The sequence below is a fragment of the Mustela nivalis genome, assembly GCF_964662115.1.
Source record: "Mustela nivalis genome assembly, chromosome: 3".
NCBI classification, from domain to species: Eukaryota; Metazoa; Chordata; class Mammalia; order Carnivora; family Mustelidae; genus Mustela; species Mustela nivalis.
The window spans coordinates 72,980,636-73,124,814 of NC_139022.1; the positions used below are offsets into that span (position 1 = coordinate 72,980,636).

The 144,179-nt window shown below is 39.8% G+C and overlaps 1 protein-coding gene across 4 annotated transcripts; it reads left to right on the plus strand.

Moving 5' to 3' along the window:
- The first annotated feature begins 21,857 nt into the window (after positions 1–21,857).
- Positions 21,858–99,131, plus strand: HAPLN1 (hyaluronan and proteoglycan link protein 1). 4 transcript variants are annotated; one of them, XM_082724691.1, is made up of 5 exons: positions 21,858–22,109; positions 64,689–64,811; positions 86,382–86,750; positions 94,917–95,219; positions 97,264–99,131. In XM_082724691.1, the coding sequence occupies exons 2-5, from the start codon at positions 64,715–64,717 to the stop codon at positions 97,551–97,553; spliced, it is 1,059 nt and encodes a 352-aa protein (XP_082580817.1). In that variant the 5' UTR covers positions 21,858–22,109; positions 64,689–64,714; the 3' UTR covers positions 97,554–99,131. The 4 variants fall into 4 exon arrangements, with proteins under 4 accessions (XP_082580817.1, XP_082580814.1, XP_082580816.1 ...); XM_082724688.1 differs by having other exon boundaries at positions 21,860–22,109; positions 86,379–86,750; XM_082724690.1 differs by lacking the exon at positions 21,858–22,109 and adding an exon at positions 63,843–64,094 and having other exon boundaries at positions 86,379–86,750.
- The last annotated feature ends 45,048 nt before the right edge of the window (positions 99,132–144,179 follow it).

Sequence of the window (144,179 nt, forward strand, 5' to 3'; positions counted from 1 at the left end):
GTGATCCTATGAAAAAAAAAGAAGAATCCTCAAAAATGCTGATGACCTAACACGGTCAGAGACAGGAGCTTAACTACTTTGAGAAGGTGCCAACGGAGGTTCAAAGTTCAGGCAAATGGGCATGACAGCGGATCTGTGGAGCCAGAGGGAAGAATGCAGGAAGACACCAAATATAGCAGCAACAGGAAGGCTCTTGATGCCACCGAGTCACCCTTTGTTTCAGTCAGGAAATGTGTGTGTGTATATTAGATACAGATACTCAAAGAAGAAAAAGAAAAAAAAAAAAAAAACCCACACAAAAACTGTGCAGTAGCCAGCCCTTTCTTCCTTTTTAGGAAGCCAGAACACGTGGGATACTCCAATCACCCACCTGTAGGAACACTTAGGGCCACAGGAAAACTTACACCAGGGTAAATTAATGAACCCTACAGATCCATCATTATTTATTCATAGAAATCAACTATTTCTGTTCTCCAGCAGAACATTAACCGGAGTTTGGACAAAAACATGGAGAGCAAAGTGATAAAGTGAGTTATCCTGTCAAGGAGATCTATGCAAGCTATTGGACTCTATGTCCCTTAAAATACTAAGGCGCCCAGAGCCACATGCACTCATACAGACCATCTAATCTCTGGTGAGCACAACAGCTCCTTTTCCTTTACCACGTGATTTCTCACTTCACTTTTTATCCTTAATGCTCCCACACAGAGAAATATATGCAAGAACCTATCACAGTGAGGTACTTGTTTTAAAACCCACCTTAAGTTATCTTGGGGAGAGTAAGATTTCTTTGCAAAATTAAATAGTACAACAGAGTCGTGCCTGAAACTACTTCCATCTCAACTTTGAAGTTTTCTTCACATTAACATTTTTTTCTCCAAGGTGTTTTAGACTATTTTTGCTAAGTATGATGAAAACAGACTCTGATTCACTTTTTTGGATTTACTCATACCTGTCAGTACAGCTGGAGATCCAAAAACATCGTTGTTGAAGCAATTATGTTTGTGCATAGTCTCCTACATGTGTCATCAAGTAAGCAGAACTTACAGGCTAGAGAGTCATTCAGGCTCATCAGTATTAGTTGTAATAAAAAACAAAAAACAAAAACCTAATGCTATTAACCAGTGGTTCTCAGATATTCTCCTTCCCAGCACTCCAGAGGTATGTGATGCCTCCCCATCAGTAGCAGGGGGTCATTATGGCTACACTAAGGGTAGGGGTCAGGAGGGATGAATTCTTTAAAGAGCCTAGATGAATTTTTGTTATTACCCTTCACCCCCATTCCCCTGGGAATAACTTGGACAAAGGGTAACTTCGTGTTCAAAAAAAAAAATCCAAAAACAAACAAACAAAAAAAAAACAAAAAACTTCATGCAATTTAGAAAAATAAAACTTTAAAGAAGCACAAGATGATCCTTATTTCACAAACAAATTGTTCTTTTAGCATGATGAGTAAAAGCTTGGGCTCCTGAGTCAGAATGATGGGTTCAAAGATGCCACCACTCACTTTATCCAAGACATTGAGCGAATCCCTCAAACTCCTGCACCTCCGTTTCCTCATTTTGTAACGCAGGATAAACAATAACATGAGTACCGGCTTAATGGTCCTGTGAGATTAGATGGGCTGATACTAGCAGAGAAACTTAGACTGTGCCTGCCCAAAAAAGATGAAGAAGCAACAGGAACAGAATTCTGCAAGTGTACGCGGTTACTGTTTTGATAGTGGTTAAAAAAAATAATTGGCCTGTTTTTAATTATTTTATGTGCTTGAGAGTCCTAAAATGCATCATTTTATAATATACATACATTAATCTGCTCAGGCTGCCCTAACAAAATTCCTCAAACTGAGTGGCTTAAACAACAACAATTTATTTTCTCACAGTTCTGGCACGACAAAGATCAAGGCATCACAAATTGGGTTCTGGTGAGGACACGCTCCTTGGGTCTTTCTGCTGTGGGCGCAGAGGGGGAAGGTTCAGGGTGGGGAGGGCAGGAAGAGGCCAAATGGAATAGTGGAGCTATCCTGCACCCCCCCCCCCCGCTTTTTTAAAAGATTTTATTTATTTGACAGAGTGAGAGACAGCGAGAGAGGGAGCACAAGCAGAGGAAGTGGGAAAGGGAGAAGCAGGCTTCCCCACCGAGCAGAGGGCCCAGTGCGGGATCGATCCCAGGACCCTGAGATCATGACCTGAGCTGAAAGCAGACGCTTAATGACTAAGCCTCCCAGGTGCCCCTATCCTGCTCTTCTTATAAGGAGACCGGTCTTACCAAGTTAGGGTCCCTCCTCATGACCTCATCTAAGTTTAATTACCACTCTAAAGGCCTTATTCTCAAATACAATCACACATAGGTTTAAGGCTTCAGATTGTAAAGGGGGTAGGGGACACAATTCAGTCCTTAACAACATGTAATTCAGGTATTTCTCATTTTTAACCAGTCTCACCACAATATTCCTCCCCACTAATTAGGCCACATTACTTTAGCTGAATTACTCAGGAGAAAAATTTAATGATGCCTTGTAAAACTAAATTCCTAGTTCCTAACATCCTCTAAAAATAGCATTTTCTGTACAACTGAATTAATCATAACTCTAATCCAGCATTTACCTATGTCCTACCTACATATTTCATAAGGGAGGGTGGATTGGGCAAAGAAATGGGGAGCAGCTTATAGACGGTGTAATAAGTCAGTCAGAATTATCTTGAGGAACTTCCTCATACCTTTCTCACTAACCTCTCCAACTCTAAAAGAAATTTATATGGCTATCTTTAGATACTGTTCTGAGAACTCCCCCAGATTTCTCCCATGCCTTTTTTCTCTTCAGAAAATTATACAACAAATATTTCCCTGCCAGACCCACTGGCTGCCAGAGCACATCAGCCCCCACTTCTCAGTGAATATCCAGTACAGTTATTTAAGAGTTTTCTAGCAATTGAGCCAGATGTACCTTATCCTCCAAGTCTAGGAAACAAATTACCTTTCAGAAGAGAAATTTAAAAAAGAATCAGATGGTATCTGATATATTGATGCCACTTAGTTTTAGAAATATTTTTTTAGGGGCGCCTGGGTGGCTCAGTGGGTTAAGCCTCTGCCTTAGGCTCAGATCACGGTCTCCGAGTCCTGCAATCATGCCCCGCATTGGGCTCTCTGCTCAGTGGGAAGCCTGTTCCCGCCCCCCCGCCTGCCTCTCTTCCTACTGGTGATCTCCCTCTCTCTGTCAAATAAATAAATTAAGTATTAAAAAAAAAAAAAAAAGAAATACTTTTTTAAAATACCCTTAACTTCGTCTAGTACTCATTGTTAGTTTTTCACCATTATAAGGTCTCTTTGTTCCTTTTCAAAGTGCACTGAAGATGTAGAATTCCAGAAAAGCAATCTAAATGAAAAGTGTACCGGCCATGTTAGCTTATCAAAATCATAATGATACACAATGAGCAGCAAAAGGAGAAAAAAATGCATGGGAATATGAACGCTGGCAGGGACATGGAGAAGAAACTACGTACTGTCCAATATAATAATAAATTACAAAGTCAACTTTGAAATCACAGATATAAATACAGTGGAGCTGGCTGATACTTGTTCATAGGAACTGACTTATTACAATTTCAAGAACTTTGCTAGCGGTTGTTAACTCATTGGTAGCCTAAAACTGATGAATGTGAAATCAGATCCTAAATATTCTCCTCTCAGCACTATCGAGAGTACACGATACTCTCTAAGTCAATGATTCTGATTACTCGGGGTCATTCTAAGAACAGATTCTCCGGTTTCACCCTCAGAGGTACCAATGCTGTACATGCAGGGTAGGACCTAGGAAGCAGACATCGCACAGCACCCCTGGAGTGCAGACCACTGTGCCACAAGGGGTCCTCAGCCTGCATCTGTCAAGTGCTATCATAAGGTGGTGTAGACGGTATGGGAAAGTATCTGCAGGATTTTGGTCACCATGCCAAAAATTACTTTGAGCCAGCCTATTCTAAGGAGAAGTATTTGTTCAATCTCTCTAGGTCATGCTTCCATGTCAATAACCATCTCTTCCAGGAGATGGGATCAAATTATCTCATCCTCCAATTGTCCGGATAGTTCTACCCCAGCACATTTCTTCTCTGAAATATCTATTTTACTTGCCAGTTGATTGCTACTGAACAGCTACTGCTGGGTTTCTTTCCCTTTTTCTTTTTTTAACATAAAATGTATCATTAGTTGTGGAGCATAACAAATAGCATGGAGGACATGGGGAGATGGAGAGGAGAAGGGAGTTGGGGGAAATTGGAGGGGGAGGTGAACCATGAGAGACTATGGACTCTGAAAAACAATCTGAGGGGTTTGAAGGGGCGGGGAGGGTGGGAGGTTGGGAGAGCCAGGTGGTGGGTATTAGAGAGGGCACGGATTGCATGGAGCACTATGTGTGGTGCAAAAACAATGAATACTGTTATGCTGAAAATAAATTTAAAAAAAAATAATTTAAAAAAATGTATTATTAGCCCCAGCAGTACAGGTCTGTAAATCATCAGGCTTACACACTTCACAGCACTCACCATAGCACATACCCTTCCCAATGTTCATAACCCACCCACTACTGCTGGGTTTCTTGGCTAAGGATCAGACTTTTGTGTCCAGCTTTTAAGTAGAAATAAGACTGCTGGGTTGGGACTTCCCAAAGATCACACCACTTCTGTTCAAAGTCATGCTTCCCAGTTTGCAACCTTTTCCTTGGAGCTCCTTAGAGATGCCTAGTAAGAAATTTAAAGGCTCAAACTCAGGACCCCAAGATCAAGAGTCGCATGCTCTACTGACTTAGCCAGCCAAGGGCCTCAAAGGCTTTTGAATACTCTTAAGGCTCCTCTGGTCTCCCTCAAGGAGTAGAACAGCAATTTAAACTACTATCAACTCTTCATTATCTATGGGGTTAATATTTGCCTAACCACTTCAAAGATAGCGACTGACCAAGCTTATCTCTTTATGACTGGAGTTCTGATATTCTATTGCACACTGTTCATTACCAGTACTACAGACCTATTTCTGAGAGACTGAGTTTCACTGAATGAAGGGTTCAGATAAAACAACTGACTATATGGACTGGCCACTATCCTAAGTACTTCTAAAACATTCTTTTGAAAGTGATTTCCAGCATATACACATGTGGCAATATAGTGTTTTCTGATTTTAATCTGTTTTTCCCTATACACACACACCTTCTCCGAACTTACTTCTCTGAACCTTTCCAGTTGTTTCCCCCAGGGACATCTTCCCTCTCCCAAGGCTGCAGAGGGTCAGACAGATGAGAATCAGCCACTGCAGAAACATAAACAAAGCCCAATAACAACGGAAAACAAAGATTTGGAGCTATGGCACGGGAAGTTTTGCACTGGTAGAGTCTCTAGAAGCAACCCAATGGGAGGAAGGCATACACCATGTAGAAAGAAGAAAGTGGGGAGACCTCGAGTCCCTGGAAGCTGACTTTTCTGGAGACTAATTGTATAGCTGTTGCCTTTTAAGAACCACTGCCTTGACTGGTCAACCAATTGCCTAAGTTTCCTTCAGTTTGTACTGACTTGGATTTAGACCACAGGTAGCCCGGAGTGCAGACCTACCCTCTCCATCCACTTCTCAATCAGCTAGCTCTTGGCCACCTATGGGCAGAAAGTTCAGGATAGTTGGAGGCTTCTAGAAGAGAAAGTAAGGGATAGTAGATGCTTAGAAAATTTGAGTTAGAGATGATAGGAAGAGAAGACCTCACCCTCTGATCAACAGTGCAAGGTAAAAGCACAGTAGCATTGTATATATTGTTTAATTTATACAAATAACTTGTATAAATGTATAAGTGCCCCTTCTAAGTGAACAAATACAAAAAGGAACCATTTTCAGTAGAGAGAGGACAGAAAGGTGCCTCCTCTAGGCAGATGAATTATAAAACAGCCTAAGAGAGCAAGTCAGAACATCACAGGCTGGGCTTCAGCACACAGCCCGCACACCTGCACTCAACATACTGGCCACAGTGGGACTTGAAAAAAAACAGATTGAAATTGCTCCCTCATTCCAGGTGCAAGGACCGGCTCTATGACTCGCTTTTATCTTGAAAGATTGAGTTCAAGCATTACCACACCTTACCAGACGGGGTCAATACTCTGTTCCCCAAAATGTTTGTAATGCTTCTGCCTCAATACCAACTTTAAAATTATATGAGATGAACTGCCTGTGGGTCTGTTCCTCTCTCTACACAATAAATTCATCAGAGACAGAAACCACAAAACATTGATCTTGGGCCCCCCAGCACCTACTCTAGGGATCTTTACATAGTGGGATCTTCATAATGTTTATTTAATGCTCTATCCCTTGCAAAGTCCTGGCATATTTACAGTAGCATTTGCTTCTCAGTTAAACACTTCTAAACAGAAGGGGAAAGCTAATGGTGCAGAGAGTTTAGTAACATACAGACACTCCACTCCACAGATTCAGTGAAGAGCTTTTTATAATTAGGCAAGTATAAACGGTAGCATTTTGAATTATTAATGCACACGGTCTCTCCTTTAACCCAAGCACATATTCAGGTAGAGTCTTCAAAATAAACTCTAACCTTAACCCATTCTGCAAAGTCATGTGTTTCAGTATAATTTTTGGAAATACTACGAAAGGTACTAACAAGCTAAAAGTGATTTTAATGTCTGTATTTACATTGTACACGCAGAGCCTCTGATGATTTTTTTTATTAAGTACCCAAAATACCATCACGACAATGGGTGTAATTGTACCACAATGAGAGGAACAATAATGTCCCTATTAAATTTGTAGGTTTATAATTTATAATACAATATTTGGGAAATGAAATAGTTGAAAGAGTATCACGTACTGTTCCAAAAAGTTAGGGGTTACGAATTCCTAACAATAGCCTACCTTGAAACCTCACAATCTGCTAAAGTCTATAAAGCCAGGGAAGTGTAGAACCCAGGATGATTTTGAGATTTTCATGGGGTTTTCAGTTTTTCTAAGTAGTCATTTATGTCAAAAAGTCATGAAGCATCAAAGCAGAGCTGTGTGACAAGAGTTTCGCAAACCTGCCTCAACAATGAAATTAGTCAGATACCACACTGTTTGATAGCGTATCTTTTTCAGTTGTTATCTAACTACAACTTTCAAAACCTCAGGGGAACAAAAGGCAGTTACATTTTAATTTTATGGGTGAACTACGGTAGGTTTAGTATCCATTAACTGAAATTCCTGTATGCTTGGTCAAGCTGATAGCCAATGATTACCCAGACTTAAATTTTTTTTTTGAAACTTTTCTTCGTTTTTCTTTCATCAAGTTAAGGAAGAATGAGAAAAGAATTTATGTAAGCAAAACTATGTAAGAGTAATCATCAGACTATCACTTGTATAATAAAAATGAAAGAGATCCTGCATGTCCTAGAATAGGACATGTGTTACATAAGTAATGGTACAGGTTTGCAATGGCAAATATTATGCATCCCTACAACAAATGCTGCAAAATATTTATTATCTTAAAAGGGTATAGATTTTTTGTTGCTCGGTGTGAAAGGCCAGTTTAAAGAATGTGTACACTATAAACCCTGAGAACCCTGAGAATGTAAAAAGTAGTAATATGCCTGACAAAAGTAGTATGAAGTTGTTTGATAAGAAGTGGAAAATGTGTGTGCAATTGATTTCCTAATCGTTTACAGCAGGCTTTTAATTGATACTGTCTAAAGTTAACATTTTCTAAATGGCGTTGTTTAAAAGATAACTCATTTTATCTTGGGAGCCGTGGGCAAAATTATGCAGGGACAAACTGCACAAAAACTCCTTTTATAAATGCCTCTTTGAAATATTGCCTATTTTTATACTCAAACTTTTAAAATTGTATTTTCTTCTGATTTTTTTAACACTGGACTGATATGCTAATATACAGGCCGCCAAAGCTTTGGTCATAATGCCATCAAACAGACCAAAAGATAAAGTAACTAAATAAATTGATTGCAATCATGTGCAAAAACAGAGGGAGCTCCAAATTGCACATGAAGGAGATTTAAAGGATATGGCAGAACTTGAAATCCTGAAAAATGTATAGGGTAAGGACAGAGAGAGATTTGAAGGTTATTTAAATAAGGAGACTAAGAAACAGCTCTGCTAACAGGGACCAAATGCTTTTACCTTTCACTCAAGTAAGTAATGTCTTGATTCATTGATTCTGCTCTGGTTTGGGAAGGAGGGGGGAAGAGTCAATGGGGTACCAGTGAGAGAGCAGAGATAAAGGAGAAGCAAATCCAGAAAATAAACGTAAATGGTTGAAAAACTCTCCACGTCCTATGCAATCCAAGGACAACTGAATGAAACGGGTTGACTGGCGCCAAACATTAATGCCAGAGTAGAGAAAAGGACTCTAAAAGGAAAGGGGAGCTAGGGTACAAACAGCAAAGGCAATGACAGATAACAAGTATAAATAATTTTAATAAGTAAGAATAACTTCTGGTGTTTAAGCTAGACTTTGGAAAGATTTTAGTGGTGCGAAATTGACAAGAAGTACAGAACAGGGGGGGAGAAACAGCCTCCCTTAACAGCCTCCTCCAGTTTGGGCACGATTGTCAACAGCTTCTTTTAGTACTTGCAGCAACCCCAAGAGGCTTACTAGAGTTTTCACATTACAGATGAGCAATTAGGGCCCACTGATGTTAAGCAACATGCTTGTTCAAGGTTGGGAAGAAAGGAGGCTCTTTGGACACTGTTTAGGAGACAGGTTTCTGGAACGGTGGGATAAAGATCTCCTCCATAAAAGTAATGGGAACACGAACAAAACCAATTTACCAGAGCTCTAAAAATTAATGAATGCTTGCCAGAATCCAGGGGGTGTTACTCAAGAAAAATAGGTAGGTTTTGGTAAGGACAGTGAACTTTGTGGCTAATTACACTAAACATTTAAAAAAGAGTCTACCTGTTCTTCTCAAACTAGTCCCAAAAAAATAGAAAAGGAAGGGAAACTTACAAATTCATTCTATGAAGCCAGCAGAGCCCGACACCAAAACCAGATAAAGACACCATTACAAAAGAGAAGGATAAACCAATATTCCTAATGAATTTGGATGCAAAAATCTTGCAAAAATACTAGCAAACCAAATCTAATAGTACATTAAAAAAAGCATTCACCACCAAGTGGAATTTATTCCTAGTTTTAAAGGGTAGTTCAATATTTGCAAATCAATCAGCGTGTTTTACCACATTAATAGAAGGGCTAAGAACCGTATGATTCTCTCAATGCACAAAGAGCATTTGACAAAGTCCAATATTCATTCATGATAAAAACCCTCAAAGCTGGTTTTCATTCATGATAAAAACCAACAAAGTTGGTTTAGTTTACCTTTTCTATTTCTGCCTTCTCTCTGTGAAAGGTGATGTCTTCTCCAGTGGCTATTCGGCAAAAATCAGGAAAAAAGAAAGGACAATAATAGATCAATTCGTCTCATAAATATTCAGGCTCCTAAATCATTACAAATTTGAGTCAATTTTCACTTGTTTTCTTAACCAACTTTTTCTCCACTGAATAAATCAATGACATACCGATAGAAGAGAAGCCAAAGAATGAACCAGCCTTAGTCGGCTCATTGACTATTTATACTATTTATACTCAAATCTGAGCATGGCCTCTCCCTAGCAGTTCCCAAACAGGTTAACCTTTGTAAGCAGGTGATGGAGATGAAGGAATGCACATGTTGTGATGAGCACCAGCTTCTGTATTTAAGTATTGAATCGCTATATAGCACACCTGAAACTAATATGACACTGTGTGTTACTAAACGGTATTTAATTAAAACTATACCCCAATAATGTAACAGCAGAAAGAGAAATCAAGGAATCAATCCCATTTACAGTTACACCCAAAACAGTAAGATACTTAGGAACAAATCTAACCAAAACCTACACAAAGAAATGGAAAAACATTCCATGCTCATGGATTGGAACAACAAATATTGCTACAATGTCAGTACTACTCAAAGCAATCTACGTATTCAATGCAATCCCTATCAAGATACCAACAGCATTTTTCACAGAGCTAGAACAAACAATCCTAAAATTTGTATGGAACCACAAGAGATGGCAAATAACCAAAGCAATCTTGAAAAACAAAGTTAAAAATTTAAAAAGCATCACAATTTCGAATTTCAAGTTATATTACAGAACTGTAGAATCAAAACAGTATGGTACTGGCACAAAACTAAGACCCATAGGTCAATGTGCATAGAAATGCAACTGATTTCTAGATGTTGATTTTATATCCTGCAACTTTACTGAATTCATGTATCAGTTCTGTCAATTTTTTGGTGGAGTCTTTCAGGTTTTTCTACTCAAACAAGGAAGTCAGTAAATAGCAAAAACTCAGTTCAGTCCACTGGTATAAGATTTCTGGTTTCTTTTTTCTCACACTACTGCCAGACTCACACAGAGCACTTCACTTCTAGTTACCCAGTGTGTGAAGGCTTTTCCCATACCACCAAATAGCACTCAATCCCAATAGGTGTGGGGGGTCAGAGTTCCCCCCACCAAGCAATTCTCAGGAGACCACATGACTGTCCTATAATTCAACTCAATTCTGACATTTTCTACCTGGAGAGAGCATTAGCTCCCACGAGTTTAAGAGTTCAGTGTTGGCCCCTCCTTAACCCCCAACTTCAGATAACAGTCTCAAGAGCAGGTTGGTACCTGTGCTCTGACAACTGCCTATAAATCAGAGAGAGGTTCTCCCATCTCCCTCCTTGAATTTGATTAATTTGCTAGAGCAGTTCACAGAACTGGGAAATATTTTACTTACCCAATCACCTGCTTATTTAAAAATTTTTTAAGTTTTTATATAAATCCCAACTAACATACAGTGTAATATTAGCTTCTGGTGTGCCATATAGTGGCTCAACACTTCTTTTCAACACCTGGTCCATATCACAGCAAGTGCCCTCCTTAATCCCCAACACCTATTTCACCCAACCTCCCACCGCCATCCCTCTGGTAATTATCAGTTCGTTCTCTACAGTTAAGAGTCTGTTTCTCGGTTTGCCTCCCTCTCTCTCTCTTTTTCCCCTTTGATTACCTGTTTATTATCAAATTCAGAAACAGATGACAGAGATGTATAAAGCAAGATATGACGGAAGGGTATGGCGTTTCTGTGCCTTCTCAGAGTACACCCCGCTCCTGGAGCCTCCATCTGTTCACCAACCTGAAAGCTTGCCAAACCCTCACCTTTTGGTTTTATATAACAAATTTATTACATAGGCATGATTGACTAAATCATTGACCATTGGCGATTGAGTCAGCTTCCAGCCCCGCCCCTTTCCCAGGAGTTCTGGGGTGGGACTGAAAGTTCTAACTCTCCAATCATGGCTGGCTCTGGCAACTAGTCCCACCCTTGGGGAAAGGGCAGGAATACAAAAATCACTTCATTAACATAAAAAAGACATCTTTGTTACTCTCATCACTTAAGAAATTCCGAGGGTTTTAGGAGCTCTCTGCAAGCAACAGGGATGAAGATCAAATCTATATTTTTATTATAAATCACAGTATCACAGTTAGCTTTATGGAGAACAAGCGAAATTTGTACCACCCCCAGCCCCAATTCTCCTTCGCTTCCTGGCTTAGGTGAAGGGGCAGCTGGTGATTCCCTAAGACAAGGTACCATTGCTCTATGGCCTTTGAGTTGCTAAGCAACTTATCTTCATGGCCCTCGTATCTGTCCCGCCCATGGCAGCTCATTAAACTCTGGCCCTATCATCCTACTCATTCCATAAGCCACTATCCCTACAGAAATATTAATAAGCATTATAATTATAGGTAATGAAGGTATAATTCCTTTTTTTTTTTTTTAAGATTTTTATGTATTTATTTAACAGACAGGTCACAAAGTAGTCAGAGAGGCAGGCAGAGAAGGGAAGCAGGCTCCCCGCCTGGCAGAAAGCCCAATGCGGGGCTCATCCCAGGACTCTGGGATCATGACCTGAGCCGCAGGCAGAGGCTTTAACCCACTGAGCCACCCAGGTGCCCCTATAATTATTTTTTTTAAGACTATATTTATTTATTTGAGAGCGAGAGCGAGCACAAGCAGGGAGAGTTGCAGGCAGAGAGATGGAGAAGGTTCCCTGCTGAACAGAAAGCCCAATGTGGGGGCTTGATCCTAGGACCCTGGGATCATGCCCTGAGCTGAAGACAGATACTTAACCCGTTGAGCCACCCAGGCACCCCAATAAAGCTATAATTCTTAAGAGGAAAAATATAGGTATCAGTTACTTCCAAATCTATTACAGTGTCCACAGTTTATTATTCCTGACATGAAAAATACCATAAGAAAATAAAAGCAAAAGAGGTTCTTTTTGAGAACCTGATTGATGTCATTTTCAGATTCCCATTTCTTTTAATTTCTAAAAAGGGTTAGAATGTGGTAGGTAGTAATCTTATATAGTCTAACCATGACAATTCAATACAGTTTAAAGTATAATTTTATAGAGATTGAAATTCAAAGATAGCATAGACAGAAGTTTTCCAGTGTTTTGACACATCAAATGGGTGGTTTTCCCCAAAAACTATTCCTCAAGTACAAATAAAAATAGAAGTGATCACAGTCCCTTCTACCAATACACCTGTAAACACTTAGACAAATCATACAATGTCTCTGAGAAAAACCAACAGAAATTTATCTGGCAAGGCAATTGGGGTTCTAAAATTACTGCCTCTTACAACTTTTCCAAACACCAAATACTCACAGGTATAAACTTCTCCCTGACAGAACATGTGTTCTGTTGAATAGGAGAACACAAAGGCTTCTATAGAGAATGATTTTACCAATATATAAAATAGATGTCCCTCTAAGCATGTGCCCTCAAAATTATATGGAGGTACTGTAATGCTCACTTGTCTAAGATACATAAATATATGTGTATGTGTGTGTGTGTGTATCTTTTATTCTATGAATTATAATTATTTTCATTGCATGAATAATCCAAACAGCCTGAACAATTGCTGATGAATATTTTGACACAAGAACACAAGCTAGATGACTCAAAGCATAAAGAACAGATTATTGTTATTTTATTTTACTGATCAGTCAGTTAATGTCATTGCGCAATCCATGGTTTGGGGTAAAGTCTGCTTCCATTTCAGAATGAAAACAACAAAAATCTTAACCAACATAGTTATTGATTCAAAACAACAAAGACGTATTGTATCAAATTATCCCCTTCCTAGAAGTCAAGTAAAGAATGGAAATAACAGCCAGGGGTCTATTATTTTTCTTATTATTTGATAATACCAGCATACATAATATCAGAAAGATTACAGGCATTAAAATTAAGCATTTTATTATTTAAGAGTCATCTTTTTTCTCTAAACCCTAAGGGAAAAAAGATATCTTTTGACAACCAGAACTTTGAAGAATTACTGAGACAAAATCTGCTTCAAATTCAATTATTTTTGAAAACGGTAGAAAGAAATCATTTTCACAGTTAACTTTTAAAGAGTACTCACAAAATGACATACATATTTTACACTGAAATGAAAATAAGGCTATGAACCTTAATTTTACCTTCAAGAATGTAGTTGATTAAAAAAAAAAACTTCATGATTTTTAACAGCAAAATTATAAAACAGAAAATAATACCACCACAAATAAAGAATCAAAGGTTAATTATTGAATTAATTATCAGGAGTAGTGAAGGAGACTTCATGACAGCCCACTAGGTTAGAAAGAAACTTTACTCTTATTAAAGGGCCAGGAACATACTTGTACTGCACTGATTTTACCTAAAAACTTTTGTTTATCCTCTCCTATATAGAAGCTAGACAATAGTAGGAAATATTTTGAAATAAATTACATGTTTTCTAAGCTCCCAAATGTGTGCTTTATTGTGCTTTCTAAGTGGTTGGTAGGACTATACATTCTCATTCAGGATGGGATCGCATAGGCGCTCACTGCCAGCTTCTTCAATTATCTAGAAGCACCAAAAATGGAAACTCAAGTCAGTGACTGCCAGGGGTTAGGTGGGAGGAGAAATGAATAAGTGGACCACAGAGGATTTTTTGGGCAGTGAAAATAGTTTGAGTGATACTCTAATAGTAGATACAAATCGTGATACTTTTATCCAAACCCACAGAATGTCCACCACCAAGGGTGACGAAGGACTCTGGAGGACTTTGGTGTCAGTGTCATGGACTCGGCATTTGTAATCAGTGACTCACTCCAGCAGGGTGTTGATAATGGGGGAGATGATGCGTGTGTGTGGGAAAGGAGTATTTGGGGAATATCCACATCTTCTTCTTAATTTTGCTATGAACCTAAAACTGCTCTAAAAAATTTTTTTTAATTTTTTTTATTTTTTTTTAAATAGAGTCAAGAAGGCCACATACAGCTTTTTGTGGTTTTTCTCTTACGGATATTCCAGTTGAGGCTGGTAGCTTCTAAACTCTCTATATATTGTTCTAACTGTGATATTCAAGTAATAGCTCAAGACCGTAACAGTCACCAGGAAAGGGTTTGGTCCCCCACAAAGGGACCAAACCATAATACAAAATGATCAAGTATACTTAGTGATCTATAAATATTTCTCAATTGTTTGGGGTTTAGACACGCAAAAATGGAGCCTAGTGACGGTCTATGAAATAAATGGGAGAACAAAATTCCATTCAGCAGTGACCCATTTGTTTCATTTTCATGCATAGTAATTTAGGTAATCAACAAACAGATTTGGAGTTGCCAGAGTTGGATGAACAATTATATTCACTCAACTTTATCCAAAGATAGTTTCTACTTCCTCCAAATAACTTAATTAATTCAGAGAGTCAAGAATGCCACACTCAGGCCAAGTATTGTAAAGCAATGTAGATTTTAACATTTAGGTCACAAAACCAAATACACATGCCAGGTTTTTAGAGCTTAGCTATCCAGCAAGCTTTGTCAGAAAGGTTTTGGTGAAGGCAGTGCTATTTTCAGAGCTATAAGAGAGGGAAATAGTATTACGGGCATGTAGAAATGGACTCCTGAAGAGACCTAAGAGTCAAGGAAGGCAACCAGGATGCTACTCCAAGAGTAGCGTTCAAATAAAAAAGGAATATTCAAAATGAAAAAGTGGTGGCAGGTGTGAGAAACACCTCAGACATCCTGCTAGAGGCAACAGGATCCTGACACGGTAATTTCCAACTCATAAGACCGATCATATATTTGTGCCACAAGACACTCAGATGCCGAAGGGAGAACTTAGGAGGGAAGAGGCCAAAAAATGAGTCAAGTTGAGCCCCAAATCAAATCCTATTGTTACTGTTTTATATAGAAAATAAAACTGATTGGTGCCTGGGTGGCTCAGTGGGTTAAGCCATTGCCTTCAGCTCAGGTCATGATCCCAGGGTCCTAGGATTAAGCCCCACCTTGGGCTCTCTGCTCATGGGGGAGCCTGTCTCTCCCTCTCTCTGTGCCTGCCTCTCTGCCTACTTGTGATCTCTCTCTGCCAAATAAATAAAATCTGTTTTAAAAACAAAAACAAAAAACAAAACTTAGCTAGTCTTTTATTATTTTATTTTATTTATTTTAAAATTTTATTTATTTGTTTTACAGAGAGAGAGCAGAGAGCCCGGTGCGGGGCTTGATCCCAGGACACTGGGATTAAGTGTCCACCCAGGCGCCCCTAGCTAGTCTTTCAAATACTGCCTAGTGCCTGCCTAAAACTTGGATGTAAGGAGAGAATTAATTCTATATTTCTGGTGATATTAGGATATTTTTACCTTTCAAGTTTAGCACAGACTTGTATATAAAATTTCAAAACATTTCGATGTTTATTCCAAACCAAGCTTAACTCAAAATTTACTAAGAAGCATATTGTCCCAAGTATTTATGTTAATATTCTCTTCTAGCCTTCTGTAGAAATGTCCCTCAGCTTGGCTTTAACTAACCTCCCCTTTTTAAAATTCTTCATAGACTTTGATACAATATAATTCTTTCTCTCCATCTTCCTGACCATTCTAGACCATTTCCTTCACTTTCAAATAATCAAAGACCTACACTTCAGTCTCGCTCTATGCAAACCTTGGTGCATTAGTTAATTCACCTAGGAATCAGCCCAGTTAGACTTGACATCCTTTTCTTTGAAGGTTATAAGAAAATACAATAAGGACTACATTTACTGATAATTATAATTGGCTTAACTTTAAAATAACTATATAAATGCAAGCAAAAAATTAATATTCAAGGTTCTGATACTGTAATTCTAAGACAATAAGCTTATTTGTCACTAACCTCAACCTAGTTCTTTAAAAGAGTAAAACAGTTTACCTTTGTTTGCTTTCATTTATACAATCACTCATCAGCCAAGCATGGAAGAAAAAATATGTATTATGTTTCTTTTAATTTTGTGAGATCAACAGAAATGATACAAATTATTTTTTAAGATTTATTTATTTATTTGAAAGAGAGAGAGATAGTGAGAGAAAGCACAAGGGCGGAGAGAGGAGAAAGCAGGATTCCTGCTGCGAGCAAGGATACCCATGCAGGACTCAATCCCAGGACCCTGGGATCATGACCTGAGCCAAAGGCAGATGCTTAACCAACTGAGTCACAAATTGTGAATCAACCTTTGATGATTTACTTTTTATGCCATTGGCTACTAGATACAAAATACCCTGAACTAGCTTGTTCAAGAACTAGCTTTCCTTGTTTGTTTTTACTTTCTCTCCTGAATATAGAGAATCTCCTCATTATCTTCAACAATAGCAATAAACATTTTTTTATCAGCTTCTAACAACAAGGCTGTGTGCTAGAAACGGAACATGCAAAGATATACTATTGTCTCTCAGAAAGTTTGCGATATAGCTCATTAAAAAAAACAACTGTATGAAAATACAAATAAAACGTAAGGCAGCCTACAAGTAGCCCGTGGGTGATCTTAACAGTAACAGGGGATTGTGAAGGAGGAAGTTTCCTGATATTAGGACCATCAAAGACAACAATGACAAAGGTCCTGAGACTGAATCTGGGCCTCGCTGCAAAATGAGTAGAGTCTGGTAAATAAAGACATAGACAGCCACTTATTGAAAAAAAAAAAGAATGAAGAACAGTTTTGGGCATTCTGGATAAAAGAAACAAATTGAGAGAACAATAGGTTACAAGAAAGGTGCTTTGAAACCAAAACCGGTCCAACAGGCAAGGAGGGGAACATGGAGGCTCTTACTTCTCAAGATATTTATCACTTGCTATGATACTCATATGGCCTCACTAGTTCTGGAACAGCTCTGTTCTTAACATCTGAACAATTTATTGCCTAATTATTTCGTTTGCCCTTTTGAAGAGTCTCTCTGCAGCACAGTTTGTGAGAGTGAGAGCACAAAAAGTGGGCCCTTGGAAAGCTAGTCTCCCCCCATTGCATTAAAAGCGAAATAACCTTTTATCAAATGCTTTGTGACCATTTCGAATATTGAATTTGTATTTTAATCATGGAGTTCAACAGGAATATAGCCAGTGGGAAGGACTTAATTACAAATGATGTCCTTCTCATGGTTATGCCGGCAATCCCAGGGGATGCTTTAATGAAGTTCTGAGCCCTCGGACAGGAAAGGTCAAATGGCTTTCCTCCCCCAGTGCCTCAAAGTGCACATAGCTGCACCTTTATCCTCACAGATGTTCAACCAGGTATAATATTAGCCTCAGGCGAAAATTCCAGGAAACATGACTCACAGGGTAGGAGATCTTTGGAATTCAGTGGATAATAGAGCAACCTCTTTCAGAGTTTGGAGAACAGATCAATTTAGATAATCACCATTTGAATACAAATCTATATTTCATTAGACGTATAATATGCCAGGAGGAATACCATTCTGCTTGCAAACTTATCACATATTAAAGATTCATGATACTTTAGATTGACATTTTTTAAATGCTGAAAATGTGTCTGCTATGTTTATGCTATGCACATGTTTAAGTCTTATTAGGTTAAGCCAGTTAAAATTGCCTGTTTTGGTAGGTCAACAATGGTTGAATATTCCATTTTACTTGGTTCAACCTGATTACACAAGTTTTCTTACAATTAGAAAAAGAATGGAAAGTCACATTTTATAACACCATCCTGACCTAATTTTCATTTAAAAAAAAAAATTTTGCATTATGCTAAGCAAGATCTTTTCAAAATATGCTGATAAATAGATATCCATTAGCTCTAAATTCGTGTTCAGTTTTCCTTGCACTGGCCTTGATTTTCAACTTCGATTTTTAGGTTTTGAATCTCTAGCACTAGTGAGGGAATTTAAGGTAGAATCTAACATACATTTTAAGAATTAATATTGAAGAAAATATTTGGTTTTTCTTAAAACTTAAAAAAGCTGGTTATCCTGCCTTCCCCCAAACAAAACAAAATACTGCATATGCCATGAAAGACATGACTGTCCACATGTATTACTGATATTAATAATTAGAGAAATCTTCATATACAGAGTACAGATATTTGGGTCTTTGCATTTTTTTCACAACTTACACCTTTATAAAATATTTGGTCATGAAGTATATTTGTATTTATTTAGTTGATTACTTCATTAGGTTTTTTTAACCAAAACATATTATTATGCATATTATTGTAATAATTGTATAATTATAATGCATTATTGTAACAACTGATCCAAGTAACATCTACCTCTATAAAACATTATTTAGGTGAATATGAATTAATATAACCATTAAAAAAATTTTAAGACTCTTAAAGTTGATTCCACAATGAACTTTAAATAATTACTAAAGCATATGAAACTAAAAACGAGGGGTACCTGGGTGGCTCAGTAGGTCAAGCGTCTGCCTTCCGCTCAGGTAATGATCTCAGGTCCTGAGATCAAGTCCTACATTGGGCTCCTTGCTCAATAGGGAACCTGCTTCTCCTTCTGCCTACTGCTCCCCATGCTTGTGTCCTCAGTCTCTCTCTCTCTCTCTGACAAATAAATAAATAAATAAAATCTTTAAAAAGAAACTGAAAATGAATGGAAACGTAAATCATGTCAATTAAATTAAGGCTGAATAACACTTAAAACACACACTTTTGGGGCACCTGGGTAGCCCAGTGGGTTAAAGCCTCGGCCTTTGGCTCAGGTCATGATCCCAGGGTCCTGGGATAGAGCCCCACATGGGGCTCTCTGCTCAGCCTGCCTCTCCCCCTACTTGAGATCTCTGTCAAATAAATAAATAAAATCTTAAACACACACACACACTGTTGGTAGGTTAAGTACTTGACAAAAACTAGTAACTAGGTACCTGGGAAAGGGAGCCAGGAAATAGGGGCAGGAAAGGACTAAGGAGATAACTCTTGTCTGGAACATCAATGGTAAGTAAGTACCTGTCATTGTTTCTGGAAGCTAAACTCAGTTGATGGGGTTATACCTGAAACGGAAACAAACAAAAATTCCAGAGTAATTCACTGTGGTCCGACAGAATTGTGAGACAGATGTCTTGTGTGGCTAACAATTTCTGAAGAGAAGGCGGTACATTCTCTTAATGCTCCGTTGGAATAAATGTATGGAGCAGATCACAAAATAAAGGGAGCAAATGCCATCCATGGGCCAGCTGATCTGATGTGCTCCCGGGGCCACTCCCAGAAATTAGGTTTTTTAAGTTAAAAGAACAAGAGTAGTGTTTAACCTGTGTTTATATGACTTTATAACCACATACTATCAGCCTCGCCACCTTTATGAAGCTTCGATAGGAAAATTGTAGGACATTTGTTTTTAACTCTAATTCCTTTATGTTCCTCAAAACACATATCATTCTGAACATTTACAAGAAATAACATAAACACTCTTCTCATGGCTGAAAAGCTGAGATGTATCTTATTTTTACTGGCAGTTAATGTGGGGGCCTACAGTATAACAGCTGTCTCAATAGCCATTAAATTAAGGACAGAACATTGCAAAACCTTCAGCGGCTTGTTTTCTGCGGGGGAGAAACAGAAAAAATGACTAAAGAGGCGCCTTGCCCAGGTTTTGGAATGACTCCATAAGAAAGGTGTTGAACTGACTGCTGGAGGATTCATTCCTGATTCTCCCAGTTTGAATATAACTGTCTTCATTGAATGAGGATTTGTGGGTGTTGGGTTTGTTTTCGCAACAAAATCTTTTCCAAGAGGCACGTGTTAATTCACCACGCGCCGGAATGGCAGGGACGACGAGTCTGGGGGCAAGAACCAGTGAAATACGGCAAGGCATAGCGGGGGAAGAATTTTTTGTTTGTTTCTTCATTTATTTGAAGATCTCTTTCCCGCCTCTCTCCAAAGGGGAAGCCACCACCACCGGGGGTGAGGCTCAGGCTTTATCTAAGACAATAGCGCCTCTCGCCGCCTCGGGCACAGCTCTGATCTCGCGCCCTGCCCTGCCCGAGCCCCCGTCCTTCCTGTCCCCCTGCCCAGCCAGCTCATCTGCCCCACGAGTCACCTGCCCCACGGACGTCCCCGCGTCTCACCTGCGCCTCTGTCCCGCGGGCGCCCCTACTCCACTAGCTCGTCTGCGCGCCAGTCCCCCTCTGCTCATCAGTCCTCTGGCCCGCCCGACCCCGCGTCCCCCGGGCCCCCGGGCCCCCGGCCCCAGCAGCGGAGGCGGCGGTCGCGCGGAGCCTGCGGTCCTGCCTGGGCACAGTCCCCCCTGCCCCAACCACCCCGCGCCCTCGGGCGGGCACAGGAGCTCTGCCGCGAGCCACTGGCCCTCTCCCAGCGCCCCGCGCCCGAGGAGCCCCGCACCCCCGGCTCTCCGGCACGCCAGCCCGCGTCTCGCCTCCTCCTTGGCTCGGGGGCCCTCGGGCTTGTTTGCTTGTCCTCATCCCCGGGCCAGCCCCGCTCCCTCCCGGCTGCTTCAACAGCCGTTTGCTTCCTGCGGTGTGTTTCTTTTTTTCCCCTCCTAGGCTCCATCAAAGGTGGCTCTGTTATTGAAATATGAAGCCATTTCCTCTCCAAAACCCTTGGTTACTCAAGGCGGGAATCAATGGACCTATATACTCTCCCAGGAGTTATAAATAAACGTCTATTTGTTCAGGAGGCGTTTTCCCGCGTGTCCCAGCATCTTCCCCAGTGGTTATTTTAGGGTGTGTGTGTGTGTGTGTGTGTGTGTGTGTGTGTGTGTGTGTGTGTCTATGTGTGTGTGCGCACCCGCGCGCGCGCGCCCTGTGCCCATCTGGTTCTAATCCTGGGTATGGATCCATAAGCCAACCCCACCCATCTCGTCTGCCCCTCGCATTCCTCACTCTATAAATAAATCCAGGTTCTTTGAGCTCTGTCATGCCTGGGTACAATAGCAGTTGTTAGCCAAGATTCAAACCCAACATCGGTATCGAGTCCAGTACACAAGAAAATACACTTCTTGCAATTTGGAAGTGTGGAAGTGGAAGGGCACCTCCAGTTTAGGAAACTTTGGCTGCTGTTGTCATAACTGTCTCTCCACCAAGTCACCCTGGATCTACTGGGGAAAGGGAGACCTCTCCCACCTTTGGATTTTCCTCTGAACAGAGGCTAAAAAACAAAGCACGAATGTACTGCCCTCCCGTTTCTGCCTCACACTGCTGCCCCATAGAGGATTCTCCTGACCCGTTGCCCCAGCATCTCTGTACAGACCCAGGAGTGGTGAGGGTGCAGGAGGTGCGGTGTGAGTGGGGGGTTTGTGGCTGTAGCTGCTGCTTTCCCTGAACCCCTGAGCTGGATGCTCCGGATATTAGCAGAGTGGAAAGTCATCTAAGAAGCTGCTGTTTCACAAGATCTGGGCACAGAGCTGCCCCTCCCTTCCTCCCTGAAGTTTGCATGAAGTGCACGTTAGGCTGTAATTAGGGGATCTGGGAGGAGAACTTTCCTGGTGACGCTTTGCTTTTCTTCTGCTCTTGGTGAGAAAGTGCCTCCTTCTTCCCAGGACCAGGACTTCTGCCATCCAGCGCCACAAAGAGACATTCTGCGCACGCACATGCACACACACCACACACACACTCTCACAGTCTCTCTCTCTCTCTCTCTCTCACACACACACACACACACACTTGCCCAGAGACAAACTTAAGGTGAGGAGAAAGAGCGCTAGCTTCACTTGATCTTCAGGCTCCAACCTCAACAGGACTTGAGAGCATCTGAACTTCTGGATTTCAGGACAAGGTAAAACTTCCATAAATTTTTCACTCTTCCTCTCAAACCTTAGTGCCTTGAAGATTTCAGAGAGCAATACATATTATGATGTATATATACATTAAAACAAATTTTCTTATTTTCTTTCATTTTGAGTTTAACATGACATCTCAACTTTTTTTTTTTTTTTTTTTTTAAGAGTCATATTGTCAGGTAAAATCCTGAATTGCAATAAAAAAGCTCAGTCTAGATTGGGCTAAGGATTAACTCTAGTATCCTGGCATTTGCTCCTGGTACTATAAATCTGGCAGGCGCGTGGTTTCCAAGTGGTGGCTTTTCCATCTGTATTTCAACAAGCATTTTAATAGCACCTGAGATGAAAAACAGGATAGTATAGGTTGAAGGAAATGCTGAGGAATGGGAATGTCCATTCCAGATTTTTGAGTTTTGTTTTAGGGAATATATAGGTTTGTGTGGAAAAGAAAGTAACTGTAATCACAGATAATACTGGTTAGATGGATAATCTTTGAGATGTTACGAATTTTGGTCCGCACGCCTCCAGGTAATTGTGAAATTAAGATTTTAGAGTTACAATGCCTTTCCTACATTGAATGATGTTGATAATTAATTTTAAGATACTGAAAAATATTTTAAAGTCATAGTTTTTGAGATTACTATTGAAAGTTGCTTAAAGGAGTTATGTGTTGAGACTGTTTACCACTCTAAGCAAATCTGAATACTTTGGGGCTTAAATGAAGTTGTTTTCTTCCACTGAATTTGACTGTTGTGTTCAAAATCAGATGGTTTATTATTTTGAAAATATGTTACTTTATTTTCAATTATCACTGGAAAAACACACTGAGTGGCCAGTACATTTGGGAATTTTTAGGGTGGAAAGTGTTCCTGTACATGTTCCAATGTGATGTCATAAAATCAAACATACTGGCTGGCATCTTGGAAGCTAACGGTTTTTAAGAAATAAAGCCTATGAGTTAATTTCTAAGTGAAATGTAATATTTATTCATTACAAATGTAGTTTCTGGTAACATTCTATTTGATTATTTCAGTGTACTGAATCGCAGTAATTTTATACACACTTCTGTGACTTCAATATTTCAATGCAATCATAAAGTAGGAACATCGTTCTATCAAAAATGTATCATAGTAGTTCTCTCTGGTAACTTTCACAGTGATAATTTTTACATCAGTGTTTACCTTCATTTCCATTTATTTCTACTAATTAAGAAGGTTTTTATTTCATTCAGTAAAATAAAATGTATGCCAAAGGTTTATTGAGCATTTATTAGTCTTCAGTCATTTGGTGGCTATCTGTTCTCAATAATTTAATTGTTTAAGCTGGGAGAATGATGTTACATTTTAGGTAACCTCTTCACAAAATTGGAAACAGCTTTTAAAATGGGAAAACTAGATAAGTAGAAGTAATTTTCCTTAAATTTAATTAAATGAGCGAGAGAAAACCAACAACCTCAAAAGATTGCTGGCCCCCAGGGAGAAGGTACCCAGAGGCCAATGTTCCAGAGGTGTCCTGGGGGTCTGAGCTTTCTATGAGAAACAAAAAAGAGAAGACCGTCATGTTCTTATAAAGTGAGCCATTTATTTATTGTCAGCAGGCCCTGTCTCTCAGAGGAATGACTGACACTGTAATTTAGAAGTACTGAAGAGACTTTCACAAAGAAGAATCAATTCATTATATCCCTAGTGGTTTCACTTCCTCTTCCTTCCTTTGGGAGCAAGTAACACATCCAGGATAAATACATTTGGCAGAATATGCAGAAAGATACTCTATGAGTAGATAGTTCACCAAAGTCCTGCATTTTAACACCTTGGTTGCAGAATACTGGTATTTTCTGAAGAGTCGAAGAAGTTTCTGGAAAAATGAACACAAATCCTTTTTCAGGAAATAACTCCCTTTTCCAGAAAACACTAGTGTTGGTTTTTCTTTTCATTTCCTTTTGCTTGTTTTCCATGCATGTTTTATTTTCCAGATTACTTTTTTTAAGATAATGGTATTCTACCAATTAAAATTCCAACAAAATGCAAAGCAAATTTGAAAATAACTTTTACATCAGAGTCTTCCGTTGCCTTTGGTTAATTTTCCAACACCCTGGATTCATTATTAGTAACCATGGTACTTGGTCTGTGTTATTTCAATGTACTTAGTCTGTTATTTATAGGTGACAAAATATTGTTGGAGGAAAATAGGGAGGGATGAAACCCGAATATACTTAGGATTTTAATCAATAGTGGTTAAGGGGAATTAGAGGAAACAGCTGGTTAAACAAATATTAGGCGTAGAGTGGTCGTGATGGCATAAATTAATAATGCAGCTCTTTATTTACACCATGAAAGGTAGGGTCTGTGAGGGTTCAGTGTGTGAAGCACGGTCCCTGTGTGCCACCTAGTGGTTGAGTCAGAGAAGCCTTTCTCTCCAGCCTCTCCGCATTAAAAACTTCTGAGACTTCTCTGTTGACATTGAACACTAGCTGCATGCCAGACATCGGGGTGGGTGCTCACAGCAGAAAATACAGCAAGTGACTTTTATATAATTTAAAAATCAAGGCACCACTTAACTGTTGATTAAGTCCCCGGTGGTTGCATTTAAAATCAGTTTACTCTTTCCTGGGTAATTTACCATCAACTCTCTACCCCCATGAGGATATAGTTTAATAACTGTAACTCACTTCTAATAGACAATGTGTTTTTTTTTACAGAGATGTCATGACCTAGTTCAAGAAAGGATGGGGAGACTTTGAATCTTGAATCACTGTTTCTCATATGGAAATACATTTCTGTAAAGTTCAGTGTTGCTGAGTTTAAATGGGTAAATAATTACTAGCTTAAAAGGCTAGTACACAGATACTCACGTATATTATATATTCTCTAGATATTCTTCATTCAATGTATAAGGATAATAGTAAAATTTGTTTGAGGTTACTAAAGGCATTGCCCTAAACACTAAAAATTAGCATAGAGAACAACTTTTTCAGTACCTGTTGTTTGCATGCAGCTTTGAAGCAGGAACACTGCTTTCATGAAATTGACATAATAGTTAAAAAAAAAATCCTAGAAAACAACTATTAGGAAGAAAGCCACTGTTTGAAAGAAGTATCAGGATATTCTAGATTAATCTATCAGAATATTGCACTGAGAATTTTGAAAAACTTTTCTTCAGGAGGTATGTGAATTATTATTCCAAGGGGCTTTTTGCAAGATCTATGACTCAATGGCAACAATGTTCAGCACATCAGCATTAATCAAGACAAGTTCTGAAATTCACATTAGAAGGTAAAATGCCTCCATAAGAAAAAAAAAAAAAGATTAATGTATTACTTGCTGAGTGAGATCTAATGGTGTAATCCACAAATCGAGTTGGGCCTGTTTGTGTGGAATGGAAGCATCCTAGTTAGGGCACTTTGGTTTTGTGTATGGCGGTGAAACCTACATGGGGAAAGAAGGAAACCCTCTCATTAAGTCCTTTTTCATTAATGCCACAAAATTATAGCCTAAGTCGATCAGAGGTGGTGCCTGGAAACACTATCAATCATGTAAAAGAAAGCATATTATCTTAATTCGTATTTCCAACAAGTTGTTATCCACCAGAAACAAACCATCCTGTTGACAATTTCTTCAGACCATCCTTGTGATTTAGAATGAATCCCATCCTTGTACTTCGAGGACCTGTCAGAGGCCGTGAAAGTAGAACTTTAGACATGGATTGGAAATGTGTCATTCATGGTTTCAGATGGCCTAGTGATACTAGACAAGAACAAATTTGTGAATAAGAACCCGCCAAGCTCTCCAAAATGGTCGGCTGCTAAGGGGTTCTTGGTGATATCAGGGAGTCGGTGCACCTGATGGCTTCTCCCAGCAGTGGGGACCCGGAGAGGGCTGCTGGTGGCGAAGAGTTCTTAGCCACATGCAGATCCAGCCAGGATTTGTTTAAAATAGCAAACGGTGCTGGACTATTTTGAGCATCTATTCATTGTTTTCGTTTAACAGGGGAGTGAGAGAATGATGCCTGAGATGGGGGGGGAGGGAGGTGGCGGGGTTGCAAGAAGGCCAGGAGGCTATTTGCAAAACAAGGCAAAGCAAAAACAAACAAAACAAACTCCCCAAATGAAAGTCACGGAACATTGACTACATTCAGTTCAGGTGTTGATTCTCAGACTGGTAAGGGCAACAGAAATTTCCCCTTTTGTCCAAACTACCTTAACCCAGAGAGAACACAAATCACTGGATTTGTTACTAAATTCCAATTATGGTACTCCTTTACATTTACTGTATTAAATAAAATCCAATTAAGTTAAATAACATTCACATTATTTTTGTGGTAAATCTGGATTTTCCTAAACTTTCCATACAGTTTCATGGATAATATCCTGAATCAGTCCCCACCTATACTAGGTGATTTTCTCATTTTGACTCTCTTATTTTGAATTGGGGATCACCTCATTTGATCATTCATGCTCTCCATTTGTTCATTCAACAAAAATTTATGAAATACTTGCTATTTGCCAGGCACTGTACTAGCACTATGTGCCGGGACCCTCACTTTATACCATGAAAATTCATTCTGAAAAATTCAGAACATCAAAATTGATTGTAATAAGGAAACTAAAAGGCTACAAGATCCTGAGGTACACAGAAACAAGCAGAAAGTTCTAGCCTCGTAGTTTTTGTATTAAGAGAATTTGGGGCACGCATCTTTAAAATCGTTTTCTTTGTTTGTGTCGAGCTGAGTGGATAAGAACTTTAGTTTTTGGTTGTGTGGGCACAGATGGGCCTGGGAGGGCGGCTCTGATGCTGCAGACCTCCAGGAGGACAAAGCTTCCAATAATCTGTCTGCTTGGATGGACAGGAAAAGCAAAACTTCATTTGCACACAGTTGCTGTCTGCCAGTTTGCATCTAAAATTCAGATTGCACACAGAATGATTTAGTGCCTACCATTTGCACCAGGCACCATGCTAGGTGTTGCAGAGTACTTGGCTCAAGGAGTTCACAAGCTAGTGGAGAAGACAGATGGATGCCCATCATGAATCACTAGTAAAATTTGCCACGTAGGTGAAGTTTGCCTTCCTAGTCTCCTGGGTCTCTTTTCTTTGCCTTTATCCAAACTTTCCACCCTGCCTCTGTCTCGTAAGTAAGACTCCGGCTCTCCACCCCCACGCCCAGAGGATCTGATACTTCTCTGGTTTATTGATTTCTTGACTGACTGATTACACTTCAGTGTGAATGAGTTTCACTCATGCATTTACATTTCAAGCCTTTTATGTCTCTAAAGTAAATGTTTTGTTTTCTGTGAAAAGAATTTCAAACATTCAGGGGCCTTCCTATCCTTACACCAAAGGGTGTAATTAAGCTGATTTAGTCCTCCATGGTCTTCAATCTCTCACTTACCCCACTCCATATGTGAGGTTAGAGGGACTCCCTCAAGGCCCGTTTCTGGAGACTGGAAGGATCTTGGGTCCTGCTAATGACAGGCTCCTTTTCACTGAGCCTGATCAACCTGTCCTTTCACACTCTCTCCAGAGCTGTGCCCGGACCAGGTTTCCCCTCTCCCACCTGGAAAGCCCATCCGTTTGAACCCTTCCGTTTACTTTGCCAAAACCTGCTCTGAAGACCTCCCAGCCCTTCGTCCCCATGCTTGGGTTTCTGCTCCTGGACAGAGAGAGCACTTAGAGCCTTTTATATCCCACTGACTGAGCCCTTGGGCCACCCTAAGTGTCCAGGTCTAGAGGGAGGGAACAACAGGAAGCCACATATTTGGTCTAAGGGCTCCTCTAAGTGAAGGAGCTGAGGGAAGAAGATGAAATAGGCATAGGGTAAGCGTAGGAATTAGATACCATACCATGTTGAAAAGTCAACATCTTTTGAATGAAAGGTACTTCACTACAATTGGTTTCCAAGGAATTTTGACATTGATGTTGATTATAAATTCTGGAAAACTAACTATGGGGAGGGGGAATGAAGATCTGCTTTGCCTTTATATAAAGAACGCAATCAGAGCCATTTGTGTAATTCCTTCCCATTTTATGATTGATTAACATACGGCATAACGAAAGCCATATCTTATTAGTTGTTTCAGCTTTGTGTTCTCATTGATTGTGCCACCATAGTTTGGTACTCCTACAAAGTACTGATCTGTTCTTACATGAAGATATGCTCACTACTTTTTAAAGCCAGGACCGAGAACCCAGACTTAGAGACTTTTCTTCCCCTTCTTCCCTGCGTCTTAGAGGAAAGGGATCATTGGTATGTATTATTCACCTAGCTGGGAGATCTAGATGCTGGAAATTTAATAGGTGCCCTACCAATGCTTACTGTCGTTGGCAGCTCCCAGTACAGGGCAGAACATGAGGTTTTCGGGGTCTCCCGAGTGCCTAGATTCCAGAGGTCGGAACACTTCCCAACCTTAGGCCATTCCCGGACTCAGCCTTTATTTCCTTTTTAGTCTTCTGATTTTTCATTGTTGTTAAATGTATAAAATCATTCCAGATTCAGATAAGAATAATTGGTATAAAATGAATAATGTAAATAGAAGTAATTGATCATTTCAAAAAAAAAATCTCTAAATTTAAGGAAAGCAAGACTAGAGGCTGGAAATGAGTTGAGAGAGGCCTTGGACCAGTGTAGGCATGGCAGGCATGATCTAATAAGGATCCATCTATTGGATGGAAGAGAGAAGTCAAGGATAGTGTGACTGTTTCAAAGGCAGAAAATAACACCAAGAGATGTGACAGACTAAGAGTAAGAATAAAGGAAGAATAAAAGTTTCTGGGAGAATCTAGGGACTCTAATTTAGGAAGAACCAGTGGGACAGCCAAGAACTTGTGTGAGTTGAGTGTGTATCTTTAGCACAGGGGAAAAGTTGTGGCTGAAAATAGAGCTCTGGACGTCTTTGGTATTAAAATGGCAGTTGAAAATCATACAGAAGAGGGAAAGCGTTCAGGAAAGAACAAAGGAGAAAACAGCTGACCATGAACTGAAACCCAGGAAAAAACTGATAAAAATGAGTTTTGTCATTGTCTGTGCATAATCTTAACTTGTGTTTTATCAACTATAAATGCCCACTGAGTTGGATAACATCAGTGTTATTAATCTTTATATCTCAGAGTCTTAGTCCTCTGCACATAGAAGGTGCCAGACATGTTTGTTGAATTAAATGAAATTAAAATGGCATTTCTGAACCTTGATACTCTAATGACTGATTTTCATAATGATAACTCTGAACCTGGGTAAGACCCCAAAATGCCTGAATTGTAGTTATTTATTCAATTTTGCCCAATACGGAGCTGGCTTTAAATATATGTTGTTACATTTCGTTGTTTAAAAATCAGTAATCAATGTGTGGTGTAGATGGTAATTCACCAGAGTACTGATTAACCTTAGCCCGTGTTGTTTAGTTTAGCATACAAATGAGCTCGCCACAGAATGCAGCCTAGTTCAGGTCCATTTATAATTCTTTTCCTAGTTCCTTGATCTTGAAGACCTCCGAATCTAAGAGCAAATTTGGAGCCCAGAAACCTGGATTTCTCTGGTTTTCCCAGCAACTTGCTTTTTTCCCCCAGTTTTCCTTTCTTCCACTCCCCATACTAGAGCTGCCATATAAAATCCAAAGGATAATTGAATAATGTTTAGTATAAGTATGTCTCAGATAGTTCATGGTGCATACTTATGCCAATAAGACTATTTGTTGTTTGTCTAAGTTCAAAGTTAGCTGGGTGTCCTGTATTTTTTATTGGCTAAATGGGACATAACTCTACCCTACACTTGAAGTTACTATTATAGAATACGGCAGAGAAGAATTTCCCCATGAAACTTCTGAACACTCTCCCAAAAGTCAACAAATCAAGTTATTGAATCTATCTTCACTAGCTAAATGTATTAAAAAGATAATCAAAATAAAATTACCTATTATATACCAATCAATGCAAATGTATTAAACATCTATAACAATAGTGTTTTTTATATATAACCTGTATACTAATGACTAAATTAAGAATGTCATGAATGTATATTAGTGATCATATATTTTAGTTTATTTTAAATGTTTTAAAATAATATACATATTAGGAGCACCTGGGTGACTCAGTGGGTTGGGCCTCTGCCTTCAGCTCAGGTCATGATCTCAAGTCCTGAGATGGAGGCCTACAGCAGGCTCTCTGCTCGGCCCCCTCTGCCTGCCTCTCTGCCTACTTCTGATCTCTGTCAAATAAATAAACAAAAAATCTTTAAAAAAAATAATGCACATATTAAAAAATTAAACTTTTTAATTTTCACCTTTGCAAGTTGGCAATAATAATAAAACAAGCAATTATTTTTAAATGAAAAAAACTTCCATTCATACATACATGTACAATGGGTATAAATTCCCAAATATTCTAACTGCAGAAATATCTGAAAGGGAGCCTTACCCTTGTTAATTATGTCAGACTGTAGTTATACTGCCACCTGGTGAAGTGTTGAGGGATAATTCAACCTCACCAGTCCATCAACATGTTTTTGCAGATTAACCAACCAACCACTCAAAGTTAAAATTATTTCCTCAGGTGATTAATATTTTTCACTTTACCAAATAATTCCATACACTTTATACTTAGGACTCTCCAGTATTTAATGAACATATTTCCTAGAAGTTTCATGTATTGTCTGCAAATAAGTAAGTGATTCGTAAGATAATAAATTATAAATCATTTAGTACTGCTTTATGTTTTATGACTGAATTTTGATTGTATCTGCATGTATATTAACTTCACTTGACCTTTCAACCTGAATTTCCCATAAATACTGGAACTTAACATGTCCAAAACTGAACTTATTATAGTCCGTCTACCAAGCCTGGTCTATGACATCTCTATATAGATACCAAGGCCATATAATTTATTAGCTAAACCAGAACACTTTGAAAATGAAACGGGGCACCTGACTAATTATTCCAGCAAAGTGACAGAGACCAAGACTCTGTCAACCAAACTGGGGGCCTTGTTATATAAGATAAAAATCATCATAGTCCCAGTCATCCAAACTAGAATACTTGGATTACGGACGACGGGTCCATCAAAATCACCTGCAACTGCCATCCCTGACTTCTTTTCTTCCTTCTCCCTGTTTATTCCGTTTTACATTCACTTTCTCCTCCACTGTCCATCAGCTTTCCCACATTCTCACTGCCTTTGTCCTATTGTCTGCGGAGGAACCCACCAGCCCCAAATCCTTTTTTTCAGGAAAGTCTAATTGCCCCACTTCTTCCACACTTTCTCTAAATTGCTGGGAACTGCTAAGAATAACCCTTATCACCCTGCATAATGGGGCCACTAGATAACCGCGGTATCTGGCTTCAGTTGAATCTTTAATGCTGTGTGGCAGTTCTACCATATTTCTTAAAAGTTTTGTTTCTTGAACCCCCTGTAGCAGATGTCCAGGCCTCCCTAATTCATCCTGAAAACAGAAGTCACCTAGAAAGAATTCTGTCACTGTCCTGCCACCAAAACAAGTCCTTGACCACCAGCATCCCCATATATTCTTTTTTCCCTTCTATTAGGAGAAAAAGATACTCTTTATCTCTAAGAGCCTAAAGCAGATATTACACCCTGAGCTCTAGATCCCATGTCCCCCAGTCTTCTCAGAGGTAGTCCCTATTAATTAAGCTTTTTCTCTCTTACATCTTCAACCTCTCCCACTCTGGTTATTTCTTCCTAATGGCATTTAATTATGGTCATATCTTTTTGTCTTAAAAATATATAATTCTCGGGGCGCCTGGGTGGCTCAGTAGGTTAAAGCCTCTGCCTTCGGCTCAGGTCATGATCCCAGGGTCCTGGGATCAAGCCCCACGTTGGGCTCTCTGCTCTGCAGGGAGCCTGCTTCCTCTTCTCTCTCTCTCTGCCTGCCTCTTTGCCTACTTGTGATCTGTCTGTCAAATAAATAAATAAAATCTTTAAAAAAAAAAAGAAAGAAAGAAATTAGACTCTAAGGGAATCTTAGACGGGTCTGGAGGTGATTATGCTGAGTGAAATAAGTCAAGCAGAGAAAGTCAATTATCATATGGTTTCACTTACTTGTGGAGCATAAGGAAAAATATGTTGATGGACTAGGAAAGGAAAAGTAAATTGGGGGAAATCGGAAGGGGAGATAAACCATGAGGGACTATGGACTCTGAGAAACAAACAGGGTTTTGGAGGGGAGGGGAGGGGGGGTTGGGTGAGCCTGGTGGTGGGTATTAAGATGGGCACGTATTACGTGGAGCACTGGCTTTGGTGCATAAACAATAATCTTAGAACACTGAAAAAAATAAAATTAAATTTAAAAAGATATATATACACATATAGATATCTATTTGTAGATAGATAGATAGATATGCACATATAGATATAAAATTCTCCTTCCCATCAGAGCCACACTTCATGAATTACCTCTGGTCACTCTGTACCTCTTCACCCCATCCACCCCTCAATTCACAGCAATGTGCTCTCTCCCGCAATGATTCCAATGGAATGCTCCATCATTGGGATCACCGATGATTTGTTTTCAATGTTTTCTTTCTCTTAAATGTGAACTTCTCCCGGTTTTATCTACTGTAGTAATGACACCATTTTCTCTCCACTCTGTTTCCAAAACCACAAAGAAGGGCATCACCGTGTTGATTGTATCTCATCAATATCTCATCGATATCTCTTGAACATATATATCATTTTCTATCTCCATCACCCTCTGTGACCATCCTCTCTTGCCCAAATTCCTGCAAACTTTACAGATTGGTTTCTGCCTCTCCTATCTTCTTGCTTTCTGATGCACTCCTCCACACTGAAGCTAGAGTAATGTTTCTCCAGATCAGGGAGAATTATGTATTTTTAAGACAAAAAGATATGAGGGGCACCTGGGTGGCTCAGTGGGTTAAGCCTCGGCCTTCGGCTCAGGTCATGATCTCGGGGTCCTGGGATCAAGCCCCACATGGGGCTCTCTGCTCAGCGGGGAGCCTGCTTCCCCCTGTCTCTCTGCCTGCCTCTCTGCCTACCTGTGATCTCTCTCTCTCTCTCTCTCTGTCGAATAAATAAATAAAATCTTAAAAAAAAAAAGACAAAAAGATATGAAACCTGAATATTGTTGCCTACTTATGCCCTTCAACACCTATCTACTGCTGTGAAAATTGACTTCAAACTATTTAATATCATTTGCAAGGTTCTCAGTGACCAGTTTTAGCTTACATTTCCAGTTTCACCTCCCCTCACCTAAAATTACCCAGCACACCAGGTGACAGGACCCAAGAGGACCAAATAAACACACAAACAAAAAATCAAGATACTAAATAGAAAATAGAGACAGATCAATAGGAGATCTAAATACCAAAGTTACCAGATACAGATTTTGCGTGACTAATATGTTTAAGAAATTAGACTCTAAGAGGGGCGCCTGGGTGGCTCAGTGGGTTAAAGCCTCTGCCTTCGGCTCAGGTCATGATCCTGGGGTCCTGGGATTGAGCCCCACATCGGGCTCTCAGCTCCGCAGGGAGCCTGCTTCCTCCTCTCTCTGATTGCCTCTCTGCCTACTTGTAATCTCTGTCAAATAAATAAATAAAATCTTTAAAAAAGAAAAAAAAAGAAATTAGACTCTAAGGAACTCTTACCAAAGAACAGGAGACTACAAAAAAAAAGGACTTAAATGGAAATTCTAAAACTAAGAAATTGTAATAACTAAAATGAAGAACTCAATACATGAGTTTATAAAAAGTTAAGACACACTGAAGAGATAATTAGTAAATGGAAAATAGGTCTGAAAAACAATAACAACAACAGTAACAACAGCAACAAAAAGCAAACTGAAACCTAAGAGGGAAAGGGAGGAAGGTACTGGGGTGTGGGGTGCACAGAGAGAGGCAAGTAAAAGATCTATGGGGTACAGACATTGCGATCTCAGATGGAGAAACAGTAAACAGGGCAGAAACAATTTTTTAAGAAATAACAGCTTGTGACTGAACATGTCACAGATTCAAGCACCACAAAGCCACAATAGGATAGATACCAGAATAAAAATAAAGCACCTACACCCAGGTATGGCACGGAGAATCTGCTGACAAAAACAAAAAGAGACTATCAATAGCTTCTAGCAACAAAAGACTTCAGGTAGATGAACAGGTAGCAAAATTAGCCAGTTGGAAAAATTAGCCATTTTCTTTCCCCATTAGAAAATGCCCAAAGTCAGTAGGTGGTCTTGCCTGGATTCTGGATAGTTCTTATTCTCTTGGCCTACTTTCTCTGAGAAAATAGAGTCTTCGAGCCCACAGGGCTCTCAGTGTCCCTTGTTCCCTGAAGCAGCTGGACTGATCCATTGTCGTGGTGACTCAGCTCCTGCAATCTATTTCCAGATGTTGTACAGTCCTACTGCTGTCTAGGAAAAATTCTGGACAAGAGTTTGGGAAGTTTGTAGCCATCTGTATCACTGTCTCATGGTATCTATGCATTTATTTTGATTATCTGGAATACCCCATTGTTGAAGAAGTGGAAAGTCTAGACACCAGTCACCCAGAAAAAATTCTAAAGAGAATAACTGAAGGATGGAACTCAGAAGAGAGTCACGTGAAACACAAACTGCCACCTGCATTTTACAGTCACTTGCACTGAATTATGGACCCAATGGATCTTGTGAGCAAACCCAAACTAAATATATGACTTAAAACATCATTTCTTCCCGCCCCCCCTCCCCCGCCTTGTGAGGGAAGAAGCTTCCTAACTTTGTAACTTTATCACTATGGAAAGTTACTTTAAATTACAGAGAGGAAATCAATGTAATGATCACAAACTTACGATTTCTATAGGATATTTTACAAAGTTATAACTATTTGCTTAACGTACGAAAGGCAGGTCATTTGCATTTACCAAATTTACTAAAGCAAATGCAAATTTATCACAAAGATGATGATAATTAAAGGCTCCAGATTGCCTATCCTCTTTCCAAACTTTCTTTTTTATTTTTAAACCCATTTCATACTTGTGTTCAAAGCTGGAAGCTAGTTGAGTCTGGCTTTTTTTTTTTTTTTTTTTTTTTTTAGATTTTATTTATTTACTTATCTGACAGAGAGAGAGAGAGAGAGAGAGAGAGAAGGAACACAAGCAGGGGGAGAGGGAGAAACCGGCTTCCCAACGAGCAAGTTGCTGGATAGAGGGGCTCTATCCCAGGAAGCCTGGATCATGACCTGAGCAGAAGGCAGACGCCCAACAACTGAGCCACCCAGGTGCCCCTCTTTCCAATCTTCCTCTCAGTTTTGCTCTAATTCTTTGTGCATTCACTTGTCTCTGGAGGAACCCCTCACACTTGAACCCTTCCACCTGAACTATGGCATCTCCCAGGATCATTAATAGAAAACACTTCCTCCAGGCAACCTTACATTGTACTGGAGACCGAAATAAGTCACTTTTTTCTCAGTTCCCTCCTAATATTTTATTTGCACCACCATTACTCTACTTGGCACACTTTTCTATTTAATAAATTATAATTAACCGTTGATGCGTCTTTCACAAATTTAGAGCTTCCTTGTTACTAGATCATTTTATCCATCTGACTCCTTAAGAGTTTTGACCTCAAAATGCTAGATTTGAATCAGATTCAAAGGACCCAGTCTGTTCCAGCGTTCCAACCGCTGCAGGAATCCCTAGCGTGACAGAAAGTGTTGATCTGCTTCAACACCTGCAGTGGCAAAAGCACTAGGTTTTCCTCAGGACAACTCTTTTCACTTCTAGAGGACTTCCCAAAAAGTTCTTCCTGATATTGTGCAAAATGGAGTCCCTTAACTCTCATCCATTTGTTCTAGTCTGGTCCCGTGAAGCTACCTTGGATTAGTTTATGATCTTCCTAGTTCGTATTTGGGCAATTCACTTCTAAATGCAAACCAGTATGTTTTGTTCTATAAGTTTGTTTTGGGGGGCACATCACTTCAAACTCTGCAGACCACTTCATTTCCCCTAGCCTCCAAGTCACATTGCAATTATTCTTGGTATTATCTTTACAGGAGTCTTGAAACTCTATGACTAAAAGGAGAAACCTAATTTATATTAACTGGACTTGAAAGCAAACCTCCTGACTGATAGTTCTCACAAAATTATAGAAATGAAAAAGATAATGTTCTTGTCACTGGAAAGGTCTCCTTTTATTAAACATATAGCTGGTGCATCAGAGAAATGGAAAATAAATGTCAATGCAGAGTTGAAAACCTTTATTTTCAAAATAGAAGGCATTGATCTTCTACACCCCCTTATTGTGGCTTCCTCATTACGTGTCGTTACTATTTCAAATTCATCTTCAGATAGCAGAAGGAGAAGAGCAATGTATCATCATTTAAATATCTGCATCCATGAAATGTTAGGTCATATCAAAAGTTGACATGTAGCGTGATCTAATAGTTACCATTAATGGTAGCGCATGAATTCCCCAAAGGTAAACCAAAATGGTACAAGGAGTTGGAGATCTAAATGATAAAGGGAAATACCGATTTACTATAATTGGTGAAAAGCAAAATGTGTTCTTAATTTGCATTGCTATATGTTCTCTGAAAAAAAGAAATGCACTATCTCCCCTCATCCCTCTTTGCCTGCACCACCATGAAAATAGCCATGCTAAAGATAAAAAGTAAATAATCTATGAATCCTAGATAACAATTATTCTATGGCTTTTCTCTGGGCCAGTAACTGCCACCTCAAATGATAGGAGGAGAAAAGTTCCCTCAAGGATGAGACAGCTGTAGTACCTGGAACACCAGAGTTCCCACTTTTTAAAAATCCTGGTTTCTGTTCAGCAGAGTAGATCAGTGTAGTTTTATTTTACTCATTCATTCATTCATTTGGGGGGCCAGGGGGAGATGGAGAAAGAGAATCTTAGGTAGGCTCCACCCCCAGTGTAGAGCCCTACACGGGGCTTGATTTTAAGACACTGATATCATGACCTGAGCCGAATCAGGAGTCAGATGCTAACAAATGAGCCACCCGGGCACCCCAGTAAATGTAGTTTTAAATAGAGCATGTGTTGTTGCCTACCAACAGAGGGAATTCTTGGGTTCTGCTCCCAATGGTAAAGTAGAAGTGTAGCTTGAACTATGCTCCTATTATTATCAGCATTTTAATCAGTTGCTGATTAAGCCTATTATCCTAAACTATGGAACAGGATTGATTTACTATAAAATATAAGAAGAATCTGTTCTCTTTTTGTTTATACATTTTATTTATGTATCAGAATGTTCTCATGAATTGCAAATTCAAATTTTTAGTGCATGGGTGAACACTACAGGAAATTCAAGTTTGAATGGACTATGTAAAAACATTTCCCTTTTTCTGTGCCCTGATATACAATTGAAAATTATTTAAGCATACACAAAACATCTTACAGTGTACTGACTGCCTATGAAGTTGAGATTTTTATATAATTGCATTCGTGCTCTGTGTGATGCTGACAATACTCTGATTAAGGAATAAAGTTCTGGAGTGGAGCAACTTTCTACACAGCCCATAGCATCACTCTTGAGGTAAAACAAGGGCAACCTGGACCTTGGTAATTTACAGTTTGAACTATAGATTTGTTCCTTAAGGACAACTGTAGAGTATCATTCAGCATGAGCAGGCTCTATATAAGTTACCCTAACGATGGTAGTCATCGTACAAATTCACCTAAAATATCTTAGACATGTTTGACAAAAAAAATAATAATAATAATCTCCTTCAAGATTCTCTGCTCTTGGCAAACTACTAACTGGTTTAACAGCAAATTGATAAGGGAAGGGAGATGAAAACAGACTGGATCTTTATTTATAAGGCCAGGTCTTCACGTTTGAGTGCTGTAAAGCCTTTGCGTATGGACTGAAATACAAAGTGCAACAAGGATTGGAAGCTTCTTTCAAGGGGCAGCATGGAAGGAGATGGAGAACAGAAGGAATAAATTCTACCAAAAAAAAAAAACCCCAAACCAAAAAATAAACAAACAAAAAACCCCTTCAGTAGTTTACTGATGGTAAGCGACACCACACTGAATATTTTACATGTGTTTGGTTACTTCATGGTTCTTTCTGCATCGCCCATAGGATTTCTCTTTGAGGTCAACCAATGGCATTCTGGGCCTTGACAATTTGCAACTTGAACGGTGTATTTGAAAACCTCAACTCTATTTTATATATTCTGACAAAGTTTACATTTTACTGACTTAGCATTCTATTTTTTAATCATTTATTGATAATTTACACGCAGCAGTGAATTTGATTTTTCTTATCCAACATATTACATGGGAATTTATTTAACATGTTTTGAAAGATTAAAATAGCATATTCTGTACTAAAATATAATACTTTCACTTAATCGAAAGATTCTGATCCTTAAATAAAACTGAAGATCATAGATTAGAAAAGTTAGAATAGTTTGGGGGAAACTTTTATATCCATGCTGAAAAAGCTCCAATTTAAGGTATTTTAGTTATTTTGGAACTTGTCCTATTGATTCAGGTAGACCTGCATTAAATTCCAAGTCAGATTTTACCATGTACTTGCTGCTGCATGCCTTGTGCAAATCATTCAAGCCTTGAGTTTCATTATCCATTTTAAAATAGAATGATTGATAGCATTTTTCTCATAGTATTTGTAGTTCTGAGAATCTACCAAAAAATCACATGTTAAGTACCATATAAAATAATAAAAAGTTGATAGCTATTTATAGTATTTTCATAAACTACTACTGGAGGGACATATAAGTGAATATTTGGCCAATAGTGGCAGAATAAATCATTGAGGAAAATACTAATATATTTAGTTAACATAAATGGTTATAATTTTATTCATTAAAAAACACTATAGACAAAATGAAGGGAAAAGGCTTTCAATATGCATTGAAGACAAAAGGAGTAGTACCTTAATATGCAAAAAGTTTTAAAAAATCAATAGCACAGTTTCAACAAAACTGTCAAGACAATTCAATGGAGAAAGTATAATCTTTTCCACAAATAATCCTGAGACAACTACATAACCATATACAAAAGAATTAATACATACCATACATAATACATACCATACACAAAACTAATTTAATATAGATCAAACACCTAAATGTCAGAGCTAAAACTATAAAACTCATAGAAGAAAACAAAGGAATGGATATTCATGATCTTGGGTTAAGCAATGGTTTCTGAGATATGACAGTAAAAGCATAAGCAACCAAAGAAAAATTAGAAAAATTTTGCTTCATCAAAATTGAAAATATTTTTGCTCTAAAGGACAATGTTAAGAAAATGAAAAGAGGAAGGTACGTGCTATGGTGAGTGCTGTGAAGTGTGTAAACCTGGCAATTTCACAGACCTATACCCCGGGGCTATAATACATTATATGTTAATAAAAAATAAAAAATGAAAAGACAACACATAGATTGGAAGAGAAATACTTTTAAATCATGTATCTATTAAATGGTATCTAAAATACATGAAGAACACTTAACAACTCAACAGCAAAAAGACAACTTAATTGAAAAATAGGCAAAGAATTTAAATAGACATTTCTCACAAGAAGCTATACAACTGAGCAATAAGCACATGAAAAGTTGCTCAACATCATTAATCACTGGGAAAATGCAAATAAAACCAAAATGAGGGGTGCCTGAAGGTTCAGTCAGTTGGGCGGCAGACTCTTGGTTTCAGCTCAGGTCATGATCTCAGGATCAAACCCTATGTTGAGAGGGATCAGTGTGGCATCTGCCTGAGATTCTTTACCTCTTCCTCTCCCCCTCCCACCCCACTCCTCCCCCGTGCACACAGGTGCTCTTTCTCTACATGTCCTAGTGAAGACATGGAGAAATTGGAACCCTTGTGCATTGTTTGTGGGAATGTTAAATGGGTGAAGAACAATTCCATTACTAGTTTATATCAGCATTATTCATCAGAGGCAAAAAGTGAAAAAATAACCCTAATATCCACCAACTTCTAAATGGATAAGCAAGATGTTACATATTCATACAAAGGACTATGAAAAAGAATGAAGTCCTTACATATGTTACAGAATGGACGAACCTTGATGGATGAATCATGAACCATGATGCTAAATGAAGGAAGCCAGTCATAAAAGGACCACATACTATATTATTCCACTTATATGAAAAGGCTAGAATAGGTAATTCATACAGACAGAAAATAGATTTGTGGTTGTCAAAGAATGGAGAGTGACCATCATGGGTATAAAATTTCTTTTAGAAGTAACAAAATGTTCCAGAAGTAGGTAGCTGTAATGGTTGCACAATTTTGTGGATGTAGATCTTTAATTTAGTAATTTCACAATGTAGAATTGAGAAAATAAATTGACTGCTAAAAACTTACCTATAGTTATCACAATGTCTTATGAAAAACAATAAAAATATATTTAAATATCCAAAAATAGGTAATTGCTTAAAATATCTTCGGCATATGTATTTTATACACATAAAGTTTTGTCATCCATGAAAAAGAAGATTCAGTGAATGGAAATGTGCCCATGATATATTCAATTTTTAAAAATCACTTTTTTAATTTATTTTTATTAACCTATAAGGTATTATTTGTTTCAGGGATACAGGTCTGTGAATCATCAGTCTTACACAATTCACAGCATTCACCATAACACATACTCTCCCCAGTGTCCATTACCCAGCCACCTTATCCCTCCTCACCCCCCACCCCGCCCATCCCCTGGCAACCCTCAGATTGTTTCCTGAAATTAAGATAATGTCTCTTATGGTTTGTCTCCCTCCCTTGTCCCATCTTGTTTCATTTTTCCCTCCCTTCTTCCCACGACCCCCTGCCTCTCAAATTCCTCATATCAGAGGGATCATATGATAATTGTCTTTCTGTGATTACTTATTTCACTTAGCATAATACCCTCTAGTTCCATCCACATCATTGCAAATGGCAAGATTACAGCTTTTTGATAGGTGCATAATATTCCATTATATATATATATGTGTATATATATATATATATATATATATGTATGTATATACATACACACACATTATATATACACACATACACACCACAACTTCTTTATCCATTCATCTGCTGATGGACATATAGACTCTTTCCATAGTTTGGCTATTGTGGACATTGCTGCTATAAATATTTGGTGCATGTGCCCCTTTAGATCACTACTTTTGTATTTTTAGGGTAAATACTCAGTAGTGCAATTGATGGATAATAGGGTACCTCTATTTTCAACTTTTTGAGGACCCTCCATACTGTTTTCCAGAGTGGCTGCATCAGCTTGCATTCCCACCAACAGTGTAGGAGGGCTCCCCTATCTCCACACCCTTGCCAATACTTGTCATCTCCTAACTGGTTTATTTTAGCCATTCTGACTGGTGTGAGGTGGTATCTCACTGTGGTTTTGATTTGTATTTCTAAAAATCACTTTTTGAAATACCATACAATTTGGTTTTATTTCAGTAAAAATAAAAGGAGCATTTGTATTTGGCTAAAACATTTGGATAGGTATCCAATAAATATCCTGGTTATTGTAAATAATGCCTCAATACATGGTGGTATTCATTTTGGGTTAGTATTTTTGTTTTCTTTGGGTAAACACTGACTAGTAGAATTACTGGATTATATAGTAGTTTTATTTTTAATTTTTGAAGGAGTGTCCGTACTATTTTCTACAGTGGATGCAACAATTTACATTACCACCAAGAGTGCGCAAGTGTTCCCTTTTCTCCACATCCTTATGAAAACTTTTATTTCTGGTCTTTTTGATACTAGCTGTTCAGACTGGTATGAGGTGGTATCTCATTGTTTTCTGATTTACATTTCCCTGATGATTAGTGATGTTGAGTATCTGTATGTCTTCTTTGGAAAACGGTCTATTCCATTTCATCTGCCCACTTTTAATCAGGTTATCTGGGGTTTTTTGGTGTTATGCTGTATAAGTTCTTCATCTATTTTGGATATCAACCCCTCATCAGATATATCGTTTGCAAATCTCTCTGCGTATTCAGTAGGTTGCATTTTCATTTTATTGATAGTTTCTTTTGCTTTGCAAAAGCTTTTACTTTTGATGTAGTCCCAATCAATTTTTTTTGTATTGTTTCCCTTCACTGGGGAGATATACCCATAAATATGTTGCTAAGGGTAATGTCCAAGAGCTTACTGCCCATACTTTCTTTTAGAAAGTTTATGTTTTCAGGTCTAACATTTAGGTCATTAATTCACTTTGAATGAATTCATTCATATTTTATAAGAAAGTCATCCAGTTTCTTTCCTTCTTTCTTCCTTCATTTCTTCACATGTAGATGTCCAGATTTCCCTATACATTTAATTGAAAAAACTGTCTTTTCTCCATTATATATTCTTACATCATTTGTTATAGATTAATTAACCGTATAAGTTTGGGTTTATTTCTGGACTCTCTATCCTGTTCCATTGATCTATGTATCCATCTCTCCTTTTGCTATTGATTTCTAACTTAATTCTACAATGGTCAGGAATATATTTCGCATGAGTTGGATCCTTCCACATTTATGGAGAATTATTTTATGGCCTAGGATGTAATATCTTGTAGAATCCTGGTACATCCCTGATATACACTTGAAAGGAATGTATATTCTGCTGTTATTGAAAGAATGTTGATCTCAATGAGATCAAGTTGATTTATAGTTTCTGAGTCTTTTACATGTTTACTGATTTTTCTGACTACTAACTCTATAAATTATTGATAAAGAGATATTCTTTTTTTTTTTTAAGATTTTATTTATTTGTCAGAGAGAGAGAGAGGGAGAGAGAGTGAACACAGGCAGATGCAGAGGGAGAAGCAGGCTCCCTGCCGAGCAAGGAGCCCGATGTGGGACTCGATCCCAGGACGCTGGGATCATGACCTGCGTCAAAGGCAGCTGCTCAACCAACTGAGCCACCCAGGTGTCCCGATAAAGAGATATTCTAATCTCTCCTTACAGTTGTATCAGGTTAAAATCTTCACGTTATTAAGGATACACATTTTTAAGACTAGAATGCCTTACTGAAGATTTTATCACTTTATCATTAAGAAATGGTGCTCTTTTCCTTACTGATATTTTTTTCTGTAATCTTTGTTTGATTTTCATATAGTCTCTCCACCTTCCTTTTTATTAACATTAGATGTTATATGGTTTTGCATCCTCTTATTTTTAATATATTGTTGTCCTTTAAAATGAATATCTTTTAGAAAATACACAGTTAAATCTTTCTTTTAAAGTCAATTGACAATCTCTGCCTTTTAATAATTTTTCTTGGATCATCTACATTTAACATAAATATTGATATGGTTGGTTCTGAATCTGTGAGCTTGCTAATTTTTCTATTTGCCTCTTCTAGTTTTCATTCCCTCCCTGCTCTTTTCTTCTCCTTTTTTGGATTAATTTTAGTATTAAAAATTTTTTCAGTGTGCCTGGTTGACTTAGCCTGTAGAGCATGTGACTCTTCTTTTTTTTTTTTTTAAGATTTTATTTATTTATTTGACAGACAGAGATCACAGAGAAGCAGGCAGAAAGAGGAGGAAGCAGACTCCCTGCTGAGCAGAGAGCCCAATGCTGGGCTTGATCCCAGGACCCTGGGATCATGACCTGAGCCGAAGGTAGAGGCTTTAACCCACTGAAACACCCAGGTGCCCCTAGAAACAGAAGTTCTATATGGTTTTATTTTCATATTTTTGCTCTTCCTCATTTTTGTAGTTTTCTAAAATAATACACACATACATAGAAACTTGTAATAAGAAAAATATGTGACTTATTTTCATAAGGGTAACAGGATAGTATTAAAGGATTTATTTGGTAATTAATCATTTTAACATGTTTGAATATATAACAAATAATTATATAGTTTTCAACTTTTTTACCAACATCTGAATTATATCGGATAGCTTTTCCCTGAGAGGAGAAAATTAAAGGCACACAAATATCATAATTTAAGAAAGAAAAATTGGGGGAAAGAACTATAAAAAAAAGACTTGTGGCTCTTGAGATATGTAAAACTCATATTTAAAAAACCTAAAATGCTACAATGGTACTTAAGAAAATAGCATTAACTTGGTTCTAAATATAAATTACCCAACATTTTTCTTATTCTAGGTTTCAATGTGTTCCCTCAATATTTTTTCATAAAGCCTTTTAGTCCTCATTTACAGATGTTTCTCTCATGACCAAACAGCTAATGAGAATTCCATGGCCTAAATACTCTACTTTGAATAACATCTTGCACTTTCCCCAAACTCAGATTCATCACACTACTAAAAACCTGTTTCTACATCTGTGACTTTGGCTTTTATGATCTCCTTGGGTGGCTCGTTTATTCCTGGCATTTCTAAACCTCAAATTATGAAACAATTTCTCTGAAAAAAGCATCCGAGATTCTTAACTATGGGTGCTTTGGGTTTTTTAAGGGCAAAAAGAAAAGACCAAGATCTTTTCAAAATGATTATCCTTTGCATTATATCCAAATAGATATGAGAGAGGACTAGTGCCAGGAATGTGTCCCATGCAATCTTTCCTCTTAAGTAAGCTGAAGATTGCTTCCTCAATTAGTTCAAACTTCTGGGTGGTCTTTTTTAAAAAAAATAGCTCTTTGAAGAAAATAGTGAACTAATAATACTGTAAATATAAAATAGTATTAGTTCTTTAACTTTGAAGCAAACAAAGAATGAATTGTAATTTAGTGGGGTTTTTTGTTTATTAATACAGAATTTCCTACACAAATCCAATGGAACAAAAAAATACTTTCTTAAAGATGTGTATATATTTGGGCTTAGAATTAGCTGAGTTTAATTGTGTGTGTGTATTTGTATAAAGTACTTGTGACAATTCAAGAAAACTTTGTCTTTTTAATTGAGAGAAAGCAGACTAAAATACCTTTCCAAAGATTTCCCTTCACAAACCTTCTACAACTTTCCTTTGTACCAAGCCATTTTTCTCCAAACAAGCAGTCTCACTTAGGACAAAATTACTTTCTTTTACTTTCATCAAAAATATATTCCCATTCCTTAGATCTTTCTTACACATACAGACTATCTTCCCTTATTTCCACTGGGCTTAATTACATTTAGCAGAATTTTGCACTCTTAGAAACCTTAGTCTCCAGTGAAAATAAGTAGTAACTAATTGTGAACTGTTACACCAGAATTCTTTAGACAGCAAATTTATGAATAAGTTAAGCACAAACATTTTTACCAACCGACCCAAATATTCTTAGTTTCTTCACGATAGGAAGTCAAAAGCACAAACCTATATTCACTAATCAATGCTTTAGCACTTTATCCTATTTTGGAAAGACCTAGATGTCCAATGAATTTAATCCCATTTATCACCCAAGCAAACTTTACAGTTTTAGTTTACCAAAGACTGAAAGCTTTCTTAACAAGTACCCATGAAAACTCCAACACCGATGAGATTAACCATCATTCTAAGTCATCTTTTTGCTAACAAATTGCAAGAGATAACACAAGCTTATCTGACTTTCAACAAACCTAGATAGAATAAGTTTGATATTTAAAGCCGGTAACTCCAAAGATGTACCTATTTCAATTAAACCAACAAACTTCATTTAAATACTGAATTATGTTCTACCTGAGACCACTTAAAAGTCAACCAGTTGGGGGTTGCCTGGGTGGCTCAGTCAGTTAGTCAGTGTCTGCCTTTGGCTCAGGTCATGATCCTGGGGTCCTGGGATCAAGCCCCACAAAGGGCTCCTTGCTCAGCAGGGAGTCTATTTCTTCTCCCTCTGCCTCTCCCCAATCGTGCTCTCTCTCTTGCTTGCTTTCTCACAAATAAAGAAATAAAATCTTAGGGTTAAAAAAATAAACCCAATCAATATGATCATGACCTGAACCCAAGGCAGCCACTTAACCGACTGAGCCACCAGGCACCCAGGGATAGAGTAAATTTCTAAGGAATTTGGAAGCAAGATTTCCAGGAACTTGAGGGGGCCAGCTATAAAAGTTCATTTATTACTATCTAATAAAACCTTAGGCATGAACCCCAGATGTATATCAGCGAGCCATATGCTTGGGGGATGATTGCCAACATATACCTTGCGTGGTAGAGATACAAGAAATTTCCAAAGGAATTTTTACATGTTAAAGTAGACTTATGGGATCCTGGGGGTCAGGCTAAGGTTCCTTCTTGGCCTTAGCAAAGTATTAAGGGTTTTTTGCCCTTAGCAAATTATCCTAGAGGAATGTCACACTGCCTATTTCAAGGACTTGTCATTGGACTGTAGATAGTAAGGAAATGTAATGTTTCGGTTTCCCACATCACTTGGTTTACTTTTATATGTAAATAGATGCCTACACACACATTGCTTTCTATATGAAAGTCAATGTATGATAAATTAAAATATCTAAGGATATGTAATAAATAGAGAACTCCTTCCACTTCTGAGAAAATTGTCCATTACTTGGTCTTAGTCTGCATATTTGATTCCAATTTCAAGACTGAAATCAGCCAGATATTAACCACCCTCACACCTTGCCAGTTACAGCCTTCCAGAGGCAAAATACTAAATTAGTTAAAGTTGTTTTGGTCAGCACTCCATTCCTCCAAAGAGTCCTTTTTCCTTTTTACACTTCTTGGCTGGTCGGTGAAAAACAATTGTATTTCAGTTGCAAGGCCATTTATTGCCCGGAAAAAATAACCATTTAGGCAGCTATCCCCTCCAGAGAAACATAGGACAAGCTGACATTATTAGTTATCCTCACTACTCAAATACCCTTAACTGTGGTTGTCATTACTACTCTGGCTGTGTCTACCAAAGAGCTGGACAGTGAAACAGTCACCATTTAGGCTCAGAATGTTCAGTTTGGGCCTTGGCTAACTCCAGTGACTCCAAACCCTCCCTGCCATCCACCCCAAACAGGAGGGATGGTTAAATTAATTTCATCATGAAAAAAGAAAATCTACAAACAGGGACAGAATAGTTGGGATGATTGGCTAATGGACTGAGCAAATTTAAATAAAGTAGACCACCTACCCATTGTAGATTTTGCAAATCCTCCAGGCAAGCTCATTCTAAATGGCAGTTTTGGCTGTACTAATGCAACGTCTGTACTAAGAATTGTACATAAGCCTGAATAAGTTCCCCCACGGTGCTGCTAAGCTTCAACAGCTATTGGCCAAATGGACATTGGTTGGCAAATGAATATTGCTGTGACCTTCAGCTTAGTTTTCTTGGTTTGTGGCTTTATTGGTGGAATTACTAGTCACTACTTCTCCCTGTAGATAAGTAGAAAGTGATAGAAGTTTTCTGCCTCTATCCATCATTGTCCTGAATGCATCATTTTCCAGTGTTATTGTCTCCCCAGTCTATATGGATGTTTCCATTTAAATAAGCTTTCCTCAAATACGCATTAGCCAAAGTTAAAAGGAAAACAAATTTTAGAAAGACTCAAAGCTACCTGCATTTGGCAAATACTATCCCAGGAAATTATCCACAATCGTGGGTGCCCACAAAAGAGGTCAACAACCATTTGTTTTTCATTTGCATTTAGTAATTGGAGAGAATTTGCTTTGCCAAATTACGGTAGTATTTTGAAGCAACTTCATTTTACAATTGAGAATGAGGACTTCCTAAAGTGGGGATTCTGCCAGTGATTTCATGCCAGATCCATTGTGGATATGGAAAAGTTTAACTTGTGTAGAGAACCAAATAAAGAATGGCAGGAACTACTCTGTTACATGGACATAAACATAGCCTATGCCTCAGAACGGGCAGCCAAGGTGGACGGTGTGACTGAGTGGTCACTGGGATGACTTCTTGAGGGAAATGTTTGTCCCACTGCCCAAAACGTTCACCACGGAAGATAAAAATCAAAGGCATTGATAAAGAAGCAAGAGACCAACAGAAGACGAAAGATGAAACACTGGTTTCAAGGGCAGAGAGGGTCAGAAAGGAGCTTTCCCCTGGGTAGGGACAGCACGTCTGAAGAAACAGCCTGGAAGGGTAGATCCATGAGTAGCTAAAATGTCCCAGACATCAGGGTGTTCTAATGAGAGAAAGAAGAAAGAATGGAAACAAAAGAAGGAATAGAAGAATACAAGAGCAAAATCTTTTTTTATCCCATTTGACCTATTTTGGGATATAGAAATTCTTGTCTCTCCAGTATTTGTACCTTAATGAAAACCAATGGGGTAAAACCAGCCTTTTGATGTGTCATGTCAGTTGAAGAGCAGGAACTGGAAATGTTCTCATAAATGCATTTCCATAATTTAGATATTGGAACACCAAAGAACACAAAGAAAAAGTTAATCAATTCTCCTGATACTTTCTTTTTTATTCCATTATCCAGATTAATGAATAAGATGTTCTAAAACATTAAAATTGACAGACAAGTTGAAAAATAGTATGAGGGCATTCTTCCAGGTTCACGCTGGAGATTCGAGGACAGATACCCACTCTGGGCAAGGCAGTTGCATTCTGATGGGGCGGCGGGATGATAATCTAATCACATTACTATGACATCAACTGCTGTCCAATGCAATTTAAAGAGGTCATTCCTGGTTTGGATCCCATAATCCTGAGAGATATTTGGCGATAGGGCTTGCACTTTACACACTTGCCTCAGAAATATCATTGAATAAATCTTTGAGTATGATGCCAGTAAGTGGAGACTTATACAGTCTATGCAGATGACTAAACAAAATGTATGCTTTTGCTGAATGGGTTATTTTGCAAAGACCTGCCTAAACTATCACTAAAAATGCAAATTGCGGTCAAAAGTTCCTTAACTGAGGACCATGCTATTCCTCTCCCTGGGAGAAATAGCAGATGGCTCCTCAGGCCATTCACTACATACTGAAAGAATATTTGCCAATTTTACAGTTTTTAAAAATTGATTTTGACTTGACAAGATCATTGAGGTTAATGATTCAGTGAGATCATTGTCTTTGTCTCTTTTCCTGTGTTTTTTAAAAAATTCCTTTTAATAACCCGTTGCCCTTCCTATACAACCTTATGTTGTAGGCCTTTCATTGTTTTTAAGTACATTTCCTCTTTTGTACATATTTTAAAATACCTTTCACCCTAACTACCTTAACTTACAAACAACCTACTTAAGCTATTAACTTTTCCCTCCCAATGGCATTTTTACAGAATGAAATTTTTCCCTTGAAATTCAGGAATGAAAAAAAAAACACACACACAAAATAAAACAAAACAACACACCCTTCCAGATGTGGAGAAAATAAGCCTTATCCTGCTTTGAAATTCCTGAAATGTAATGACCTTCTTTTGTTTTGTCTATTTGCACCCCACCTGCTTTACTTTCTTCTCTCGCCCTTTGGCCCCGGCATCATGGATTCAAAGTGTCTCCTAAGTTCATTTGCTGAGTCTCTAAAATGGCCAGTGGGGTCAGGGATGGGGCATGTGTCTGTGTTGGCATCAGATTTGTGCTATCCCATTTTCAGTCAGCATTAGGAGAATGAAGAGGTGACATGGTGGCCTCATAATTCATTGCTAGAAATTACCACCTGAAGTCCAATGATATTGAGCTTTTTTGTTTGCTTGCTGCTGTTGATCTTACCAACGCAGTTAAGAATTCAAAACTGAGGATTTCACTGTCTTTGCCTCTCATACGAGTCAAGGGAGGTTTCCAGAAGCTGTGTAGGAAGAGACAAGCCGAGTTCAGAAAGCCTCACTGAGGTGATTATATTAGACAGACTTGTCTTGTTTCCTCTTCTACCTTTCCACCACAAGTAGCAACTGCGTCTTTGTTTGTTTGGCCTGTCACGCCTTTCCCTTTTTAAGACAGAGTTCGTATCATCCTGCAAGGAGTGAAACAAAGGGCACAATCCTTAAGTAAATATTAAATTAGCAGGTAGGAGGAAATGAGATAGGTAATTTGGTCTCGATTCCTGTTCTTTCCTTCCCTCCCCCAACCCCCATATTTGACTATATTTTACATCCCTAATCTTTGTTTGACACTGCCATTGGTCGTAGTACAACTTCAGACACTCCAGAGTACCAGGGTGAAGGCATACAATGGTAAATACTGATGAAGTGTCAACCCACTCACACTAAGCGATCAGTGGCTTATGCTACACTTCTTTTCCATCAGTGTGAGAATATTCTCTCAATAAAATGGGCTGGAGACTGGCTCTGGAGGTAAAGGCCATGGATAGTTAGCAATGAGAGCCCGTGTCAGTGCCTTAATCACCTTTATGCTTTATGTTCTCCCACAAATGGACTACAAAAACATGTGCGGACATATTTGTGGGAAGGTATAGGCAGATGTATGCCCTTGGCCAAAAGCGAGTTTTTATGTTAGAGGAGATGAGGCATTTCAGATGAGCAGCAAACATGCAAATTTGCTCATGGCAGACTAGGTTGGGGCAGACTGGAAAGGATCAGATCAATCTAGTTAATTCTGACTCTCCCTTGTATCAGCTATGCTTAAAATGGCAGAGATGCCAATCTCCTTTATTCCTTCATTGTACACTCACTGAAAACTCACTAGATGCTAGGAGTATCTTTATAAAATATCATAACTCATAAAAGATGGTTTTTTTTTTAAGATTTTATTTATTTGACAGAGAGAGAGATCACAAGTAGGCAGAGAGGGAGGCAAAAAGAGAGAGGAGGAAGCAGGCTCCCTGCTGAGCAGAGAGCCCGATACAGGACTCCATCCCAGGACCCTGAGATCATGACCCCAGCCGAAGGCAGCGGCTTAACACACTTGGCCACCCAGGCGCCCCAAAAAAATGGTTCTCATCCTCAGTCAGTATAAACTTTGGTAACATCAGCATGGAATCACTTTGAGGTTTTCATTAATCATTTGAAAATTATATAAGGGTTTCCTTCATTCGTGTGAAATGTGATGATTTGTTCAAGAGGTAAGTTGTGTGTATTTGTGCATCATATGTCAAATATCTAGAGGGCTACAGCATAGGGTTGTACAGGTTGCATACTGTACAACACCTGAGGTTACCGCTCACTCTGCAGTGCCCGGTGCAAAACCAATTTCCAGAGCTCCTAGTGGGTCCCAGAGCATATCGTGGTACATAGTTTCTACCCTTTTGGAGCCTGTATTCCAGTAGTTATGTACCCACACCAGGGCTTGGATTCTGCTCTTGAATCCCATACAATATTCCTAGAACTACTTTAAACTAGCTGGCAGTCTTGATAGAGCCCAAAATGAAAATGTACTAAATTTTTGGTGTGTTCTGTGATTACACTGATGCTGAACATACAGCAATATCTTTTTAATCTGGCATTTCTGAAGAGTAAGTGAAAGTCCAAAATTAAAAGTGAGCCTGATATATTTTGAAATTTTTACATTTTACCTTTGTAAAACATTGGCCGCCTTCCTTACTAAATAGAGTATACATGACACGATTAAGACAATCCTTCTTTGTAATGGGCTCTCACAGTTCTATTTTTAGGGTATTATTTTGAGATACGTAAAGATAAGATAAACAACTGGTGGTGGTGGTGCTGAAGCATTGTTTAAGAGACGTGCTGGCATCAGAAAAAGTGCAAACGAGCGAGACGCGCAAGGCCTTCTGGTCCCTGGCCTGGCTGCCTGTCTAACCCGGCCCCAGCTTTCCACGTCATCATCGTGAGTCTCCTCCTCTTTCGCAGTCACGTGGAGCTGTGTGCCCCTGCACAGCAGCGCAGGGCCTCCCTAGCTCATTTCCTTGGTACCTACTATCCTAATAGACAGCAGTATCTGTTGCCCTCTTCTCTATCTCCTTGTCTGAGCCATCATCTCCTCTGTAAAACCATTCCCGTCCCCTCCCAGGCTGGGCGAGGTGCCTGCCAAGGCTGCTGCAATGCACGGCCTCGGAGGGTACCATTCGCACGGCGTCCTGGGGAGACCCTTCCCCTTCTCCAGTGGTCTCCTGGGTAGGTCTCCATGCACTTAGCATTCCGCTCTGTTCAATCCTTCGCAGCCACCCTGAGGGGTGACCGCTTTGGGATCTGAAGCCTTAGTTCCACTTATCAGTGGATAATTACTTGAATTATGATTAAATGTGGTACAGGACGTAATTCCGGGGCCCTTAAGCTGCATAACGCTGGGTTTTCCCTCCCAGAAGCGGCTCAGATTGTTCACTTATTTAGCCTATCTGGGGCGGGTTTTTCTTTGTTGTGATTTCTGTCATTTCTCCCGTTTCCAGGGACTGTGGCTGCTGGCAGCCTTTTTAGGTGTCCATTAGCACAAAGGGACACTCCTCCTTCTGCTCTTCCATGCTGCCGTGTTTCCCTGCCCCCTTCTCCTCCCATCCTCCCCCCCTCCTCCTACCCCTCTCTTTCCTCTTTTTCTCTCTCTCACCCAGTTCCCCATGCCCCTCTTGCTCCTCCAGGGCTTTATTCTCTCCTTTTCTCTTCTGATTGCTTCTCAGCAGTAGGGGCTTTTGCCCTTCAAACCACTGCTTACAAAAAGCTCGCATATTTTTTTAGAAGCCAGTCTCTGAATCAGCCAGTGACATTTTATTTCCCATGACCTTCCTATCTTTAGTGGTTCTCTTGGTATACGCTACAAATTATTATCACTACACATTATATTTAGGTGTGCAGTTATTACCAATCTCTGACTGCAGTGTCTGAGAGCTGTGTGTGAGAGCTATATGTACGGTTTTCGGATAGCAGTTTCTTTTTTGAAGAGTCCTGCAATGCAACCATTTCTCTTGCTTTCTAGGTACTATACTCTCAGGATTACATTTCATCACCTAGGTATAAAAACATCTGCGTACCTGCTAAAGTTCATAAGGTGAAAGAGAATATTCAAAGGTCATTACTACACAAATCATCCTCAACTCTACCTTGCTCAGCAGTGATGAAAATTTGGATCTTTTATGTTCATGGAATAATCATTGCTTTCTATGAAAATTATGGAAGAAAAGGTAGTTTTTATGGTTGCTCCTTTCCTTTGAACTTTGACAGAACCCAACCAGGAGCAATGGTACCTCTACACTGCTCTCAGTAGTATGGACTTGAGACTCTCTTGAAAATTTACAAAGCCACGGTCACATTTGAATGGAAAAGACTTTGGCGGACTTAGTGTTGGTAACTCTAGTGGTGGGAAATTGGATCCTGATTGAAAGGAAGGGTTTGGGGGAAGGGTGGGGATGGTAACTTATGGTGTTCAAGGATTGGAAAACCTTTGAGATTTAGGTGTACATACTTTCTCTACTTCTTGTAAGAATACTGCCCATATTTTTAGGTTTTGTACATGTAGATGGTTATTTGGTTTTGAGTGAAAGACAAACCTAACACTTATATATCTCAAAAGTATTAAATGGCATTATTATTTATAAAAGAAAGTTACAAATTATGTAGATATCTTTGGATCTAGAGTAGTCATTTCTAAGTGACTAAGTAAATCAGAGGTTCAGTGCCTATAAAGAAGGTTGATTAAATGGTATTAGTTGTTTTCAGAATAAACAAATAGCTCAGCTAAAGAAGATGTAAATGAGGATTACTTCGTTTTAAAAGCTTATAAAACACTTTGAAATATCACTGTAACTTAAAAACCTACAAAGGTGAATTCTTGGGCTGTAACTCACTTCATAAAACCAATTTTGAAATTTAATTTAATGAGCTTAGCTGTTGATATCTGCCAAATTAATTGGAGAGTATTATATTTTCCTTCTTTGTGCTGTGTAGACACAGCCTTTTGGACTAGAACAGGCTTTGTTACTCATAAGCCAAGGAACTGAATTCTGATGAGGATCATGCTTTGACGTAGGATGTGAACCAATCGTAAATTTGCTTCAGGGTCTTGGAAGAGACCTTAAAAGTGGCAGCCAAAAGAGGTGGAGATTGCACCAAGCCCAGAAGAGACAGAAGTTTCTGCTGCTAACAAACATTAATGGATTTTTTTGTTTTTATCATGACTTAGTAGAACCAAATACCTCAGTAAATCATCGATCATAAAACTGTTCCTTGCATTCATTAAAAAAAATCAGGATTGACATGTTTAAAATCTTTCTACACCTTCTCAGAGTCTGATCACCGTATAAAATGTATGTGAGTTGCCTGATTCTTATTGTTTGTCAACTGGTTTAGAATTACATGGGGGTCCAGTGGTGAGTTTAGAGTTGGATTTTGTGTTATGTAGAAAGCTTGTTACTGCTGCATCTGTGATGCCACCAAAGCTGTTTTGTAGATGATTTGCGGTTGTATTTTTAGATCCAGTGTTAACATAATGTTTACCTGGGAGCTGTTGGGATTTTGAACTTTTAAAGAAATGCTAAAATTGTGAATTAAAGTCTTAAAATATTGTTTTGCTAACTCAATTAGAAATACTTTCAAAAACAGTTTAAAGTGATGTTATGAAGTTTTTTACTCAAACCCTACTTCTAAATATTTTATTTAAAAACCTTTGCTTCAAATTATAATGCCTGTAGAGGTTTGCATTCATTTAGTTGAAGGCGTGTGTGCGCTCAACTCTAAACTCATTTTTACATAACCCACATTTAAAAGCAGTCCTCTCACTTGTCAATTTTGTTCGTATTTGCACATTAAAATATAAAGAAAAGAGTTATTTTCCATTTTAGAATGATGTTGATGAGTAATTTTTAAAAAATAGAAATTTTATTTTATTTGCGATAGTTTGTTTTGGGATTTGTTATTTGTTAGGGAAAGAATGAGTTAACAACCTAAGCTCTTAATATTCATATACATATATTTTTTCATTCTGTTATAGTGTTTCAGAAAAACCTTTTTACTATACATTTTGGTTGAAGGGGGCCTTTCAGTCTCTTTTAAATATATGTGCTTAAGTTCTATTTGAATTGCAATTCACTAGGGAATTCGTCTACCTTTGCAGAGTTCTTAATTTAGTGCCAAATTCCTTGTTCAGTGTTCAGAAATCATTTATTATTACTGATAATGACAATAAGTCATTTGACTTTATACATTAAGAAAAAATATTTTGAAGATTAATTTTATATTACTTAATATAATGCTTTGTTGTTGACACTACTGAGATTTTTGATCATGGATCAAAGAATAAATTATAAAATAAGGAAATAAGGTTTTTCTTACACAAGTAGGCCAAGCAAGAATAATCTTTAGAACACGCTTATTCACTTTTAGAGGAAACTTTCTTCCCCCAGAATGATGCTAGTATACACACACACACGCTTTATTGCTGGTTTGGGAGGAAATTACTCTAGGCCAGAAGAAATGAAGAAAATTTTAGTGAAACTTTTATTTTAGTGAAACTTTTATTTTAGTCAAAATTACTTCTACCGTATGGACTTACTAGTCCCACAATTCCGTCATTGTTACAACGCCAACACACTGTGGCAGCACTGAGCATGTTAAAATATAAAGAAACTGAGAACCTGAGAAGTGGCCACATTGATAATTTCTATTCTGACTGATTTAATTATCTTTTAAGAATTTTTCATGACGTGGCTTGATTTTTTTTAACCATTTTCTTTATGTGTAATGATAGAAAATGAATATTTTCTTCTGTATTCCATGAAGGATGCACTTATAAGAGGATAGCAGTATAATATTCATGTTGATGATAGTACAATTTATAATGTTCTAGGGTAAAACTATGGTTTTCAGGGCAGCAAAAAGTAGGATACATTCTCCAAAGATAAATAGAAGGGAAGAAGTTGATTTTCTCTTAATATTACTGTTATCATCAAAATGCATTTATTGCTGATACATTAACAACGTGTTTATCGACTTCCCCTACTAACAACTATCCAGTTAAGAAATACCCTGTTAATTGTAACACCCTGTTAATGGTAGAAGCCAGGTTCCTGCCCAACCCTGAAAATGTAGAATTCTCACGTAACTGAAAAGTTTTTTGAGTAAATGGTAAGAAGCCCTGCAGATAGTGTCTAGACAGAGCTGCCAGAAACACACCAAACTACTGGAGGGATTTCTACTACGCTCAAGAACTTTGAACATATATCTTCTCATCCACCTATTGTACCAGTTTTTGTCTCCAACATATTGTGAATTACCCACTAGAGTTCACATATACTGAGAGCAAGTCTATGATATCCTGAGTGACTAGGGAGGAGAGTCTTACTGACCGCCCAGGTAAACGCACAGGGAAAGAGACATTTTTGGTATGTAATGTCAGAATGTAATGTAATGTAATGTAATGTCTGCGTACACCCGCCCTCTCATGTATGATGTGGCTACATGCAAAAGTCACTAAGAACACGCAATGACAAGAAAGCCCTCTTTTACTAGAATTACAACTTACATTCTTTCCTTCCTGTCATAGGAGTGAATTTTGACAACTACCTGTCCAGTGGTATTATCCCCTTTTAAGAGATTCCTGGCTGAAGAGGACACACCACAAAATTGGAGAGGCCTAGTTGACTCTGCTTACTGTTTTCATAGTAGAAAAACAAGTCAAATAAGATGGAAAATAAGTATATAATACTATCTTCCTTATACCTAGAAATGCATCCCCCACCTCGACGTGAGCTGGGATAGAGAACACAATTCTAAGCGAAGGTATTGCAAACAAATAAATTTTGAGTGACAAGTTCGCAACTTCTAAGCATCACTTTAAGGTTAGGGTTTTAGACAGTTTGCAGTCTAGAAGGGTCAGAATCCTGCTATATGTACTCCATTCATTATTCATCCAGCAATGCCAGACTGTTCCTTGGAAACAAGGAAAGGCCCTACACTTGTTAATATGTGTACGCACTGCTTCCCCCCCCACACCCCAGGTGTTCAACAAAAGTTTGCAGAATTGAACACTATAGGGAACACCAAACACAAGTCATACTTTTATTCATATACACCTTTTTTCAATTTGTTTTGGAAAACTTATAAACTAAACCACTGCAGAATCCTTTCATAAAACTGGTTTGGGGGAATTCTAACTCTCATCTCAGGAATTATTTAATGCAGGTGTGGTTGGATTAATGAACAAACGCACTGTAATTAAATGAAGGGATGCTGAGTTTCTCCCTAACTCCATCAATATTCTCTGAGAGAGAGAAAAAGAGAGAGCTGGCAAAGAATAGCCAGCCAAAAACAGTAAGTGAATTGAATTGCTATTTCAACAAGCATTACTGAATATTATCCCTTTAAAATTCATGAATTTATTTGCCTAGAAGGACAGTCCTAAAATGCAATATGAGTAGAATAGAGGGTCTGAACACTTTGGTAAGAAAAAAATCACATAATAACAATAGTAACTAATGAACTAATGTGTACGAGACACTGACATTTGTCATGGACTATTCCAACTGATAGCTAAAAACACATGACCCAAAAGCAGCCGAATGACTTCTGTCAGAATCACACAACTAGAAAAAAGCAAGCCAGGACTGAAATGAAATTCTCTCCTTCCTCCCTTACACAAACTCCTTATCTCCCCATCTGCCTAGGAGAGCTCCAATGCACATGCTACTGGTTTTCCATCTAGCTAGAAATAGTTCTCCTGTTCCCTCTCTGCCCTGGTTTAGATGATAAATCATATGATTGTGTCAAATATCAACTAATGTGATTGTTATGCCCCAATAATGGGTCCGTGATTAAAGGAGCGAGACTGATATAAAGCAAAGGTCAAGCAAAGCTTTATTTCATGCCAAGCATCAAGAATCTAACCAAACGTTCGGGGACACACCTCTTATGAGAGAGGGCGACCCTTCTCTGTTTCACAGACTAGCTATTAAAGGGAAAGGCCATTCGGTCAGGCCTGGCCACGCACAGGTGGCCAATGAGATTGTAACACACACAGGAAACTCCACAGTGATGCCAGGTGACCAACTGAATTACAATTTACCCTAGTAGTCATTTGACCCAGCCTATCACCTTGGTTGGGATTGGCGGCCAAAAGGCTCCCAAAGGGCAGGGCACATACTCCTTGGTAACCGGAGAGACAGTATGCATCCCCTCCACTGATGAGATGTCTCCACCTGGCCTGACCCCCCCACTCCCCACCCTCCCACCCCCCACCCCCCCACTGATGAGATGTCTCCACCTGGCCTGACCCCCCTACCCCAATCCCCCCACCCCCCATCCCCCACCCCCACACTGATGAGATGTCTCCACCTGGCCTGACCCCCCCCCACCCCCTCACTCCCCCCCCCCCCCCCCCCGTGTATCCGTGTATCTGGGTTTTGTTACCTGGAGCTGGTTTCCAGACTTGTTTTTAAGTGAATCCCCTGGGGGAAGGGGAGGAGGGACAGTTTAACTTTAATGAAAGCCTCTTGCTAAATAGGCCCTTACAGTGATAAGTATTATAAAACATAAGAAGAGAAAAGTGGAGAGAAAAATGGAGAGGTTGGGTAAGAGTCTTATGTAATGAATGGAGAAAGGGCGAGAAGCAAGAAAAGATAAAACGATGGAAAATTCAGAGGGAAAACAGAAAGAAAGTAGGTGATTCCAAAACACGGAAGAAGAAAAGAAAAAGAAATAACTCATAATTTTTAAGATGCAGATTATTCTGAGAGTCATGAGGATCCTAGAAAACAAAAGGTTGACCACGACCAGATTAGAAAGGGCCTATGGCTGGCCATCTCCTGTAGGGCATCATAAATGCTCTACAGCTTCTTCAGTAGCTGGTGCTTTCACAGAACAACGGAAAGAACAGGGGGAAATGCTGTGTTCGCCTTAAGTTTGCATAGACTCACTCCTGAGGGGAGTCCTATCACTGGACAAAGATTTTTTTTTTTCTAGTTATGGCTTCTCTCTGGAGCACTGGGTATGTTCCAAGCAGTTCTGCATTACCCCCGTGTGCTTAGGTAAAGAACCAATTGTCCCTCCACACCCTGAAGGATTCAAATGCATCCTTAGTCTGAATTCTTCAGCTATTATTTGGGTCAGAGGTGTGACCTCCGGATTGATAGGTGACTCATAGCCAAAAACAAAGCCAACAACAGCAGAGCCCCTGAGGAGCCAGCACAAGGCTGTCTCTTAATTTAAAAAAAAAAAAAAAAATGCTAAACATGAAAAAAATACCAGAAAAAAAAAAGAAAGAAAAAATACAGTCTGAGCAGCCTATAATTTTTAATTCCATCAAATAAAGGCCATTCTAACTGGAAAAAAAAGTTAAAAGAAGTTACTTCACAAAAACGCCACACTTTTTAATGAATTAATGTAACCTAGTGAAGAAATGCACTTCAGCAGTCACTTCTCCTCTTTCTTTTGTATTTTTGTTTTCATTGCACCACACCACTGACCAATTTTTAAGAAACACTGATCATGAACCCTCTTCCACCTCTAACTAGATCAGACTTAAAAGATACCAAGGAGGAAATAATTCAGTCTATTTCAAAGTTAATTCTGTTAACTGAGATTCTTACTCAATTTTGAGCAACCTCTGCATTGATTCTTATAATTTTTTTTAAAGATTTTACTTATTTATTTGACAGACAGAGATTACAAGCAGGCAGAGAGTCAGGCAGAGAGAGGGGAAGAAGCAGGCTCCCCGCTGAGCAGAGAGCGGGCTCGATCCCAGGACTCTGAGATCGTGACCTGAGCCGAAGGCATCTGCTTAACCCACTGAGCCACCCAGGCATCCCTGATTCTTATAATTTTTAAACTACATTTCAAGTGCTAAGTTGAAAAATGGTTTCATTCATTCTGTCCTCAGTGGAGGAAAAAAAGTAACTCTCACCATCCTCCATATAATAATAGGGGTAACTCTTGAAACAGTGTTAAACTCTCCTCAGTCTTGGCTGCTTTAGTCCTTACATCTGTTTTTCTCCCAGGTCCAGATTTCCATTCATTCTTCCTCTTGGCCCAGGGAGGTCCTGGGTCCTGGGCACACAGTGAGGAAAGCATTCACATGTCTCTTGCAAATGGCACTGTAATAAGTGCTACTACTTATAACCCAGTGAGAGAGGCATGAGGGTCAGCATTCTGACTTGGGTGAACTGTAAGAGATCTGACAGAATCAGCTAGGACAGCCAAAGGCGATCCTCAGGGCACACGGGACACTCCATGAATGGCGCTGGGAAGCGCAGACTCTGCGGTCAGACTGCCTAGATCCCCAGGACCTTGCTTTACATGCTTGGAATGCCACCATACTGACTCTATTTCCAGAATTATAAAATGTGTATAATAACATACTTCTTTGGGGCACCTGGGTGGCTCGGTCAGCTGGGGCATCGCCTTTAGCTCCAGTTATGACCCCAGGGTCCAGGGATGGAGTCCCACATCTGGTTCCCTGCTCAGTGGGGAGTCTGCTTCTCCCTCTGCCCCTCCCCCGGCTCGTGCTCTCCCCCCCTCAAATAAATAAATAAAATCTTTTTAAAAAAATAATATACTTCTTGGGGCACCTGGGTGGCTCAGTGGGTTAATGCCTCTGCCTTCAGCTCAGGTCATGATTCCAGGGTCCTGGGATAGAGCCCCGCATCAGGCTCTCTGCTCAGCAGGGAGCCTACTTCCCCCCCAACCTCTGCCCACTTCTCTGCCTACTTGTGATCTGTCAAATAAATAAATAAAACCTTAAAAAAAAAATAACATACTTCTTCAATTGGGTTGTTTTGAGAAATAGTAATTAAATGGGTGATGCTCCCAGGGCAGTGCCTAGCCATGTAGAAGCTGTTCAGGAAATATATGGCATAGCTCTCACGGTACAGAAAATAGCACACATGCCTTCTGCTTGGCTTAGTTCCCCATTACCTAAAACAGTAATGTTATTATTCTTATTTTCTCATTGACGTATAGTTGACAGACATTACATTAGTTTCAGGTTTACAATATGACTGGACAAGTCTACATGTTACCTTGTGCTCACAAGTGTTGCCACCATCTTAATACTAATTGTAACACAGTAGTGTTTAAGGAATAGCAATTGGCCACTTTGCCATTAGACTGTTGGTATGAGCATATCTTTGTTTCTATCAAACTATTAGACTTCTATGTTGGCCCCAGTATCTTGCTTCTAAAGAGTGGTTTCATTATGGCCAAAGCAGAAATGTAAAATTACAGTCCTATCATAGGTCTTTGACCAAGAACACGGCCATTTCCACGTGAACTGCTCGTGACCCTGGCTGTGCCCTCAGGCGGCAAGGCTCCGGAGGCTGGCAGAAGGGACCATCTGCATCTGAGTTGCAGTTCAACAAAGCACTAGTTCAAGGCTGGTAGTAATTGGTAGTATGAAAGTCCCCCAAATTCCCCAGATTTTTACTCGAATCAAAAAATAAAAAATTTTTACCTAACGTAGATGGATACACAGAGAAAATGTTGTTACAAAATGCAAATAAACAGGACTCCATTCATTCGCTCCCATGCCCACCCGCAAAGCCTGAGGCATCCCTCACTGAGGCCCAGCGCGCAGACCGCGGGCACAGCCCTTGTCCTCGAACCTCCATCCAGGTGCAGTACCTCTGTTGTCCTGCTGTTTGCTTAAACAATGAAGATTGTGTCCCCAGGGTTTGTTTGTCTAGTCTTACCTCTTTTGGTAAGACAGTTGCTCCCCTGCCAGGGTAGCAAAGATAACTCCGTCTCTCATGTCATGGGTACCTGAGTGCTAGGCAGGGTGCTAGGAAGTGCAAACCGACATGCATCTCTATTCTAATCACAAATCACTGAAAGTGTGCAATATGCTTTTTTTTTTAAAGATTTTATTTATTTATTTGATAGTGATCAGAAGTGGGCAGAGAGGCAGGCAGAGAGAGGGGGTAATCAGGCTCCCTTCCTAGCAGAGAGCCCGTTGTGGGGCTCGATCCCAGGAATCCGAGTTCATGACCTGGGCTGAAGACAGAGGCTTAACCCCTGAGCCACCCAGGTGCCCCTGCAATATGCTTTTTAAACTGAGGATGATGATGATGGGGTGTGTGTGCCTTTGTGTGCACATCTGAGCTACCAAGGCAGTGTTCATGGCACCTGATGGTATTATAGATGAGTAGAAATGAGGCAGGGCACAGTCATGTTAAAGAAAATACCATCTCCCTTCTCCCATGTTAAGTCTTGGGGCAAAAAATGTATATTCACCTATAACACATGTTACGGTTTTAAGACCATAGTAGGTTCAAGTTAAAGAGCCTAAATAAACAAGGCAATTAAACAAAGAACACATTAAGCTTCACTTTCAGAAAAGTCAATGTAACTTAAAGTAGGTGTTGCTTTTGTTTGAAAGCGAACACAAACTTTACTACTTACTAGGTATGTGACCTTCAGCAAGGTAACTGTATCAGGAAATATGGAAGTTTGGGTCTCACGGTCTCAAGGATTGCATGAGCCATCATAGGTACCATGCTTATCATAGCACTGGCAAATTGACTTTCAATTAAAAGGAACCGCTGTTAGAATTATTATTTAGCACCCCCCACACCACCTGGGATATTTGCAATTAAAAACCGACCCTTGGACAGTTAATACATTAATTCAAAGGGATGAACCCTTGGTGATACCACTTTTTATACTATATATGGCATGGGGGCACCTGGGTGGCTCAGTGTGTTAAAGACTCTGCCTTTTCAGCTCAGGTCATGAGCTCAGGGTCCTGGGATCGAGCCCTGCATCAGGCTCTCTGCTCAGCGGGGAGCCTGCTTCCCACCCCCAACCCCCACCCCTGCCTGCCTCTCTGCCTACTTGTGATCTTTGTCTATCAAATAAATAAAATCTTAAAAAAAAATACTACATATGGTATGGAATTAAAGGAGATACATAAATTTGTGAATAATATATTTTGAGTAAAAGTGAATAAAAATCAGGATGACTGTAGTGGTAGGATGCACAAGTCTAAAAGTGGGCGTGTGTGTATGCATGTATATGTAAATTATTTGTATGCAAATTATGCTGTAAATGACCACACAAATGGTAAAATTAACATAGCAACGTCTCCACCTCCGTTCTTCCGATCCCTCACTTAGAATTTCTCCTTTCTTTAACTGCTGAAATCGTATGCTTTCCTCACACTCTCTTCCACATTTCCCTTTCCTTCGATTCCCGCGACAAGCAGAGAGTGCCATACCCACACCTCTTGCTCCGGTTCGCCCATTGCTTTCTGTTTGTGTATATAATTGCCCCAATTACACCCCAAATTCCAGAAGATCACCTTTATTATGTTTATTCACCCAAAGTGTAATTCTGAGCTAAAAACTGGTCATATTTGTAAGTAATATTTCTATGGACAAACATCTATAACTTCAAAAAAAAATCATTTCCCAAAAGCCTCCGAAGGAACAAGCAAGTGAACTTTACAACATAAGATTAGCAAGTCAGGTAGGATTTTGAAAGGGACACTCTCAGTTTCCCAGAAAAGTGAGTTTCTTAATTTGCTCATCTACCATGTTCTTTCTGTGACATAAGGAAGAGGGAAAAAAAGGAGTAAAGTGAACATGAACGACTGAAGCCATAGGCATCCCAACGATGCCAAGTTTTAGTGGGGAGAATGCAGGGAGGTGCCTCTGTCCCCCAAGAGACAGGGGACGCCGGTGACTCGTGTTATCATCGGGCTCCCGAGTCCAGGCGGGCCTGCAAGGACCTCCAGGAACAGACTCAGAGCTCTTTAATAAGTATTCCAGAGAGTCAGGCTTTCCTGGAAAAAACAAATTAGTGTGAGAAGCCAGTACTGTGCAATTTCAGTTTTAAAAATAGCCAAGTGTTGTTAAGGCTGCTATGTGCATGAGAGAAAAAGAAAGCCCTTGTTAATATTTGCCTCAGCTTTCACGGTAAAGCAGAGGAGCGACCCTGAGATTCTTGCCTGACAAATACGGCCAAGGTCATGGGGTTCCCATCACTTGGAGTCCTTCAGATGACAAAATTTGGGGGGAGCATGTCTCCTTTTCTCAAATTGGTCTTGCCATAAAGGACTGCCAAACGAGGGCTCTGCCTCTTTGACTCAGGACTGGAGCTATCTATGCTTTGCTGTCCGGTTCTGGTCTTCATCTGCCTCATTCCCCTGGAGGCTGGCAGGGATGTTCTCTGCAGCCAGCCGTGCCTCCGCCGGCTGCAGAGACCCTACCAGGCGCTCAAAGTTGGTGCGTCAGCATTTTAGGTAAAAATGAATGAAAAATCAATCAGGATGACTGCAGTGGTAGCATGCACGACTCTAACCTAGTTGGTCCCTCATTTTCAACTCTTCACCATCGACCCAAGTCAGGTTTAAGATGGTAAGTGAATCTCGAATAAATGTGCTGCTTTTGCTTCACACCAGGGATTTTTTTTTTTTTGTCTTCTTTTTTTCTATTCAGAACAAGCAAATCTAACCTGCTTAGGAAGCCACATGTAAAATGAATGAGGATGTCAACTTCCAAGCAAATATTATTTGCCCCAGTTTAAGATTCAGTTCCTAATTAGACTGGGGATTACTCCTATATACATATATCAAATGATTGTTTTGTTAAGTAATACTTCCAATTCAGAGATTTAAATATTTTCAAAGTCCTTCTGTATCATTGCCATATCTTTTTGTAACCAACTATAATTCTTCATACCAGAACAATACTGATGTAAATTTCTAGATTTAGAATTCTGCAAAGATAGAGTTAAACACGATTTGGACTCTGGCTACATAAGGGAAACTGGAATTGTTCAAAGCTGCAGTCTTCAGCTCCCAAAGACAGCTACAGTAACTTTCTGAACAGATTGGGTTAAATATTTTTACAGACCCATTCTCTGATGATAAGGCGGTAATAAGAAGTGCAGTGCAACACTCCAAAGGGTTCTAAATCTCACAAGCCTCTTTGTATGTGATGCTCTCGCAGTGAAGAAGATTCCCTGGGTTATAAAGATGAAGAGGCTACTTCTTCTGGTGCTGATTTCAATCTGCTGGGCTGATCATTCAGACAACTACACTCTAGATCATGACAGAGTGATTCACATCCAAGGTAAGAAAACACATGTTCTCTTATGAAAGTCAAATTAATTGCAAGTTCCTTGGAGTTGGGATGCTTGGTTGGGGCTTCTGAATTTTAGTTCTGCTGCATTGACTTTTTTCTTTTCCTTTCTGTTAATTGGTGAACTCGCTCTCCGCGGGCGTTTGAGTGCCGTTGCATTTCAGTAGGGCTAAGAATTGAGGACGATCAAAGTGGAATGGCTTAAGAACGTCCAGCGGCAGGGGGTCGATGCCATTGTTGAAGGCTTTTTAGTACAGTGGCTGTCTTCTAAGTAGAATGCAGGGCATAAAGTTTATTTAAATGTAAGCAAGAGCGGGGAGACAGAGGAAGTGAAACTTAGGATGTAGGGTCATTTCTGTGAGAGTAATCATTAAGAAACACAGTGTGAAAATGAAAGACAGACAAGCTAAGGTTCAGGAGAGTAACTCACCTTGTGACCATCTCCTCTGGTAAAGCTTCCGTTTCCCACGGACCAATATATTGCTTCTGCATATTTCTGTCCAGCTCAGCTGAATCCTAAGGCTGAGAGCTGTAGCAAGATTGGAGACTGCATGCAGTACAATGCAGCTGTTTCCTCAGTCCCGCTTCAGATGAGGGACATCCTGCATTAGGAAAGCTGAGAGACTTATGCAATGAGAGTTTTAAAGGAGCTGCAGCATCTCTCTTTGCCCTTGGATGCTGAATAATTAAAATAAAAATTATTATAGACCTGAACAGCTTAAACATATGATGATATTAATTTTAGATGAACTCGGTTTGGGGACAAGAGGCATTATAAGTTTGCCAAGAGACATAAAACATGAAGTTACATCTTCAAGGTCAAAAGCATAGTCCCAGAAAACTGTCATCCCCTGTTGGAAAGTATGGTTTGTGAAGGTCAAATGATAGTGTAAGTCTTACTAGAAGTATTTCCGTGCGTATATGACAACTACACAAATAGGATTCTGAATTTGACAGTGTCTAGCTATTTTAGACATCTCTCTTTCAGTTCTCTTTGCTTCCCACAGCTTTAAGGTTTTCCAGTGTTGGACCGTGGAAAGGAATTATATAATCACAAATTTTACTATGCAAGCTGCTGACTCAGCTATTTCTTTAACGTGTGTAGTAGAATCAAAGCTGTCTCCCAAAGGCTGTACGGCACTTATACACAGAGATTTCTTGAGGAAGGAGAACATCCTTGAACATCTAATCACAGAATTCAATTCAGCCAAAATAGTAATAACTCATCATTAACAGTAGCAGTGTTAAGTAATTATTAAATTTGTTACATTATTAACTATGTAGAAAACATTTAGTCCAAATTGCACCCAAAGTATGAAAATATTATTTTTACAATACTCCTGAGGAGGCTATAAGTCAGACTCAAGTTTTTTTAGCAATGAAAACTTTTGTTGCTCCAGCCTTTCCAACCCCATATGCTCTGCTGAAATTTAGTGCAAAGGAATTTTTGACACAAGTGATCAGAATTATCCAGATCATTTGCATACAATACCCTTTTTTTTTAAAGTGACTGGATACTCCACTTCATTTTAATTGTAAATTCATATTCTTAGAAAGTTACTCACAGCTTTCAAGTAATAAAACTACAAAGCCTATACTTTGTTTGGGGAAGTTGATACTGAGATGTGACTTGAGACATGATCCTAAGTCTGGAATTTATTTTAAAATTTCTCTAAATACCCATCATTGTTATTTTATTTAATAAAACGTTTTCTTTTTCCTTTATGATTGCACTCAGATTGAACTTTCTTTTTCTTCAGTCCTTCAGAGAAACGCCTCCAAGTGGTCTGCCATAATTTCAGTTGTCTTTTACAACACAAAAGTAAACCATAGAGCACAGTAGATAATCATTGAAGCAGATGACCTTTACTACTTGCGGAAATCCTTTATGATTTTCTCACATTTAAAACTGTTATTTTTCAAACTTGGCCCAGAAGGAATTTAAGGGAGCTGAAATCCTCCTAAAATTTGATATGAACTTTACAGTCAGCAGATTAAATTAGTAATCTAAATCTCAAATTCCTGAATTGGACTGATAAGCAGTATGAGCTTCTCTCAGCGATAGAAAATTCTTCAAAATTCATATTACTACAGAAACATCTTTTCTATCTCCCATTTTTCGTTTAATTTCTATTTTTGTACTCTAAGTTCTCTAGGCCTAAATAATAGTGGAGGAATAATGCCCATCAACCTTGAATTCTCCTTGGCTGCCATGGTAGAGATGCTCAACGCTTCAGTACATTCTTGAGTCTCATGCATAAGGGTCACCTAATTACTTTTCTGAGGGCTTCCTCCCAATTTTGTCATGGAAGCTTCCATAGAGATATAGGCACAAAAAACTGGGTTTAAACTGGGTTTTTAAAAAAAAAAGTCAAGTTACCAGGGGGAAAAAAAGAAACAGTAAGTGCAGGCCCCTGTGCAAAGCGTTCCTAGTAAAAAGCATTTTCTTGTGATGAAAACTCTTCCAACTTCTCATGGGGAAAAACACAGCTTTAAATAAAATTGTATGAGTACCAATTCATTCCCATTATTTTTGTTGTTGTTGTTGTTGTTTAACCAATTTGTTTACATAAGAAAGAAATTTCACTTGCCCATGAAGTCTGCTGAAAATGCGTAAGTCAGAATATTCCCTTGTATAGCATATACTCTCCTCAATGTAGGGAAGGGTAATTTCCTCAGTTACTTCCATCAATCAGAAGAGATAGCTTTTGTTAATGTCTTCTCCATAACACTCTCAACTAATGGACTGTACTCCTTATTTCATAAGGTGCCTCGTCAAACAACTTATAAATCCTTTGAAACTTGAGGTCATTAAGAAGAATTTTGGGGGCGCCTGGGTGGCTCAGTCAGTTAGGCATCTGCCTTCAGCTTGGGTCGTGATCTAAGGGTCCTGGGATTGAGGCTTGCATCGGGCTCCCTGCTCAGCGGGGAGCCTGCTTCTCCCTCTCCCTCTGCCTGCTGCTCTGCCTACTTGTGCTCTCTCTCTACCTCTCTCAAATAGTCTTAAAAAAATTTTTTTTTTTTTTAAAAGAAGAATTTTGTATGGCGTACCAAATCACACAGAAGCACAATTTTTAAAATATTTAGATCGGGTCCAAAAACGCTCTGTGTAGACTTTCAATTTCCAGAAGTTCAGAGATGAAGAATATACTTTATAAAATAGAAGTCCTAAGACAGCAGAGAAATGATTTGACCATTTGCCCATTAACCATATGAAAAGCAATTATAGTTACACTGAATATTTAAGTGTTTAACCTTACATGGGTCAGAGAGTCAGCACTTTCTGCCTCTGGAGTTCAAGAAAGGGTCTTCTAATGGCAAGTTCAAGAATGTTAGACTTACTGCTATTTATTGGTTTTAGACCTTAGACAACTAACTTCATCTTTTCAGGTCTCAGTTACCGCATCTAGAAAACGGGGGATGATCACAGATTCCATAGAGCTTTGTGAGAATTAAATTAGATAATACATGGAAAACTGCCTAGTTCTGAGCCTGGCACACAATAAGCTTCCAATAGATAACAGTTATTATTGTCATGGTTATTGCTTCCTAACCATCATAGAAAACTGACTTTTATAGGCTTGGGGGGGATAGGTTAAATGGGTGATTGGGATTAAGGATGGCATTTGTGATGAGTGCTGGGTGTTATGTGGAAGTGTTGACTCACTAAATTTCACACCTGAAACTAATGTTGCACTATATTTTAACTAACTAGAATTTAAATAAAAACATGGGAAAATATTAATGAAAGTAATGACAGCAACAAAAAAATGACTTTTAAATATAAAACGGAGCACAAATACTGGTGGGAAAAGGTCAACGTTTCAAATTCATTTGTTAACAGAACCACGTTATTATCTTAGTTCTATGGAAGTAAATATTTTCTAAGTTGCCTACTTTGTCCTCTTTAATTTCACAATTTAAGATTTCCCCAATAGTATTAAATGTCATCTGATCATTTTTACTTTCCTTTTGGGAACTGAAGCTTTCCAAACTTAAGTAATATTTAAAGTGAACACATATAAGCTATTTTAAATTTTTTAAAATAATAATAAGAGGAAAACATAATGCATATCTGGAACCCCCACTGAAAGCGGATACTCCCACTCAGTGTGGTTGGCCCCCTCCAACTGGTGTGTGCCTCAAACAACCTTTCTGTTCCAGTGTCACATGTGTTCCTTTGTGCTAACATGCCTCCCTTCCCTCATCATACTGTGAGCTTTGGAATATCCCAACTATTCAATACTGCTTGGCACATAGTAGGTGCTTAACATGTTTGTTGAAAAATGAATGAGTGTAATGAGATACTTCCAAATGACTACTCTCATAGTGAGAACTTCTGAAATCCTGTGGCATTCACAGCATTTAGCGACACAGGACACACAGTGTGGGCTAGATGAACATTATATGGCTGCTTCCATTCTGTAATGGTTGGCATAAGTTAAATCATCATGTATGGGATTTAAGAACTTAAAAGAACAAGCATAGATCATCTAGATCAATATTCCATCATAGCAATGAAGAAATAAAGATCCCCAGCTTTTGCGTTGCTTATCCCAGGTGACATGGCTTTGAGGGGAAGTTTCTCTCCACTAATCTCTTCTCCTTCTTCAAATCTGGGATCATTTCCCACTTTCTTAATGAATTCTCCCTGCCAACTACATTCTGCCCCTCCTCTGGCACCCCAGTGTCTCTCGCCTTCCTTTACTTTTCTCTATAACACTGGTTACCTAGTCTACTTATTTTATGTAATTGTATCCATTTCTGCCACCTGTGCCCTTCAGCTCCACAAGGGTAGGTTGGGAATCTTGGTCTGATGTATCCCAATGACCTAAACCATGACCTGCACCTAGTAAGTGATCAATTCACATTTGTGGAATAAATCCAGGACCCAAATCCGGGCGCTTTTCCTAATCAAGTCCCAGTCAGTCTTTCCAGAGCTCAGAGATGTCTTTCTAGTTCATGGGACGAGGGATGGCAGATGAGGAAGATGATTATGAGTTTGGGAGCAAATTCAGTCATATGCGTGGCTCCCAAACTGCGCACAGCACCTTACACGACACGAGAGTGCACCCAGAGCAGCGGGCAGCAATTTGCCTGATGTGTATGTGAAGCTTTTTGTAGAGTATTCAGATTACAAATGGCCCCTGCTATGCTATCCTGTTCTTTATGTAATATCTGCAGAGTCGGGATCTGGTGGTGCAGAGTGGATCAAGGGGAGGAGGAGTGAATTTAATAATGTATGATCACAAACCATCCACAGAGCCAGAATTTCATGTGAGAACTAGATAAGTGTTCCTCCAGCTTAATTTCCTCTCTTCCACTTAAAACTTATCTGTACTCTGAGTCTGTTTTCAAAGTTAAATTAATTCATTTTTGTGTTTCTGAGCCAGGGTAATGCTATCTGCCACAATTGCAAAATCCACAAATATCAAGCGTATTTTCCAAATTGCATTTAGATAAACATATATGCTATTAATAATTAATAATTCTATCTAGAAATTATTGGTTATAAAATATCGGCTAGCTTAATCATGACATTATAAAAATTAGCAACATCATGAGTATTGGATGACCTTTCTAAAATCTACTAGTTTTTGACAGGACATAAAGCCAAATATGATAATAAGAACCAATTACATTAAACACAGGCTTATCATTTGATCAAACTAAGACTGTCACCATGTGAATATAATAGATGTGTCCCCCAGTGAAGGAAATGTGTATAAAGGCATACACATACTTACATAAAAATACTCATGTACTCCATACATACATATGTACACTTATTTGGGCTGCTGTAAGACAATACCATAGACGGGGTGGCTTATAAACAACAGAAACGTATTTTTCACAGTTCTAGAAGGCTGAAAAGTCATAGCAGTGACAGATTTGGTGTCTGATGAGAGCTAGCTTCCTGGTTCATAGATGACTGTCTTTTCTCTGTGAACTCACAGGATGGAAAAGAACACAGGATCCCTCCTGGGTCTTTTTTTATAAGGGCATTAATCCCATTCATGAGGGTTCTACCCTCATGAATTTATTACATACCAAAGGCTCTGCCTCTAAAATCCATTACATGGGGATCACTGTTTAACATATGAATTTTGAAGGGATACGAACATTCAGGTTATAGCGAGCTCCTAGTCCATTGGGCACTGGGGATAGAATGATGAACAAAACACAAGGTCTTTGTCTTCATGCAGTTCTAATCTAGGGAGAGACAGACATTGCTAGGAATATGGAACTACTACTGCCTATGGTAACTGATGGAAAGTTATGGAATACTACAGACAGAAGACAGCATTATCTGTTATTAATTTTATTTAAACAGAAACATACTCAAAAAAGCAAGTTGCTTTGACCTATAGATCTTAGTCAAACATGGCAGTCCTTTTCTTCAACTATATGGTTGCTACCCATGTATAGTTACATGCATAGTACATGCACACCTATGTATAGTGAAACATATATATGCATACATAGGGGTTATAAACAGAAAAGGCAAGGACTGAAATGACTATAGATTAATATGTAATTTCTATAAATTCCTTCATCCAGGTTCAGAGATATGTATGATTTCATACCAACTTTACATGTGATAGTCCTGCCCTAGTCTTCTCAGCATTTGTGTGTCCTTTTGAGAAAATCTTTAGTCACTTAATAAACACTGGCCTCTTTCATGCAAAGAATTGGGTTATTCTCTGAGGAAGGACAGACCATCTCCTCAGTGAGCTTGCTGACAAGAGTACTGGGCAAGAAAAAGATGACAAAAAAGAATAAAATAAGTATTAAACAGAGGAGAAAATATGGAGAAAAGAGTAAATAGCTATTAAAAAAAAACAACTCTTATTATTTAGAACTTTGTATCCATACTCACTGAACTTTTTATCACATAGTAGATTTAAATCCATAAAATACATCTTAAGAATATTTTTAAACTAATAACACCTAGAATGCTGATTCTATGTTATGCTATAAAGCATATTAAAGCAATACATTTTAGACTGTTTCCAGGTATAAAAACCTACATTTAATAATCTCTTCAGGTAACAACAAATTCACACTACCAGCTACGGCTTTCTCTGAAATGGGCAAATCATGCCGGAAGCCAATAATTATTTGGAAACTTTCCCAAGTATCCAGAAAATCCATTAAATAAAGAAGCCTTTCCCTTTGGTTGCAACTTTGCAAGAACTAATGTTGACTCAGCTAAAGCACTGACTTATAGCTTAATTGCTTAATGTTAAAGTAATTTTAACATGCTATTTCTCTGGCTTTACTAGATTTCAAGAAAAAAATAGATTTAGATTTCTTTATTGCTTTGGCTTTTTATTTTAAACATAAAGTGGAAAATTCCTGTTTCAGGAAAGTCTTCTGGCAGAGAAAAATCTACCAAAATGCTAAGAAGTTAATATATTCAATTAAGAGTTTATCAAAGTGATAATACCCAGGGGAGATAAACCTTTGTTATAGAAAATTTTTTTTAAAGATTTTATTTATTTATTTGACAGATATCACAAGTAGGCAGAGAGGCAGGCAGAGAGGCAAGCAGAGAGAGAGAGAGAAGGAAGCAGGCTCCCTGCGGCACAGAGAGCCCGATGCGGGGCTCGATCCCAGGACCCTGGGATCATGACCTGAGCTGAAGGCAGAGGCTTTAACCCACTGAGCCACTCAGGTGCCCCTATCGAAATATTTTTATTCCAAAATGAGGACATTAAAAGCATAAGAAATCTAAAAGTTCTATGAAATTTCTTCAAACATATTTTGTGTATGTTATACCAATAACCATGTGTGCCCCCCAAATGACTATCAAGTAGTCAATACAAATAGTAGCCATTTTAATCTTGCTTTCATTACACATGTTCTTACTTGACTTCAGCGTTTACTCAGTGACTAGTTACCACATGTGTAAGTTCTGAGCAGGATGTTTCCAGCCACTTTTGGATTACTCTGTGAAGTATATTGAACAACTGAAGTTAAACAAGAGTTCTCCCTACCTTTTCCAAACACTGTCCACTCAAAAGGGACAGAGACATTACGTGTCCATAGTTCATCACGCATGAAATTAACAAGGCATGTTAGAACAGGGAGCGTTCACTACAAGTCAAGTGTATTAATTAGGTGAAGAAAGTGGGAAAAAAGAGTGTCTTAACTTGTTTCTGAAAGAGATTATAAATTTAAAATAAGAACACCATTGAAAACATATCTTTGAAGTGAGGAGACTTCCATCTCTAGATGATTCTATTTGTAATGGTGCTCGCTTTACCTCCTTGCTTTGCCTTGTTCCTAGAAAGCACTGGGAATGATGTTTGTGTATTTTGCTCAGAGTTACTGAATGGTAGTGAAGGCACAGGTAACGAGAGGTGGGTTAGGTAGAGGTGAAAGTTAGGTAGGTTTCCTTATAAGTCGCAAGAGGCATTACATAAATTTCTTATGTTCTTAGTTATATGACTATATTTTTTCACTATGGGTTATAATTATCTGTGGCTAATAATTTTACTAGGAAAAAATAATATTTCACACAATGGTCTTTTTTTGTTTGTTTGTTTGTTGCTTTTTTTAAGAGTAGAGGGGTAAATTTCAACATTTGGTTCCCTAGTGTAATGTGGGTTCTGAGTAATTCTTACTTTCTTTTGAAAGGTGTCATAAATTATGCTGATAGTCTTTAAATCTCCAAAATCTGCACAGGATTATTTTGAATTCTCACTTTGCTTTGTCTTTTATGGCACAATCATTAACAAACGGTCTTAAGGCTTAAAGTACTGAAAAGCTGATTAGAGGGCTAGTACTGTACTTCACTGAGATCGTTTTCAGGGAAAAGAATACTAAAAGATGAATAAAGTAACAGGTTTTTGTAGACTGCCCACAACATATTAAGATCAACATTGCTTCAAGACCAGGCTTCTTGAACTTTAGCTCCTGCATATGTAATTAAATCAGTGAAACAAATGAACTCACAAACAATAAATATAAGGTGTTTTTAAGGGAAAAATTGTTATGAGGGGGCCCCCACAGGGTCATGGGATGAATCACTTTAGAGGGGAGTCAGAGTCAGGAGGGGTTCTATGAGCTGAGATCTGAATAGTAAGCAGGAACGTGTCACATCAAAAGCGGGAAACAGAGCTCTCCACGTGAGTGAGTAACAAGAATTCTCTAAGAGGGCAGTAAACACAGCGCTTTCAAGCTCGAGAGAAGCTGGGGGGACTGCAGCCTCACCGTGAAGAGAGTAGGGTTTTAGATGAGGTGGACAGAATAAGCAGGAATGAGGCCATAATACTTTATATTTGGTCTAGAGTACAGAGTTCAGGTTTTATTCTAAAAACATTGAAAAATGGCTAAAGATTTTGAGCAAGAGAGTGATGTAATATGACTTACAAATACAAAAGACCCATGAGTACTGGATTATGGTGTTGCAAGAAGAAAAGTGAGATCCTTAGGGGAGTCTTGGGGTAGCTTAGGTGAGAAATCATAGTGATGTGGACGCTAGGTGCTAGGACCCAGCAGTGGAAATGGGTGGTAGAGAGAGAGAGATCAACCAATTAGGGGAAAAAGTAAGAAGAAGGTAGAGATGGCAACACTTCTGATAGACTGGATATAGAAATTAAGGGAAAAGAGTATATCAAACACACCTTCTAGATTGTGCCTTGAACAAAAACAAATGGATGGTGAGGCATAAAGAAATTGAGTAAGATGGCGGAAAGGACAGGTGTGGGCAGGGGAAGAGGGACTCAAGTTGTCTCTTCGACAGCTAGCCTGGTCTGGGCTTTGGAGACGCTCAGCTCCAATAGGTAACGCGAAAAGAGGATGCAGACGTCACATATTTATTTTTTTCTCATGTAATTTTTTAAAAATCTAAATTAATTGCAAGGCTTTAAAAATAGGAGACATTTGCATGAAAAGCCACATTTCTGGCATCTGTTGAAAAGTCCAAATAACCTGCTATTTTTCAACCGGCATTGCATCGGACATCATCAGCAGGAACCAGTACCCTGCTCCCCTTCAGAATGGAGGATGCGTACACTGCAGTGGCACGGTCTGTTCCACTCCCTGGTGTTCTCAGCGCCATGGTGCTCCCATCAGTTCCCTCAGCCCTGCCCACCTGGGTATTTGCGTTCGACTTAGCTTTCATTTGTTTCGGCACTCATTACTTGACACGTTATAGGTTATCAATTTGATTGTTCATTAAGAAGCAAAGAATTCCTTTTGCGTCCAGGATTGACTCTGTGATAGTATTATCTTGAGGTCTTGCATACTAAGTGAAGACATTAACCATACCAGTGTATGAAACCGAAATGTCTTTTCTGCAGATTATGGATAACTGGACCTTACATTTCACCACAAAGTGGAAGTGGTCTGAACAGAGTCAAGTAGATTTGAGCCCTTTACCAGCCCTTTACCACATAAAGACACATTTCCAATAATTAAAGAGTATGTGGTTAATTACAGCCAAATGAAGAAGAATGACTCATGCTAATGTTTTGGTTTCCCTGTACCCTTTGGAAGAAACCTATATTAAAAGTAAAATCTTGGAAAGTGTTTATATTAAGAATGCCATTGACCATATTAGTGAAATATTCAAATGTTATTTTTCATTTTTTCCGTAATCTATCATGTGATAACCCAATTAAGTTTTTTAGTCTAAAATTATACAAATTAATTACTATTTTTGTGCATAAGTCTTTGATATCATAGATAAATTTAAACTCTGAAAATTATTATCTAGAGCAGATAACCCTAAGATGACAACAATATTTAGATTGTCTTTATTTCTGGGGCAAGTTATAATGGACTTAGCAATGGCAATAATATTAATTAGTGAATATTTACATTTAAAACCACTATGTGTGGTGCACAAGAGAAAATGGACTGCATAGGTCATCTCATATAGCACTATATGAAGGTGGTTATCCCCACTGAAGCTAAGAGAGGTTCAAAGCTTGTTCCCACTCATATGGTTATTAAGTGGAAAGCTGAGATTCAAACTCAGGCAGGCTGATTCTCATGCTCCTAATACAGCTCTGTCTAAGCCTTTTCTTAGAGACTGTTGAGTCCATCAGTGTGTAAAGATTGGCTGTCATCTTCTATTCATTTGTTATAAGTATGTCTCAGAAGAAAGCAAATCACTATGAAAAAAAGTTTGATCGTGGACCTTGAAGAAACTATTCTTACGACTATTCTTATTTTTTTTTAAGACTTTATTTGAGAGGGAAAGAGAGAGAGCAAGAGTGAGTACACAAGCAGTGGGGAGAGGCAGAGGGAGAAGCAGACTCAGTGCTGAGCAGGGAGCCCGACACAGGACTCAATCCCAGGACCCTGGGATCACGACCTCAGTCGAAGGCAGATGCTTAACCAGCTGAACCACCCAGGTGCCCCCAAATTCTGTTGTCTTTTAGCATTGCATACAGCACCTTCCTTCCACTACTTTGTAAGTAGTCTGTTTTACAATTCAAGTGAGTCAGTTAGCCTGGATTTTGTGTCATGTGTAAAGATACATGGCCGGAGGCAGACCCTTAATGACTGAGCCAGCCATGTGACCCAAGAATTGTTCCTGTTTCCTGGAGAAACCTGGCCACCGTGGGGATTCTTACAAGAAGGTAGAGGAGCTAGGTGGGGCAGCGGCTGTAAATGAATACATGCCGTCCCTATACCCAAATGAAGACTGTCCAGAATCCTCAAGGAAATGGAGGAGACGGGAAGAAGTTGGATTATATAGATATAGATTTGGGTTTTTTTGAAAAGCCTTCAAGGTAGTGCTCCTGAATGAGCTCCTGTCCTAGTAGATTAAAAAAACAATCCAAAGTTGATGAGAGAATGGATTTCTCAGGAACCAATGCCTTCCAGAAACTGTCTTCAGAAAGAGCACAGGAGAGAAGTCGATATCAAAGATAGAAGCCAGTTTGCATACCTAGTACACTTTGGACCTCAGTAAGTGTTGGGCAGCAAGAGCCACTGCGCACTCACCAGATACCAGGCATAAAGTTAAGTTCTCAGTAAATCACCTCATTTAACTCTCATAAGAAATCTAGGAAAAAGGTGGCTTAACTCCATTTTACTCATGAGGAAAATGAGTCACAGAAATGTTAAATGACACAGCGTGGGAGTCCATAAGCTTAACCAGTAAATTATGACTGACAAAACAAACAACAAACAAACAAACAAACAAACAAAAAAAAACCACCACCAGACAGAAAGGATAAGGAAAAACAAAGCCACAAAGAACTTAGCCATTGGAAAGAATTAAACATCCTCCTTACACTTTACTTCTTCCTGCTAGAAAAAAAGATGAAGACAGACTATTTTTCAGGATACTAACACAGCTTTCAGGTTTACCTCTGAAAAAAGAGATTTTTAAAGAGTGTTCAGTGGATTGCCTACAGCTGCTTGGAGGCTCTAGATGCCTGTTTCAAGCAAAGAAGCTCACCTTTGATCAGATTTATGTGGCAGACTTTTGTCTAAGACATCCTGTAGGAAGAAAAAGTTCCACCGTCCCAGAAAACAAAAACAAAACAAGCAAACAACAAAAAAAAAACCCACCTTAAAAAAAAAAAAAAAGTGTCCTAGATCAAACCTGTAGGCTCTAAAATGATGGTAACATTTATTCTTATTTTTTAACTATGAATTATGGATAAGAGAATAACATGGTACCCATTCATGATAAACATCACTCAGAACAATACTGTATGCTGGTGTTGGGCAGTTTTCCATTACAGAAGCAAGTTAGCTCTAAGGCAAGGAAGGCAGACGGATACTGTCAATCCCTGAGAGCACGCGCCACAGCACATCACATGCTTGACTGGAAGGACACTTGCCATTTAAGGACATTGTGAAAGCCCATTTCTAAGCACTTGGGTTCAGCTGCAGATTGACAGCAGCAAGCAGGGCACAGATGATACCATAGTCAGAAGTGAGCCTGGGCAGGGGGCAGGAGCAGTGAGCAGTGTGAGGAGGGGTGTGTCCTTAGAGCCTTGGAGTCCAAAAGGCAAGGTCACAGATGGTGAGAAAGAGCAGTGACTTTACACCCAAAGAGCAGCCTTCACTTACTTATTTTTAGCGCAGGACTTTTCCTTTACAGTCAAAGCTAGACAGCAATCAATTCCTTGGTCAATGGTTTCTTAAAAGAAGAGGGGAAGGGCACCTGGGTGGCTCAGTGGGTTAAGCCGCTGCCCTTGGCTCGGGTCATGATCTCAGGGTCCTGGGATCGAGCCCCACATCGGACTCTCTGCTCGGCGGGGAGCCTGCTTCCTCCTCTCTCTGCCTGCTTGTGATCTCTCTCTGTCAAATAAATAAATAAAATCTGTAAAAAAAAAAAAAAAAAAAGAAGAAGAGGGGAAATGAAGCGAAATTGGCATGCTTGAAGACATGTTTAAAGAGAAGTTTTTTATTAGCAGAGCCATAGGTCTGCAAAAATGTAATCCTGCAATCACAACAGTATACTGGGCTGTGGCTACTGGTTTCTTGTGTATCTCTCCTGAGACACTTTTGTCAAGGCTTTGTGTTTACTTATTTGTCAGTTAAATTCCCTCAACTATTTTATTTAGTGTGAGTGTAGGTGATATATTTGCATAGTTCACATTTTTCCTAAATACCTAAGTACACACAGTGAAAATCTCCAAGAGACCTCTGCCAGATACCCACCTCACCTTCCCACAGGCTACCGAAGTCATTAGTTTCTTTCTTTTTTTTTTTTTTTTAAGATTTTATTTATTTATTTGACAGACAGAGATCACAAGTAGGCAGAGAGGCAGGCAGAGAGAGAGAGGAGGAAGCAGGCTCTCCGCGGAGCAGACAGCCCGACACGGGGCTCAATCCCAGAACCCTGGGATCATGACCTGAGCCGAAGGCACCCACTGAGCCACCCAGGCGCCCCTCATTAGTTTCTTATCAATCTTTTCTCATACAGTTTAAGTAAATGTAACTGTTTCTTTTGAATTGATACAAACAGTAAGCAGCACACACACCCTTATGCGTCTTCAGGTCAGACTTTAAACTCCAGATGAGAGCAAAGGTGGTCTGAAATCCAAGCTGGTCTGAAAGCCAGATCAATAGGTCTTGACAGGAAGGACACGTGGGAACGGGGCAAGAGGTCAGAGGGCAAGAAGGGATTCTCGCTAGAGCCCAGGTCCACTCTTCCCGAGCTGCTGAGTCCCAGAGGAGAGGCTCAGGGTCCTCCGAAGCTCAGAACAGCTGGGAAAGGAACAGAAGCTCAGTCTCTGACAGACTAAAAGCAACCAGCCCTCCAAAAGGACACTAAAGGCTGGGTGGGGAGATAGGGTGATAGCCAGGACAACGGAAAAGGCCCTCATAAAAGTGTCTGATGCACAGTTGACTAGACCCAACAGAATCATGGCCAAACAATGGGACCTTTGGACAACTGATGAACAACTTCAGGAAAAAAACTAGATTCATTCCTGTCTGAAGGAAACAAAATCATGATTCAGAGTTAAAGGTTAATGAGTAAGACGCTCCTTAATTTTTTCCTGAAGTATGTATTCTAGTCTAGTATAACAAGTTACAGTGAGAAACACATGTCTATGTTTCATTGTTCCTGTAAAACGTTTTTGTCTTTGAGCTACAGTATGTTATAAAGTAAATGCAGCCACACCCATACCTGGTGCTGTAGGTAGCTCAGGTTCCAGGGAGCCCCAGCCTGTGTCACACACAGAGACCTTGCACGCCAAGCACTACCCTGGAGTGGGAGGAACGGTGTTAACAAGGCATGGCCCAGAGACACAGGGATCATTTTCAGAAGATTTGGGTAAGCAAAGCCGTAAGGATATAAACCCATCTTGGTTGCTCATCCTCCAGCAGGTTTGGCTCCTATCTGATATTTTTGCCGTGTCTTCGCCACAAGCATTTTTGCCGCATTTTCATGGTATGATTAGTGGTAAGGCAATTGTGCCATAAAAGATAAAATTATAGGGCACCTGGCTGGCTCAGTGGGTTAAAGCCTCTGCCTTCAGCTCAGGTCATGATCTCAGGGTCCTGGGATCAAGCCCTGCATCAGGCTCTCTGCTCAGCAGGGAGCCTGCTTCCTCCTCTCTCTCTCTGCCTGCCTCTCTGCCTGCTTGTGATCTCTGTCAAATAATAAATAAAACCTTAAAAAAAAAAGATAAAATTATTAAAAAATTTTTAGAAAGGGGCATTCATGGGACACCTGGGTCACTCAGTCAGCTAAGCATCAGCCTTCGGCTCAGGTCATGATCCCAGAGTCCTGGGATGGAGCTCCACATCGTACTCCATGCTCAGTGGGGAGTCTGCTTCTCCCTCTACCCCCACCTGTGCACAATCTCTACCCACCCACCCCCACGCCCATCAAGTAAATAAATAAAATGCTTTTAAAAAAGGACATTCATTTTTAAAGATATAATGAAACATGAAATATGAGTAACAAAATTAAAAACATTTTATTATGAAATACAAAATATTTAAATATGTTTAAAATGTGTGTAGAGTCATGGCAAATCTGAGCAAAGAACTAATTTTATTTTGTGGATTATACCTAAGTACTTGCCTTCAAAGTCTTTCATTCATGATATCATGACTTTTTGTGTGTGTGGATTTTATTTACATATTTATTTATTTTGGCCTTGGTACATTTCCTTGTTCAGCAGCTTATTTTTTCTTTCTCTGATAAAATTTCCTTCTTCATTGAGAGACTTAACAGTTTCCAAACACTTGGATGCATATTTATAATTGAGCTTTTTAAAAAAGTTTTATTTATTTTTTATATACATAGATAGAGTACATGAGTAGACTCCCTGCTGAATAGAGTGCCCCACAAGGGTCTCCATCCCAGGACCGTGGGATAATGACCCGAGCCAAAATCAAGAGCAGCTGCTTAGCCAACTGAGCCACCCAGATGCACTTGTAACTGAGCTTTGTGTTGCATTGTCGAAGTCTGCTACATTGTTGTTTGTTCTTGGCTTATAGTCGATAGACATTCCAACGTTCTATGGGAAACATGGGTTCAAACTCTATGTCACTGTATGAAGGCTAAGATTTTACACAACAGAAACTGGGAGTATTGCATCAATGGAGAAATGAAACCAAATTGTCCACCAATTGATGAAACCAACAAACTGTCAAACCAAATGGGCAACCAGTTGTTTTGTTGTGTTTTGTCTTATCTTTTATTGCAAAATTGTGTACGGCCAATTATTTATGCAGCTGAAGGTTTGCAGCAAAAATGCCTGCCAGGAAGCAAGCCTCCACTATAACTACATAGCACCAGTCTGTCTACCTGCAGGAAACTAACACCTTCCACAGTGTGAGTCTTACACATCCAAACCCACCAAGTGACAACAAATACCACAAAAATAAGGAACCAATTTTAAACCTTGTACAGTTTTCTCAAATGACTCATCATGGAGCTGACAATTGAGTCTCTGCCAACCAGGTTGGAGTGTCAGGAAGGAATTAGCTTTTCTTCAGAGTGATAAAAATTCTGGTAGTTGCACAACACTGTGAAGGTAATTAATACCACTGAATTCTACACTTAAAAATGGTTAAAATGGCAAATTTTATGTTACATACATTTTCATCACAATAAAAAAAACTCAAATGATGTTGGCAGAGTTTTTTTTTTCCCCTTGGGAGAGTAATATTTTTTAATGTCCTTATTTAGTCATCTTAAATATATTGCCCACTTTTGTCTTGTTTTGTGTTTTACATTTTATTAGTCTAGGAAATCCAAAGTCATGACCCTACTTTATCTATACCCCAATGAGAAAGTAACTAACGCTAAGACTGGTTATTTTGCACAATCTACAATTCACTGTAAAAAGACGAACTTCAATCCGTAACACCTTTTTTTTCTGTCATATGTATTTCTTCGGCAATGAACTGCCATAAAAAATTACTATACTTTTAAAAGAACTAAGAAAAATAGGTAATAATCCAATCCATGGGATGCCTGGGTGGTTCAGTCGGTTAAGCCGATGTCTTCGGCTCAAGTCATGATCCCAGAGTCCAGGGATCAAGTCCTGCATTGGGCTCCTTGCTCGGCAGGGAGCCTGCTTCTCCACCTCTGCCTGCTGCTTTGCCTGCTTGTGCGTGCACTCATTCACTCTCTCGCTCTCTCTCTCTCTCTCTGACAAATAAATAAATAAATAAATAAAATCTTTTTAAAAAATCCAATACCATATTTCTACATTGTTTTTCTGCAATGAATTAATTGCTTGTGATCTCTTGTTTGCAAGAGATCATCTAAATGACACAGCAATAAGAAGATGAGTTGTTTGGTCATGGATTTGCTTTCATAATTTGGTGAAATTGAATGATGTCCCCTGGATTTCACAGCAGAATTCGTAAAATAATCATGAGGCCCTGCTGTTTCCCCTGGAGACAACTGTGGTCTTTGAAGGGCATCAAATCTTTCAAGTCACTGTCATTGATACTCACTAATAGAAATATGAAATTTCTGTGACTTACAAATTAAACTTTAAAAAAAAAAAAATCCAGTCCTTCCAAAAGAAGCATATGTATGCTGCCTAGTTTTATGTATGCTTTCATACTTTTTATTAAAATTTAAAAAAAACACAAGAATGCTTATTCTGATGATCAAGGTTTATTTTTAGCTTTTACATTTTATTTGCTTTGCAACTGCCTGTTGATCAAACAGGTTGATTTAAACGTTAATTTCAAACCACTTAGGTTTTCGCAGTCAAGGATGAAATTCAAGGCTTACTAGGCAAGCCAGGTGCAAAGTTGGACAATTGGGTGCAAAGTTGGTCAGTCGAGCACTCATGCTCCATCCCCTTTCCTGCTCTTTGTCCCTGCCCTCTCACCTCTCCAGCTGATGTGTTTCCTGGCTCACCCTCAGGAGGTTGAGGCTCACCCTCTCACCCCACCACCTGCCATGATAAGCCTGACAAAAATCCCAAAAAGTCAATATTTTCATGAGGCAGACCAGTCAGTGAAACACCCAGAGCTCCTGACTTACAGGCCAGTGCTCTCTCCTATATCTTTTTTGTTCTGCAACAGGTCACTCTCACCAAAATGCTCAGTGCTTTATGATCTGCAGTGCCGATCTTCTAAAAACAAGCAAACTAACAAAAAGCATTGTTCTCAAGGCCATGCTGGTGGTTTAGATTAATGAACACTAATGACCCTCAGTCACCTGATGTGTTACACATTACACTTCTTTCTTAACCTTCCAGCCATGGACTTCTGGCATTGATTACCTCCATGCTGCAGCCTCCCCCCCCCCCCAAAAAACTAAGAATTGTAGAATTTAAGACATTCTGGCAGGCTTGTTAGAAAAATTACTTTGTGGGAGATCAGTAGATCTTTGGTATCTGCTCTATTCTCAATATTATACCACATAAGTCATCATCTACTCACAATGTTGGATTATAAGCAAATAGTACCTAAAAAAATTAGAAGTGTACACTTCTAAAATACTACAAGATGATATGTAGGTAACCACATGAAAAAAAAAAAAATTAGAAGTCTCAGTCCCTTATACAAGAGTTTTGATCTTTGCTTTCACTCTTTAATTTATGAAGCACTCAGACCTTGTATTCATTCTGGAACACCTGATGACCTGATGATTATGTGAAAACACAGAATAATTTCTATGTCTCCTTTATCATACAGGTGGCATTTTATGTATTTTTTCAGCCCACATGGTTCAGAGCTTTATAAGTAAGTGGAGTTAATGTAGGCCAAAATTATGCTCAGTGTCAGGTGGTATCATATTTGAGAAAAACTGGGAGATGTACGCAGTAGGAACAGTTAATGGTGAGTGCACACTTACTTTTGATCAGACCTGACTGTGAGTGCCCCACATGTCTAAGAGGTCAGGGAGACAAGCTAGATATTACTATCCCTAATTCACAGGTAAAGAAATGAGAGCTTAGGGGGTGCCTGGGTGGCTCAGTGGGTTAAAGCCTCTGCTTCGGCTCAGGTCATGATCCCAGGGTCCTGGGATGGAGCCCTGCATCAGGCTCTCTGCTCAGCAGGGAGCCTGACACCACCCCCGCCTGCCTCTCTGCCTACTTGTGATCTCTGTCAAATAAATAAATAAAATCTTTTTTAAAAAAACGAAAGAAAGAAAGAAATAAGAACCTAGAGCTTGCACAGCTTGCTCAAGGCTACAGAGCTATTAATCAAGGAGGTGCGGTTATAACAAGGTATCACATCACAACCCTTATTCCTAACTACTGTAATATCCCTTGTCCCTGTGGATTTGGACATTAGCTTTGACTTGAAAGTAAAAATCTTGTGAGAGTCATGAAACTGCAGCGTCCTATAGCCCTGTGTCAGGTCTCAGCTCAAGCCTTGGCAGGGGAAGCTCACCGCCCAACTGTCCTTCCAGGCACCCGGGTAGGACATGTTCCCTACAACCCTCAGGCATTGCTGAGTGGTCTACAGCACTTTCCTCCCCGCCCTCCGGAAAGAGGACACGTGTGGATGCAGCAGTTAGGGATATTGTAGGGGGAAGATAACAGGTAGGGGAGCTACCTATGTATCTACCAATATAGAACTAATCTATATTGGAGAGATTTAATACCTTTCAACCCTTATGATTCTATGATCCTAAATAAAAAGATAATAAAACCTAAAGGAAATGCTTAATGAACTGGATTAGGATTCATTTTAATTAAGCCATTATCCTCTTACTTACTATGTATTCCAAGAGGGGGGGGCATTAATGGCTTTGTTAAACTTTTCAGTTTCTGCGGATTGGGGCTGACTTATAAATGAAATATGGCCATTTTAAAATAGTCATTCTGGGGTGCCTGGGTGGCTCAGTTGGTTAAGTGACTCTCCTCAGCTCTGGTTGTGATCTGGCGTCCCGGGATCCAGTCCTGAATCGGGCTCCCTGCTCAGTGGGGAATCTGCTTCTCCCTCTACCCCTCCTATGTCTTGTGCCCTCCCTCATTCTCTCTCTCTCTCATAAATAAATAAATAAATAAATCTTTTAAAAAATACTCATTCTGATCATATATGTTAAAATTATAACCACTGGGGCGCCTGGGTGGCTCAGTGGGTTAAGCCTCTGCCTTCGGCTCAGGTCATGATCTCAGGGTTCTGGGATTGATCCCTGCATCCGGCTCTCTGCTCGGCAGGGAGCCTGCTTCCTCCTCTCTCTCTGCCTGCCTCTTCGCCTACTTGTGATCTCTGTCAGTCAAATAAATAAATAAAGTCTTAAAAAAAAAAAGTATAACTACTGTGTCTCTCTTTGGACACTTTTTATTTTGAAATCTGAATTCTGTGTATGCCGTTAAATAAGTAAGTTATGGGATCTGTCTGGAGGTGAGTGGGTACTCTTTCTGACCTGTGCATCCTAAATGATTCACAGCTGAGATTTAATGCAGTCCCTACTTGCCTCAGGCAGGAAGGGCAGCAGAGGTTCATGCAAAGCAGTTTTTGGCAAGCTTCAAAAGTTGTGTGTAGATGAGAAGGTATGTCTGTGTCCAAGAGTTTTTATATTGCTTTCTCATTTTCCAATCTTGCATGCCCTCAAGAGACCTTGTCAAGGTCAAAGGCACAATAAGCTCACCGGGTGGTGGGGGGAACCCCAGGGAAAGCCAAGATGTGAAAAGCATAGCTGGCTCCCTGGGGAAGGGCAGCCCCAAAGACTTGGCAGGCAGGGACAATTGCAGCGCTCTCTGGAAGGCTACCTCGGTCTTGGAGTCTGAGGAGGGAAACCAAAGGGCAAGGAAGAGAAAGGTGGGAATGAGATCTACTAGAAAACAAGGTGTATCAGAAAGCAAAGACGGGGTAGAAGGAGATTTAAGGGAACAAAGAAACAATTATTTGGTTAATCAGGAAATAAATACAACTTTGGATATACTTTCAGCATATCAGTTTTGAGGACTATATTTCAAAACCTGGAGGGATTCTTTGTTTTTTTGTTTTTTGTTTTTTGTTTTTAAGCATTGGCTAAAAATACCTCTCTGATGTCTAGTCTTTGTGTGAAAGTAAAATACATACATTGTGTGTGAAATGCTTGAGAATAGCATATCACAAGTGTATATTTGAATAGAAACCACAAATGTGAGTATATTTTCTTTGGCCAGAATAGTACAGTGAAAATTGACCACGTTGCTTTATAATTTTGCTACAATTAAAATAAATATTTATTGTATTAGAAAGCTCAGGTGGGAAGAGAAATTTGCCTACTTTGAAATTTTTCATTTGTATTGATAAAATTCATCATAAGATTATGTCTTTTCACTTGGTCTTATTTCCATATTTTTGATATTTAAATAGAGGAAAAAATAGAATTTGTTGTTAAATTATCAAACTTTGATGACTGTGGAGTTTTATATTCAGTAATTTTCAACTATTATAACTAACATGCTTCTTTTGTCCAGTGGTTTTAAAAGACATGACTACCTTGTAAGTGCCCTCTAGGTATTGAAGGTATCTTTCTATGCGGTTCAAAATATTTTACTGTTCAAGAATGCAAAGAAGCTTATCACCCAATGCTACTCTTTATCAGATACCCTGTATGGATAGCATATTTTATTTAAAAAAAAAAAAGCCTAAAAGCATATTTATGTTTCTTCTTTTTTAATTTTTTAATTTTTATTATTTTTATTTTAGCAGAAAATGGCCCCCGTCTACTCGTGGAAGCAGAACAAGCCAGGGTGTTCTCACATCGAGGTGGCAATGTTACACTGCCATGTAAATTTTATCGAGACCCTACAGCATTTGGCTCAGGAACCCACAAGATCCGAATTAAGTGGACCAAGTTAACTTCAGATTACCTCAAGGAAGTGGACGTTTTTGTTTCCATGGGATATCACAAGAAAGCCTATGGAGGCTACCAGGGTAGAGTGTTTCTGAAGGGAGGCAGTGATAATGATGCTTCTCTGGTGATCGCAGACCTCACCCTGGAGGATTATGGGAAATACAAGTGTGAGGTGATTGAAGGATTGGAAGATGATACTGCTGTGGTAGCATTAGATTTACAAGGTAGGTATCTATAAATCATTTTAAACTTGGAAATGATAATTAATCATTTTCTGTGACGAGTAATGTCTAGTGGTAACCATAGCGATTAACGTGAGAAATCAGAAGTCCATACATAGCAGGCTTCTTTTCTTTTGTATTTTGCAGTCTGTCACTGATTCCAGCTTTCGTATTTGAAATGTACACACAATAGTTAGACACAAAATTGAAGCTATTTGCAAGTAGGAGCGACGTGCAGTGGAACTGAATTAATAATATTTGGAAACTGCCTTATGCTATTCAAAATTGAAATCTTATGACATGGTTATTGAGAAATTTAGATTGGATGCATTTTTATTATGCTTCTAACATTATCTCAGTTTCAAAATAATGGCAACTTTTGTGAAGGACATCTGCTAACTAAAATACCAGTTATTGTATTCTATAAAGTAACTGTGAAATCTTAATTTAACAAAAAAGCACCCTCCAGGTTTATTTAAATAAATAAGTCAAGAAGTAAACTTTTTTAATGATCCAGACTCTTTTAAACACCAAATACCAAACAATATAGGCATGCTGGAGGAATTTTTTTTCCCTGAAATATGTAATCTACTCAGTAGGTTCAAAAACCAAAATGTAGAGAATGCTAAACAATAAAAAGTGTCCTCGCTGCCTAAAGTCCACCCTCTATTAGACCCCACCAGTGGGGAAACTCTTCTCTGTTTCTCATGCATCTCAAAACATCTTATATTCGTGAATTTCAGTGTTTCTTTACACTGAAGGATGAATTTTTGGCTGCTTTGGTAGAATACTTTCCTTCCTTATGCGTGTAAACTAGAGGTGTGTGTTTGCTAGAAGTCCCGTTTGTAACCTAGGACAGATTTGTGCTTTTGGAAAAGCATCTGTTTGCCCCACTAGCGTATCCCTGAACAGGTGACCCTCTGAATCCCACAGAATCCCATCACACACATGGAGACTTCTCAGCTTTATGTATCTAATAAATTACATGATGTCATAAAGTACATTTTTTGGATCTTCTCTTGCCTCTCCTTTTTCCTCTTGTCTCTCTTAGTCATAGTTCTTGGCTCCTGATTCTGAATCACCTTGTACTTTTTTTTTTTTATTGAGTCACATGAATATCTATAAACATTGGCATTATTCAAGATGAAAGAAGTGATTGGTTTAGGGAAAACAGTTAATCATCAAATATGAATGACAATCAGTTTTCTTTATCGAAGGGGCAGCAGGCAGTGGACAGACCCTCGAGCTAGTAGTACCAACCAAAACTTTCAGGTTAGTCCCAGTTCTACCAGTATGAGTTTTGAAACTGGGGAAAGTTATTTAATCCTTGTACCTGGCTTCCTCATCTATGAAAAACAGGTTGAACTACATTATTTGTTCAGTTACTTTTTCTTTTAAAATTCTGTTTCTATACCATGCCACATTTACTATCTCCCTACATTTATTTTAAAATAAAATTTTAAGTGACTAGAAAGCAGTAGAACTTTCCAGAAATAGAAGGAAACCAAAAAATAAATACAATGAATATAAGATATCCAAACTCCGCCTGGATCCCTGCTTGCTAAGAGCTTTGAGCATGGAGCCTGCTATACTTTTGTTTAAAAAGGAAACTTACAATGTGTCAAAGGATGATGCACTCCAAGGTCAAACTGAGACTGTATTCAAGACATACTTAGAGGTGTTGAAAAGGAAATGTAAAAAGAGTAATTTTTTCTGCCTAGGCCCTTCCCCGTCCCAAATCACCACATTTTCCATGCTATTGGAACACTTCCCTACCATATAACCCATTAACATATGAGCCAAGTAAATGTGTCCAAGAAACCAATTTAACTGATAAATATTTTTATAAGTGCTATTTCGGTGCCAGGAGATGTGAAGATTTCCAAATCTTGGTTCTTTTCATTCAACAGTCTGACAGGCTATTAAAGATTCTAATACACTTTCGAAAGTAAGTATTTTAAAATAAGCAGAAATTATTACATTGTAGGTCAACTACCCTTCAAATACAATAAATAAATAAAGGAAATAAGGTAGACTTGGGTTATAGAGTAAGCAGGTACAAAGCCATTGCTCTACTCCCATGCGCCCTGTTTGGTTCACCTCAGTAATCCCCCTTGACAGAGGAGACTTAGGGAGAACTCCTTTTCTATGGTAACATGGCCAGTAGTAAGAGCTAGAACTGGAATTTGCTAGCAAGAACACTGGAAGAAGCCTCTGCTTTTATCCACTCTCATCCAAGGAGGAGAAATTCTCTGTTGGAGAGAAAACCAGAGACTTCCAAAAGGTAGCAGTCTTTGTCAGTTTCTGGCTGCAGAGGATTCTTAAAGCGTCCAGAGTGACTTGGGTGATCATCTACGGGCTGTCTTTGGTCACACTGCATTAATTGGTGTGCTCATGGTGGCTCATGGTGGTTCCATTCCCCTCCCTGAAGGTAGCGTTTTTTTCTGCCTTTCTTGTGTGCGGTAGAAAGGGTAGAAGCAGTCATTAACCAGAGCACCTGCCTTGAAACAGCTAACATTTTAACCTTCGGCACACACGAATCCATTTCTGAACAAATGAAGAACATACACATCTCCCAAGAGTAAGATTCGAGTTTCACGCTATCCCTTCCGCTCCATAGCTGTGAAGCTCTCGCACCTTACAGAGAGTTCCATTATAGCTCTCATCACGCTTTGTTTTGCAAAGTTTGCTGACTTGGCCTTCTCCACCCAGTACCTACAATCTAGTTGAGGGTGTCAGGTGCCAAGAACAAAGTTGTTCTTGTAAACTACTTGTTTACAAGATTGAATGTTGGATACAATGGATTTAAACGTTCAAAGACATAAACAAAACATGCACACCATGGACGGGCCATGGAAAGTACTGCAAAGCAAGGAACACTTGATTGGGTGAACCTGGTCCTTCCAAAGGCAGAGAGCATAAAAAAGCAAGGGAGAAGACATCACGGGTGTGAGAGAGAAACTCCTCAAGGGGAAAAATGTGAGCAGCAGGTGCTATAGATAGTCTGCATCCACATGGATTGGTTTAAGGTTCTCAGCTTGGCAATAGGATAAGATAAAAAAATTTTTTATCACAGCCAATTTCAAACATTTAGAAAAACGGAATAACTCGCATACTGAATCCCAGTATACCGTTGTCCAGCTTCAAAAATTACCATGATAGGGCGCCTGGGTGGCTCAGTGGGTTAAGCCACCGCCTTTGGCTCAGGTCATGATCTCAGAGTCCTGGGATCGAGTCCCGTATCGGGCTCTCTGCTCAGCAGGGAGCCTGCTTCTCTCTCTCTCTCTCTCTCTCTGCCTGCTTCTCCATCTGCTTGTGATATATCTCTGTCAAATAAATAAATAAAATCTTTTTTAAAAATTACCATGATAAAGACACCTTATTTATTTTTTTAAATTTATTTGACAGACAGAGATCACAAGTAGGCAGAAAGGCAGGCAGAGAGAGGAGAGGGCAGGCTTCCCGCCAAGCAGAGAGCCCGATGCGGGGCTCTATCCCAGGACCCTGAGATCATGACCTGAGCTGAAGGCAGAGGCTTTAACCCAGTGAGCCACCCAGGCACCCTAAAGACACCTTATTTTATCTAGCTTTGGATAATCCCATTTGCACTGAATAATTTTCAAGAACAACTCAGATAGCATATTATTCTATTTATGTATGCTGCAATATGAGGCAAGGACTCGTATTTTAAAATGAAATTACTAAAATAAATTTAAGATAGTTACTGTAGAATAACATTTGAAGAAGCTTGGTTGGTCTAACCTGAAGGTAGACATGGAGAGTGACTTGGTAATTTCCACATAGTCTGGGACAGATGAGCAAGGTACTGTGATTATATACTTAAGAGTTTAAGGACCATGTGGCAAAAGAGATTTTGTGGTTAGCCCTTAATAGCTCCAACCCAGTGTTTGACTTTTTTTCATTATCAGCTACATTCTTACATGTGACCATTAGGCAAGTTTCAGTCAAAGTCCTCATCAGTCTGCTAATGTATGTAAATAAGGCCAAGGAAACATATCATTTTAAATGTCATGATGATGCTTTTTCAGCTGTACTTGTACAATGTTTTAAATTATATTGGTCCTTTAATACATGCTAAATGCTATGTTCTCCAAAGAATTCCTCCAGTTAGGACAAAAGTCATTCTTCTTTAAGATGTCCAAATTATATGGTTTGTATTTATAGTACAAGATTTTATTCTGTCTTGGATTCAAACTCAATTCAACTAAACGAAAAATGTGACACTTTTTTTTTTCCAATCTCCCATTGTATTGGTTTTCTGCTAGTGACAATGGGGCTAGCTACAAAAAAATATAGTCTGAGAACTTTTAGAAATAGAAAAAAATAATTCAGACATGTGTAGAGCACTGAGAGGCACTAGAAGGGGCATTGAGGAAGGGAAAATTATACTCGTGGTGTCTATTACTCAAGTTACTGGAATTGACGTTAGCTTTCATATGGGCTAAGGAATGAACATCCTTCAGATGTCTGAAAATTGACATTTGCCAACAACTAGGATGAACTGGACTGTGCAATTATAAATATTAAAGGGTATGTTTTCAAAATGTATTTCTATTGACTAAACCACTCACATTCTTCTCCATACGTAGATCATCTTTATTAATTTCCTTTGTCATGATGCTTACCAGCCGTTCATGGGAAAAGAGACAACTTCTGATTACATTTTGACGTATGAGGATAAAATAATCATACTTGGAAAATAATCACACGCCCTTCATTTCCACCGATGGAAGTTTACTTTGTATTTTTGTAATGCTGGGTGAAAGCAATATCCATTCCCTCTATAATTCAGCTACAGGAAGTGCACATTTTTTCCTCAGAGAAAGGTTTCGGCAATTACAGTCTTAGATGTTGAAATCTTAATTCGGGGGAAGTAAAATAAGTAAATAAATAAAACACTAGCAAACATGCAGCTTCAGAAATGTCCCTGCTTGTAAGAAACATCTGATTATTGAAATGTGTGCACCAAATGAGCACAGTATGGTGAAACTTTTACAACTTTGGCTGAGACACAGAAATAGACCTTGATTTACTTGGGATGCATTCTTTTCCATAAACATAAACATTAATTAAAATTCAAGTAAATGTTTTGAATTAATATAACAATAAGTTGGCCATTCATTCCTACAGTTGCAAAATAATGAAGTTTCAGTATTGGGTTTCATTATGACTTTTTTTTTAATAAGATTTTATTTATTTATTTGACAGACAGAGATCACAAGTAGGCAGAGAGAAGGCAGAGAGAGGGGAGAAGCAGGCTCCCTGCTGAGCGGAGAGCCTGATGATACGGGGCTCGATCCCAGAACCCTGGGACTATGACCTGAGCTGAAGGTAGAGGTTTAACCCACTGAGCCACTCAGGCGCCCCTCATTATGACTTTTTTTTTTTTTCATTATGACTTTAAGAAATGTTTGCATGAAGTTATGTTAAATTTGAAAGGAACTTAAATAAAAATACATTACACTGAATTTGGAACTGAATCAATCATGGTAACATTCAATGATTAATCAAGAACTACTCAAGAAAATTTTTTCCTAATTCCCACGAGAGTCCACCAAATACCACCACAGTGAATTTAAAACCAGAAAGGCCATCTAAGTCTTAAAAACCATTGTAAATTAGAATATTCGACAGTCTCCACTATTCCCTTCTTGAGACATTTGGGAAATGGACTCCAACCCAAATGGTTTCTCCCTCCAGACTGAAACACTTTGAGATTTTTCTCTCACTTGGGGTCTAGCTGCCAAGGAAATCTTTCTTGGATAAATTAAAATTTTTCTGTTCGTTGGCATTGCTGGGATTCTGAGGAAAGAGGATGAAAGGCATGAGGGGACAGGGAGAGCTATAGCAGTTCCTTCCCAGCCCTAACTGGGTTCTTAGCTGGATGCCTGGAAATAGCTCTTCTTCGATAGAACCATCTCAGGCTCCCCCCAACCCCCATCACTGCAGGGGGCAGTGGCAACTGAGAGAGTCTTTTCCTCCTTCCTTTTGGCTCTGATTCAACTTACAGATCCCTCAGCCAAGAACCTGAGAAGGCAGGATGAGATCAGGAAGCCTTCCTGGATCCCTGCCTCTAGGGAACATAGCCAGCTGGACCGTCCTAGAGGGACAAACGTGTCCTGCAGAGGCCTTGGGTGGACACGACTGGATTTAGGCTATTGAAATTTCTTCTTGTAGAGTTTTCCAGGACAATTTATAAAAGAAAACATTTCCTGTGTCCTGGTTACACGATTAGTGAATCGTATATTCATCTTGAACAGGGTCTGCGGTCTCATAAAACAGCACTTGTGATATAACTCACCCATTACTGTGTCAGTGGGACAATTTATTATATTCCACAAGCTAAAGCATTAATTATTTCTAATTATAACCAAAAATCCAAGGCAAGGCCTTAAATAGCCATTCTGAATTAATTGTCTTTTCTGGGGAGACATTTTGAGGCAGGAGTCCTTCTGAAAGTCCAGCAAATGATACAAGTTTGCTTTCTGATGACGTAATTCTTATCGTTGAAAGAAAATGCACAGAAAGTTAGGAGATGGCTCAATCATCTCCAGTGATTATCTGACCCAAAGAAGGCTTTGGGGAAGCCATTGTATCTTCCCAGGCAAAGTCAAGTCACACAGTTCATATTTGTTAAGGGTTTTTGCCCTCTCAAATATTTAACTTAATTCTTTGGCATTAACTCCACCGATATTTATTCTGTATCTGCCTTGTACAAGACAAGCTTTGAGAAGGGTTTTTTTTTCCTATTTGCAAGAAAAATGCTTTTAAAAACTCGTTTCAATTTACAACATATGAATATGGACGCTGAAGAATTATTTTTAAACAAAAGCTCTCATTTTTATTGTGCATACAGAACAGAAAAAAAAATAAGATCAAAGGCTACAATTTAAAGTTGAAATGGATAACAGAGCCAGGATACCCTCAGTGGAGTATGGAGTGAGGTATGCTCCACTGTAAAGAATTGGCTTATTAATATGAAATAAAACTGCTTAATTAGGTTTTTGTTAAATATGTAAAATGATTTTTTTAGTTTCTCCAAGTAAGAACCCCCTAAGTAAAAGTTACTTAGATAAGTAAGTTTTTAGGAGCATATATAAAATAATGTATCTAATTTGAATCACTTGTTACCATGTTTGTTTACACATTTAAAAGGCTGGCCTGGGCACCCCAGTGGCTTAGTTCTTAAGTAACTGCCTTCACTCAGTCATGATCCCAGGGTCCTGGGATCCAGCCTCACATCGGGCTCCCTGCTCAGCAGGAAGCCTGCTTCTCCCTCTCCTCCCTGCTTGTGTTCCCTCTCTCGCTGTGACTCTCTCTGTCAAATAAATAAATAAAATCTAAAAAAAGAAAAAAAAAAGAAAATGAAGAAATGAATCATAAATAAATAAATAAAAATAAAAGACTGTTTAAGTGGGGCACCTGGGTGGCTCAGTTGGTTAAGCATTCAACTCTTGATTTCGGCTCAGGTCATTATCTCAGGGTCTGGGATCAAGCCCTGAGCTGGCTTTACACTCTGTGCCATAGAATCTGCTTAAGATTCCCTCTCTCCCTCTCCTTTTGCTCCTACCCCCAAGGCACTCTCTCCCCGAATAAATAAATAAAATCTTTTTAAAAATAAGTAAAAAAAAAAAAAAAAAAAGAAAAAAAAGGCTATCCTAAGCTAATCACTAATTATATAACTACTAACAAAAAACATGCAAATTCTGATAAATTCCTTCTCTCTGAGCACTATCTTCCCCCATTATCAATATTCAATATTGACTTTTTCCTAGCTGCAAAGGACTCAGTAGTAATCCATTTTAAAGTTATTAACAGAAGTAGCAGAAGGTAAATTCTCAAGGAGGCTATCTGAAAAATATAACCCATGGGTGAATCATTCCAAAAAGGTGAATGTTAAAGTTTGAATTGAACCCTTAAGTGAAAGGGTAATTCACTGAAGTCATCAAACCACATACCTTAACTGTGAAATGCTCAGAGCTGAGAGGCTGTTTGTAGGGGAAAGGGACCACGAGAAATCCCTGCAAGCTGACCAAAAACTGTAACTTCATCTGATGGAGACTGTATTCTGTTTTCACCATTCAAGTGACATTTGCTCATGATTGTTACTTTCTGTACCACTGATCCCTTGGTCTCTCCTTTGGACAGGTGTGGTATTCCCTTACTTCCCACGACTCGGGCGCTACAATCTCAATTTCCACGAGGCACAGCAGGCGTGTCTGGACCAGGATGCTGTGATTGCCTCCTTTGACCAGCTGTACGATGCCTGGCGTGGCGGGCTAGACTGGTGCAACGCCGGCTGGCTCAGCGACGGGTCTGTGCAGTACCCCATCACGAAGCCCAGAGAGCCTTGCGGGGGCCAAAACACGGTGCCCGGTGTCAGGAACTACGGGTTTTGGGATAAAGACAAAAGCAGATATGATGTTTTCTGTTTTACATCTAACTTCAATGGTAAGCTATTAAGCTCTTCAGTAATAGTAAGATATCACTGCCTTCTTTCCTGTCCTGGGGATCAATACGTACTATAACACCACACTCCATTTTTAATCTTACATGCTTTGACGTATTGCCCTGAGTTAGAAAAGATGAAAAGTTCTTTAATGTCATAATTTAAAAAAATATTCACGTGAGCAAAAATGTCCATTTCTACTATTCCTAGGTATTATTGCATCTGATTGTAATTATAAAATGTTTTAAGTTGAGATATTCTACAGGGTCTGTTTGTTATTGAACAGACAATAGAGTATAATAGAGATGTGTGCCATGGGCTACAGATCTCTAATTGAAGCCTCTATGTCACACTCTAAATTACAAAGTCAATTATGTTCATAGTTGATCAGTAAAACTCACAATAATGAGAGAGCTCAGAGTAAAGAGGACTTTGCAAAACAAAAACAAAAGCCCGACAACAATAAGAAACAAAAAAAGTAGCAATGACACTGGAGACGAAAGCAGAAGAGATACACGGGTTGTTTCTGTGTTGTTGATGGTAAGTCTGTTGCCTTCAGTGTAACTCCCAACCCAGTCTTCCCCATCTAGAACCAGCTACACAATTTGTGGGACCTAGTGCAGAATGAAAATGTGGGTTCAAAATTTATGCTCAAAATTCATGTTCATAATTATTTTCAAAATTTATGGTCATAATTATGTTCAAAAATTATGCATTTTAATATGGTGACAGAAGTACATTCAACATACATGGAGCCCTGTGTAACTGCACAGGTCACACGTCCATAAAGCAAACCCTGGCCCCATCATTTTCTATGTTAGTTCCCTGGCAACATGCTTTGGGAAAAACAGCGAGGGATCAGGGATGAACCAACTTTCTCTAAAGGGCCAGATAAATATTTTTGGCTTTTGTGGGCCACACAGTCTTGTTGTAACTACTCAGTGTAGTTTTATACGTTGTAATGCAAAACAGCCACAGATAGTATGAAAAGGAAGGGTATGCCTGTGTTTCAATACAACTTCTGGTGACCCGTGTGCAGTAGTGTGTGGACTTCTGGTATAGATGACAGAGTCAACCTTCTAACTCATGCTCTGGTGGCCTCCACCTTTCCTCCAAATCACACTGTCTTAGTCTCACCCGAAAGAACAGGCAAGCATTAATTTATACTGCAGGAAGTTATATGTAATGGAGGGCGAGGAGATGTCCCACTACAATGTGTAATCAGGTAAGAGAGTCTGATTATATTCCACTGAGACTCAAAGTCTGAGAAAATCTTCCGCGTAGCATTTCAGCCAATTGATGTCCTACTTTATACATTGTATGCATATTTAATATACACTGAAGGTATTTCAGTAATTAACTTTATTCAATGAGTGGCTAAGATTAATCCGCTCTTTCTTGTGCAATCAAGAAATGGTTAGGTGTCAGAGCTCCCATTGAATACATAAATTCATCCTCTTTGCTAGTAACTGAACAGACTTGGTTCACATTCTGAGTTCGCATTATTTATGGCAAGTGACTTCCTGTATTTTTTGCATTTTCATACTGTAGTCTTTGAATCAGAATAATGTCTTATTGATACCTGTAATGAAAAGGACTTGAGGGCTTTTGATTTTTTTTTAAATGGACTTTTATGTCAGGAATGTTTTTTGATCTTTTCACATTCAAATTTTGCCTCTCCAGAAACTTGTGCTAGGGTTCAGTCTTGTACAGCTAGAATTTAAATAGCTCTTCCTTTTAACATGGAATTCTGTCTTCTGTGGTGCTACAGAAGGGCCCTTTTAGTCACTAATTAGCTAACAGAAAGTGCATCTGTCATTTCCCTTCTCGGTTTCAAAGCTCTAAAAGGGCACGTCTGAACTCATATTAAGGGACAAGGAAAAAACTAATTTAATGGAGAATGACCCGGGGGGCGCTACGTTTAACCCACAACCCTGCATCGCTCTATCTCCCCCTTCCATGGGGAACACTTCCGTTTGGGCTGCTTCCATCTCTGGGCAGTTCAGCAGCAGACCGACGCATGACTCTCTCCCCTTCTCTCCGCAGGCCGGTTTTACTACCTGATCCACCCCACCAAGCTGACCTACGACGAAGCGGTGCAAGCTTGTCTCAACGACGGTGCTCAGATTGCAAAAGTGGGCCAGATCTTCGCAGCCTGGAAACTTCTGGGATACGACCGCTGCGATGCGGGCTGGCTGGCGGATGGCAGCGTCCGCTACCCCATCTCTCGGCCGAGGAGGCGCTGCAGTCCCACGGAGGCTGCCGTGCGCTTCGTGGGGTTCCCAGATAAAAAGCATAAGCTGTATGGTGTCTACTGCTTCAGAGCATACAACTGAGTGTGCCCCTAGAGCACATCAGTTTTAAAGTCATTAAGAACATGTGAAAGGTTTTTTGGTTTTTTTTGTTTGGGTTTGGTTTTTGTTTGTTTGTTTGTTTTTTCAATACGAACTCGTGCAAGTTACCAAAACTGTGATAACCCTTTTTTACTTACTGGAAAGAGTCATTTTCATAAAGACCAATTCATGAATTTGTTTTTGTAAAGCTATCATTCAATATATATTATAAATTAATATAATTTTAAGGGAAGCGTTAGATAAGGAGGCTTTAGAGCCAAATTGTTTAGGCTACATCATCCCGGTGAAGTACCCTTTCATGAATGGGGCACGCAATAGCTTGAGGGTTGCGAGGGTGACGTTAAGGAAAGTGCAGCTACTCAGAGCAGCAGCTTCCACAAGCACAAATTTTACACATTTGTACAATTTTGAAATGCACTACAATCTACAGATTAGAGCAACGGATTTGAAATACAGGCTTCTTTACAGAAACTGAGATTCCGAGGGGTTGCACAAAACTCAGTTTCACAAGGGAACAATCTACACTTTTCTAAAATATGTTATTTCAAGTCTCCAATAAACAGAACGTTTTAGTCTTTAAAATCCTGCCTTTTTGACCAAAAAAAAAAAGAAAGAAAGAAAGAAAGAAATTTATATGGACTCCAATGCATAGTGACAAGCACAGTTAAAACTCCTTAATAACCCCATTTATATGAAGTATGAAACATAAATGAGCAGATAATATTTAACCAATGAGAGACTCCTATCTTCTTTTAATTGAAATGACAGGTACCTGAGAAAATCATTAAATCTTTTGAGTAGCTTTACCGAGTTATATTTAAATTCTAAGGGCCGTCTGCTAAGCAGCATTAGCATCTACTCAGGGCAGTTATATAGATAAACTGCTGGACAGAAAAATTGTAAAATTTAGCAGCTTGATTTTATGTTAGCCTATGAAATATATTGTCCTATAAAAATAACTTTAAGCTATTTAATATTTCCTTCTTATTTACCTTACAGGAAAGAAATTTAAACCACAAAAGAAATGAGTAACTCAACACTTGCCTAACCAACAACAGACAACCAAATATAGACCCAACTTTCAAAATTCCCATTATTCTTCTTTGTATATACTAGAAAGCCCAAATGGTGCCTGTGGGGGGGAAACAAGAGAACAAAGTCGTTCTAAACCTTCCTCCAAATAGAAAACGTGGTCAGTGATGTCACTTTCCTTCATTAGGCTTAAATGAAATGCAGAACCTCCCATCAAAGAGTTTACACTAAAATCTTCAGGGCTTTAAATGAAAGGGTAAGGCCAGCTTTAGAAAAACAACTTTAGACATTAGCAGCTCCAATATTAAATAAAGCTCTGTTTTCCTATATTTTTATGACTGTGAGACCCCACAGGGACCAATATTTGTATTCAAATTACATTTCATGGTTTCCCATTGTTTCACAATGAGTTCTAATAACTGGGATTTAGTATAATAATCCAAGTATGACATAGCTGGTATGCTTTCATGAATGTTTTTATGTAGATTTTCCTCCCATGAACATGAGTAAATAAATCTGTTTCCTGAATTGATTGTGGTTGCATTTAAAGCTCTGTAATAATTCTAATAAATTTACTCTATAGAGGTACATGTGTGGAAGGTATAGAACAATTGGAAGTCCATGAAACCATAATTATATCCATACATTATCTAGAGAAAATATTGTAAATAAAAGTAGATCATTTCTTTTATCGAAGCATATCTGGGAAATTTCAGATGCTTCAATATTAAAAGAGGATAGTGTATGCATGCACATTTTTACATTAGGTTGGATATGCAAATTGTACAAAAATATAAATCCAAAGAGGTCGTAAAATTTAACTCAAACACAGCTGATACAACTAGCATTCAAACTTCTAAATTAAAAATACCCCAATGATCTAGGGTAAGATGAATACATCATTTAAAGAGGGGACCATCTCCAAAACAGCAACTTTAACACCTCAAATATGGGGGGTAGCATATTGGAGGGAGACCATGTGTGAATGATTATGACCCACATTACAAGAATTTTTTTGGAAATGCAAGTGGGAACACATTTCTATTGAAGCAGGTATATAATTTTCAGTTATTGCTGCAGAACTCTACCTTTATAATATTAAGCATAGTAGGCTTTATTAACTTTTGAATACTTACTAGTATTGGAATTGGTGCTGTTCAAAATCTCTGGAGTGACTGTTAGCTAATTAAAATCTATACTGATTGAACACCATTTTTCCATGCTTATTAAAAAAAAAAATCTTAACAGAATGAATACTGCTGGGCAGAATTTTTATCTCCTAACTTCCCCCAAAGGATCAGAGTCCCCTTCCTCCTTTGGACTCCTTCCTGAAGGAGGGTTTTTTAAATGTTCTTATTTTACAGTTTTTCCATCAATGTCTCTTTTCCTACTTCATTCCCCAAGATAGCTCACTGAGGATTTCTAAAAAAGAAAAGCTATCCTAATACATATAACTCCTAAAAGAAAGTCAGTATAGCACTGATGAATTCAGAAATTACTCCTCAGACTTGGGTTTCAAGAGTACCAGAGGGATGAGGTGGGAGTCTCAATTAGGAAATTTTGTTTTGACCATTTTGTCCATAATTAACAATCGTGGCCCATACAAGGAACAAAGTTGACTTGCAAATTTCAATGAGATACCTACATTTGAGAACACCAACCAAAAGAAATGATTTGCATGGAAAGAGGGAATGGGAATGAAAATAAGTCATATTAACACTGGAAACCATCTTTAAATGACTGCTGCCATATTTTATCATGGTAATCTTTAGTCAAATATGGTATTTGTAAATTTGAACCTTCTGTCATAGAAAGGGGGCCGGTACCTATGTTTAAGCTTTATTTTATGCAGTAATGTAGTTGCTTATTATTTTGGCAATTAGAAGTAGACTCAAAGGAGATTCCAATTTGGTTGCTGGCAGCCATACTGGGTTTCTTCAGATCAGTGCTCCAAAGAATACGGTGGTCCCATAGAGTAGCTGACCACTAAGGAGGAGAGAAATAAAAGGGAATTACCTATCAGTTTTCAACAAAGAATGCATCAAGAATGATCAATGGAAAACTGACAGAGTTGTGTTGAGAAGTGAACTGTATCATAGCTCACTACTGCCAGAGCAGCAATGATGTACAACAAAAGAAATGAGAAATTCAAGTCATTAAACCACCTGATTAAAAGAAAAACCAGTATTTAAAGGCATTTAATACCTACTGAGTACAAATCTGAGGAGAAGAACCAATCTGTATTACCCCCCACAAAATGTTTTCATTTTCTGTAAGATACAATGAACTGGTAAACAAACATTAAAAGTCAATTTTGTGTTACCCCAGTATCTTTTGATTCGTCTGAGTTGTAGAATCTTAGCTATTAATCTTTGGTCAAACTCTATAAATATACATTATTTCAAGAAAAGACATTTAACCCATCCTTGTTTTGATACATTTCAGTTCAAATTGTAAACAACATAACAAAATTTCCATTTCTTACTATTTTTGCAAAGTTGGGAGGAAAGTGCCTATCTGTGGTAATGCTAAATCACCCATAGTATATCCCAAACTTTTGGCTTTTTTTCCTTTTTATATGATTCAAATCTTCATTTATTTTGCTCACCATGTTAGCAATCCCAGAAATCTGTGGTGTTAAATTAATATGCTTGACATGCTTTATGACCTCAATTATTAGCACTGAATTAAAAGAAAGATCCTTATTTTCATAGTAAAGTCCTTATACCCCAATAACAAGGAATATACCTTCCCTGAATTTTCAACATGGAGAATACTTTCTGGAGATCACTGGCATACAGAAACCCCTTCTTGGGTGTAAGAATCTATAGCCGGTACAATGACTTGAATGCAAACACACCCAAAACAGTTTGAGCCATTGACATTCAAACACTAAACTACACTTTAAAAATTTTCCCATACTTATTTGGAATACAGCAAACAGCCTTGGAGACGAAAGAACAAGAGTAAATATGAAGTTAAATAATATTTAAGTGCTTAAGTTCTAACAGAGATGAAAGATACCATCTTTGACTTTGCCCGCAAATTTCATGTCTGACTAATGCCTGGTCAAATACAAAGCCCACTTGGTACCAATATCAAAGAGTTGTATGGAATTTCAAAGTGCTTAAATAAGTGAAGCTTTTCACATGTGATGCTCTTAGTTCCTTACCAAGTGATAACCCTTAATCCTGAGACAATTCTTGACTAGAACAGTCCCTGTCCGGGATGGTCATATACACAAGGAGACTAAAAACAGTAAAGGATTATGGGTAGGATGAGGGAGAGAAGGAAGCACTAAGAAGAAACTGATACAAAAACATAAGAAAAGAATCTTTCTTTTATGTCTCGATTTCTTGGGCTCTCTATTTAGAATTACTTAGAGGCACAGCTTAAGATGGCTCTACAGTCTTTACTTCTCTGTAGATGATGTATTTAGGAAACTGTCAGCAGGCTACACACCCCAATCTGATGGAGGAAATTCATTACACACATATTCTTTTCACTAAGAAGCAAACAAAGCTTATTTATCTTCTCTATATTTCTTTCCAGCCAATAAAGTGTCACCTCCATAGCCACTCGTCATCTGAATCAACTCGGGTCAGCCCAGAGGGTGATTCCATGTCTTTCTTGAAATCAACCAATTTTCCTTCTCAGCTTCTCTCGGTCCACTGGGGCTGTTCAGCATCAGTGGCTTCGGCTATTAAAAGATGACTCTTTATTTAGTTGGTGTCTGACTACAGGCTGAGCTCTGTTTATTTAGGGGGATACTCCCATGGTGGAGAGAAAGCTCAGATTCCCCAGTACCTAACAGTGAAAATCTACTGGCTTTAACAACAAATAGAAGATTCTTGGACAGCCGAAGAATTCCAGGAGGATTTAATGCCCATCGTTTTTCTTTCTAAGAAAGAGCCCCAATCATCAGCTCCCCATCCTGCTTAAAATATCTGGGTTTTAAAAATGTGTGTGTTGTAAAATATTTCTCCTTTTGATTTTGATCAATGAAAATTCTGCCTACCCAAACTCATACATATGTAGAGAGCAGAAAAAGATAAAAAGCGATTGAGTTTGAGGTTTTAGAGTCTTTAAAAGGCTCTTCTTTGAAGATGCTGAGAGAATCTTGTGTGTGAATCTAAAACGGAGCTTGCAGAACCACTCACTTATTATTCTGATAAATAAACAGATTCAAGTGTAATGATTGCCATGAGCCCGGAGAAAAGATAAATAAAGTCCTTTGCGGTTCTTCCTGTGTTTGAGTTCTGCCAAACTGAATACCCTTATTCCATGGGAAGATGCTTAATCCTGTGATGAGAGCCAAATTTCAAATGGCTGAGAAGAAAATACTGTTTTGACAGAAATAATGTTTTTAGGGGCACCTAGCGGCTCAGTCAGTTAAGTGTCTGAATCTGGCTCAGGTCATGTTCCCAGGGTCCTGGGGTTGATTTCTGCATCGGGCTCTATGCTCAGTGGGGAGTCTTCTTTTTTTTTTTCCAAAGATTTTATTTATTTATTTGACAGAGAGAGAGATCACAAGTAGGCAGAGAGGCAGGCAGGGAGAGAGAGAGGAGGAAGCAGGTTCCCTGCTGAGCAGAGAGCCTGATGTGGGGCTTGATCCCAGGACCCTGAGATCATGACCTGAGCCGAAGGCAGAGGCTTAACCCACTTGTCCCTCTGCCTCTCCCCCTGCTTGTGCTCTCTCTCTCTCTCAAATAAATTAATACAATCTATTTTAAAAAGAAGAAACAAAGTTTTTAAAAGCCAACCTTTCAGTTCGATACACATGAAAATTCAGTAATCTATTAAAGCTGTTGTATTCAGTGCACTGCAATCACCTAGGGAACTTTAGAAAAAGACACAGAGATACACAGGTTTCCCTAGATGATGCTGAAGGCTGCAATCTGGACTTTGGAAATTTTTAAACCACTCTCCCAACCCCAGTCAATTCTAAGATGTGGCCAGGGTTGAGAAGCACCTGCCCTTTTTTTTTTTTCCTTTTATCTTAGTTAAAGATTTATTTATTTATTTGAAAGAGAGAGAGAGAGAGAGAGAGAGAAAGCAAGCAGGGGAGAGAGAGTCCCAAGGAGAGCCTGCACGAAGCACAGAGCCAGATGCTGGCTGATCCCACGACCTGAGCTGAAACCAAGAGATGGCTCCCCAACCGACGGGGACACTCAGGTGCCCCTGAGAAGCACCAGTCTTAACAGATTTAAGATGAAACACCAAAGCCATTCAATGGATACATGATTCAACTGATTATTTATAGCTCATAATTATAAATGATTTTTAAATCAGTATAATTCATTTGAATTTATTGAACTTAAGACTATCCTTCAAGTATAAATATTTAATTCATTCGCCTTGCTTTTTCTTCTAGTGATGGTTCCCATCCGTGTCAGCAAATGTGTATCTAACAAGCTATTTTTCTGCCTGTCTGCCCTATGATTGTCACTCCTTCTAAAGAAGGACTTGAAACCACTTATATGTTATCCTGAAATCAAACTCTATCCTATCTACAGTACTGCTAGTCAAAGACTAGAGCAATAACGGTGGAGAACATTCTGGGGACGAAAAACTCCATGCTGAAGTCAATGGCTTCTGAGATTCCAGTTCTATCTCAGAAAAAAAGATCCATGTTCACCATGAACTTTACAAACATGGACACTCAGACCAAAAAAAAAAAAAAAAAAAGGGGGGGGGGGAAGAAAGCCAACACCATGCCAGTGAGGGAGAAAACAGGTTGGGGGTTCAGGGATGGAAGGGCACAAAAATTAAGAGAGATACAGGAAATAAAGGAGAGAAGGGAAAGAATTCTCTGCAACTGTGCCCTGAGTAAGGACATATGGTTCAATAAAAATAGCTTATCAAGTACCAGAGACAACTTTCTACTAAAACTCTTAAGAGTACACATTAAAATATAGAAACACGGCCATTTTCCAAAAACAGGCTTATTCCGTGGCAGGCATTCCTTAGTACTGTATCACTAATTCACTCAACAAATGAAAGATATCGGGCTATTAATAATCTGAAGGCAGAGTTCTGCTCAGGAGTTAAAGGCACAGACGCCAGAGCGAGGGTGCTGCTATTTGAATCTAGCTCTGCCGCCGACTGATTCTGGGAAAATCATGCACTATCCCCATCTAAAAGTGGCGATATTAGTATTAATGATCTTATGCGCTCCTGCCCCATAGGGTTATAAAATTTGATTGGGTTAGCAGATTTTGGTAATAGCGAACATAATATGCCACACTATAGTAAAAGCACTTTATGTACACAGTTTATTTAATCCACTTAGCCCTATAATATATGTATCATCACCTACATTTTTATAAGGAGAAAATAAAGGCCCAGAGAGGTTAAATGACTGGCCCAAATCCAGGGCTTCTTAGAAGTAGCAAAATAAAGATTTAAAGACAGCAGATGGTTCAAAGAGTTGCCCTCCTAACCACCGCACCGTAATTAACCTCATGGCAAATGACCAAAATAGCTCCTGGCCCAGAGCTCAGTAGGTATTAGTTCTTCTCATGTTAGAGTCTATACACAGATTCACAAGTCAAATAGAGAAACAGGCCTCAGTTTCCTCACCTGAAAAAAGGTACCAACATTACAACTTCTTTTTTCTCATAATGAAATGAGATTTGAAGGTATAAAGTTCATTATCACTCATCATTACATATTATCTTGGAGTATCTTTGGTTTGTTCATTTTGTTACTATATAACTCTTTAATATATAATTATTTAAATTTTTATTTGCATATTCTCTTGGTCAATATGCTAAATTTTAAGTTTCCAAAAGCACAGACAATATAATATCACTTTAATAAGACTTCACGGCAAAGGCTAGCATAGTGCTCTACATGTAAATTGAAAATTAATGTTTTTATCACAAAATAATACATATTTATAGTAAAAATACCAGAAAATACAGATAAGCACCCAAGAAAATGATGATCACTCATAATCCATATACCCGGGGATGCGGGAATCACTGTTAAATTTTGTTTTATTGTATCATATTTTCCCTTACGCATGTGAGTAGGTCATAATTTCTAATAAAATTTTGATCATTATAATTTTATTTAAATACTAAATAAATTGATTAATCAATTCTACAAATTATAAAATGTGTACACTATGCCATTAATAAAACCGTAGGTGATTTCCTAATTGGCTTATGGGTCTGGTATAGCTACTGGAGTCTGCTACAACCCTCTGAGGCAAATGTAAGCCATGAACAAGGCAGTTCGATGCTAATTTAGCATGACATGTCCTTTAGCCATCCTTCAGCTTCCTTAATTCCATGGTTTATACAGAGCTTAGAGGCCAGTGGACTGGCATTGGCAGAGGGGAAAAGGCCTAGACCTTCCCTCCCTAGCTTTAGACAAAACAAAGGAAAGATTAGGGGCTAAAGACATGAAGACTTCCTATCAGAATAATTCCCATTCAAAAAGAAAGAATAAAGTTCTATTTTGTATGTTCCCTAGTGGCAAGACTAAATCTAAATTTTAAAGAAAAGAATGATAACCAATTACCTGGCTGGATTAAAAAGAACAAACGTTAATTAGAAAGGCACACTAACCTTGTAACAGTTAGTTCCTACCAAAAGATAAAGGAAGTCACCAAAATCTGACAAATTCACTGAGAGCTGACTCCATAGTAAAGCTTCCATGGAGGGAAGTGGAGGCATCAGGGTTTGGAGGGTTTGGAGGGTTTGGTGGGAGAACACTCCTAAGGATGTATTTTGGAAACAGAAATACCAAACTGGGGGCATCTGGGTGGCTCAGTGGGTTAAGCATCTGCCTTTGGCTCAAGTCATGATCCCAGAGTCCTGGGATCGAGCCCCGAGTTGGAGCCTGCTTCCCCTCCTCTCTCTCTGCCTGCCTTTCTGCCTACTTGTGAACTCTGTCAAATAAATAAGTAAAGTCTTTTTAAAAAAAGAAGAAATACCAAACCAGTAAACAGCTTAACAGTGTCCAGAGACGGCAGCCTATGCTTCCAAGAGTCCGTGGATGAAAGCTAATCAGGGGCAACTGGTCTGGAGAAACGCCTGCCTCTTACTGGCTCAAGCTTGACTGTACAAGTCCATTTTGACACGTAATGAGCATAAACTCCCTCCAATCTTATTTGAAATAATACAAGGATACATAAAACACTGCAAATAGAATTAAAGCTTACTCCCCTCTGATATGTAAACATTTAATGACTCTTCCCATATAGAAGCCTTCAAGAAACATTTACAAGTATACAGTACTAACTTGAGTTTATGAAAGTTCTTCATGTCTACGCAAATAATCAAAAATATCAATTTTACAAAGTCTGTTTTCTTTACGATCTCGACTATCTGTAATCAACCAATTACATGCCTAGGAAACTACTTCGTGAGTTTCCACAACCAAGTTCTATTGTACAAAAATCATTTAACAAAGTAACGTGCTATGATGTTAGTGCATTGGAGCCCAACCATTTCTGAAAAGAACTGGAAAAAACGTTCCATATTTAATTCCATAGACTCCTCCCCGCTGCATCATCCTTTATGTCAGATCTGAGATCTCTTTTTTTTTTTTTTTTTTTTTTTTTAGATCTGAGATCTCTTAGAGATGGCCTGAACGACCTGCTTCTCAAGAAATGTCACGGGCACTTCAGATACAGTAATTCTTGACTGGGTGGGATTATCTCACTTCTCAGGACACTTAACATCCCTCACTCTTCGAGACACTCACGGCCAGAGATTTCCTCCCTTCCAATCATTATAACAACTCCAAACACCACACATTTCCCTACATCCCCAAGATAGGCAGCAGCGCCTGAGAACTGCCTAGCTTTTTTCTTACTGATCTGAGATCTGAGTAGAAGGGGAACTAAAGCAACAGTCATGCTCTCCAGTGGACCTTCATGACATCTGCTAGATGGCCACAGCCAAACTCCTGCCTTAATGTCCACCAGAGCTGGGTGGGGGTGCTGCTCCCTTAACCAGCCACCACTCTGGGGCTCAGTCAAGGTGAACAGTCTCCGAGAAGCCCTGGGATATTTTACCCAACCCTAATCTTTTATCTGCTGCCATCCTTTTAGGAGTGCCCCCAGTTATGAAAGAAAGAAATTCATCTCAGTATTCCACTGGTAAAGATTATCTGTTAATGAAATCAGCTAATGTGCGTAAGCACTTCTAGGTGTTCAGTAAATGTTAAATTATGGCATTACTAAGTGATTGATAAATGCTTTATTTGTCATCAGTATCATCATCATCTCATCATCATCATCATCTGTGATTTCCTTTTCAAGCTCAGTATACAAAACAGCAATTTTGTCCAAAGACCCAAGCTCAGATGTTGACCATGTGTACCTTTTAGTCTCCTATATGCCCTGTTCTGTACAAAGCAGGTTATCTCCAATCTGGCAATGATCAGCTTAAGACCTCAACGGTTCTTGCCCAACAGTCAAAATTTGAGCCCTGTAAATTGTACCCACATTTCTAATAGACACAATGATTTCATCCTTGACAATGTATTTTTTTTTAAGATTTTATTTATTTATTTGACAGACAGAGATCACAAGTAGGCAGAGAGGCAGGCAGAGAGAGAGAGGGGGAGGCAGGCTCCCCGCAGAGCAGAGAGCCAGATGTGGGGCTCGCTCCCAGCACCCTGGGATCCTGACCTGAGCCGAAGACAGAGGCTTTAACCCACTGAGTCACCTAGGCACCCCAACAACATATTTTTCAAAAAAGATTACCAAGCTTTCTAACAAAGATGTTTTTACAGTTAGAGTTGTAAAATCAAGTAAAATATACATTTATGCATCCATGTGTTCTTATAGTTTTCTCATGGGCTGAACTGGTGGATTTAAGATTTAAGATGAATTTAAGATGAATAACCTGTGAACTGAAAATATTTTTCCCCAACTTAGCAACTCCTCCTGAAGCTCTCTTTCATTGACCTAAGATCCTCCCTCTGGGATTTAAAATTAGAGTCAACTGTCTTGAAATTGTTCACTGTCATCTATATGTATAGAAGGTTTGAGATATCATTAAATGATAATCCTGAGACACCTATGGTCTGGGTCTGTGGTGGTAAAGGCTGAGGTCTCTCAGCAGAGGTAAATACAGTTTGGATAGTTAATGGATTAATTTAAAATCAATTTTGCAGGCATGGTTTAATTTTAGGGAAAGAGTCTTTAAATCAAGATTCACAAGTGTTTGCATCCTTTCAGTTCTCTCTGAAGGAAAAACAACATGGTAGAGCATAAGGCTCAAAATAGTTGTATTCATTAGTTCTTGCTAAGGATCTGTGCATAGTCTGGGTTGCCACATTTTACATCCCAATTTAAAAGTCATTCAAGTTCAAATTCTTTTCAGTTGCAAATATGTTCAGGATCCCTGGGGTGTTTGAGACTGAACCAGATGGCTGGCAAATATGCAGAGTTCCACCTAATCTAACTTTTTATCTCAAAATAATTGAGTTTCTCCTCTTCATGTAGCTTTTAATGAAAAGCAAATTGTGTGAGGGGGCAAACGTAGGATGCCTGTTCGGGTTTCCTTGGGTGATTTAATGTGAGTTAGTCTTGGTAAATATGGGAAGATCTTAGGGTCCTAAGATAAATTTGCTAGTCTGCAGGTGTTCCTCAGCTTGGTAAATACAGGAGTGGAAATGTACGCAACTTGTCCCAGTGGAACTTAACGAGAGTCCACAAATTTTCAAAGCAGACCCATTTTCCAAGTGGACGGGAAATAGTCCTGACTGGTCTAGTCAACGTCACCCATTTCAGCAGCTCTCCTATTTTTCTCTCACCTCACACACCACAAACAATACGGAGTTTTGTGATACGGCGCAATCATATTTTGAAGTAACGTTTGTGTCTTTCCTTCCCAAATACAGAATGTGCTCACGTACACCCCGAGGGTTTCCTTTCTCCCCCAAGTGCTGGGAGACAGAGGCAAGTCACCTATGCAGAGCCTAAAAAGAAAGCAAGATACTCCATTCTTCAACCACACTCTGGCCTGGTAGGAGTTGAGAGCTTCAGGTGTACCGCTCACAGGATCAGAAACATGATGCAGGAGAGCGCATCAAGAAAGCCGGGAAGACTCTGGTCTGGGCCCGAGCCTGTGCAGAACCGAGGCCGCCCATCTCCCGTGCTCAGCCGCGTACCCATCCACCCACCACCCATGACGGGTTGTGTCTGGAGACTGCCCAGCCCCCTACCAGACCTGGCCGCCAGCCAGGAGACGGGCACACCTTGCGACAGAGGGGAAAGCCCCTTCCCCGAGCAAGGGGGGGGCTATGCAGAATGGGACCTGAGGTGGAACACACTGCCCCCGTCCCACTCTCTTCCTCAGGACACACATGTGGTGAAAAACCAACCCAAAACCACCTATTAACCATATACTAATAAGGACAGCTCAGAATGTGACAGGTCGGGTCACCGAGGGTAGAAGACAGGGGCCCCGGCATTCACGGAACACAGTTTTGTTTTCCTTCACGAGTTTGATCAGGCGGGTGTTTTCTGCTCTTACGTGACCTAGCCGCCGAGGACACTCACTCACCTCAAGCCCGGGCCTCGTCTTTTTCCACCATTGGTCTCAGCTGTTCTCACATTTCTGTGAGCCGCTACCTTTCTCAAGCTTCCGAGAGCTGTCTTGAGAAGGCGTTGGCGCCGTCTCCCAGGTCCCAGTCAGGGTGTTCACTCCCGTGTCACAGAGTGAAAAACTACCCCTTCCTCGACTTGACGCTCTATTCCTGGGCCCAGCACCCTCAGAATCTGGTCCAGTCCATGGTCTCCCAGCTCCGGCCGGTATGGGTGGGCTAAGTCCCATGGTTTCTTGAAAGTATACTTGGCTTTCCTCCCTGAGTAGTTTTGGCATTTTCTGGCCAGTTAGGTCGTGACTCAACTCGAGCGCTTGATCTGGTTGCTGGTAGCAGAGGTGGGGTTACATCCTGAGTGGACTGCTTGTGATCCCCCAAGTCAGAGGCCTGTGTGTCATCGTCAGAACAAGAGCAGGGCACGGGCCTCTCACGGGGAGTGGGTCCCTCCTGCAGACTCGGACGGTTCAGATACGTAAGGTGCTTCAGTGCACCAAAGACCCGTCTCTGGGCCCCATGCTGCCCTGTGGCAGCCCCGACCTTGAGAGGCACACCTGCTGGGGATGGGCGTCTCTTGCGTCTCTACAGCTTTGCTACTCTTGCAATGACGTCCTGAGCCGGATCCTTAGCTTTCCCTGCCTCGCGGTAACAGAAGGCTGAGTTGCTTCACAGGCTTCCGTGAACACCTGCTGCCTTTAGGGGGGTGATTAATCACCCTCAGCTGTTCTTTGTGTTTTCGCTAATGTATCCTCGGCCACTACTCAGGGCCATTGGCCATCACATTCCACAGCTTTTATGATGATTATTTTTCTCCTGTCTCTTGAGATAACGCATCCACATCCACGAGTACATTTCCGTAACAATTTGTTACCACTGAGTCTTCACAATTGCAATACCTTAACCAGCCAAAGGGCTCACCAACTGTGTCTCCTGTGAGAGGAGGCTGGGTTTTTTCCTGCCAGCCAGCAGCCCAGGACTCAGGTCCAATATTGCACTGTAGAGTCCGTTTCTGTGGATCAGTCCTGGCCACAGCTGTCTCAGGTCTGCTTCGAGAACCATCCAGATTCTAGGCTGCAGCTTGTACACAGGAAGCTTCTAGAGCGGTGCTCTCACAATAACACTGAGGGAGCAACAGAAGCAGAATGAAACTGAGGGAAACGCTAAACTGTAAGGCAGGAGCCACAGAAGCCTTGGCCAATGCCACCGGCACTTAAGAGCGAGACTGGGCTTTCCTGAGTTAATGCTTGCAGTGAATTAAGAAAGGAGCAAGGTCTACGTGTCCCTGAGCTGGCCAGTCCTTGGATGCAGGCTGCCCCAAGAAGTCCCTTCAGCAGAGATCAACTCCAAGGGAGGGACTCAGGTGTGAGTTTTCCACAGCCAAGGTGCCCAGCTGTGGGGAGAATGAGAGACTCCCCAAACCAGGTCCATTCCTCCCTGTCTACGACCATTAGTATCAATCCCTACGCCCCCTCGCCTTACCTCTTGGGTTACCTACAGGACTTGCCGAAGTCTTGCCAATTTTTTTATGCCGGCTCTCTCAAGTCACGCTCTGGATTTGTTCCCCTAGGGCATGCTGGGACCTAACTGTAAATTTGGAAAAACAAGAAAGTGTCGAAGTTGGCCAGGAGGGGGAGACAGCTTCACCTTTGCAGGCTTCCAGGTGAGGCAGAACCAGCTTCCCAGACAAGGGAAGGGCTACTGTGCTGGCAAAAGAGGCCCAGTAGGGACGGACCACCATGTTCAGCACCATCCACACTGACACAAATGCCCCCTGCCCAGTCCCTGTCGTGGTCTTCTTCTTTCCCAACCACAGACAAGCGATCCAGGGAAGCTTTAAGGTCAACTTCCTTAATCACTGGGAAGTCTCTGGTCTTATTTTAGCTATGATACCCCGGTGGTAATAAAAGATAAATTATTCTAAAATAATCCTGATCCTCTGACCATGCCTTGAGCCAAAACTTTAAAATTCTAGCTCATATCCTTTTTTCTCTTTGTAGCCTTGCAGAGCCCTTGGAAGCAGCCAGCCAGTATCATCACTCCTGCTGGAAGGGATTCTCTGGAGGGACTACAGTGTCCCGGGGGCAGGTCTGCACCATCGCTGTTTCCCAGAAATGGTCTGTCCAAAAGACGGTTTTCCTGACTTCCATAGTTAATTTACCTTCATATTTCATCTGATAGGTCAAATGACTGTTTTTCAAGATTCTGATGTACCATGGCAATAAAATATTAATGTTTATAAGAGCTCTTTTTTATGCTTTCTGTTCCAGCAAAAATCGAAAGGTATGGAATTGCACAAATACCATCATAGAATGAAAATTCAAGAAATAAGCATTTTAAGTAAATAATTTCCACATAAGCACTGAAGACGAACTTAATTTTTTTTTCACATATAAACATTTTCTTTCAGTGTTGAGAGCTGGGAAACTCTGAATTCAAAGTGAATGCGAAATTGGTATTGGGGACAACCTCATGGTAATAGAGGACTGCTGAACAGAATGCTGGAGAAATGGGATTAAGGTGGGCAGAGATACAAGACAAACATGCCCAGGGAATTCGAGATTGGAGTAAGAAGAGAGAAATAAAAGTGTGTGTGTATGTGTGTGTGTGTGTGAGTGCTCACGCTCACACCAAGAGGCCCTGATTTGATTACATTTTAAAAAATGACTATTTGGATTAATTTTATTTGTTAGACTCACATTTAAAATGTGTTCAGGCATCAGATGCCACACACCAACTGCTTAACATCCTTTTGAACTAGCATCGACAGCATCTTTGTCTTTAGAGAAAACTTTTTTCTTAACTAGCAACTAGGGTTCTTCTAATATACAGGGCAATAATGCTGCTGATACTAAGTTTGATCGGAAAAGTTGGTAATATTTTGACCTATGTCATATCCTACAATTTTATGAGACTAGGTTTCTCCACAATTTAAATAACTGTTTTTAGGGGCGCCTGGGTGGCTCAGTGGGTTAAGCTGCTGCCTTTGGCTCAGGTCATGATCTCAGGGTCCTGGGATCGAGTCCTGCATTGGGCTCTCTGCTCAGCAGGGGGCCTGCTTCCCTCTCTCTCTTTCTGCCTGCCTCTGCCTACTTGTGATCTCTCTCTGTCAAATAAATAAATAAAATCTTTTTAAAAAAAAAAGACTGTTTTTAGATAAGTAGTCCCTAGATAAAAGTTGAAGTTGTGATTTCACATTTAAATAAGAGAAACCTTTGAAAAGAGTTAAATTTCTAACTGGTAAGATTTCTGGTCAAAATGTTTTTAGCTAACAACATATACGCAAAAGATATGTAAGGCTCTAGAAATCACAGTAGAGTGCCAGTATCCAGAGTTAGTTGGTTATGACAATTTGCCAAATTGGAATAATAAATTGCCTTTTAAATAATAATAATCATAACTTGCCATATAAGGTAGGACAAAGATACTTTAAACCCACAGGTAGAATTACTTTTTAAATAGTCTAGACAAAATTTCTAATGAGTTATCAAAAAATGAAAATAAGTAGAAAAGCACAGTTGCAAACAGTGTCTAACTATTGTTTAATTCTGGTAAGGCCCTAGACACGATATGTATATTAACATTCTGATTAACAGTTTAACATCTTAAAACTCTGCTTAAAGGGGTGAAGAACAGATGTCAGACACTTGCACATATTTTTATTCTCCTATTATTTGCATATGGCTCCAATGGCCAAAAAGAGAGCTGTCTTAGCAACTGCACCAAGCCTCGGGGTACCCAGCTAACTGTATCGACTGTCTTCCTGAGCCAGGATGAGATGTGTCGTGAAAATTTCAAATCGAGCATTAAGAGTATCTATTCTGAAGTGTTGTTTGGCATGTGTCCCCTTCAACCATGTCTCTGTTTCTCCTCTTCTTTTGTCTCCCTTCTCTCCAGACCCCGGTGCATTCCCAACCCCCAAACACCCCCCATCTCTTCCTTTGCCTCCATGCTCTCATCTCTAACCCCGAGCCACTGCACAAATGATTTCCCTAAAGAAAGACACTTCTCTTCAACAGAAATTCCACTGTGGGTGGCTAAGATCTTTTCTTCAACCCACTATCCAAGCAAATATCGATAGCTTATAGAGAAATCTACCTAAGCGAGTTTCAAACAAGTGCACACGCTGGATGTTCCTGGTCTGCAAGGAGAAAGGCTTGGAGGAAGATTCTGCCCAGGGCTTCATCTGTCCTGACCTTATGATCTTTATTTTCTGCTTCACTTCTTCTGTGTCCTGAACTGGACTGCCCTGAGCGTATCACATCATCGTGTTAGGGATAATATACCAACTATGAAGAAATACTTTTCAGCTATTGTTAACACAGTTCAGTTTTTCTGGAAAAAGTCTGTATCCGGTATGTCCAGAGTCCTACAGGGCTAGACTCTGAGAGGGTCTCTGTCTACTTACTCCCATCTGCAAATGCACCTTTTGGGGACGTCTCCCACAGGGGCTCCTCTCTCTGTGGCTCTGTTGGTCATGATCACCACAGACTGCTGTAGGTGTTGGTAAGAGGAGTGCAATTTTCAGGTGGATGCTTCTTCAAAAACCTCCCCTCACTCCTGGCAAATCCTATGCTCTGTGATTATACCTGTAATACATTATGTATCCTCCTGCCTACAAATCCCTGGTGTTTCTTGATTTAAACTTTTATATTAGCAGCACATTTAGACAAAATCATCAAGGGTAATAATGGGAAGAAGCAAGGTAATAATGGGAAGAAGCAAGTCATCAAGAAAGGTAACTAGTAGATAGGACTTGGCAGAGAAAACAAAACAAAACAAAAACAAAACAACAGCCTATACATTTTCTTCCCTTTTTCTCCCCCCATGGAAAAAGGGCCAAAGCCCTTTTATCTGAATAGAAGTCATTTTCAGACCAAAACTCTTTTCCCTAGTTAACTCTACTCCCCATAATTAAATCAAATATATTATCCCAGCACCTCCTTAAAAATACTTGAGTTCTGCAAAGTAAAACAATGAATCAAATATGGCCTCTTTAATGTGAAAGCTGTCAAATTTAGCTTCTTCCACAAGCCAATTCTCAGATATTTGCAACATTATCCTCAGGTTGTGATACATACAGTAAATTAAAAGCCCATTTAGAAACCTTATTTGACAGCTGAACGGTCTCCAAGCAGCCTAAGGCAAAGGATACAAATGTATGGTTCTTTCCCAGAGAGCCATAACTTACAAATAGCTTTACAATGTTTAGTCTTGCCTTCTTTGGTCTATAGGCTCTGCCATCAGTAATGCGTTTATCGGTGAAAATACTACGTAGGCCTGTTTGCCAAGGCACTAAAGATGTCCTTAGAATAAAGTGTCCATGAACATGCTGTGAAAATGCAAAAGAATTATGTGAAGGTCACCTTTTCAAAAATAGTCATTTTACTTCGAACCTGTGCAAGCGAATAATAGAATTTCATTTAGAACATAATTGCATGACCTAAACTGTGCGCTCTGCACAATTGTCTTCACAAAACCCAAGATACTTCTTGATAAAAGAAGCCAAAAGTCCCTGGTTTAAATAAGCATACTGAGAAGTGTTTAAGGCTCTACATTCATTGATGGCTTTTAAAGTGTTCATAGCATTCAATGGTGTTTATAGCAGCTTTGTCTTCTTTCCCTTGGTAGACTTGAGTTCTTAATTATGGCTAAGGGAACTGTCCCCCTAGCTCTCCATTGGACCTGAGGGCTCAGATGCTGGATCACTCAGTTTCCAAATGGTTTCTGTCTGTACACCCTATACCTCCTCACATCTCACACCCTGGAAGTTCTTGGCAACCGAGCAGAAGTACATTTTCTTTAGATTTGTGTGTGTGCCTATATATACATATATACATATATAGAAACACAGATACACACACATGATTCTACCTAGAATCCCAAGTCATTCACCTGGAACAGTTCACCTACTTCCAACATCTCCTACCAGTCACAGACCCCCTCATACTTACTCATTTACCTCGGGTCCCACATATACCCAAATTAACCATTGCTCTCATTCCTGCCAAAAATGTTCATTCCCACTTGATCTCCCTATAAAAATTCCCCAAGGTCTTTCAAGATACATTTTTTTAAAGACTTTTTTTTAAGTCATCTCTACACCCAACATGGGGCTTGAACTTACAACCCCAAGATCAAGAGCTGTCCACTGGGGGTGCCTGGGTGGCTCCGTGGGTTAAAGCCTCTGCCTTCGGCTCAGGTCATGATCCCAGGGTCCTGGGATTGAGCCCCACATCGGGCTCTCTGCTCAGCGGGGAGCCTGATTCCTCCACTCTCTCTCTCTGCCTGCCTCTCTGCCTACTTGTGATCTCTGTCAAATAAATAAATAAAATCTTCAAAAAAAAAAAAAAAAAAAGAGCCATCCACTCTATGGAGCCAGCCAGGCACCCCTCAAGATACATTTGAACATCACCTATTTCAACAGGTCTATCCTAACTCTCCCAAAAAGATTTAAAAACTTATCAGTTTTCCCCCCTTAATGGCCCATATATATGTTTCTGGATTTCTGTGATGGTGGTGTTGAGGAGCTTTTTTTTTTTTTTTTTTAAATATGTCTATCTTCCTGTTATAAGTTTCTAGACAGCAAGAGCCAAATGAATTATCTTTTGTGTCACCATGCATCCTCATTGTTTGAAACCATCATTTTAATTGAAATGTCTACTACCTAGGCCCAAACTGGGAGGTCATCCTCTCAAATGATAGTGAATAAGGGAGAAATAGTTCTTTGAGATCTGTAATGCCTGGAAAGACTTGTTAGTGTATAAAGAAAAAAAGTGCAATGAAAGAAGCAGGAACAAAACAAAACAAAAGGAATTAAGTGTTTAAAGAAACCACTGAAGTCCTACACATTTTTAGTAATTTTGGAGGGGTCTTTGGAATTTTACAAATATGACCCTTTTCCTAAAAAACGCATCTGCTTGTACATATGAATACATGAACCCACACACACACAGATACACACAACCCTATAAGATACTTTTTAAGGGGCACCTGGGTGGCTCAGTGGGTTAAAACCTCTGCCTTCGGCTCAGGTCATGATCCCAGGGTCCTGGGATTGAGCCCCACATCGGGCTCTCTGCTCAGCAGGGAGCCTGCTTTCTCCTCTCTCTCTGCCTGTTTCTCTGACTACTTGTGATCTCTGTCTGTCAAATAAATAAGATCTTTTTTTTTAAAAAAAAAGATACTTTTTAAAAATATATATTTAATTTTTATTTAATTTAGAGAGAGAGAGTGTGTGTATGTGCATGTGTGTGCACCCTAGGGAAGGGCAGAGGGGGAGGGAAAGGAAGAGAGAATGGGCAAGCAGCTCCGCGCTGAGCACAGAGCCCAAGTAGGGGCTCGGTCTCATGACCCTGAGATCATGACCTGAGTTGGATGTTTAACCATATGGACCCAGCCAAGAGAGTCTTAAAGGGTCTTTTCCCCTTGAAATCATCTGTGGATTCCAGCAGTGAACTTTTGCCCTAGTAACCTCAGCCCACAGATTAAGAACACTGAGACTCTGAAAATGGTATGAGAGGGCAGAGCCCCATAAGACAACAAAGAGTGAGCATTAGGAAAAAGTAGAAGAACACCACGAGAAAGGAAGCAGTGTCCCTCTGGACCCCTCTGGCTCAAAGAGCTTTTTGCTTCAGTGTTTGTCTGAATTGCAAGTTGTATTGGTCTTATGATTACAACTAGCTGTTGACGGAGTGTGGTTTGATGTTACTGTTTTTGATTCCACATGAAAAAAAAAAGATATTATTGATTAACGGGCTCTATCCTTTCCCCTCTGGAGGTGAGAGCTGAGATCTTGAGGAGCAAGTCATTCTTGGGCGAAATGCAGGAGGCAAGGGGTTAGGCTGCAGGAGGGGCGACGGTTCTGAGAGAAAGGGATGGGATGGTAAGCTTATTTTCATCACTTAAATTCAAGTTCAGAGAAGCTTTGCAATCCTCAACTCTTCTTAGAAATAGGATTGAGTGGAAACAAGCAAACAAGATAGAATGTGGGAGAGAAAAGGAAAACAAACAAACTTAGCAAATGAGATACAGAAAAATGTTAAAATTATATGAAAGGCTTACCATAAGAAACTACTACTTGGGAGTAGGGGCGGGCTCCTGAGGGGCTCAGTTGATTAAGTGTCTGCCTTCGGCCCAGGTCATGATCCAAGGGTCCTGAGATCGAGCCCCAAGTCAGGCTCCTCTCTCAGTGGGGAGTCTGTTTCCCCCACCCCCTCTCCCTCTGCCTGCTGCTCTCCCTGCTGTGCTCTTTCTCTCTCTCTCTGTCAGATAAATGAGTAAATAAAATCTTAAAAAAAAAAAAAAAGAAAGAAAGAAACCACTACTTAGAGAAAGTATGACATGTTAGTAGCTAGAAATAGAAAGATGCTGTGTCTACAGACGACAAGAACCACTGCGGGAGTAGAATGATTGGATTCTCATCCCTCTAAGTCCGCAAGCCCAAGGATCTCTTCTTGGTCCCAGCCAGCTTGCCAGGAGACGTCATTGCTTCCTAGAAGAAAAGAGGATCCTGTTTTATCTTTCCCATCGACCAACATAAACAGTAATGGGATAGGATCATTCATTTAGTACTCACACTAGGCCGAACACTGAGCAGACAGCTTTCGATAAACATGATTTCACTTCATCCTAACCTCTGTTCCGCGAGGCAGATGCTATTACTAACCCTAGTTTGCCAATGGGGAAAAAAAAAAAAATGGAAGTTCAGAAAAGTGTTATCTTTCTCAAGGTCAAACGGCTGATAAAATGCAAGGATGAAAGGATTTCCTCTTCCAACACTCATTTTCCTGGAAGGCAATTGCAGACCTTAGCTAACTGGTTAGCTAGCTAGACTGAGACAGAGAGTCTGGAGTGTAAAATGATTTTTCTAACACTATGGCAGACAAAGAAAGCATCGTCCAGCAACCAAAAGAAATTTCAAATTAACTCAGAGTCTTTCTTTGAGCAATGCTTTTTTTTTTTTTTTTTTTTTTTTTTTAAAGATTTTATTTATTTATTTGACAGAGAGAAATTACAAGTACACTGAGAGGCAGGCAGAGAGAGAGAAGGAAGCAGACTCCCTGCTGAGCAGAGAGCCCGATGTGGGACTCGATCCCAGGACCCTGAGATCATGACCTGAGCCGAAGGCAGCGGCTTAACCCACTGAGCCACCCAGGTGCCCCGTGAGCAATGCTTCTTAAAATCCCATGTCTTCCCTTTTTCCTTACTGACCACAACTTACCTGGTCCTTTCTCCCTCTAACCCCCCTAAAATCCTCTTTCCCCACTCTAGCCATTCTCGCTCTGTCCCCTTTCCTTCTGTCCTCTTGCCCAGACTTTTTAGGTTCTCCCAATTTTAAATCACAAAAACCATCTATGCAGGACTTTTGTGCCAGTAAAACAAACTTGCCATACACGATAAAGCTCCGGGCCACTCCCCACTGTCCCTGGTGCCTTTGGGCAGTTGCCGCACTGTATCACCAGTCAGCGGCTATGCACAAAACACTGAAGAACCTTCCTCAAGAGAAAAAGGGGAAGAAAACCCCAAACAGGGCAAAGCCAGATCACTCTTCAGTTGGCAGGGAGAAGAAAAAATTTGTGAGTTCCCTATATTAGTCATTTGGGTTCGAGGACATGTATTTGTATGTTTTTTTTTCCTCAAGTAACCTTGAATGTCATGAGATTTGGGTTTACTTTATAGTAATAGGAAACCACTGATGACATTTGGTGAAGAAAGTGGCTTAAACCTATCCATGTACATACAAGGTAGTCTGGCTGAAAGCTAAAGGATAGATTGAAGAAATGAAGGGTTACACAGATGGCAAAAGAGACTTTTCTCTCCCTTTTTTCCTCTTCTAGTAATCTTAAGAAGGAGTCTTTGGAAAGACTCATATACATCAGAGACCTGCTATGAAATAATGCATTAAAGTTGCATTGTGGGGGCGCCTGGGTGGCTCAGTGGGTAAAGCCTCTGCCTTCGGCTCGTGTCATGATCCCAGGGTCCGGGGATTGAGCCCTGCCGGGGATTGAGCCCTGCCTCGGGCTGTCTGCTCGGTGGGGAGCCTGCTTCCTCCTCTCTCTCTCTGCCTGCCTTTCTGCCTAACTGTGGTCTCTGTCTGTCAAATAAATAAATCTTAAAAAAAAAAAAAATAAAGTTGCATTGTGGAAGAAAGTCACTCTTAGCAAGAGAAATGTGGGTTTTGCATCTACTCTGTTTGCAGTCATGGCTAAGACACTCACTTGGAGCTCTTAGACATACTTGGATGAGATTTCAGGGGTGCTAGCCCAGTGCCTGGCACATGGTTATCAATATCTATTCACTGTGAACAATTACCCATTGCAGGAGAGCATGCATGAATGCGTGGGGTTGGTAGTCCTGAGTAGGCAGGTAGGGACATGGACACGGACATCTAATTTATTACTGTTACCTGACTTCCTCTGTTCCAATAAATTGGTGGTTCCAGGAAAAGTGCAGTTTTGATTTAATCATTGAAAAAAAAGTATAAGAAAATCAGGTTTGAGAGGATGGTATTGATATTGATTTTGGATGTTGGCTGGTTGGTTGTTAGCGTTAGGGCTAGAAGACTTCTATCTTTGTAATTGTCTGCAACTCCCACATGTAGATGAAGAACTGAACTACTATCTTTTACTTAGTCAACTAAATATTGTTGGTGGTGACTTTGGTCAGGACCTAGAATAGGGATCGATACAGAGATGACAAAGAAGGAGCGAAATCATAAAGAACCCACAGTCTGGGGTGAACAGTGTAATACACGAGGTGACAGGTGCCATCATTGATGTAGAGACGGCGTCAGAGTAGGCCTAGGTGGGAAGGGGTGTAAGAGATATGGCAGAGCCCTTCTCAGGGAAGGAAGGAATCTTTAGTTACTGACATTGTTTAGAGTTGCCAGTGCATGGTGATAATAAAAAGCGGCTGACCCCTAGTCAGTTTTATTATTGTTTTTCAATTCTCCACAAACAACATATCCCCTTTTTTGCTTGCTCCCAGGGCAGTGGCTGTCCCCCTCCCACTTCTCCCAGCTTTAGTGTGGATGGCACTGATTCCCACTGCTGTGTGGGCAAAGTGAAAGAAGAGATTGACTTTTTCTGGGGAAGCGACAGAAAGAAAAGCAAGGCCGGTGACATTTAAACTGAATTTGGAAAAGAACTAGGAGTTCCCCTAGTTACCTAGAATTAAATAATATGAAATAGGAATTCCCTGCTGGGTTTTGGAACCCATTGTTCTGTGTGGTGTATTACTATTCATTTACCAGTATTACCTTCAGCCATAGTCAGCTAAGAAGGTAGTACCGTTGCTGGGGCGCCTGGGTCGACTCTTGGTTTAAGAGTCCAACTCTTGGTTTCAGCTGAAGTCACGATCTCAGAGCCGTGGGCTCAAGCCTGGTGTCTGGCTTTGCACTCAGCATGGAGTCTGCTTGAGACTCTCTTTTCCTCTGCCCTTCTCCCCATGCTCTTTCTCTCTATGTCAAATGGGTAAATCTTTAAAAAAAAAAAAAAAAAAAAAAAAGTACCACTGCTATTCTTTAACATAACAAGTCAATTATTTGACTCACTCGGTTTTCTCACTCTTGGGAGAGGGAGGGAAAAGAAACCTGTTTTCCATGCGTACGGATGCGGCTTAGTTTCTCTGCGAAGCGGACTCTGAGGCAGAGGCTCACGTGTGGTAAGGATATGAGGAAGTGCCTGCCGAAAGGGGGAGAGAGGAGCAGGGTTCGTTGAGGGAGAACACGAGCTGTGACGTGGTCCTAAGACCAGCTCCAGCTGACCCTGTAGGAAATTCTGGAGTTAAAATGGTCTTTCACGGCAAATGACTGAACCTTTATATACCACCTGATGGGAGTTGAATGGGAGCCTCCTCAGGGAAGTATGCCCTTGAGTAAGCAGCAACACTTACCTGAAATGCTCTGTCTTTTCCCACCTTCTGCCCCATCATTCTAGCAAAAAGGGCCATTTGCCTTCATTTAACCAATTCTTGGCTTCTTCAGTATTTGTTCCCTGTGAGAACCACACAGAACCACACTAGATAAAGAGCCAGGCTACCTATCCCCCACTGCCTGGGACTCCTTTGTTCTAGAGATCTTATTTGGTTTAGACAGCTGATCATTTGGACCAATTGTTTGTTTTTGTTTGTTTGCTTTTCCCTTCCTGTGATTTAAATTTCCTCTCTAACGGTTTAAAAATCAGAAATATAAAAAAAAGTGAGCTCTCAAAACCCTAAGTGTCAATCCTCTACCCTCCAATAAGCAGATCTCTTTCTCTCTATCCACAACCTCACGGTATGCTCGCAGTGTGCTGTATAATTTCCAGAAGTTAAAAGGAATAAGCATTTTTTTTAAAGTTCCTGATGTGGGGCCCCTGGGGGCTCTGTTGATTAAGCATCTGACTCTTGATTTCAGCTTAAGTCCTGATCTCAGGGTCGTGAGATGGAGCCCCACATTGGTCTCCACACTGGGTGTGGGGCCTGCTTAAGATTCTCTTTCCATCTCCCTCTAAACCCTCACCCTCATGCATGTGCGCTTTCTCACTCTTTACAAAAACAAACAAACAAACAAGTTTCCTGATGGTTATTGCTGAGGGTGTCTTGCAGTCGTAATGAGAACAGCAAGGGTGGGTCCAGCCACAACACTGCTTATGGACAGGCTGAGCCTGGCACAAAACACAATACAAATGCTCTGTCATTTCCCACCTTCTGTCCCATCATTCTAGCAAAAAGGGCCATTTGCCTTCATTTAACCAAGTCAAGAGGTCATTTCTTCCCGAGTTGACCTAGAGATTCAGTGCAATCCCAGTCAAAATCCCAATAGGTTATCTTATGGACATAAACAAACTGATTCTAAAGTTTATATGGAGTGTGAAAGAGACAGAACAGCCAACCCAATATTGAAGGAGAAGAACAAAGTTAAACTGATGTCGCCCAACTTTAAGACTTAACTCTCCAGCTACAGTAATCGAGACAGCGTGGTGTTGCCAAGAGAATGGGAAGACAGACCAAGGAAACCGACTAGGGAGCCCAGAAATAAACATCTATAAATCTAGTCAACTGATCTTTAATTAAGGAGCAAAGGCGGTACAACAGCGCCCCCACCTAACCTGTTGGGGATATATTCCAAGACCCTAGTGGATGCCCAAGACCACAGAAATGACCAAACCCTGCATATGCTATGTTTTTTTCCTCTACATACATACCTGTGATAAAACTTAACTTATAAGTTGGGCAAAAGTAAGAAATTAACAATAATGAATAATAAAATAGAATAATTATCATCATATACTATAATAAAAGTTATGTGAGTGTGGTCTTTCTCTCTCTCTTCTGATTATATTCATTCATCTTCTTCTGATTATAATGTAGATGAAAAAATGCCTTTGTGATGAGATGAAGTGAGGTGAATGACATAAGCATTGTGATGTAGCATTAAGCTTCCAATGACCTTCTGACATCAGAAGAAAGATCATCTGGGTCCAGACTGTGTTTGACAGGTTGACTAGAACCACAGACTGTGAAACCATGGATATGGGGGAGGGGACTGATGTACAGTATAGCAAAGGTAATTTCTCCAACAAATGTTGCTGGAACCACTGAACATGCAAAAAATGAATTAGACACAGACATTATAGCCCTCACGAAAATTCACCCAAAATGGATCACTGTCCTAAATGTAAAATGCAAATCTATACAGCTCCTAATAGATCATATAGGAGAAAACCCAGATGACCTTTGGGACAGTGATGCCCTTTTAGAGGCAACAGCAAAGACGTGATCTGTGAAAGAAATAATTGCTAAGCTGGACTTCAATTACAAGTTAAAACTTTAGTTTGTGAAAGACAATGGCAGGAGAACGAGAACACAAGCCACCGAATGGAAAAACATTTACAAAGGATACATTTGATAAAGGACTTTTATTCAAAATATACAAGAACACTTATAATTCAATAAGAAACCAAACAACCTGACTTAAAAGTGGACCAAATTCCTTAACAGACTCCTCACCAAAGAAGATAGACGGATGGCAAATAAGCATAATGATGGATATATGTCACTACATATTTGTTCAAATCCATTGAATATACAACAAAAAGAGTAAACCCTAAAGTAAACAATGGACTTTTGGTGATAATCATGTGTCAGTGTGGGTTCAACCCTGGCAAAAAATGTACCATTCTGGTGAGTGATGTTAATGCTGGGAGAGGCCACATGTGTGTGGGCCAGCGGAGAGTTGGGAAATTCTGTACCTTCCTCTCAATTTTTTTATAAACTTAGAAGTGGTCTGCAAAATTAAGTCTGTTTAAAATGTTTTGTTTTGATTTGTTTTATTTCTTCAAGAAGGATTATAGTACGTCACCATCTCTCCTTGCAGGAGAAACACAGTAACAGGGCAGAACACTTCCCCATTTGTGACATCTAGTGGCTCTGCATCTGAATGACAACCTCTTAAAGAAGGAAAATCTGGTAAAGTCAACAGTGGCTCTGCCTGGGTTTTACCAGCTCCTGAAAAAAAAAAAACACGAAAGCACTCCTAATTCCCCAGAAAAGTTCAGCAGTGTTCTAGTTCCACAGCAAAGTAGATGGAAATAGAAGGTGTTTGTCTATCTGCTGAGTATTTATATGAATTTAAGAAAGTACAAAAGCAGAGGTGCACCAAAGGTAGGAAATAATAAGGATAGGGAAAAGTGGGAAACCCAGTTCCCATCCTCAGGCTACTTAGCACAAGAAAGGCCATGAAAGAGCCCGCAATCCTCCACAGCAGCATCTTGCCTAGTAGTGGGAGGAAATGCACAGACTGCAACTTCTGGCTAAATGGCTGAGGTCTTCCTGGAGGCTGGCTTCCTGGGAGAGAACCGGGGAAACTGACCCAGTCTTCGGTCATTTCTGTGACCATGTTGACTTGGCTAGTTGATATCCTCTTTGTGCTTTTGCATAGGTGATCTCCCTAAATTTAGACCCCACAACAACTCTAGAAGGCAGGTGTTTTACTTCCTTGTTTTGGTAAGTGAGAACATAAAAAAAATCTCAGAGTCTGTAACCTGCTCTAGTTACAGCTAGAAAGGAGCATTTTGTCGACAACTGATTCCATGTCTCTTTGGCTTCAGGAAGCCATTTTTCTTCCAAAGTGCATTCATCCAGATTATAGCTTTTATAAACTAGTAGTCTTTGTTTTTCCACCGGTATTTTCCACTTTTCTAACTCCCCTGCCTTGTAAAAAATAATCTGGGTTTATTGGCTCAGGGGAGGGTTGTGGGGAAACAGAAAGCTGTGAACATCAGCAAATATTTGGGAGCAAAAGTCTAAGTTAGGAAGTTAGAGGATTCAGGGCATACAGGAAGAGCGTAGGAAAAGTACCCAGAATTGAGGTGGAGGGAACTGGGTCTACTTCTTTTCTGGAAGGGGTGGGATAAATTTGAGAGAAGACAGGTATGCAATGGAAAGAGAGGCCCTGAGGCTTCTTCCCTGGCAGAGCCATCATGGTAGAAGCATTCATTGTGGAAATGTCCATAGCATCTCAACTGGTGTATGTAAATATAAACCACCTGTCTGAGAGTCTCACACCCTGTGGTAGGTTGGAAGCTGCTAGAACCATCGGATTTGGAGAGGCCAAGGTCGCAGAGACAAGGCACGTCCCCGAGAGCTGCGTTAGCATGGAGCACAGTTAACACACAGCCCTGAGAGGTGTGGGGAATCTAACTGAACTGGGCTTAAGGGTTTACCCTGGGGAAGAACTGAAGGACTAAATAAATTAAATTTCACGTTGGATTACAGAGAAATAAAGGTATATTTAATAGCCACCTTGTATTAGCTTCCTAAGACTGCTGTAATGAATTACCATAAAGTGGGTGGCTTGAGAGGACAGAAGTGTATTCTCTCAGTTCTGAAGGCTAGAAACACAAAATAACGGGGGCAGCAGGGCTATGCTCCCTCTAAAAACTATAGAGAAAGCTCCCTTTTGGACTCCTCTTGGCTTCTGGTGGTTACCAGTGTACGGGAGGAAAAATAATTTCCCCGGACCATTCTAGGTCTTAGCTGAGAGCCAAGGGTAATATGAGAGAATCACACGGAAGTTTAATAACATGTGCCACATGGGAGATATCCCAGGAAAATTGAATAACTTCCCCAAATGGCCCAAGCCATGACCTTAAATACCATCTCCAGCTCAAAACAGAAGATGTTGGTGGGGGGCCGTTATAAGAGGCGACCAGACAAAGCTGGGTAAGTGAAAGGAGCGAGTGTGGCTAAGCGGATTGGCGTCCTTGCTTTCTCCACCAGTAAGAGTTTCTAGAGATTTGGTTATCCTCCTCTTCCTGGTACAGACAGGAAGACACTAGAAACAGAGATTGCCCTTGTAAATGTAAATGTCTCTTACAAAAGGGTAACTTTGACTCAGGCTTCAGAGCATTCCTGTGGCTGCTCCTGCTTAAAATTCATCAACCTAAACTAATCCTTGTGCTAAAGAAGCCTATTTCAGGGCTGTGTGTCCGGAGCCCCTTCACCAACAATCCCCGGCCGTCTCCTTCACACTGTCTCTTTCCCTCTGGGTGTGACCATTTGTGTCCTCTCTTCATCTCATAAGGACGCCAGTCATCAGATCTAGGGTTCCCCCAAACCAGTACGACCTTATCTTACTTCGATCGTGTCCCAAAAGACCCTATTTCTGAATAAATTCCTATCCACAGATTGCAGGAGGTAAGGCTAGAACATCTTTTTCAGGGGTCCACACACCTGAGTCTGTGATCTGGGGTTCCTACCTGCTACATATGTGAGTTTGGTGTGAAGGAGGTGACACCGTGCAGAGCCTTGAAGTCAAGGAGGCTGATCTAGCCAAGTTGATGAACATAGGACCTTGAGCAAGGCAATTAGCCTCTAGTGGTCTTGATAACCTCAACTCTATGGTTGAGATTCTTTCTAGCACTGATGGTTGATTCTACTGGCCCAGAGTGGAGAAGTAGATGAGTCCTCCCCTTGGCCCAGATACAGTGTGGTTTAAGAGGTTATCGCAAGACTCTGCTGGTCCCAGAACACTACCCTCCATCTTCTGATGCTTCCTTCCTCTCCTGTTTTTCTCATCATTAGGATCACAAAGGTAGTAAATGACAAATAAAGTAATACCTTGTGGATTTAGGATCATCTAGATTCTGGAAAACCAATAGTTCTATTGACAACAGGATTCAGTCCTGAAATGCTGGAACTACAGGGAGACCTGCTTTGTGGGGGGTCAAGCTACATGGTTGCCAAGAGAAATGAGGACATGATTTAGAGAAAACTCTGGGCTTAGGGTCTCCACGATTCCTTTCTTATCATTGCAAATGCATTCCCAAAAGAAAGCAAAGACTGAGGAGAGCCAGAAGCCCAGGGGGAAGGCAGGCCAGCCCAGATTGCCCTACTCCACATCTCTGGGGAGAGCTGGTGAGCCGCTCAGGTGGGCTGGCCCCGAGCCTGCACCAGGAGGAGGCAATGGAGATGTCTCACTCTGTCCTGAAGAGACAGTCTCAAGGATTTCCACAGCCAAAGTCACAGACGTCTTCAGAGGCAGAGGCCTGGCTGGAATCTGGGCTGCTTTTCAATGCCTAAAAGCTCTGTAAGAAGCAAGCAGCACTGAGAAAGGAGGAGGCATCTGAGTGCTGTGGCCAGGAGCTTTGAGTTCTGCAATCAGAAAGGCTGCCTGCGGGCCATGTTTACTAGCTGTGTAGCTTCAGGTAAGTTATCGTCTTCTCTAAGCCTCAGATAAAATAAAGATTATTATCCTACAGTCTATCTAGGTGTGCAGTTGTGACACGATATAGGTCAAGTGCTTCATAGAAGCATAAAGGAAGTAGCCAGTTAGTGTTATTATGTTCCAGACACAGAACAGGATACTAAAAATTAAGTGTACTAAGGCCACAAGGTTAAACATATACTTCCAAGGTGAGAATCCAGGGCTGCCGACTCCTTAGTTCTTCCACAAAATAATACAGAAATGAAAAAGGAAAAGCCAGGCACACTTTATTTACTAGTTATCATCATGTTTACCCTGTACCAGGTGCTATTCTAGGCACTTTATAAATACTAAATTACTTAAGCCTCAGAACAATCAATGTAGGCACGATTATTGCCAAGTTATAAATGAGGACAATAAAAACAGAGAAGGTGAGTGACTTGCCCAAGGTCACCCAGGGTCAGTGGGTACTGTGTTGTATCTCAGGGATCTGAGGCAAATTAAAAAAAAATAAATAAGAGTATCATTATATTTAGATCACCTCTCTAGAAACTCATTAACTAAAACATACTCTTCTTTTTTAAAAGTATTTTAATTTTTTTGAGACATTTAGTAAACTCGATGGCATGCATAAATCTGAAACTCCCAGTTATCCATGAGTAAAAAAAAGCCTAAAATTTCAGCCTGTGGAACATAAATTGATAGTCCACCCAGCTGGTAGAAGTTCCACAAATTGCAAATGCATTTCTGTAAGACAGCTTGTCTTCTGTAAAACAAGTCTTACAGAATTTACCTTATAAACCATATTGCAGGCTCCAAATTTCTAAGTTCCTTAGAAGTTATTTAAAAATTAATCTCAAATGTTCTAAACATCTAACACAAATCATAGCACACATAAATTAATCTATATTTGATGACTTTGGTCTTGCCTATGATTTTCTGTATCTGTCCTACAGTGTGATTTCAAGGCTCACAGCACCTGAAACCTCAAACTCCCTAACAAAAAAGACCCTGATGGGCTCCAGAACTGTGCACTTGGCCCAGAGCAGAGCAAAGCGAGGTCGTCATCCAGCAAAAAGATGGACTCTCGTAAAGTTGAAAGACTAAGCAAAAGGTGAGCTATGGTACCCTGCTGTAATGCGAGGGAAGAATTCAGGTTATTCCCAAGTGCCTGGCAAGAACTACCAGGCGGAGCAGGGAGGCTGGGGAGAACCATGTCCTTTACTGAGACAAACAACCCGGGAAGAGGGGGAGGTCAGCACACAGCACAGAAATAATTCAGCTTTAGACATACTAAATTTGGAAACCCTGTGAGTCATCCAAGTCGATCTAAGTTGCGAAGCTGAGAAATGGGGCCTGGCCTGAGACTACAGACGGAAAGTTTCCAGGATATGGTGGCAGTCATCGGATTTCAATGAGATCACCTACAAAAGGGTTATGGAGTGAGGAGAAGAGAGCACCTATCGGAGGGTGTGAGGGGCCCCAACATGAAAACGTTGGATAAGGAAAATTAAGTCAACGTATAAGACTAAGAAAAAAATGGTCACAGAGGTAGCAGGAATTCCAAGAGTGTATGGCAAGAAAGCCAAAGACAGGAATCGGTCAACTGTGTCAAACGTTACTAAGAGAGAGAGTGGAATAAGGACTGAGAGTACCCACAGGAGAAACACCATGGAAGCCACGGGTGATCCCAGCAGGAAGCTTCACAGGAGGAGCGGAATGGAAATTACATGACAGTGAGTTGAAGAGTAATGGGGAGCTCATTCCCGCCATGGCAGTGTCTCATGTATGGGATTCTATGACTGGAACAGTCATAAGAACTGGATAAAAGGTACAAAACAACAGCTCGGGAGAGCCGGCAATATAGGTACTGTAAGCCTTGAGAAGAAAGCATAATATGTGAGCTCCACATTCCCCCCTGCCTTTTTCTCTGAGGTAGTTTTCCACCTTCAAGCATGGGGAAATAGGGCCCACGTAGAGAGTGTCTGTCTTGCAGGGGTGAGGCATGCCAGAAGCAATTTCTGGACAGTGAGAGAAATTCAGAAAAGGGGCCCAGAAACTGATGTACGTATTTCCCACAAGCTGTTGGGCTGTGTCTAAGCTGTGTAGGGGTCCAGTGAGATTCTGCCAAACCAGATGAAAACAGCAGCTGGACAGATAAAAATCTGATCATAGATTTCAGCAGCATGCTGTACAGAGAAAACAGAGTTTAGAATTTAAGCCTTACCAAGGAGGACATGCATTAGTAAACATTATAAAATTTTAGTCAAGGTTTCAGAAGGGGCATGCCTTAGTATAGCAAAGGGAACCCGCAAGAAATAAGGTCAAATAAGGTAAAAAAAATTTAACAGTCTAGCCCTATGAAAGCCTAAAATCACACCTCAGCAGGATCTGTCTGCCTGCCAAAAACAAACAAAAACCAGCTCTTTTTGAAAGAAATAACAGAGCCTCGACAGTTCTTTTTTTAATCCACGATATCCAAACTTATGAGGCATGCTAATACATGGGACACATTAGGTTTGCTAAAAACCAAGAGAGGGCAAAGAAGATCCACAGGTAATTCATATATTAGAGGAAAAAGTTGGTCAAAGAATAGAAAAGACTGAGCATTAAGCAGAAAAAATGGAATACATAAAAAAATCAAATGGACATTTTAGAGTCTGAAATTGGGAAAACACTGGGTGGGTTTTACAGCAGACAGAACACAATATGAGCCAGGGTTGGAGAACTGGAAGACAGGTAGATAAGAATATGCAAAACAGAGGCATAAAAAGAAAAAGGAAACAAGACAGAACGTAAGAGACATGTATGGCACAGGCAAAAGGGATAAATCTGTGTAACTGGTGTACTGGGAAGAGGGGGTAAGAGAAGGGGACAAAGGAAAAATTCAGAGGGAATAGTCTATCCTACCATCTTTGCTGCCTTATTTCCGAAGTCATCACTATATCCTGAAGTGATAAGTTTTGCTCGAAGCCTGATATCTGGTAAATATCATATTGTAATTTTGAACACCTGCTCTCTTAGTCAGCATGGGTTGCTCTAAAACAATGTCATGATTGAGAGGCTTAAACAACACTCATTTATTTCTTACAGTTCTGGAGGCTGGAAAGTGCAAAATCAAGGTGCCGGCAGATTCAGTTCCTCCTAATTAATGATCCTTTCCCTGGTTTGTAAAGGCTGTCCTCTTGCTGTGTGCTCATGTGGTAAAGAGGAAAAAAGAAAGCTCTGGGTTCTCTTTCTCTTCTTATAAGGACACTAACTCCATCCTGGGGCCCCATCCTCATGACCTCATCTAAACCTAATTACCTCCTAAAGGCCCCACATTTATATACTATTGTACTGAGAGTTAGGCTTCAACATATGAATTTGAGGTGGGGCGGGGAGAGGGCACAAACATTCAGCCCGTAACACCTGCTGTGTGCACTGTGCACATAGAATTGAGCCTGAAGGACAGGTCCGTCTGATGCCAGAGCTTAATGATGGCTCCTTGCCAGGATCATGCAGCCTCCCTCCTCACCCACTTGGCCCTACTCCAAAGCTAATATAGCCTCCATATTCTGTCGTAAAGTCAAGCAGACTAGAGCCTGTGGCCCAAATCGAGCCTGCCATTGGGTTTTGTAAATAAATTTTTACTGGAGCAAGGCGGTGCTTCTGTATTTCCGCTCTATCTCTTGCTGCTCTCACACCACCACAGCGGTGCTGAGTATTTCCAAGAGACCGCCTATGGCCAGAGAGGCTAACGGTATTTACTCCGGACTCCTTCGCAGAAGAAATGCTTGCTGACTCATGCCCTAGCTCGCTGTAAAAAGGAATTTGACTGTGGCAATGTATGAAACTATTACTGCTATTAATTTCTTCATTAACTAAGTACCATAAACTTATCACTCTTTAACATAAAGTGAGTGATGCTGCTGATTCTGTGGAAGAGAAGAAAGTGGTCGGTGCTCAGGATAGGACGTGGTCCAACGTCGGCCATAATGACCAATGCACATAATTAATTTTCTTTTTTTTTTTTTAACATTTTTATTTATTTATTTGACAGAGATCGCAAGTAGGCAGAGAGGTAGGCAGAGAGAGAGGAGGAAGCAGACTCCCTGCTGAGCAGAGAGCCCGATTCGGGGCTCGATCCCAGGACCTGGGATCATGACCCAAGCCGAAGGCAGAGGCTTTAACCCACTGAGCCACCCAGGCGCCCCCATAATTAATTTTCGACTGAGAGGGCGAAAAAGGTCTCCGAGCATAGAACCCTTTAAGAATGGGGAGGTGATTCGACAGACATCTCCACATTGTGGATCCACTATCTCTCTCAGGTCTACCTCTGTATTATCTCTATCTTTTTCCTCTCTCCCTTCTCTCTCCCACTGCTGTGCACATGGCCTTCCTGTTGTCCACTCGCAAGGAATCACCCATCTTAGAGCCTTTGTGCTGACCACTCCCTCAGCCTGGAACACTATTTCCTCTGATATCACTGGAGTTGAATGCCTCATCTCCTTCAAGTTTTTGATCAAACCATTCTTTTTTCCATGTGATCTACCCAGATCCATTGACACAGCTGGCAGCTTGCCTGCCCCCACCACACTTCCTATTATTTTCCCCTAAAGTATTATCAGTTTCTCTACATTCTCTATTATGTTTATTTGTATTGTGTGTCTACCCCATAATAGGACCTAAGCTCTATGAAGGCAGGAATTATAGGCATTTTTGGTTTTGTCTACTGATGCTTCCAAAAAATCACCTAGAACAATGGTTGAAACATTGTTCCTGCCTATCGTATATTTACATATATCTTGAATGAATGGGTGTACATTCACATTTTGTTCTAGGGTCCCAGAAAAACTTTTAAGTCGATTTTTAAAAATAAGTTTATTTATTAATTAATTTATTTTTCAAGTGGGAGGGAGAGTGAGAGAGAGAGGAGGGAAAGAGAGAGAGAGAGAATCTTAAGTAGGCTCCATCCCCAACACAGAGCCCAATGTGGGGCTCGATCTCAGGACCTAGAGTCCAAGACCTGAGCCGAAATCAAAAGATGCTGAACCAACCGAATCATCCAGGTACCCCTAAGTGAATCTAGAACCAATAATTTAGGACTGGCCCATGGAAGCTTGACTGAGAAAACGATTTTTTCCTTTCCTTTCTTGTCATAATTCTCCCTTTATTTCCTGCTCAATAGTAGCAAGTATCCAGAGATTTCTGATGAATGAGATTTTCACAGGTCAAGCCTTCTAAGCAGATTATTAACCAAAATACTTTAATGAAGCTTTTAATCCAATTTAGTACCTAAATGCTGGATGCCAATGCCAGGCCATTGTGGTTAACCTAGTAGTATGGAAGAGTACACTTTGTATTCTGTTAACATCTTTTTTTTAAATAATGATTTTTATTTTCATATATTTGAGAGAGAGAGACAGAGATAGCAAGAAAGAGCACCAGCTGAGAGGAGAAGCAGGGAAGAGATAGGGGGCTCGTTCCCAGGACCCTGGGATCATGACCTGACCCAAAGGCAGATGCTTACCTGACTGAGCCACCCAGGCACCCTGATATTCTGTTTACATCTAAAATTCAAATTATGTGATTAAAAAAAATCATTAGTTGATATCCTCCACTTATATTAGAACTAGTTGTTCAGTCTAAATTAGATTTTTTTCCCCCTCCTTCCAGGGTATCATTATGTTCTTTATGCCTTACAAATATAATATTATAAATATAATAAAAATACATTAAATGTATCTAACACAACTTCTTGGAGCCAGATTAGGTCTGACTGCAGAAACTGGCATCACATACTAGAACAATTACCGACAACAAGTTCTTTTTGTTCTTTATTTTGATGACACAAAGGATTAAATAACAAATAATTTTCTAGGCTATAATAATATTATCCATTTTCAGCCTTTTAACTGATGGAGAGGATTTTTTTTGTTCTAAATGAAAATAGAAAGTATAATGGCTAGTGGATGACTTCATATCTAATTATCCACATCTTAGTTTGTAGAAAGGCAATTCCAGGTTATTTAAGTTGAAATAGTTTGCCTAGAAATCAATGTAATAGAAGCCTGATTTTTCTATTAAAAAATACCTTCTTTTTTGTTTGTTTTGAACCATATTCAACACTCTAAGTATAGATCTAAGTATAGATTGGATAAATTTTCACATCTATTCAATTTTAGCATTTAAATCTATTTCCAGGGTGGGAGGTAGGGGCACTCTTTTTACAACAAAAACTTTAGTATTGACTGTCAGAACAATTAAATTCTTACTGAGATTACCTTAGCGTGTTTCATTTCTCGCACTCTCTGGTTTAGGGAAAGATTAACAAGAATTGTTCAAAGCACCATGTACGGTCTAGACACATGTTGGATTTGGGGTCTCCCAGAAGCATCTACTCTGGGATCTGCCCTAATTCTCCAACCAACTACATCTGAAATAACAAAGATGAGTGCTAGCAAGGAAATGCTAAATAGACCCTTCTAAGTTTGCATCCGTACAACATCATGCATGGTATCCCAAGAAGGGAGCATACTGACTTGGATATCAAGAATCTGGGATACAAATGGAGAGAAAACAAAATAATCTAAATGAATTGCCTTTATCGAGATGCTCTCCGTTTGTTAAAGTCCATACAGAGGACAGTCATTTGGAGCCATAAGGGTCACATATGTGGAATTATTTCATTTCCACCAAGACAGAGAAATGAGGACCAGATTTACTCTACATTTTTGAACAACAACAAAACAGAGAAAATCTATAAAATAAGGGTTTCCAGCACCTGACAAGAGCCCCTGAGAGAGCAGAGACAAATGAAACAACTAAAATGATGCCTTTCCACCTGTATGGCTGAAAGTGGAAATAATTCACAACCTCTGGGAAAACATCTTCAATCATTCTTCTTTCATTTTTCAGAATATGTAAAAGAATCCATTTATTCTACAATAGGCATTGAGTCCCTTATAATCCTTATAGGCTGTCACAGCCAGTAAAGAAGACAAACAAGAAACAAGTAAACAATGAAATAAGTAACACAATTTCGCTGAGAAAGAGCCTAAAGCCAACAATAAAACAGTAAGTGATTCATTGGGACTGAGGACAGAGTATGTGCCTGTTTAGGCATGATAATCCTAAAAGTCATTTTTAAAAAAAAAGATTTTATTTATTTATTTGACAGAGACATAGAGAGAGAGCACAAGTAAGCAGAGTGGCAGGCAGAAGGAGAGAGAGAAGCAGGCCCTCCGCCGAGCAGGGAGCCCAATGCGGGGCTCAATTCCAAGATCCTGGAATCATGACCTGAGCTGAAGGCAGCAACCAAGACCTGAGCTGCCTAACTGACTGAGCCACCCAGGCACCCCCTACAAGTCATTTTTAAGAGGGCTTTTGAGCTGAGAGACCTGAGAAGTGATGAGCAGAGAGCTATAGAACATTCTGGATATGAAAAACATGACATCAAAAGACCATGAGAGGAGAATGAGACTGAGACAGAAGAACATGGTAATGACGGGAACCTGGTGGACAATGATTCCAGAACGGCAGGCAAAAGCCCGATCATGGAGGGCCTTAAGGCCCATGGAAAAAGCTTGGTATTTTATTCTAAGTGGATTTACTTTAAATCTAAGAACGTTTTAAGCAAGTGAATGACATGATTAAATTTCAACAAAAAATAATTCACCCTGATTTCTGGGTGGAGAATGGATTATACTGGGTTTGGAGTGAATACTAAGAGTCAACATAGAAGGCAAACTGAGGGCAAGAAACGATGGTGGACCCGAGTGGCAGCTGTAGGTGTGATGAGAAGCAATTAAATTTGGAATACACGTTCAAATTTATATTAAAATATTTCCAACACTGCAGATATGGTTCTAAGTACTTTCATGCGATAGCTCATTTGATACTACAATGGCCATATGATGTGGGCACTATAAATATCCCAATTTTACAGATGAGCAAACTAAGGCACAGCGTAGTTAAGTAACTTGTTGAATATCACAGGTTAAGTAAGAGGTGAAGCCTCTCACAGGGGTCTGGCTCTAGAGTTCCAATCTCTTTACCATTACACAATGTTGTAGAACCCACAAGAACTGCCAATCTCTCACCTAAATCACATTAGCTTCCTTTTGGTTTCTCAGAAATGTCATAGTCTTTTTATTCCCCTGGGGACTTCATATGGGTTTGTGTTCTTTCCCTGAAATGCACCCCCACCAGATTTGATGTCCTGTTTTACTCATTCCTCCTCATCCTTCACACCTTCCCTCCGCTTCAGTGTCACCTCCCTTCGGTGGACATTTCCCTCCCTACACTCTTTTCCTTTTTATTACACTACTCTGTTTCTGCCCTCGTAATCTTTTAGTACAATCTATGGTTTACATGTATTTGTGTCCTTTTTCTTCCAGTGTCTTTCTCCAGCAACCGTATGATAGACTCTATGACACCAGGGACAGCGTGTGTTTCATTACAGTATTTTTCGGCACCCAACACAGTGTTGAAAACATTTTTCGGCACCCATCACTCAGTAAGCCATGGATGAGAAAACCTGAAAATGGAAGCCTAGTTTTTGGTAAAGATAACAGACAGATAACGAGGAATAGAGAGAAAGAGTATATTAAGAAATCGTTTTGTAAACCACGTCACACATTGCTCAAAAGTTTAGAAGAACCGCATATAAGAAGACAGTCATTCTTTCATTCAACGGGTATTATTGGCTAGTTCATAAAGGCCAGGTGTACTTGGTCACTGCAGTAGTAAACAAAACAGACAAAAATACCTGCCCTCATGGACCATACAATCTAGAGGGAGGTAATAAACAAAATTGATAAACAAATCATAGGCTAAAAATGAAAAATAAATCAAAGAAGGGAGCCAAGGAGTGTTGAACAAGGGAGTTGGGATTTTCAGTAGATGTCCAGTGAAGTCTTCACTGAAAAGGTGACATTTTAATACAGATCTGAAGGAGATGAAAGAACAAGCCAAGCAGGTATCTGGAGGCAGAGAGGTCCAGGCAAACAGAACAGCAAGTATAGAGCGCTAAGGTGGGAGCGGACTCAGTATGCTTTAAGGAACAGCAAGAAGACCAGTATGGCTGGAGCTGACTGAACATGAGGCAGAGCAGTAGAAAAAGGAATTAGAGAGGTATTATAGAGGCAGGTGTGCAAAGATCCTCCACAAATTTGGCCCATTTGTGGCCGCCTTTCCAAAAGCTATAGGGAGCCACTGGAGGATATTCAGCAGTGGAAGAACATACTCTGACTTAGGTTTTAGTAGTCTAGCTGCTCTGATAACATTAAACCAAAGTGGAGTCAGGATGGACCCGTGAATCCAGATAGTAAGCTATTGCTTAATCCTGACAAGAGATAACAGCGGCTTGGACCAGTATGTAGCAATGGAGGTGCTGAGCTAGGAAGACGGCGGAGAGATGAGACAGAAGGGAAGGGAAGGAGTTCGTATTGGAACATGTTACATTGGAGATGCCTAGTAACATTCAAGTGGAGATGTAAGATGGGCAACAGCCTTTGTGAGTCTGGAGTTCAAGGAAGACATCCGGGCTGAGTCATAAATATAAACCTGACGTTTACAGTCACAAGAGTCTGTATGAGATTAACAAAAGAAAGTATGTAAGCAGGAAAGATGTAGATGAACCAACAGGGAAAGGAGACACCCAAGGGGTAGAAGAAAAACGAGGAGGATGTGATTCCTGGAAGTGAAATGCAGACAGGGTTTACAGGTGAAGCGTCAGTGAATAATCAACTGGATCAAATGTTACTGGCATAAAACACAACCGTTGTGTCCTCCTTGGCTGGGGTTCCTTTGGAAAGTCTTGTCTTTGTCAATTTTAGAACTGGATTTTGCTACCAATCCCCCAATGCAGATAGATGTCAGAGGAAGTTAGAGCTGTTATTTTCCCTGCAGCCTGGTGAATTTTACTGGAGAAGTGCACCCTACAGAATCTGGAATCTTTTCTGTAATTCATAGACATATGTTTAGCAATAGTGATTACTTGGACTATACTTTTAGAAATCTGCACATTTTTTCTGCTCTTCTACAAGATGTATCATTATAAATGATGCCATGCAGGGTCCAAGTTTTCAGGTGGACAATTTCAGAAGCAAAAATCCAGGATGAAAATTTATGGATACAGATATAGACATGGATAAATCATGTATATGCTATGCAAATATTTATTGTATAGTGTCTATTTTTATAGTTATATTTTTATTATATTTACTTTAGTGTGTACATCTCACTGTTCTAATTAGACATTTTTGCATTTAGAAAACAATCAAGTGTGGGGCACCTGGGTGGCTCAGTCAGCTAAGCATCTGACTCTTGATTTCAGCTCAGGTCATGATCTCAGAGTTGTGAGATCCAGCCCCGTGTTGGGCTTCTCATTGGGTGTGGAGCCTGCTTAAGATTCTCTCTCCCTCTGCTGCTCCCCCCCTCCAAATTTTAGAAAACAATCAAGCGATCACATTTTACAAGACAATAACATCCCATTTGAAACTAAAATGCAATTTCATATTCTTTTGAAAGAGTCACCATTTCCACTGAGGTTTGCTTTGGCAACATAAGAGTATTAATTCAGTAAAGAAAATTAAATATTAATAAAAGTATGCGATAGATCATGTTCTTTATTTCTTGGATTCAGAGCTTTGTTCTGCTTTTTATTTCAAGTACATGAGGTGAGTGCCGATAAAATAAAATGAAACATAATTTTAAATAAAATTAATTTAAAATAAATGAAAATAGATATATTAGTATGCTCTAATTAATGCCAAATGACAAAAAATAATTTTTGCAGGCTAACTTGAAATGAGCTTTTTTGGACGCATGTAATTATCTGTAGTCTCAATTTTATTTTTAACTGCTAACTGCTGGGGCTGACTTCAATTGGCTTCATTTGTGTTTTAAATAATTAGTATTTAATAATGTATTATGCATTACAGGGATAGTCACAGAGAACCCAAGTTTCAATTACCTGCCACTTCAAATTATAGACTCTCGGTAATTAGCTTCTGCCACATAACCCATAATGGAACAGACCAAAGTTAATAGAAAGCAGGAACAAAACTACATAGCCAGTTTGGCATGAGTAGATTTCAAAATAAACCAATTTGTGTGCCTTTTAATGTATTTCTCTGCAGGAATTAGAAAGCTGTCCGGCTAACCTTCCTGAGTCTCCCTAATTTATAATAAAAGAGATAATAATGAAGATAGTGTCTGCCTCGTGGGGATGACTTATTCACCATGAGAGAGGCATGTAGTTTAGATGTCAGGATTTCATCAATTCCAGTACACAGTACTGTATTTGGAATCAAGTCTGAAGTCCTCACATGACCTAGGAGGCCTTTTATCCAGGGTTCTCCCAGCCAACTGGACAACAGGATCCATGGGGCTGGGGGAGGGGATCAGATCAGATCTGTGAGGGCAGGGTATGGGGAGGTGGGAAGGCTGGGGAGGGCTGGAGGTGCCTAGCCTCAGCATGCTTTGTAAGTGTACCCAATGGGCAGGTTTGAGAACCCTTGTCCTACAAGATCATGTCCAGAGCTGCACTGCCTGCCAGCTTATAAGAAAGGCAAGTCATCAGGCCCCACACTAGACCAAGTGAATCAGAAGCTGAGAGCAGGACACAGTGCTTTAATAAACCCTCTGGCAGATTTTGATATGCCCTAAAGGATGAAAACCAGCGCTCTAAGCTCTTGCCATTCAGAGCATGTTTTACCTTCCTTCAAGTAACATCAGCACCACGTGGGGGCTTGTTGGACATGCAGAATCTCAGACCTATCCCAGACCTCCTGAAGTAGAGTCTGCATTAGAACAAAATCCCCAGGTGACAGGTAGGCACGTTAAAGTTTGAGAAGCACTACTCTGACATAATCGTTCTCAACCTTGGCTACAAATCGGAAGCATTTGGAGGAGCCGTAAAAATTACAGATGCCCGCTAGGCTGAGCAGGGAGCTCCTGCTTCTCCTATTTCAGCGCACAAAGCTCTACCTTCACCATTTTGCGATAAGCTCTCATTGTAATAAGGGCTCTACTGCAATGAAATGCTTTGGGCTTCATCTACCCTATTTTCACTAGAACAGCCTCATGATGGCTGCAATAACTAAATTAGTACAACTCTTGCTTCTGGCTATGCTCAGAGGGCCTCGCAGTATCCCTAGATCCCAAAGCAGCCTCTGGTTCTTTCTGGGAGTCTTGACACTCTCACAGACACTGTGGTATGTTCCCTAAAGTCCACACTCTGCCAGAGCCACTAGATTTGCTCTGCTCTTCTCCCCCTAACTATGGGTCACACGGCATTCCTTTTAGCCCAAAGCCACAGCACTGCAAAAGCCTTGGTTTCAATGTCTCTCAAAAAAATAAATAAATAAATAAAAGTCCCTCAGCTTCAGTGGTAAGCATAGATGGGGTAGATCCTTGTCCTCCTCCTACCTCACCAAGAACAGAAATGAAAAACCTTTCCCTTTAGTTTTCAGCGAAATGAGAATTCCCCATAGCAAGGTACATGATTTCCCAGAACTATCTCTTTGGATATATCAGACACCACCAGATCCTAAACACCGGCTTAGGTCGTGGTAGGAGCAGTTATATTTTGGGAGCAAACTGAGTCCTATCGGAACCAAGGCTCAAGAAGCCCCTTCCAAATTCGATGGAGATGCTGGAGCCCACATTTCCACAGGTGCTGATCTCAGGCAGATCTGCTTCCTGCCACGCCTCACCTGCCACTATTTCCTGTGGTCTGACAATCCCTCCTCCCCTGCACCTTTTGGGGAGTTAACTTAGGATCTTTCCGTGGTGTTCCAGACACAAAGGGGGCTTCCCCATCCACTTGGAGCATTGAGTACACAGTTTCCAACTCCCAAGCAAGGAACTGGCAGACGTAAATACATCAAGTTGGGCCAAAACGTTGTTTGGCACCATGTCAGTATACTGTAAATCAACTTACAAGATGGCAGAAGACATGACTTTAAGAGAAATATTTGAGACAGTGTTTTCAAGAAGATTCTTATTTACCACAGAATTATCACAAACTACATGCTGCTTGAAAACAAATCTTCCTTTCCACACTCAAACATTTATTTTCGTTCTGAACTCCCAGGCTATTTCTAGTTTCCAGCAAAGTCTGTTTTGTTCCAAAATGTCTTTAATACTGAAGGAGATGATATATATTTTCAGTGTGTCACTGTAGATGTAGAATGTTCTCAAATTGTTTCTAGAATGCCGAAAACTTTCAAACTTTTCAGGAGCAACTACTGAAAAGCCAGAGGTACCTTGTTTTGTTGTCATAACCTTGTAATAAAGTCAGAAATGAATCAAAGAAAGTCAATAGAATCATTCCTGGGTTATAGTTCCAGCTCAAAAAATATTTGTTGAGTGAATGAAAAAACTGGTGTACAAATGAATCAATTTCTGCTTTTATGTTGGTAGCCTAAACCTAAAGAGATTTCTAAGGGTTATGAAAACTTGGAGCACATTACTTCCCTAATTATTTTCGTTATCTTTTCTTTGAAAGTAAAAAGTTGGATATTTTATTTGACCTCTATTTTCACTTCAAAAATTCGCATATTCACATACTTAGATAAGCATTCTCAGGACACGTGGTAAAAGTGTATCAGGACTTCACTATTGTGCATGCTATGATATGGGTTATACTTGCAAATTTCCTCCAATACTTTCTTGATCTCTGGGATCAAGTTAAATGGCTATACGGAGATTTGCCCACATCTTTCTGGAAAGCAAATTCTGGTTCGGTTCTAATGACAAATATTTCCTTCGGTTTAACAGGCAAGAGTGAAAGTCACAACATACTGACCTCCAGCAAGAAAGGGCACTGATATTTACTCTGACAACATAGGCTTATTGAGACATGAATTGCACCTGTATTTTTCAAAACATTCACTTCTGTGATAGTCTACAAGTCCCAATAGTCCATATATCCTCATCTGCTAAACCATTCAGCCACTTACCTTAGGTGGCTGACAACCGTGGATGGCACATTCCTGGAGCAGAATGGTGGGAGACAGAGAGGCAAACAGCTTCACCTTTTTCTTCTTTTGTCCTCAACTTCTGAAGCTACTGGTTAGTAGAGCTGCTCAGTGAATAAAACATAAGTTCTTGATGGCACCTGTGGCAAGGAGGTAACGAGTTTCTGTCTTAGTTTCGGTGTGCTGTTATTAACATCATCCCACTGACCTTAATTTCAACAGGCTCCCCCTTCACTCCCACACCTAAGGAGTAACAATCAAATGTATTAATGAGCTCCAGAGTCCAACTTCCTGGGTATACCTCCTATCTTATGCACCAAGTGACTTGGGGCTGTCACTGTAACCTCCCTGCTCTTGTTCCTCTGTCAGTAAATAGGAATGACATAACATCAATGTGAATCTTAAGGAAGGTGGTTTAGTCATCCATTGAACAGATGTTTATCGAGTGCCCACTGCATGCCAGGCACTATGCTGGTGTTTGGAACAGAGTGATGATCAAGACAGAAAAGAAAGTCCCTGTGCTCATGGAGCTCACATTATTGTGAGAAGAAACTGTTGGAAATACACTTAGGAGAGTGACTGGTTCCCAATAAACAGTCCTTCTGCACTTAGTTACTGAGCGCTCTTCGGAGTCATGAGGGTTAAAAATAGTGATTTCAAGCAAATACGCTCTTGAACATTTTCTTTCCTAGTCATGTTTTTCTGTATTTTCCAACACGTTTGGAGCGCTGGTTACTTAGGTAGTCAATTAACAACAGCAACAAAAAGAGCAATGACATAATTTAACAAATACCTCATGGTGTCTACTGGAGAAAGATATGGTTCTGGTAATGATTCCATGAATATCCACTGCCGAGGCTCTTTTCAGCCCTGCGAGCTTTTCTGTTATTTCAGCATCTCTCATCCTTTGGTCTAGTCTCTATCCTGAACCTCCTCCTTTGTAGATGGACAAGAATGTTATTTTTGCGTTTTGATCCTGCATTTAGTTAAAAAAAAAAATCACTCCAAATTTTTTTCGTCCTTATACAACAAGAAAATCCCAGGCAACTATTTGCCCTATTGCTAGTGAGCTTCAACTATTTATTGTTTTTTCAGAGGAACTGTCTTATATCTTTAGCATAAATGCTTTGTAGTATTTATTTTCCTTAACTATGGATGCTAAATGTTACAATTAATATTTTTCTTCTTTCAACCTTTCATTAGAGCCTCACCAAACCACAACACCTTCTTTTTAATGACACGTTTTGGCTCTACCTAAATTAGTACAACCTCTAACAATCCCAGCAAATGATCTTCCTTTCCTAAATCCTTTTTCAAAACCATGACATTGTTGTGTTACTCTCATTCTGCAGAAATTACTTGGCTATTTATTTTCCTGGGTTACCTTTCTGCTTTGCTCATGACATCCCTTTTTAAATTCCCAAAGTACTCTTTTGTTCTACACATCCTTGTACAAAATAAAAGTATCTGTTAATTTCCACAATACTCTCGGGAGAAAAGACTCAAAGTTTAAAAAATCGAAAGTATTGCCACGTAGTAAGCATTGGAGATATTACTTATAAGAAAGCCTATGTCATACAGGTGTTTTTAAATGTAGGTTTAAAAAAAATTGCACCTCCTTTTAGCGCTAAAACAATATTCCTAAGACCACATGGTACTTGAAAAAAATACAGAAAAATTTTAGCAGTCTCCTTTCCCCCAACATTTAATGCACACCGGTATGTTTCATAAATCCACCTTGCATGTCACTCTGACCCCAGCAAGTCCGATACCATGCATACGCATCACACCATCCCTAGGTGGCGAACTGGAACTGGAGCTGATTTCTCCCTATTCCTCCCCAGTGAGGGAATGGCCCAACCTTTACTTCTGAGAAGGTCAGTTAAGCTTTAACAAAATTATGCTGAGGACTTGAGGGAACAGAAAGATTTCTGACCCAGTCAGGCAACACTTAAAACTGTGTATTTTACTGGACTACTTCCAGAGTTTACAGGCTGTTCCACTGAACTCCACTAAAGGTTTCTCTTCCTTTCAGCACATCTATCACCTCTGTTGAAGAGGGAAGCCCTTCTACCAATTATTTTCCACTCCTTGGAATCAAGACCCCAGAGAAAATGAACAGAATATTTCTTGGGGTTCCCGGTTGGCTCAGTTAGTTAAGTGGCTGCCTTCAGCTCAGATCATGATCCCGAGGTCCTGGGATGGAGCCCCGGATTGGGCTCCCTCCTCAGTGGAAATCTGCTTCTCCTTCTCCCTCCGCCTGCCACACCCCATGCTTGTGCTCACTCACTCTCTCTTTGACAAGTAAAGGAACAAAATCTTTAAAAAAAAAAAAAAAGAATATTTCTTAAA

Bases quoted from the DNA above. Each gene is read 5' to 3' on its own strand.
- HAPLN1 (XM_082724688.1), top strand. From the start codon at position 64,715: ATGAAGAGGCTACTTCTTCTGGTGCTGATTTCAATCTGCTGGGCTGAT. The intron at 86,751-94,916 runs GTAGGTATCTAT...TCCTTTGGACAG, and splicing joins GGTAGCATTAGATTTACAAG to GTGTGGTATTCCCTTACTTC. The intron at 95,220-97,263 runs GTAAGCTATTAA...TTCTCTCCGCAG, and splicing joins TTTTACATCTAACTTCAATG to GCCGGTTTTACTACCTGATC.